Source organism: Carassius carassius, chromosome 43, assembly GCF_963082965.1.
Source record: "Carassius carassius chromosome 43, fCarCar2.1, whole genome shotgun sequence".
Classification (NCBI taxonomy): Eukaryota; Metazoa; Chordata; class Actinopteri; order Cypriniformes; family Cyprinidae; genus Carassius; species Carassius carassius.
The window spans coordinates 24,414,620-24,558,798 of NC_081797.1; the positions used below are offsets into that span (position 1 = coordinate 24,414,620).

The following is a 144,179-nucleotide window of genomic DNA, read 5'->3' on the forward strand; positions in this document are numbered from 1 at the left end:
ATCGGCACGTGACACCTCACTCTCAATTGCGCGCTTATGAGTTGGTACCGGAGGTGTACCAACAGAGATTCAGGGCGTGTTCAAAAGCAGCCAAGCAAACGTTTGTGGAGTTTGCGCGTGAGAAGAGAGCATTATTCAAGAAATGGTGTTTCTACTAAATTACAACTCTTGAGGGTTTGCAAGCATTAATCTTACTTGAAGATTTCAAGAGCTGTGTGCCCGAAAGTATTGTGGTACTTTTGAACGTATTTAAACTTTCAGATGCAGCGATACATGCCAACGAATTCATGTTCACTTATAAGACTGTATTCCCGGTTATGCGCGCTCCTAAAGCACCCTTCGTTGCGGATGTAGGGAGAGATAAAAGGATGTTACGGGATAATTTTGTTAGGACTGACAATGAAGCAAACACACTAAAACGTCCTGATAAAAAAGAGCTTGTTTTTATTGCCTTGATCCTGGCCATCTTATCACAAACTGTTAAGCCTGGCAGCAAAAAGCTGGCAGAAAGTCTAAAGGGGTAGTGTTTATTTCATTGTCTGGACAACCACCACTAATGTGTTTGGATCACTTGTGCAAACTTGTTTAGTGAGGTATAGACTATAGACGGTTTCATCGGGCGCACGTGCCTGGCCCTAAGTTAACTTCCGGTCTGTGTTGTGTATATCGGTCTGGCTAGTGGTGCCGTCTACCAACGTAGTTAAAGTTAAGGTGATGAGTAGACTGAAGTTGGGCTCAGGTGGTTGTGCTGTGGGATATGTTTCCCATACATTTATTTATTTGTGGAGACACCACGATTTTAAAACTAAACGATTTTCTAAAAGGCTTTGTTGAATAAACATGAAGGAAGACTGATAAAGCAGCGTTTGTTAAAGTCAAAGTCACCTTTATTTATATAGCGCTTTAAAAAAAATACATTGCGTCAAAGCAACTGAACAACATTCATTAGGAAAACAGTGTCAATAATACAAAATGATAGTTAAAGGCAGTTCATCATTGAATTCAGTTATGTCATCTGTAGCCGCACTGGGTTGTACATAATAATTAACTCAAATGATATAGGGAATTTGGGTAATTAATCAGGAATATGATTAATATATATATCATATTACAGTTGCATTAAAATTATTGAAGATGAAAAATAGGTAAATTGTATATTAATAACTCATCACAAGGCACTGTAATTTACTCATTAATATTTCAATATTCTATTCTTCATATCAATTATTGTGATATCTTTTACTAGAAATTTATGTAAATCAAACGTGGTTCGTCCAGCAAACGGCCGTAAGATTTGTTTTATTAATTCTCAGTAATGCTATCACTTCCTATAATTCCAGGAAGAATAGTTTCTGGCCATGAAACCATTCTCCTGTCCTTATAAAATTTATATTACTTAAAAGTAACAGATTAGCTTTGTAGCTAAGATCGGCATTTCATTGACTTCGTAACATGAGCAACTTAGACAGACAATCTGGAGTATATAGAATTTAATAATTGAACTAATAATACATCAACTACGATTTATACAGAGTAAATACGCGTACGACAATATAGACAGCAAACTTTGTACAATACATAACGCAATCCAAATGAGGGAGAGGGAGAGAAAGAGAATGAGAGAAAAGGCATGATAAATGAGAGAAAAGGCGTGATCACAATCACGCCCTCCGTTATGTAAACCAACAGACATTAACCCTTGAGAGGCAACATAGGAATCAGATTATAGACAACTTAAGCAGCATTTAAAATCTCCATAATGATAATACTTGCATGGGGTTCTCTTTGTGTATGCGAAAGCAGCGTGGGCGTGTAGCGTGTGTCAGTCTGGGCTTGTCCTCTCTGTGTCCGGGCTGCTGCGGAATCGCGCGATATTTGAGAGTTCAAAGAAACAATGTTTCAGACTTCGTCTTCCTCGTGTGGAGAGGCGAATAGGTGAATAAACTTAGTAAAGAAAATAAACAAAAACAACGAAAACGAAAGCTTCCGAAGGAGTCATGAGAATGGCTGCCCTCTCAGCCCCTGTGCTGAGGGGGATGGCGATAGGAGCGCGGCCCGAGGCCGCGCAAGCAGCGCGTACGAGAAGAGCGAGGATCAGAAGAGAGCGGACCAGCGAAGAAGAGAGCTAAGAGGGAGGAACTTCCTGGGTCAGCTATTATGGCTTGAAATGGTTCACGCCTCTGTTCGTGTGAACAACCAATGAACATCCGCGATCTGAAGCGGGAAAAAGTTCCTTTGTCTCTGTGGAAACATCCACCCTAATGATTTAGGGCTTATCAGATTTCAGCAGTGATATTCAAGCAAGTTCGTAATTCAAGATTAATACATTTTACACACCTTTTATACAGGGGGATAGTTGGGTCACAACATGACAATTCCAAAAACACCAAACAGTACATATATAGCTGATAGAAACACAAAGTTACAGTCAAATGCAGAATTACACCCATTTAATGTTTTGATTAACACACGATATAAACTGCAGATAATCCAATTTATATGGGGAACCATTTAATGCACCAAAAAGCAATACTTAATACATTGAGAATACATTTGAGTAGATTTTACTATTCTCTTTCTAAGAGTTAGCTTTGATTCCTGTTTCCCAGTGGGATCATAAAGCTTTATGAGCTGGTCAGGGGTAGGGTTACAGACTCATGATTCTTATTTGAGAACATTAAAATTAGGATAAACATTTCCAAAGTACAACCCGAATTCCGGAAAAGTTGGGACGTTTTTTAAATTTTAATAAAATGAAAACTAAAGGAATTTCAAATCACATGAGCCAATATTTTATTCACAATAGAACATAGGTAACGTAGCAAATGTTTAAACTGAAAAATTTTACACTTTTATCCACTTAATTAGCTCATTTAAAATTTAATGCCTGCTACAGGTCTCAAAAAAGTTGGCACGGGGGCAACAAATGGCTAAAAAAGCAAGCAGTTTTGAAAAGATTCAGCTGGGAGAACATCTAGTGATTAATTAAGTTAATTGATATCAGGTCTGTAACATGATTAGCTATAAAAGCTTTGTCTTAGAGAAGCAGAGTCTCTCAGAAGTAAAGATGGGCAGAGGCTCTCCAATCTGTGAAAGACTGCGTAAAGAAATTGTGGAAAACTTTAAAAACAATGTTCCTCAACGTCAAATTGCAAAGGCTTTGCAAATCTCATCATCTACAGTGCATAACATCATCAAAAGATTCAGAGAAACTGGAGAAATCTCTGTGCGTAAGGGACAAGGCCGGAGACCTTTATTGGATGCCCGTGGTCTTCGGGCTCTCAGACGACACTGCATCACTCATCGGCATGATTGTGTCAATGACATTACTAAATAGGCCCAGGAATACTTTCAGAAACCACTGTCGGTAAACACAATCCGCCGTGCCATCAGCAGATGCCAACTAAAGCTCTATCATGCAAAAAGGAAGCCATATGTGAACATGGTCCAGAAGCGCCGTCGTGTCCTGTGGGCCAAGGCTCATTTAAAATGGACTATTTCAAAGTGGAATAGTGTTTTATAGTCAGACAAGTCCAAATTTGACATTCTTGTTGGAAATCACGGACGCCGTGTCCTCCGGACTAAAGAGGAGGGAGACCTTCCAGCATGTTATCAGCGTTCAGTTCAAAAGCCAGCATCTCTGATGGTATGGGGGTGCATAAGTGCATACGGTATGGGCAGCTTGCATGTTTTGGAAGGCTCTGTGAATGCTGAAAGGTATATAAAGGTTTTAGAGCAACATATTCTTCCCTCCAAACAACGTCTATTTCAGGGAAGGCCTTGTTTATTTCAGCAGGACAATGCAAAACCACATACTGCAGCTATAACAACAGCATGGCTTCATCGTAGAAGAGTCCGGGTGCTAACCTGGCCTGCCTGCAGTCCAGATCTTTCACCTATAGAGAACATTTGGCGCATCATTAAACGAAAAATACGTCAAAGACGACCACGAACTCTTCAGCAGCTGGAAATCTATATAAGGCAAGAATGGGACCAAATTCCAACAGCAAAACTCCAGCAACTCATAGCCTCAATGCCCAGACGTCTTCAAACTGTTTTGAAAAGAAAAGGAGATGCTACACCATGGTAAACATGCCCCGTCCCAACTATTTTGAGACCTGTAGCAGAAATCAAAATTGAAATGAGCTCATTTTGTGCATAAAATTGTAAACTTTCTCAGTTTAAACATTTGCTATGTTATCTATGTTCTATTGTAAATAAAATATTGGCTCATGTGATTTGAAAGTCTTTTACTTTTCATTTTATTAAAATTTAAAAAACGTCCCAACTTTTCCGGAATTCGGGTTGTATAAGCTAGCAACTTATACTCTTCACATAAAAAGGATTAACCATTTTATGCAACGCACAAACATATTCGAAATACATATTATTAAGGACTTTATTATTAAGAAAAGTTTGTGTGTGTGTTTGTGTTCAGGAATGTGTGGGTTTCGTTTCTCCTTTGAGGCTCCCGCGAGTGTCTCTGGAGACTCTCTCTAAGGTGTAATAACTGTCACCCACGGCAGGATGTTGCCGACATCGCGGCGCCCCAAATGGTGAATTATGTTGCAAGATGTAGTAAAACTCAAAGTCCTGGGTTACTCACGTTCTGGTCTTTGAGTGCAGAATGTGTTAGAGTTAGGTTTCATTAATATGGAACAGATGGCTGAAATACCATCAGCTCAATAGTGTTACACATCTCTGTTCAGTTAAAAAGTGTCTGTGCATTTATTTGCAATCAAGTCAACGATATCGCTGTAGATGAAGTGACCCCAACTAAGCAAGCCAGAGACGTCAGGGGCAAGGAACCGAAACTCCATCGGTGACAGAATGGAGAAAAAAACCTTGGGAGAAACCAGGCTCAGTTGGGGGGCCAGTTCTCCTCTGACCGGACGAAACCAGTAGTTAAATTCCAGGCTGCAGCAAAGTCAGATTGTGCAGAAAAATCATCTGTTTCCTGTGGTCTTGTCCTGGTGCTCCTCTGAGACAAGGTCTTTACAGGGGATCTGTATCTGGGACTCTAGTTGTCCTGGTCTCCGTGTCTTTCAGGGATGTAGAGGTCCTTTTTTAGGTGCTGATCCACCATCTGGTCTGGATACGTACTGGATCCGGGTGACTGCAGTGACCCTCTGATCTGGACACAGACTGGATCTGGTGGCCATGGTGACCTCGGAACAAGAGAGAAACAGACAAATATTAGCGTAGATAGGAAAAGGATCTGCCGCCCGCAGTTGATTTTGATATTCTAAGTATTATCAAATTGCCTGAGTTTTAAGAACGTAGCGGACATAGAGGATTATAATGTAAAAGGAGCTCAAATACTGAGGTGTTAAACCATTCAGGTATTCAGGTAAGTAATAAGCAATATTGTAAAATCTATACGATGTTTGATAGGGAGCCAGTGCAGTGTTGACAGGACCGGGCTAATATGGTCATACTTCCTGGTTCTAGTAAGAACTCTTGCTGTTGCATTTTGGACTAGCTGTAGTTTGTTTACTAAGCGTGCACAACAACCACCCAATAAAGCATTACAATAATATAACCTTGAGGTCATAAATGTATGGATTAACATTTCTACATTTGACATTGAGAGCATAGGTTTGTGAGCGTAGCTCCGCTTTGTTTACAGCTGTTACTGGGGAAACCTCTATTTCTCTCGCTTTAAAGCATCTCCTGCAGGCAAAGAATGAATTTGCATTTTCATGAAGTCCACCTGATTTACGCAGCAAACATATTTTTTTTGTTATCAAAAAATATCTACTCTAGAGGGACTGTTGTTATTGATTCTATTTGGTCAACCGAAAGTTAAGTTAGGGCCACAAAAGCGCGCATGCGCAGTAACGTTTGTTTATGTTGTTGCCGTTGAAACCATAGTCATGCTGCGAGATACAAGGTCAGCACAGTCACTGATACTGGAGAGTGCACTGCCATTTTCGAATGCGTCATATACAGGCGATGATGTACCCATTCGAGGTATTGAGATGGGCTGTACTCTTGTGCCGTTGCATGCAGTCTATTTAAAATCTGACCTTATTTCGGGTCCTGTTAGCATTGGTGTGCAGTCACAGTTATCTGTGGAGGGCATGAGTATGATCTTGGGTAATGATTTGGCTGGAGCTAAAGTTTTACAATACCCGATTTTATCAGCGATGCCTAATGTTAGTGAGCAGGTAGCTGATCTATCACAATTCTCCATTGGATTGTGTCTTAACTACACAAAAAAAGAAATTTGCAAATGTAGTGGATCTGTCAAGTTCCTTTCTAGCTGCACCGCCTGAACTGCTTGTTAAACCCCAACTGTTACCATGTGATGAGAATTCCAGCGCCAACGAAACTTCCTTAAAAGTGGGTAGGGAACAGTTAATCGCTGCGCAAAACAAACGATTCAACTCTGCGTAAATGCATCAGTGCTGCTGTCAGGTAGAACTCAAGTGTAAGATGCTTTTGGTGGGTTATTTTTGGGATGAAGATGTGTTGATGCGCTGGTGGAAGCAGTCAAACCCAGAAAGTTATCATGTGTATCAGATTGTTCTTCCTACTGGTTATCGTTATCAAATTATGAAGCTAGCTCACAAACATTTTTGTTCAGGACACCTTGGTGTTACAAACTTATTACCGCATCACTAGACATTTTTTCTGGCCAAGTTTGAAGTCTGCCGTGTCTGCGTTCATTCGGTCTTGTCATATTTGTCAACTTGCGGACAAACCTAATCAAGTGATACCGCACGCCCCACTCAAAACTATTCCTGTCATAGGGGAGCCGTTTGAGGGACTTATTTTGGAATGTGTTATCCCCTTGCCAAAATCTAAGTCTGGTCATCAGTGCATTCTTAATATAATGTGCGCAGCCACCCGCTACCCAGAAGCTGTGCCATTGCGCTCTATAAAAGCGAAAGTTGGGGTTAAAGAGCTGGTAAAGTTTTTCACTCTGTTCGGGCTACCTAGAGTAATACAGACAGACCAGGGAACAAACTTCACACTTATTTGAACAATTGGTAGATGAATTAAAAGTGGAAAACCAGATGTCGAGCGCTTATCACCCTGAATCGCAAGGTGTGCTCTAGTGTTTTCATCAGACGCTAAAATCTGTAGTAAGGAAGAGCTAGGATCCAAGTGCAATGAAAGAGTTTATTGAGAGAGCGATGACACAAGTCTCTGTAAACGGGAACACAGGTAGCTGCAGGTTATGCAGAAAAAAGTCACTCTTAACAGAAACGGCAGATAGCTAAGGACAAAGGATAGATCACGGGACGGTCTCCGTAGAGGGTCCTCGATGAATGGGTCAGTGGCTCTCTCTTGATTTAGTGAACGGCTGGAATGCAGCAGGTTAACAGGGAGACCGGCTAGCGGAACCTTTACCTCTCGTCCCCACGTATTGAGCGGCCGAACTCGTGTTTGGACACACAGTTCGTGGACCCTTGAAATTGTTAAGTGAACAGTTTCTTTCTAAAGATCTTCCTCGGGTGCCGATCCTTGAATACGTGAGTACGCTTCGTGAACAACTCCATAGTACTTAGGAAGTTGCTAAACAGCATCTTGCTGAGTCTCAAATTAAGATGAAGTGCAGACATGATAGAACAAGTGTTGTTCATGATTTTCAGGCAGGCTACAGTACAGACTCTGGTGCTTGCACTTTTGCTTGTGCCTAATTCTCCCATGCATGCTCGTTTTGCCGGACCATATAAAATCGAGAAAAAAACTGAGCGATACTAACTACGCAGTTTTAACACCCGATCGACGACACAAAAGTAGAGTTTGTCATGTGAATATGTTAAAAGCATATGTTGCCAGAGATGTGCCTGAAGTTAACCCTTCTGCTGAAATTGCTCCTACTGTAAATGTTGTTGAACTTTCTCTCATTGGTGCATAGAGACAGGTGAGGTTATTGGCAAGGAAGGTCAAGCCTCTTGTGCGAGATTTTCTAATTCTGCCATCTTGGCCACCTTGCCAACTTGCAAAGTCCATGTATGTGTGGATGTTTTTTGTGTTTGTATGCTCTCAAGCTGTCTGCCCATCATTATTCATGTATTATACTCTATTTTATTTTGTCTTCTATTTTTGCCTAGTTCATTTTCTTTCTCTTTTTAAACGATGGTAAATGGTCTTAAAATAATTCATGTAAATATAAGGAGCCTGTTGCAGAAACTTGATCAACTAAAAGTTTGGCTTGTTTTCAATAAACCTAGTATTATTGCAATATCTGAAACATGGTTATCTTCCACTATTACTGATAGTGATATTAGTTTAGATAATTACACGCTGTACAGAGCAGATAGAGGCTCTAGAGGAGGTGGTGTAGCCACATATGTATCCTCGAGTTTACTGTCACAGGTGATTGTTCTAAAGGAGAAACCAGTACACTTCGAAGGCTTCTTTGTTAAAATAATTCTTCATGAAAATAAACATTTAATAATTGGAAATATTTACAGACCTCCTAATTCTCCTTCTGGATCTATAAAGAATAGTATGTCACCTGTTTCCTCATTCGGCACTTGTGAAGTTATTCTGTTAGGTGATTTTAACATTGACCGGCAAGATCCTGCTTCAGTTAAAGGGTTAGTTCACCCAAATAGCAAAATTATGTCATTAATTATTTAATTTCATTTCATTTCATTAATAATTTACCCTCATGTTGTTCCAAACCCGTAAGTTTATCTTTGGAACACATTTTAAGATATTTTAGATTTAGTCTGAGAGCTCTCAGTCCCTCCATTGAAGCTGTGTGAACGGTATACTGTCCATGTCCAGAAAGGTAAGAAAAACATCATCAAAGTAGTCCATGTGACATCAGAGGGTCAGTTAGAATTTTTTGAAGCATCGAAAATACATTTTGGTCCAAAAATAGCAAAAACTATGACTTTATTCAGCATTGTCTTATCTTCCATGTCTGTTGTGAGAGAGAGTTCAAAACAAAGCAGTTTGTGATATCTGGTTCGCGAACAAATCCATTCGATGTAACCGGATCTTTTTGAACCAGTTCACCAAATCGAACTGTATCATTTTAAACGGTTCGCGTCTCCAATACGCATTAATCAACAAATGACTTAAGCTGTTAACTTTTTTAATGTGGCTGACACTCCATCTGAGTTCAAACAAACCAATATCCCGGAGTAATTCATTTACTCAAACAGTACACTGACTGAACTGCTGTGAAGAGAGAACTGAAGATGAACACAGAGATGATCCAGATAGTGAACAAAACATAGACTCGTTCACGAGTCAAGAACCGGTTGCATTTGTTTTTGGATCACCAGTAGTTCTTTTGGACAGTTCGATTCAATAAACCGGTTGAAGAAAACGGTTCAACGGTTCTTTTGCACTCGACGTAATGGCGTCATTAGCGATGATTGCCCTTGATTCAAGCCTTCAGTTTACCCGCGCTCATAACACTAGCACAGAATCAGTTCAGATTCAATCACCAAAAGAATCAGTTCCGTTCAGATGCTCTGTGTGTCAGTCTGCTTCACGCTGAATCACACATGCGCAGTATCATCAGCTCCTCGGTTCTCAAATCGGACTCATCTGATAGAAACGGTTCTTGACTCGAGAACGATTCAGTCTGTTGTTTGTTATCTGGCTCAGCTCGGTGTTCATCTTCAGTTCTCACTTCACAGCAGTTCAGTCAGTGTACTTTTTGAGTACATGAATTACTCCGGGATATTGGTTTGTTTGAACTCAGAGGGAGTGTCAACAGTGTTAACAGCTTAAGTCATTTGTGGATTAAAGCGTATTGGAGATGCGAACAGTTTAAAACGATTCAGTTTGATTTGGTTAACTGGTTCAAAAAGATCTGGTTACATCGAATCATTCGTTCGCGAACCGGATATCACAAACTGCTTTGTTTTGAACTCTCTCTCTCACAACAGACAGGGAAGAGAAGACAATGCAGAATAAAGTCATAGTTTTTGCTATTTTTGTACCAAAATGTATTTTCGATGGATGTTTCAAAAAATTCTAACTGACCCTCTGAGGTCATATTGTCACAATGTCTGGGTTGTATTCCCTGGGTTTCCACTAGATGTCCTCCTTTCCCACGGTGTCTGTCACTTTATGAACTGTCTGTTCCCTTATTTGGTCACCTTCCTCCTTGTTTGGGTTAATTGATTAGTCCTCACCTGTCTCCAGTTCCCTCATTACCTTCTGTGTATTTATACCCGGTCTGTCTGAGTCTGTGTTACGGAGTCCTTGTTTAATGTTGAAAGTTTATTCATGTCCGTCATCTTGCCTTGCCTTGCCTTGTCTTTGTGTCTTGTTTATGTTTGGATTTGGATATTCTGGTTTTGACCCTGCCTGGACTGTTTACCCCTTTTGGATTACCCTTTAATAAATGACTTACCTGCGATTGGTTCCTTCTCCTGTGTTTTCTGTAACACCGTTCGTGACAGAAGGACTCTGTCACAGTAGGAACCAGCGGTATGTCATTTTTCCGTTCCCCAGCCAAGATGGCGGAGCGGCGAACCAAGTACCTTCGGTTGATCACCCTCCGCCAAGAGGGCAATGAAGTGGGTGCCCTGGCTCAGGTGTTCTGGTCCCTGGCCGAGGGCATGGGCTACAACGATGCGGCCCTCAAGGACTATTTCAATGGCGGGCTGGATGATCCAGTGTCTCAGGAGAAGATGGCGCAGTTAGAGACACTGGAATTCTGAGAATTTGTGCGCTACCTGCAGCATCGGCTTCGGTGGGATGCCCCAGCCACTTCTGTCTCTTCCGGCGGGGTGGTCGTCAGCCCAGCACCACTGCCCAGGATGGCAACCAGCCAAGCGCCACAACCCAAGATGGCCGCCAGTCCAGCACCACTGCCCAGGATGGCTACCAGCCAAGCGCCACAACCCAAGATGCCCGCCAGTCCACCACCACTGCCCAGGATGGCTACCAGCCAAGCGCCACAGCACAAGATGGCCGCTAACCCAGCGCCAATGCCCAAATTGGCCACCGTTCCAGCGCCACAGCCCAAGATGGCCGCCAGCCCAGCACCAATGCCCAAATTGGCCACCGGTTCAGCGCCACAGCCCAAGATGGCCGTCAGCCTAGCGCCACAGCACAAGATGGCCGCTAACCCAGCGCCAATGCCCAGATTGGCCACCGGTCCAGCGCCACAGTACAAGATGGCCGCCAGCCCAGCGCCAATGCCCAAATTGGCCACCGGTTCAGCGCTACAGCCCAAGATGGCCGTCAGCATAGCGCCACAGCACAAGATGGCCGTCAGTCCAGCGCCACAGCACAAGATGGCCGTCAGTCCAGCGCCACAGCACAAGATGGCCGCTAGCCCAGCGCCAATGCCCAAATTGGCCACCGGTCCAGCGCCACAGTACAAGATGGCCGCCAGCCCAGCACCACAGTACAAGAGGGCCGCCTGTCCAGAGTCATGGCCCAAGATGGCTGCTTGCCCAGCGCCGCTGCACAGGATGAGAGTCTCAGTTGACCCTCCGGTGTCGAGTCAGGTTCCAGTTGACCCTCCGGAGTCTAGTCAGGTGCCAGTGAACTCTCCAGAGTCGAGTCAGGTGCCAGTGAACTCTCCAGAGTCGAGTCAGGTGACAGGTCGAGTCAGGTGCCAGTGAACTCTCCAGAGTCGAGTCAGGTGCCAGTGAACTCTCCAGAGTCGAGTCAGGTGCCAGTGAACTCTCCAGAGTCGAGTCAGGTGCCAGTGAACTCTCTAGAGTCAGGGCTAGTCACCGGTGATCTTCAAGGACTGAGTCAAGTCACCGGTGATCTTCAAGGACTGAGTCAAGTCACCGGTGATCTTCAAGGACTGAGTCAAGTCACCGGTGATCTTCATGAACAAAGGCAAGTCACCATTGATCTTCATGAGCAAATACAAGTCACCAATGATCTTCATGAGCAGTGTCAGGCCAGCACCAATCTTCTGGAATCCAGTAAGGACACCAGGGGATTACCAGAGTTTCGTCGTCCTGTTGGTCCAGCCACACGGAGGTCTGCTCCGCCTTGGGGGGCTCTGGTGCTGACCACATGGCTGTGGTGGTCTTCTGCTCCGCCCTGGGGGCCTTCCGCCCTGACCACACGGTTGTGGGGGTCTTCCGCTCCGTCCTGGAGGACTCTGACTTCGTCCACAAGGACGTGGTGGTCTTCGGCTCCGCCCTGGGGGGCTTCCGTCCTGACCACACGGTTGTGGTGGTCTTCTGCTCCGCCTTGGGGGCCTCTCGTCCTGACCACATGGCTGTGGTGGTTTTCTGCTCCGCCCTGGGGGACTTCCGCCCTGACCACACTGTTGTGGTGGTCTTCTGCTCCGCCCTGGGGGGCTCTCGCCCTGACTACACGGTTGTGGTGGTCTTCTGCCCCGTCCTGGATGACTCTGGTTTTGACCACAAGGACGTGGTGGTCTTCCGCTCCGCCCTGGAGGACTCTGGCGTCGACCACAAGGATGTGGTGGTCTTCTGCCCCGCCCTGGGGGGCTTCATGTTGTTGTTTTTGCTTTTTGTTTTTGTGTTTACTCCTGTCCCTGTTCCTTTCTGTTAGTCTGGCCCTCCGTCCCTCCCCCTGAACCTCCTCCGGTCCTCCTCCCTCCTGGTCTCCCTGTTTTGTGTTTTCAATTCTGGTGCCTGTTCCCCATGTTTTTCTTTTCTGGCCCTCCGTCCCTCCCCCTGAGCCTCCACCTGTTCGCCTCCCTCCTGGTCTCTGTTTTGTGTCTGTCGTGGAGCGTCTGGGAGCCGCTCCGTAGAGGGGGGGTACTGTCACAATGTCTGGGTTGTGTTCCCTGGGTTTCCACTAGATGTCCTCCTTTCCCACGGTGTCTGTCACTTTATGAACTGTCTGTTCCCTTATTTGGTCACCTTCCTCCTTGTTTGGGTTAATTGATTAGTCCCCACCTGTCTCCAGTTCCCTCATTACCTTCTGTGTATTTATACCCGGTCTGTCTTAGTCTGTGTTACGGAGTCCTTGTTTAATGTTGAAAGTTTATTCATGTCCGTCATCTTGCCTTGCCTTGCCTTGTCTTTGTGTCTTGTTTATGTTTGGATTTGGATATTCTGGTTTTGACCCTGCCTGGACTGTTTACCCCTTTTGGATTACGCTTTAATAAATGACGTACCTGCGATTGGTTCCTTCTCCTGTGTTTTCTGTAACACCGTTCGTGACACATATGGACTACTTTGATGATGTTTTTCTTTCTGGACATGGACAGTATACCATACACACAGCTTCAATGGAGGGACTGAGAGCTCTCGGACTGAATCTAAAATATCTTAAACTGTGATCCAAAGATAAACGGAGGTCTTACGGGTTTGGAACAACATGAGGGTGAGTTATTAATGACATAATTTTGCTATTTGCACTGTAAAATATTTCCAGGATTTCACAATATATAACTGTAATATTTCACAGGTAATTACATTATTACCACTTCACAGGCTTTAACTGTGATATTTCACAATATAATACCGTATTTAGACTTTTACTGTGAAAATAATGCAGGCGCAGGGCTTTTACAAGAAACTACTGTGAATTCCGTCATTTTCGCGCTGCAACTGCGTCATCTGAGCTCCCCCGGAGCTCCCTGGCCTGATTTCCTCCGTGGTCTCACTCGACGGATTCAGTGCGGTAAGTGTTTAATATCAAACTTTGTCAATTTGATGACTGTTTTTAATATGAAATTTCATGTTATTTAAAAGTATGAACCAAATTAGCGTTAGTTAAGTTCTGTTTCATGTTTTTGTAACTTAGCTGGAGCAGACTCGCGTCTAGGTTTGAGCGCGCAAATTTGAATGATCAGACATTGGTTGTGTTAATAAGTGTATAGCTAGTAGTACCGTATTAAGTTATTAACTGTGAGGCTTCACGTTAACTACACCGTCAAAATTTAACTTTAGCTTTGCTTAATGCTTTTCTTAGTTAACGTTCGTTACTCTAACAGCGCTCTCTCTTTTCCCACAGCATTTTTCTACCACCGGGAAATAAAGTTATAAGGTAAGCTGTGGCCTTAATGTGTGTATTATGACAGTTATGATCAACTAGATACATTATAGTGTTGTGGATTTGTGCAAAGGTGGAGTAAATTAATCTCAAATTAGTAATGTTAGCTAGCTGGGCGTCGTCCATATTTTTCTGCCTGTGTGTGAAACAGAGCAGCCGTTGTCTGTCTCGTCAACAGAAAAAATAAAGTGCATTTTATTATAAAAAAGATATAGGAAAATAAATGTGTTTATCACTGAATTCGTGGAGCTTAGTTAGCAGTGCTATTCTAAAGTAAAACAGGTCGACATCTGGAGATATTAGGAGCCATTTTGTCTGTGAACGGGTAATTATTCTAGGAGGAAGAGTGCAAGCAGAAACAGCCACATGGAGATGGACTGCCAACAGGCTCTTCCTCCATCCTCTACAAACAGTACGTGTAAATGATGTAAATTGTTGTGTGCAAATGCATTGCCTGGGTAAATCACACACATCTAACTTACTTTGTTGCAGGACTATTCTTGACTGTGTGTTTGTGATGTAAATGTTTTTTTCAGTTGCTGTTAAGTTATTTAAATGGTTGCTGTTTAATTGAATCCAAGTAATGTCACCTTGTTAAAACTGAGCTAACTTTAGTTTTGCTCAGTACTGCAACAGCAGTGACCCACTGAAGGTGATGACTGGGAACTGAAACCTTTTTAATCCCACTTGAATTAAACTAACATCTTTCTTCTCTGTCTTTTTGTTTAAATGTGCTTCTTGGGCATCAACCCAGAGACAGGTACAAAATCAAAGAGGCAGAGAGGACACATAAACCAGCAAGTCTGTACACTGATCAGGAAGCTCATTGACTTTGAATGGATGTCAGTCTAATGTAAGTTGTGTTCCAACTTCAGAACAGACTAACGAAACACTGTCTTTGTTTTAAGCTAGAATTAGTTATGCAGTAAGATGTTTACTTAAGCTATTAAAGGGTTAGTTCACTCAAAAATGTAAAGTCTCTCATTAATTACACTCCCTCATGATGTTCCAAACAATTTTGTTCAACACAAATTAAGATAATTTTAAGAAGTCCGAGAGCTTTCTGATCCCGCTTATAGACTGCAATGTTATAACCGCTTTCAAGCCCCAGAAAGGTAGTAAAAACATTGTTAAAATAGTCCACGTGACTACAGTGGTTCAACCTTATTGCTATGATGCGACGAGAATACTTTTTGGGCGTTCCGCACAATTAAGTATTTTTGCATCGCTTCATAACATTAAGGTTGAACCACTGTAGTCACATGGACTATTTTAACAATCTTCACTACCTTTCCGGGCCTTGAAAGTGGTAATAAAATTGCTGTCCATGGAGGAGTCAGAAAATGTCTTAATTTGTGTTCCAAAGATGAACGAAGGGCTAACGTGTTTGGAATGAGGGTGGGTTTTTGGGTAAACTATCCCTTTAATCTGTTCTACGAGTTTAGACAGGCTGCAAAATGTGTAAAATGCATTGTTCTTACGTTTATTTGAATTAAACATGCCTTTTCAATGTTATAGGTTATTGATATGTTAGAATAAAAACGTCAAATTTACAGACGTACAATAGTTTTAAGTGTAAATTTACATCACATTACTGGCTTACTGAGTTGCATTACTATGTACGCATGTCATGTAATTTTTGCTTAACCTCAATCATGTTACTTTCAGAGTCCTCTGGTTTGTTGATTTAATATTAATTGATATAGTACTATTCACATGATTTATCTGATTTATCATGAGTTTTACAATTGTAATTTCTTAAATTGTACACATTTTAGGATTAGTTTTACAATGCGAGTACCATACTTGCAGGTACTTGCGCCACAAAGTAACTTAAACTTTTTGTCTTTCTTATCTTTTGTGCCTGCTGCAAGGGAAGGAGTGAGACACCTGCAACCCTCTCTTTTCCCACCTTTTTGTCTTTTCTTCCCTCTCTCACTCTCTCTTCTCTCTCTCCTTCTTTCTCTTTTCAGCTCCTACGTTGTGAAGTACCATTATCACATAGTAAACACATGCACAGTGCACACACATAGACACACATTCCTGTTACCCAGTGTTCATTCCTGTTACCCAGTGTTTATTCCTGTTATCCATCCATCCATCCATCTTCTACCGCTTATCCGGGGCCGGGTCGCGGGGGCAGCAGTCTAAGCAGAGAACCCCAGACTTCCCTCTCCCTAGACACTTCCTCCAGCTCTTCTGGGGGGACACCGAGGCGTTCCCAGGCCAGCCGGGAGACATAGTCTCTCCAGCGTGTCCTAGGTCTCCCCCGGGGTCTCCTCCCAGTGGGATGTGCCCGGAACACCTTCCCGGGAAGGCGTCCAGGAGGCATCCGGAACAGATGCCCGAGCCACCTCAGCTGACCCCTCTCGATGTGGAGGAGCAGCGGCTCTACTCTGAGCTCCTCCCGGGTGACTGAGCTTCTCACCCTATCTCTAAGGGATCGTCCAGCCACCCTGCGGAGAAAGCACATTTCGGCCGCCTGTATCCGGGATCTTGTCCTTTCGGTCATGACCCAAAGCTCATGACCATAGGTGAGAGTAGGAACGTAGATTGACCGGTAAATCGAGAGCTTCGCCTTGCGGCTCAGCTCTTTCTTCACCACGACAGACCGGTACATCGACCGCAATACTGCAGAAGCTGCACCGATCCGTCTGTCAATCTCCCGTTCCATCCTTCCCTCACTCGTGAACAAGACCCCAAGATACTTAAACTCCTCCACTTGAGGCAGGAACTCTCCACCAACCTGAAGTGGGCAAGCCACCCTTTTCCGACTGAGGACCATGGCCTCGGATTTGGAGGTGCTGATTCTCATCCCAGCCGCTTCACACTCGGCTGCAAACCGTCCCAGTGCATGCTGAAGGTCCTGGCCTGATGAGGCCAACACGACAACATCATCCGCAAAGAGCAGAGACGAAATCGTGTTGTCACCAAACCTGACCCCCTCCGGCCCCTGGCTGCGCCTAGAAATTCTGTCCATAAAAATCATGAACAGAACCGGCGACAAAGGGCAGCCCTGCCGGAGTCCAACACGCACCGGGAACAAGTCTGACTTACAGCTGGCAATACGAACCAAGCTCCTGCTCCGTTCGTACAGGGACCGGATAGCCCTTAGCAAAGGGCCCCGGACCCCATACTCCCGGAGAACCCTCCACAGGCCGCCGCGAGGGACACAGTCGAATGCCTTCTCCAAATCCACAAAGCACATGTGGACTGGTTGGGCATACTCCCATGAACCCTCCAGCACCCTGTAGAGGGTATAGAGCTGGTCCAGTGTTCCACGGCCTGGACGAAAACCACACTGTTCCTCCTGAATCCGAGGGTTCTACTATCGGCCGGATTCTCCTCTCCAGTACCCTGGCATAGACTTTCCCAGGGAGGCTGAGAAGTGTGATCCCCCTGTAGTTGGAACACACCCTCCGGTCCCCCTTCTTAAAAAGAGGGACCACCACCCCGGTCTGCCATCCCAGAGGCACCGTCCCCGACTGCCACGCGATGCTGCAGAGGCGTGTCAGCCAAGACAGCCCCACAACATCCAGAGACTTGAGGTACTCAGGGCGGATCTCATCCACCCCCGGTGCCTTGCCACCGAGGAGTTTCTTGACTACCTCGGTGACTTCAGCTTGGGTTATGGACGAGTCCACATCTGAGCCCTCAGCCTCTGCTTCCTCAATGGAAGACGTGACAGCGGGATTGAGGAGATCCTCGAAGTATTCCTTCCACCGTCCAACGACATCCCCAGTTGAGGTCAACAGCTCCCCATCTCTACTGTAAACAGCGTTGGTAGGGCACTGCTTCCCTCTCCTGAGGCGCCGGACGGTTTGCCAGAATCTCTTCGAGGCTGACCGATAGTCCTTCTCCATGGCCTCACCGAACTCCTCCCAGGCCCGAGTTTTTGCCTCCACAACCACCCGGGCTGTAGTCCGCTTGGCCTGCCGGTACCTGTCAGCTGCCTCTGGAGTCCCACAAGCCAACCAGGCCCGATAGGACTCCTTCTTCAGCTTGACGGCATCCCTTACTTCCGGTGTCCACCACCGGGTTCGGGGATTGCCGCCTCGACAGGCACCGGAAACCTTACGGCCACAGCTCCGAGCGGCCGCTTCGACAATGGAGGTGGAGAACATGGTCCACTCGGACTCAATATCTCCAGCCTCCCTCGGGATCCGGTCGAAGCTCTGCCGGAGGTGGGAGTTGAAGATCTCTCTGACAGGAGACTCGGCCAAACGTTCCCAGCAGACCCTCACAGTACGTTTGGGTCTGCCGAGTCTGTCCAGCTTCCTCCCCCGCCATCGGATCCAACTCACCACCAGGTGGTGATCGGTTGACAGCTCCGCCCCTCTCTTCACCCGAGTGTCCAAGACATACGGCCGGAGGTCGGATGAAACGACCACAAAGTCGATCATCGACCTACGGCCTAGGGTGTCCTGGTGCCACGTGTACTGATGGACACCCTTATGCTTGAACATGGTGTTCGTTATGGACAAGCTGTAACTAGCACAGAAGTCCAATAACTGAACACCGCTCGGGTTCAGATCAGGGGGGCCGTTCCTCCCAATCACGCCCCTCCAGGTGTCACTGTCGTTGCCCACGTGGGCGTTGAAGTCCCCCAGTAAAACGACGGAGTCCCCAGTCGAAGCACTTTCCAGCACCCCTCCCAGAGACTCCAAGAAGGCTGGGTACTCTGCATTGCCGTTCGGCCCATAGGCACAAACGACAGTGAGAGACCTATCCCCGACCCGAAGGCGCAGGGAAGCGACCCTCTCGTTCACCGGGGTAAACTCCAACACATGGCAGCTGAGCTGGGGGGCTATAAGCAAACCCACACCAGCCCGCCGCCTCTCACTTTGGGCAACTCCAGAGTGGTGAAGAGTCCATCCTCTCTCGAGGAGTGTGGTACCAGAGCCCAAGCTGTGCGTAGAGGTGAGTCCGACTATCGCTAGTCGGAACCTCTCTACCTCACGCACAATCTCGGGCTCCTTCCCCGCCAGTGAGGTGACGTTCCACGTCCCTAGAGCTAGTTTCCGTGTCCAGGGATCGGGCTGTCGAGGCCCCCGCCTTCGACTGCCACCCGATTGTCTAAGCACCGGCCCCTTACGGTCCCTCCTGTAGGTGGTGAGCCCACGGGAAGGCGGCCCCACGTCGCTCCTTCGGGCTGAGCCCGGCCGGACCCCGTGGGGGGAGGCCCGGCCACCAGGCGCTCGCATACGAGCCCCAACCCCGGGCCTGGCTCCAGGGTGGGGCCCCGGCTGCGCCATACCGGGCGACGTCACGGTCCTTTGATTTATTCTTCTCATAAGGGGTTTTGAACCGCTCTTATTCCTGTTATTAAATTGTATTTTTCAAGTACCATTATCACATAATGGTAAACAGTAAACACATTCACACACATATTGACAGACATTCATGTTACCCAGTGTTCATTCATGTTACACAGTGTTTATTCCTGTTATTAAAATGTATTTTTCTTCTAAAAAAATAAAAGTTAAACCATTGTTTTTATCAGTTTTGTTTGGTCCATCATTTATGCTAAATCACAGTATAGACATGGTTAAATACAGTAATTCTACAGCAGCTTACTGTTAAATTACAGTAATATGATAGACTAACTGTAATTGCAAAGTAAATTACTGTAATTATACAGCAGCTTACTGCTAAATCACAGTAATATGACGGCATAGTTATTGTGAAGTCACAGTAAACAGCTGTCATTTCACAATTATTTACTGTAAAAATGATACGGTAACTTGCTGTGAAAGTCATGCAATTATTAACCTGCAATTTATTGTAAATTTACAGTGAAATAATTAACAGTGTGGGTGAACTAACCCTTTAATGTGCACCATCTAATTAATAGTATACATTTATCTCGACTTATTAATGAGTCCACAAGAGTCAATCTTAAATCAAGAACACTTTTGGACTGGATCTTAGTTACTCATCCAGATGGATTTGTAGAATCAGGTATCTTTTCAGACTACTTTTCAGACGTTTCAGTGTCTACTGCATTATCTATTGTGTCTGGAAAATTAGAACTCCTCATCTTCCTAAATTTATCAAGGTACGTCTAACCAAATTATTTAATAGGGATCATTTTATACATGATTTGCTTAATATTAACTGGAATAGACTACAATTAATACCATTTGTTAATGATGCATGGGAATATTTTTCTTCTGAGATTTTGAATATTATTAATAAATATGCTCCCCTGAGAGTTATTAAGGTAAAAGGCAATCATTCACCTTGGGTAAGTGGCGAACTGATTACTCTATTAATAGGGGATAGGACATGGAAGAAGTACCATCTTAAACGAGAAATAGCTGACTGGGAGTCTTACAAGCTTCTAAGAAATACCTGTACAACTCAAACTAGGAATGCTAAATCAAACTATTATAAAAACAGTTTATCAAATAAGTTTAATAATCCTAGACAATTCTGGAAGAATATGAACAATTTATTAGGTAAGCCTGATAGTGCACCAATTAATATATCAATCAATAATGAATTATCAAATGATCCTATTGCTATAGCTAATGCCTTTAGTCAGCATTTCTCATTAACACCTCAAGAAAAATTTCCTTCTCACTCAGTTATGTCTCCTTCAATCCAGCTGGGAGCTCCTTCTCTTTTAGAGGGGTCAGTTTAACTGATGTGGAGCAGGCTATAAGTGGACTCTCCTCAAACGGTGGTGCTGGTCTAGATGGCATTGGTAGCTAAATTCATTAAACTGGTGTCCCATGTCCTTTCTTCTCCTCTGTCTAATCTCTTTAATTTATCTTTCACTACTTGTGAAGTGAACACAATTTAAATGTGTCATACCTAAGAAGGCATTGAATCATTTTTTTGAATATTGAATTATAGAGAGAGGTGTACCACAAGGTTCTTCTCTTGGGCCTCTTTTGTTCTCCATTTTCATTAATGACCTTCCTCTTACTTGCACTAACTGTAATATTCAACTATATGCCGATGACACTGTTATTTATTGCTCCAACTCTAACATTAATGAAATTCATAATTCCCTCAGCACGACTTTGATAAAGTTCAGTGTTGGTTGCTGTCCAACAAACTCGCTCTTAATAAGACTAAATCTTACTGTTATTTTACAAATCAAGTAGATTTCAGGTTCCCACTGACCTTAATCTTAAATTCATGGACTCATTGCCAATAATTTAAATATCTTGGTCTCTGGCTAGATTCTAATCTTTCATTCAATATCCATATGCACTCAATTTACATTGGTTATTGTTTATTTTCAAATGTATTCCCTTCAGTTATCCTGTTTATTTGAAACAATATTTAATCCCATTTAGCTCCTCATATAGTTTATGCCATGCAGATCAAATATTTTTTTGCTGTCCCTAGAATTAATAAAGAAATTGGCAAATATTCATTTAAATATAAAGCACCCTTTGATTGGAATAATTTGCCTGTTTCTATTCTATCTTCAACTTCACTCCATATGTTTAAAAATGCTCTTGTACATCACTTACAGAATATTTGTTTTTGATTTCCTTTTACATACGTTTGTATATTTTATTTCAGTGGAATGTCATTGTTACATTGTTGAATAATTATTGTTACATTAATAATGTGAAAGATGCTTACTGTTGTGGGGTTAGACAGCCCTCTGAGAGTTCTGTGTGTATGTGTATGTGTGTGTGTGTGTGGGTGAATGGCTTTGTTGTCTTGTTTTTGTACTGATTGTATTGTATTGATGTATTTACTGTTGAAGCTGTCACTTGTATATTTATGAATATTGAGGACCCCCTTGTAAATGAGATGATTCATCTCAAGGAGCTTATCCTCTTAATAAAAAATTATCAACTAAAGGAGGTAATGCTTTTTCACATTTGGCCCCCAAACTCTGGAATAGCCTCCTGCAAACATTCAGGGTTCAGTAAACCTAGATTAAAATCACATCTCTTTGGCCAAGCAAAATATATACAAATAATGCATCTCATAATATTGTACTGCATTTATATCTGTATATCTAAATGTGCATTATTATTCTTTAGCTTGGGTTAAACAAATTAGTTTAACTTGGTTGGGACAGCAACTACGCTAATTATCCCCTCAGAGGACCCCAGATGATGCCAACCCTGAAACAACACACAGAACTAACCAATATTGCAATAAGATTGATTGCATCATATAATAATTACTGTCAATAGTGTTCATCGTCTCTTTGATTACGTCTTTAATTGATTTTCCCTTACATTATTGCCATATGTACATAAACTGACATTGACCACTGATAAGCTACTACTAAATATTTTGGAAGTGTATATATATATATACACTCTAAAAACTGCTGGGTTAAAAAATAACCCAACCTTAACCACGCTGCTGGGTCACTATTGGACAGAACACGCGCTGGGTTGGTTTGACCCAAGTGCTGGGTTTTACCGTTTAACCCATATTACTGGGTCATTCATTTGACCCAACCAGTGGGTAAAATTAACCAGTGGGTAAAGTCAAACAAATAGTTTAGTCAAATAAATAGATTATTTCCTGTCTCACTGCCTTTATACATTAGTTACAAATATATTTTATATTACGAATGTAAAATAATTATTGTCTCTGTAATACAATAAACCAGAGAGGCCATGTATATGTGATTTCAATCTCATTTAATTTAAAACATATTATTTCTTTAAAAACAATACATTTCTTTAATACTTTGTTTGTATACAATATTGAATACATTCTTTACCCCCCATCCCAACCCCCACACACCCTCTGACATTCACCCTTCCCCACAGACTTTATAACAAATGTAAATCTGTCCAAATATTCAGGCATTAAAAGTCATTAAACAACTAATTTGAACTCTCATACGATTACAATTTAATTTATTAAGATGTGTTGATTTAATAACAGCAACAAAATAAATTTTAAAATCATCTACATATCATGTGGACCTGAAACCACTGTTGTCCTCAAAAACTTTACAGAGGAGGACTCTTTTCCTTCAATTTGATACACAGCATGCTGGAGAAACTCCCAGGTGGGGAGACACTGCTTGGTGTACTGAACATCAAAAACAAAAAAAGCTTTAAAGCAAAGATCAACTGCCTCCAACAAAGACTCAGTCTCAATGGCGTGGCCTGGAATAATGGCAAAGGTCTGTGATGTCCCCCTTGTCTCATCACTGAGGCACAGAATGTGCAGCAATGCTCCAGTCATCTCATGGATTAAATATTCAACCATGTTGGTCCCAACCTGTTGATTACACACAATAACTTAGAGTGCTGCAATATAACTGACATGCTAGTTAAGCTTTTTTGGTGGAAATATAAAATAAATTGTATTGCAAACATTACCAAATATGACAAAATGTGTATTTACATATTTATAGTAATGGTAATAAAATAATAATTTGGACTAATATTATCAACATTTAGGCATTAAAAAAGTCAAAATATTACTGTAATGTTGATAGTGTCTTTAACATTAAAACTCACAAACCCGCTTGTTAATCTCCTGACTGGCAGCACTGATGATCATTTAGATAAACTTAGATAATTTTCAGCTTAGATAATTTACATTTATGCATTTGGCAGATGCTTTTATCCAAAGCGACTTACATTGCATTTCAAGATACACATTTACATTCTTATCAGTTTTTGCTTTCCCTGGGAATCAAACCCATAATCTTGCCATTGCAAGCGCCAATGCTCTACTGTTTGAGCTACAGGAAAGATAATGTTACACAATAAAATGAAAGATGACATGCATGGTAGGGTATCATGTAAATTTAAATTTTAAACTGGCGCCTGTCCATTGCAAATAATCCAGGCGGAAATTCCTTTACACTACTAATCAGAGCCAGATGTGATGACACGTACTTTGATAAAGGCCTATAGTTTTCTTATTTAAATGTTATTCTTCAGGTAAAATGTTCTGTTCTTTGTTTATGGTTGTTTACTTACAGTACTTTTTGTTTTCTCATTTACTGGTTTGGTTCATTTGAAGCCATTTTCTTGATGCGGTTTAAATTCTAAATAACTGCTATAAGAACAAGCTAAAAATGAAGCACCATCACCAGTACTCTGACTTGCGATATAATAGCTGTATATTCTTAGTATACAGACAGACATTTCCAGTGAAATCGGACTCGACAGCTCAAATTATAAATCATTATTATAAATGTACCGTTGTGAATCGGGGGAAGTTAAAGGATTAGTTCTCCCCAAAATGAAAATGTCCTAATAATTTACTCACCCCAATGCCATCCAAGATATCCATGTCTTTCTTTCCTCAGTGCGAGAGAAATTATGTTTTTTGAAGAAAACATTTCTGGATTTTTCATCTAACAATGGACTTCATTGGTTACCATCGTTTTTAAGTCCAAATGCAGTTTCAAAAGTCTTTGAAGTGTTTAAACGGGCTGTACGCAATCACAGCTGAAGAAGAGGTTGTTATCTAGTGAAACGAATAAAATTGAGTGCATCACTACAATATAAAATTCTAATAGGTACTGAACATGAGTCATGTTTTTCCCTCACAAAAATTAACTGCTTTTATTACGTAAAAGTACAGTAACCATGTTTTTTTTTTATTATTATTGCAAATGGATTACCATTTGTATTTATTTTTAAATAAATAAATATGTACATTTGTGGCATGGTTTAACAACAGTAACCTTTGTCTCTGAATTTATAGCAAATATTAAAACTTTGCATATGCTTTGATTCAAGTGTACTTTTGATATATTTGTCCAAAATGTGGCATATTCCGTCCGTGTTAGGCAATAGCAATCCCGTTTTTATGACTGGATTCTACTAACCAGACTGTGTTTCTGCATCGCGGAAATTATAGGGCCGTACGTCTCAGAATAGTCAGTTCAATTTGGGAAAGAAATCAATTACATCTGTATGTGGATGTGTGTAAATATTCAAATGTAATCCCCACTGTAATCTTTAAAATTTTCAGAAGTAACTGTAATTTAATTACTCATGTTTTCTTAGTAACTGTAACTGATTACAGTTACATTTATTTTGTAATTAAATTACGTAATTAAGTTACATGTAACTAGTTACTCCCCAACACTGGTTAATTGAATGCAAAGTGTGAGTTCTAGGAGAATGTTTGTCTCGTGATGAACATGTATCGCTCACTAGGAGTCGCTAAATGAACAGCTGCAGCACGCAGGTTATCTTTTTTTTTTTTTTTCAATGGAGGATCAGTTGCCCTATTGGTTAAAATCCCCAAACAGTATACTTAAATATCAAATAAATAAATTACATCAAAACAGGGGCGTTTGCGTTTTGATGTGGTGGGCTGCTGTGGGCCAGAAAGTCCTCCTCCAGTCAGAGGTAAAAAAAACAGAAAGTTCCGCAAAGAATGAAAAAGTAATAAACCAGTTGCTGGGTCAAAATAACCCAACCAACTGTTTATTTGTGAATGACCCCGTTACAAATCATTTTACCCAGCATGAGCAACCAAATAATGTGTTTACAGTACCCCAAACAACCCAACTTTTTGACCCAGCACAATCAACCCAACAATTTGTTTACAGAAACAACCCAGCATTTTTTTGAGTGTATATACACATATACACACACATTATATATATATGAAACATTATATATATAAAATAATATTTTAGAGATTTATTTTTCTTTTTTGTAAACGTAGGTAAATATACTTGCAAAAGTGTACTTTAGTACAATACTCAAGTAAATGTACTTAATTACTGTGCACCTCTGGTTATTAATGATCGTCTGCTGACCAGACATGAGTCACAGAGTCAAAGCCTCCGGATGTTTGTGCTTCAAGCTGCCCAAAACAACAGCTGTATAAAACACTGCACACACTCTTCACTGATGCCATTACATTATATTCACTTTCAAGCTGTTTTTGAAACACACAAAGAACGATTTTAATCTTTGATCAACTTTTCAACTCGTGTAAGGCATTAGATTTACACGCGGCTTTGTTCCGTAGCTGATGCTCGCCTCGAGTTTGATATGACCAGGTCAAAACCAACATTGCCTCGTCGCGTGTTTTAGTCTTCCAAGAAAGTCAAGAACCTCTGCTTGGAGTTCGCTTGATTTTTACTGTGAGTTAGTTAGTTAAAACTGAGTTTTGCCCTTCAATTTAGGAGAAGAAAACACAAGCAAGAGGACTCGCGGGGGCACTCAGCGGCGCTGGTTGAGTCTATAAGGTTCTCATGTGCTGTATAAAAGAGCGCAGCGCTGCTAGAGAGACATTCATCGTTGAACTCAGCGTTTGAAAGACTGTAAAGCCGCTCCGAAAATGGCAGAAACCGCTCCAGCCCCGGCCGCACCGCCGGCCAAAGCACCCAAGAAGAAGTCCGCTGCCAAAGCCAAGAAAGCAGGTCCAGGCGTCGGTGAGCTGATCATCAAAGCCGTGTCCGCGTCCAAGGAGAGGAGCGGCGTGTCGCTCGCCGCCCTGAAGAAAGCTCTCGCCGCCGGCGGCTACGACGTGGAGAAGAACAACTCCCGCGTCAAGCTCGCCATCAAGAGCCTGGTGACTAAAGGCGCCCTGCTGCAGGTCAAAGGGACCGGCGCCTCCGGCTCCTTCAAGATAAGCAAGAAGCAAACCGAGACCAAGAAAAAACCGGCGAAGAAAGCGGCTCCTAAAGCGAAGAAGCCCGCGGCCAAGAAACCCGCTGCTGCCAAGAAGCCCAAGAGCGCAGCGGCAAAGAAGCCCGCCGCTAAGAAATCGCCCAAGAAGGCCAAGAAACCCGCCGCTGCAGCTGCCAAGAAGGCGACTAAGAGCCCCAAGAAGGCGAAGAAGCCGGCAGCGCCCAAGAAAGCAGCCAAGAGCCCCAAAAAAGCCAAGTCTGCCAAACCCAAGGCAGCAAAGCCAAAAGCTGCTAAGCCTAAAGCTGCAAAGCCCAAAAAGGCAGCCCCAAAGAAGAAATAAAGATCATGTTTTATTCCCCAACGGCTCTTTTCAGAGCCACCCACTTACTCTGAAGAAAGAGCAAAAGACAGAGGCATGTGAGTTTACCTCGACTCACAATGTTATAACGTTACATGTTGACAGAATTTACAAAGGCCACAAGTTACTTACAATCAAGTTTATTAATACGAACAGCCTTACCTTAATGGTTTATCGATCTAAATTGAATTAGGTTAAAAACAATATAACTATTTTTGCATTGACTTTTATTAATATTTTTATTAGCGCTGTTTATTAGATTTTCAATAGTTCACGCTTACATATAATTAGCTGAGGTATGGAATGCGTATTTGGCGTGCTGTCCGGGGAAGGGCTCCGAGCTCGGGAAGGGCTCCGAGCTCGGGAGCCCGGGAAGGGCCCGAACCTAGAGTACCCCACCCCTTCCCCGTCTATTTATAAAGTGAACTTGAAGTGAGGAGATGGGGTGGAGGAGGGATGCTGATAAACCGTCAATGGATAGAGGTAAGTCAGCGATATTTATACTATGGGATTGATTACTTGATTATGGTCCACCTGTGTTGATTAGGCTAAGTATCTGACGCGCTCCTCCCGAATCTTATTAATAAAATTACATTTCAACTTCTTTTTTTTAATCCCCCGTCACAATTTATTAAATGTTTTCTCTCATGTGTTCTGTTCAGTCTAAAAAGCGAAGCCGGTTGTGGAGGCGTGGCTCTGGCGGTGGGTGTTGGAGGGAAGTTCACTGAATGGTTTAAAATCTCATAAGGCTCTTAACCAATGGGCGACTGGCACGTTCGTTTAAAAACAGTATAGAAGGGCCCGCGGATTTATCATTACTTTCTCTGTGATCTCGAGTGTTCTTTCGACTAAAATGAGTGGCAGAGGTAAAACCGGCGGCAAGGCCAGGGCGAAGGCTAAGACTCGTTCTTCCAGAGCAGGACTTCAGTTCCCCGTTGGTCGTGTTCACAGACTTCTCCGCAAAGGGAACTACGGCGAGCGCGTCGGTGCCGGTGCCCCGGTGTATCTGGCCGCTGTGCTCGAGTATCTGACGGCTGAGATCCTGGAGCTGGCTGGAAACGCCGCTCGGGACAACAAGAAGACCCGTATCATCCCCCGTCACCTGCAGCTGGCGGTGCGCAACGACGAGGAGCTCAACAAACTCCTGGGCGGAGTGACCATCGCTCAGGGCGGCGTGCTGCCCAACATCCAGGCCGTGCTGCTGCCCAAGAAGACCGAGAAACCCGCCAAAACCAAATAAGTAGATTAGAGTCAGTTTCTGGAACCCAAAGGCTCTTTTAAGAGCCACCCACTCTCTCTTCCAAGGAGCGATTTTCTGTTCGTTTCGGCAGTAGCCACATATTACACGTTTTAATATAGAAACCATAAATCAAGTAATTCATAAATGTTGAGGTGGATTAGACCAGTCAATGGTTAGCGATTATTTTAAACACAATTTAAGCCAAAGAGTAAATATTTCAAGATGGAAGAACAAAAAGGTCACTATGAATTCTATAAACCGTGTAAGTGTTGTGTGTGTGTGTTTGAGTTAAGGAAGACTATAATAAACACTTGGTAAAGGGAATTGGCTAGCAGTCATCGCAGACGTCACACATCAGCCAATCACAAGACTCTGCCCCTTCGTGACGCCATAAGCGCGTGTCTGTATGATGCTTTAAAAGCAGGCGCGGAACTTGAAGCACCATTTTCTACGTTCGCAGAACAACTGAACAAGTGCACCGCAGCGATGGCAAGAACCAAGCAGACGGCCCGTAAATCCACCGGAGGCAAAGCCCCGAGGAAGCAGCTCGCCACCAAAGCCGCCCGTAAGAGCGCTCCAGCCACCGGCGGCGTCAAGAAGCCTCACCGCTACAGGCCCGGCACCGTGGCTCTGCGAGAGATCCGTCGCTACCAGAAATCCACCGAGCTGCTGATCCGCAAGCTGCCCTTCCAGCGTCTGGTGCGAGAGATCGCTCAGGACTTCAAGACGGACCTGCGTTTCCAGAGCTCCGCCGTCATGGCCCTGCAGGAGTCCAGCGAGGCTTATCTGGTCGGTCTGTTCGAGGACACCAACCTGTGCGCCATCCACGCCAAGAGAGTCACCATCATGCCCAAAGACATCCAGCTGGCCCGCCGCATCCGTGGAGAGCGCGCTTAAACGCCTGACATAACAAGTCTTGAAACCCACCCAAAGGCTCTTTTCAGAGCCACCAAAATCGCACCGAACGAGAGAATTTTCGCTTTAACACTGAGTATAACGAGTAAGATCGCAACACTGCCCATATTCTAATGAGGGCATTTGTCGGAGTTTGTTTTATTCGTTCATTCAGTTTTAATTTCCCGTGATTACACACGCACAGGCAAAACGTAACTTTTTTAACTCTGTTTCCCAATGACTCCCCTTTCTGAGTAAATAAAACAAAACCCTATACTAACACATTACTTCTAATATAACTACAGGTGAGTATTATTCAGCCAAGTGCAACTCCATAAATGTTAAGCTAACAATTCAAAGACCGGGCTTTACAGACGGGGCTTAGCAATAACCAGGACTAGGTTTTAGTTATTCAGATATCTAAGCAGCTTTTATTAAAAGGCCTTAAAAGAAAACGTTGTATGTATCTATGTTTACTGTGCGAGTAGAAGTAGTTTCGTTGCAAAAGGTGTTTATTTACAGGGAAACTGAGAACCGCTCATATAATGTTTGTAGAGCCCTGCACTGGCCTCAAATCTAGGCCCGGCCCTGGCCCGAGATGCTGAGGCCCTAGCCCGACCCGTGTCCGACAGCTCATCAGAATTATCAGCCCGAGTCCGACACGAGCCCGTTTTTTTTTCATTACACAGCGGCAGCCTGCCCTATTTGCAGCCATTAAATAAGTAAGGTTTTTTTGTTATGTTTCTTTTCATTTCTTTCATTTTTTCATTTCTTAATTAAGTTAGCTAATTTAGATAAATGTTTGGAGCATTTTTTTTAATGACGATTAAGCAGCCGACAGCGAGTAGTTTGATCAATTAAGCCTCTCAAATCAACGCTAATAATTTACTTGGCAACAATAAAATCAATAGATATAAAACACTTCAAGCATATCACACAGACAGTTAGTTTGATAAATGTTTACTTGTTAAACCACAGTAAGTAAGTAAAACAACATTTTCTGAAATACTGAGGCAGGCTCAGGCTGCTCGCAACAGCACGCGCAAACGAAATGAGCAATAGCCTACAATCTGAACAAATTCAATTAAATAAATTAAAAACAAACTGGCAGGTTATCATACCTTAAAAATGCACCACAGAACATGGCCATTTTTTCTATTAGTTTCCAACAGTTAAACGAAAATAAAGACCAATCAAACTAAAAACATCAGTAGTTTCCAACAGTTAAACGAAAATAAAGACCAATCAAACTAAAAGTTAGAACAGAGCATCATGGAGAAAGAGAATAGCATCCACAGTGGAAGGTTTTAACCCAGTCCTCCTCTCTTCTATCACTCTTCCCGCTGCGCTGAAGACATGTTCGCTGCTGCTGCCGGGAGACTAAACACAGAGCGAGCCAGTCTTGACAGCTGCGGTAGCAGGGTCTCGTGCTGTTTCCACCAGAGCAGCACATCTCGTCCATCACCTTCCATGTTGTGACTGAGGCATGTATTGCTTTACTTCATCGTTGTCATCCTCGTCCTGCTCCACAATGTTTACCCACTCTTCCTCAAACTCAGCCAGCGCTCTCTTCTTTGCTGCGTGGCCCGCAGCAACAGGTGCAGAGACAAAAATGCTCGCCGCTGCATGAATCATCATTATTTTATAATTATTAGTTGGCCAAGTAGGCTATGATTATACATTTATTTAGAGGCCTATAATAGCTACTACTATAATAAGTGACTTCGTATGGTTGCAGGTGCAAATAAAGTGAAATAATAATAATAATAATAATAATAATAATAATAATACACTTAAAAGAAAATTTCACCAGCTGCTTGATCCGCCCCTTGCACTGCCGTCCCCTCCTCTCTGAAGCGGGCTGTCTGACGTCTGGCCAGATGAAAGATGTCATCCCTCTCGGCGTTGGTAAACATCCTTAACTGACTGAACTTTGGCCATAAGAATATGGCCAGTTTGTGAAGTGGCTGGATATGGATTTTCTTTATTATCCACTCAAGGTGTCGTTGGCGGATAATTGCTTGGGAAGGAGTATCCGACACATCTGGCTGGCAATGGTGTTTCAGCTTGTGAAGCCAGGGTACGACGAGGTTCAGTGTTGGGTATTTACTCCCTTTGTGCATCGTAGAACGGGCGCAGAAATTGCACCAGGAAAGCCAGCACATCAGGAGACACATCGTGTAGTCGCTGGCTCTCACCACGGCTCTGAAGTATCTCCTGTAACTCTGCGTAGACTGACTCAATTGACTCCAGGGTGAGAAATACGGTGCTAAATCTAGTTTCTGCCATCTGTTTGACAGTTTTTGACAACCGGCTTGTCAGACCTGACTGCTTTATATATCGGACTAAAGCCTTGGCGGCCTGAAGGGTCTCTGCTACTTCTGGGACTGTTTCTGAAAGCTCATCTGGGTTCAAGGCATGCCAGAGGACAGTGTTGTACAGGTGGTCTTGACAGTCCAGGCGCCGGTATGGGCGTAGAGCGGCAACATAATTAGCGCCCTGATCGGTTACCCAGACAACGCAATTCATCACCGAGGCATCAAATCCAAGGACTGAGACTAATTGCTGCTGCAACTCTTTTCGAATATTGTCTGCTGTTTTGGCCTCGTTTGGGAAGCTTGTTGTAGTGAGTACCCTGCTCTTCATGTCATATTGTGGTGTGACATAGTGACATGTGATTGACATGTAGCTTATTTTACGGTGATCATCCGTCCACATGTCAGTTGTCATGCCCACATTTATCAACGACATGACACCCTTGATTTCTTCAACCACGTCCCCTCTCTTAGCAGTTTCGAGAGATTGTGGTGGAGTCAGGGAGTAAACTTGTTGCTGACAGAAGTCCATGCGCTGCACCTACATTTATTAGCTCTTGCGCTAACTGGATGAAACCGTTCCCTGCTACCGTTTCAAATGACCGAATGTCCTTACAACAGAAATTTACACATTTATCTGTGATAAGTGATTTCACTCTAGAAGGAGTTGGTTTGGCAAGGAAATCACTCACACTCATTTGTTTGCTGCTGCTGGTTGGTCCGCTACCGATACATCCACCACGCTCAAAATGTCTTTGTAAATGAGATGATCCCGTCTTCTTACTATCGTAGCTTAGCACAGCCTTGCAAAATGTACATTGTGCATAACCAGTTGACTCATCATTTAAGGTTTTAACGATTTGAAAAACAGCCCAGAAGTTTGCCTTTCCTCTGGTGTTTTTTACCGTTTTAAGTTGGCCATCTGCGATTTTTCTCTTAATATTCTCCATTATTTGCACATGAGGTGAATCGTGGGTCACGCTGATGGAACACCTTCTGTGTGCGTGCGTGCGTGAGACTGTCATGTCAGTCACATGTCAGTGTAATTATCACATTATAAAAGTTATGAGGTTATGAAATGTCTTCCTATGTTTGTTTTTCTATCGTCGACGTCAATTTCTCTTTTTTTTATTAATGTCTAAAAATATAAAAAGAAGGATAACCCAAAAAAGGCCCGAGGCCCGGCCCGCAGGTGAACTATGACGTGAAAATTGGCCCGAAGCCCGGCCCTAGGGGCGTAAATAAGTCGGGGCCCGTCGAGCTCGGGCTGAAATGCAGGGCTCTAAATGTTTGCTCTCCGTTTACTTTGGTGCGCGTTTCTCTGCAGCTCAAATGTTGGAGACGATGTGATCTTATAAATCCTTAACGTAAACTAACCCTCTGAAACATGAACGAGAAACTGGACAGACATTGTTAGATCAAGGTCGGGGGTTACATGAACCATATTCTTTCCTCTCAGCAGCAGGGTGGGCTGCGCGTCATGTGACACGGGGTGGGTTTCAGTTAGGTCCTGTAGGCAAATGTAAAACGCCACCCTTGGAGCACTTAACGGCATAGATTTTCCTTCGTTGTCAAATAGAAATATCTTCAGCATGTCTGGAAGAGGTAAAGGCGGTAAAGGGCTCGGGAAAGGAGGCGCTAAGCGTCACCGTAAAGTGCTGCGGGATAACATCCAGGGCATCACCAAACCCGCCATCCGTCGTCTCGCTCGCCGCGGCGGAGTCAAGCGTATCTCCGGTCTGATCTACGAGGAGACCCGCGGTGTGCTGAAGGTGTTCCTGGAGAACGTGATCCGCGATGCCGTGACATACACCGAGCACGCCAAGAGAAAGACCGTCACCGCCATGGACGTCGTGTACGCGCTGAAACGACAGGGACGCACTCTGTACGGCTTCGGAGGATAAACCCGTCTGTGCTCTCGTGAAAACCCAACGGCTCTTTTAAGAGCCACCCATACCGTCACATAAAAAGAGTTCATGTTTAAGTAATGTTCCCGTTTTATGCTTTCGTTGGAAATGTTAACGAGTCTTGAGCGAATTAATTCTTTACTGAAGCGAAATTAGTTGGCGCCCAGAAAATGAGCGTTTCTCCATGTTTCAGAGCCGAGAACCGATCCTCCAAATTGAAGCTCGTATTGTTTTCTTCAATGGCGCACAGAATGAGTGCGTGTTTGTTTTGTCCAACATTCAGTTTTCACTTGCTTGTTGAGCGTCTTTGAACAGTTTTTTTTATTTGTTTGTTTGTTGTTGTCTTTCATTACAGTTAGGCGGCAACTGTATTTAAGTTAGAGTAGAAGTGGAACTGACAGAACAGCAGCTGAAAAAATAAAGCGTGTAATCGTCGTCGCTCTCATTTCTCCAGGTTCTCTTAATGAGGGATTTAAAAATACCCTGTATGATATTTGAGACCCGTTTATTTTCTTGAATAAAACAAGTGACAAAAACAGCGGGAATTGAAACGGGAAACCCATTCATAACGGCCGATGTCGTTCAAACACTGGGCGGTGGGTGTGGCTATCAATTCACCGCCTGTGATTGGCGCTCGTTCCGCTCGTGATACTTCGAGTTGTCCAATCACGTACGAGTCTATGGGTTCGGTCTATGAAAACACGCAATCAGAAGGCGCCATATCTCCTGGAAAATAATCATAGGCGAACCCTTATATGACTCTGTCTGTCTCGTTGCGATCATTGACTCGTCAGCATCATCATGCCTGAACCAGCGAAGTCTGCTCCCAAGAAGGGCTCCAAGAAAGCGGTCACTAAGACCGCCGCGAAAGGTGGCAAGAAGCGCAGAAAGTCCAGGAAGGAGAGCTACGCTATCTACGTGTACAAAGTGCTGAAGCAGGTTCATCCTGACACCGGGATCTCTTCGAAGGCGATGGGGATCATGAACTCTTTCGTCAACGACATCTTCGAGCGCATCGCCGGTGAGTCGTCTCGTCTCGCTCACTACAACAAGCGCTCCACCATCACCTCGAGAGAGATCCAGACCGCCGTGCGTCTGCTGCTGCCCGGAGAGCTGGCCAAACACGCCGTGTCTGAGGGCACCAAGGCCGTCACCAAGTACACCAGCTCCAAGTAGAGCTCCGAACCGACTCCGAGACACAAAGGCTCTTTTAAGAGCCACCCATTTTATCATTTAAAAGAGTCTATGTAATCTCTCAGTTGGGGGTAGAAAAAAAAAGAAAGAAATCTGGCTGACCGTTTAAATATGGGCTGTGTTTAGGAAACTACTTTTTTTTTTTTTGGCCATTTGATAAATAACAGTACGCAAAATAAAACTTAAACTCAATTTGTGTATATTTGTTAAAACAACTGCGTGGACAATGGTTCAATAACCAAAACAATTACAGTATGTAATTATTTTCAATGGGTTAAATTTGTGGCTTCCTGAACTAGATTTACTTTCTTGTAGTGATTCATAAAGTTGCCAAGAAGTTTTTTCCCGGCTGGGAGCTATGTAGCATTACCGATGTTTGTATATGATAAACAAACTGGGCTCATCCAATGCTCAATATGAATGATACATGAAGAGAGAAATGCACATTTGAGATCAGAATGCAGAGCAGTAGGCAAAGGATAGTAAAAAACTTATGTCTTGAAAAAGTCTTTAAATGTTCATGGTATGTATGAATACTGTATAGCTAAAATTCTTTTCAAGACTAATCAAATATAGGATTCAGCTTAGAATACATTAAATGTAATACATGTCTGAATACATGACACAAATACGTTATTTTTTTATTATTTTTTTATTCTTTATTTACCTTTCCAAATGCATATTAAATATTTGGTTAATATAACAAAGTTACACTCTATAAAGCATATAAAAGCACTGGATACATCTATACACTGCTGCAAATGTCAGAACACAAAATCATATTTCTATGATTTCCCCTGACCAACAAAAGTGCCCTTGAGAACAATAAATCTCCCTCTGTAAAATATAAATTTTCTCTTTTGCCAATTAATCAAAAGAGGCATTCATTGACATTTAATTGAACTGTTCCTTTATTCATTTTTATTAATTAAAACTCTTCTCTATTTTCATGTTAAATGGGACATTGTGGCATCCAGAACAGTATTAAAACGCATTTGCGTCAAACAGGTAAATAAAATAAAATAAAAGACAGCACCTTCTAAGATCAGCCTCTGTCATAAAGCTTTCCTCAGCAAGAAAGTTATATATATATATATATATATATATAGTTGCTTTTTTGTATTTATTTATTTTTTTCTCTCCTAAATTTAGAAACTGTTAAATTCAGTTTCTTCTTGATTAAGAAATCTAGAGGTATAAACCTGTTTAGGGAACACTCACTTGGAAGGGACTTTCTGGTACAGTTTCATCCCCCCATTTGACAATAACAACATAGTTTCCTTTCTCCTTCACTGTGTAGGTTACATTGTAAAGCTTGTTTCCCATATGTTTAACGGCTACATCTTCACATGGAGTTCTGGGACCATGGACGCCAACCATTAGCATGTTTGTTCCTTAAAGGGAGAAAAAACAAAGTAAATATCCTCTATAACAGTTTTTTGATGGTGCTAAACCATTATAAGCTTAATTTATTTTTTTTTTATTTTACCTGCTGTACTACAGTCAACGGAAAAAGTGTTCTTCTGACCCACAAAGGCTTTGGAGAGGCCGGCACCATGGCATACAACCTTACTGGCATCTGAAGTTGACTTGGAGCTAGACAGAGAGCTGAAAGCACCTGCCATCTTTGAGGTTTTGGTAACCGTCTCCACAGTGACTGATGACGTTTCATGTAGACTGTGGCCTCCAGACAGACGCATACCTACAGCAAAAGACAGACGTGTTAAAATAACTCTTGCAATTGTACAAATATTATATACCTGGAAAAAATTCACTGGAAATCTGACGATTTATTTAAGGCAAAATTGTCCCTGTTTTTGGGGTATACTATTGATTACCAACAATAAAGTCAAGGGGACATTCCTTTACATTGAAGAAGGAAAATTAATCAACCAGTGTTAATCATCCTACCTGTAATCTTTGCTTTGAAGGGACTGCCAACGATATGCTGTGGCCCACCATATTTGATGGATATAAGGTAGTTTCCTGGCGCCATCGGTGTATAAGAGACTTTGTAACCTTCTAGACACTCAGTGCAGTCCATTTTGACCTTTGAGGGACCATCAATAGTAACAGATAAGGCACCTGAACCAGCCTTGCATGTGTTTACGACAAACTCAGAGGAGACCCCTACAGAACAATAAGAACACAAGATTTCAGTTAGATCAGCCAGTAATGTAGAACTGACTGAGCAAGAAAACCTCCAACAACTTTATACTAAATCCTGGACCAATACCTGTGCGTCCACCTTCAAGTCCTAGACCGAAGGCAGTCACCATTCCTGGATCCCCAACACTTTCTGCTTCTCCGACACGCACTTTGAATGGGCTTCCTGGTATATGGCTTCCATTGAACTTCACGTCAATGGAATGAACACCATTCTCACGTGGAATGAAGCAAATTACATTCTTGTCTATGAAAAGGAGGGTATCGTGATGTTAGAACAATTAAGGATTTGCTTATTCAATGAAAGTTACACTCGTGATGCATGACAGCAGTGTTCTTAAAACAAACAATCAGCAGGTCTACAACTTACCGCTATCCAGTTCAGTCACATAACACTCCTCTATTACACCAGAGGGGGCATGAACTTTTGCATCTATGACACCTCTCGCCCCATTCCTCTGAACCGCAAATGAGGCTTCCTGATTAATCTTCAAATCCTTCTCCTGGATGCAAAAAGAGGTATCAAAATTAGATTTCCCATTCAAATGCACAGCAATGCATTCATGCACAGACTGGGAGATGGACAGATAGGTAGATAAATAGATAGAACACTTAATCCCTGCTCAACAAAGTAAAAGCATGGCCCTGGATAGACATGGAGTCCAATTACAGTTCATGGACAAAGATAACTCAGCCATGACTCAGAGCAAAAATAGTTGTTTTGGCAAGCTTTTATGTTACTGTTGCTGTAGTTACTAACATCATTTGTTATGCACCACAAAACGAGTCATAAGGTTCAATTTATTGTAATTGAGATTCATACATCTGAAAGCTGAATAAATAATCTTTCCATTGATGTATGGTTTGTTAGGATAGGACAATAATTGGATGAGATGCAACTATTTCAAAATCTGGAATCTGAGGGTGCAAAAAAATCTAAAACTTTGTCCAAATGAAGTTCTTAGCTAAGTATATTATTAATCAAAAGATTAAGTTTTGATATATTTACAGAAGGAAATTTACAAAATGTTGTCATTGAACATGATCTTTACTTAATATCCTAATGATTTTTGCCATAAAATAAAAATCTATCATTTTGACCCATACAATGTATTGATGGCTATTGCTACAAATATACCGGTGCTATTTATGACTGGTCCAGGGTCACATATGATCTAAGCATTCCTGATTGTTCTGTAAGGCATAGAGCGGTTGTGCCCAGCTGTGGAGCTTATACCTGAAGACTTGTAACAGTGAGTCGACCTGCATCATCAGACAGTGTAGCAACAGGAACAATGAAGGGGCTATCTGGGATGTGCTCATTGTTGAACTTGATGGAAACTTCATAGTCACCTGAGAGAAGAAATGGAGAACGGGAATGCAATGATTTCAACTGGATTTGCAAAATAAGTATAACTCAAATCATAGCAAGTTCTGTAGTAAACCTCACCTGGCTCCTGCACAATGTAAATAACACCACAGGACCCATCTTTTCTGTCTTCAAAGGAGATTTCAGCCTTACTTGGACCCTCAACAGCAATGGACAGACCGCCTGCTCCAGCCTCTCTCGTCCAAATGCTAAATTCAGCTATCAATGAAAATGAAAAGAGGGATGCAGAAGATGAGAGGAAAATCTATGACAGTATTTATCATTACAAAAAAATCTGAAGAAAACAAATCGTGTTTAAAACATACCAGGAACTTTTGCGACAGCTCTCTCTAGGCCTGTGCCTCCAGCCCGGACCTTGTGAGAGCCTCCTTCCCCAAGAGGCCCAACCGTGAACTGGAAGGGGCTTCCAGGGACATGCTCACCCCTGTATTTGACGTTGACGGTGTGAGGACCCATTTCAGCAGGTACGAAGCGGACTCTGTAAGTACTGTTCCCGCTATCAACAACCTCTGCATCGGTTACATTTCCACCAGGGCTGGTCACCTGGGCTGTCATTCCCTGAATCTCTGTGTCAGCTGGAAATGGGAAAACCAATGAAGGTACCAATAAAAAAAGCTAGGGGTGTTTTGGGGAGGGAGGGAGCTTAATAATGGTTGATCCTTACCTTCTTTCCTTACTGCACCAAAGCTACCCAGTCGTTCTCTTCCCAGGAAGGACTCAAAAACATCTCTGAAAGGGTCACCGCCAACCTGTGTACTCTCTTCTAAGTGTACCTCCCGCTTAGTCTCACCTCCGTGGCTCTTGCTGATCTCTGTGCGTTCTGTACGTGTGTAAGTGTGGCTACTGCGTGTGAAGGTACGAGTTAAGCGCTCCTGTGCAGACAACATCTGAAACCAGTTTCCTGTGTAGAAATGCATCGGAGAGATTTTCAGAAACTTTAGTTATTTAAAAAGTCTTCAGACACCCTGGCTAACTCTGTAACAGTCTATTGCATTGCATTAAAATCCTTTTTTTTTATCGTATATACATATATATATATAATATAATTGTCTTTACCTGGGATTTTGAGGTTTAGGTCACATGCACTGCCTACTGAGGCAACAGAGGCAGCTTGACGTTTTCTCGTTATACTCTCTTTCATCCTTCCTTCTCCTGTTACCTTCACTGTAAATGGGCTTCCTACAAGAGTGTGACGAGCAAACAAATTGTTACAAATCTCTACAATTATCAACTGCCAGTCTACATGAGTATATCGTTGTAAAGAAACACTAAAAAAAGTAACCTGGTATGTGTTTGTCTGTAAACTTGATGTTGATGATGTAGTTTCCTGGTTCAGTGGGGCAATATGTCACTTTACATGTTCCATCTTCCATATCCTCACAATTGATATCCACTTTACTTGGACCCTCAATTGACAATCCAAGTCCTCCATATCCTTTAAAACCAAGACAGTGTGAAAATCATTTTAATTAGGGAGAGTGCATTAGGTTTAAAGTTGAAATCAGTGTTGGCAGTAATGCATTACAAGTAACGCAATCATGTAATCAGATTAACACTTTTACATTTAAATAATAACAATTTACATTAAAATATCTTTATGTATTTAATGCCATTTTATTAATCAATGTCTTTGCTGCTGACCTTCAATGATCCAGTTCAACCATACTTATAAGTAAAAATTACTTTAGATTATAACTTCATTATTTTGCATCCTATTCTTCATGCAATCCAGAATAGCAGCACAACTGAAAGGTTTGTTTGGTTGCGCCCTCTACTGTACAGATGTGAATTTACATTTTCTGCTGCTGAGGCTTATTCTTTTCACTTTTGGTGTGAAAGGACTTTTACATTTGCCAAAATAGAACGTTGTTTTATACTAAAAACAAACAAGGAACCCCAGCCCAGATGAGGAAAAAATAACACAATTAGGTATGTTTTAGCAAGTAACGCAATATTGTAATGCATCACTTTTAAGTTAACTTCCCCAACCATGCGTAAACAACTGTAAGTGCAAAAGAACTGCAACAACATACCAGCATTTCTAGTGTCCACAAAGAACTCAGCCACTTCAAAGGTATGTGCTTCAACGAGACCTTTACCAAATGCCTTGACCCTGCTGGCCTCACCAATTTCAGATGGCCCTACCATAATCTTAAAAGGGCTGTTGTTCACGTGTTTCCCACTCTTCCTCACACTGACCTCATGCTCCCCCACCTCCTTCGGGGTAAACGAGAGACCTGGTGAGGCAAGGAGAGCAGAAATTATTTAATGCAAAAGTAGTATATGCAGAAAGCATTTTATAGCCTTTTATGTGCTTACCAATGTGCCGGTTGGGTAATCTCTTCAGCAGGCACGGTTCCTCCTTTCCTGATGGAGCTTTAATACTAGCTGTCAGATAGCTCAGGTCTGTTTCTGTGATCTTCAGAGAGACATCTGCTGCTGTGCCAACGTTCATCTGCGATCTTCGAAGTGAATCGTCACCTACATGGACATGATACATTAACAGAGAGGATGGTAAGTCACCATTTGCAAAAGGGGGCATTTAGCTATTTTTTCCAGGTCAAATTTTGAAAATCTCAAGTGCTTGTCATACCAGTGATCTTTGCTGTGAAGGGGCTGCCAGGAATATGACTGTTATCAAACTTGACAATGATGTTGTAATCGCCAGGTGAAGTGGGCAAGTAGGACACAGTGCACGTGCCATCTTTATTATCCTTACAACTGATTTCTGCTTTAGACGGACCCTCTACAGCAAGGGACAAACCACCTGTGAAGGGCAAACAAAATAGACTAATTGTTACATGTATAATATATATATATATATATATATATATATATATATATATATATATATATATATATATATATATAACTATTTACATTTGCTTCGAGGCTAAGCAAAACCTTTACCTACCTTGTCCAGCATTCTTGGTAACGACAGTAAAAGTGGCTGGTTTATTGACTGTCCCATGGCACAGACCAGGTCCATAGGCTGTGACCATTCCACTGTTCATTACATCTACATAGAACTGCAAAGGACTTCCTGTGAACATAGTTGCATTCAAGTCATGATTCTGTAACAAGTGTAACTCTCTGCAAGTATTGCGTGTTTGCAGATACAAAATAATTGAATATTATCAAATAAAAGTTCTGTCATGACAACTCTCCTATGCATAAGCATGGTAATGTGCATGGCAATGTTAATGTGTTTGGTCTTGGTGGAATAGATCTGCTATGCATCTGCTTCTGCTGCTGCTGCTGCAGAGCTAGTACCGACACCAACACATCCACAACATGCTGCTGTGAGTATGTAAGAAATACTGCTGCTGCACATATAACATATATAAAATAACCTCCATATAGCATACATGAATACCCCATAGAAGATCTATACAGGTTGAGCTGGGGAAGTGGAGGGTTTCTGAAGCACACTGCAACTGCTACAGCAATGAGCCAAATATTTGAATGCTGAGCAGCGAGCTCATTGGCCACTGATACCAAAAGAACCAATCAGCTGCACCATGTGATAATGATGTCATTATGTCAGATTGAGTTTGACCAGACTGTGCCACCTAAAGTTTCATACCAGAACTTTGTATTTATATATTTTAACTATGGCGTTTTTTATTTTAACCAGACCCTTTTTTGGGCCATTTTGCACATAATGCCAAAATGCAGTCCAACCTGGGATGTGGTTGCCATCATACTTTATATCCATTTCATGCAGGCCTCTCTCTGTAGGCTGAAATTGCACGGTGACTGTTCCATCTTTGTTGTCCCTGATGAAAGGACGAGCTGTCTTACCAGAAGGCATACGCACTTCCCCTGCAAATAAAACAAACATGGTGCACTTCAGAAAACAGTACATAAGATTAGTCACATTGTCTGCTCTAAATGAATATAATTAAAGATGTTACCTCTGAGCTCTCCTTGCTGCACAGTGAATGGGATAACTAAGTTCAGCGGCTGAAACATGGGCTTTGTGTCAACTCTCGGTACAACAGGCTGATCAGTAGCCTGAGATTACAAAAGAAAGACAATCAACAATCTACAATGTTTCAAACAGTGTACTGTTGTCTTTCCACCTCTTCAACACTGAATATTTTAAGCATTTCATTCAAATCCCACTCTATTGTAATGTCCCTGGCATTAGTATCAGTAGCTCTATCTATCATGGCGTTATCATGGCAGTGATACACAGTCCGCACACCTGTTCAGTAAAATCACTCACCATGACTTGAAAAGGGCTTTTAGGAATATGTTGCCCTCCAAAGCGGATTGTGATGACATATTTTCCTGGCTCGGGTGCAGTATAATATATGTCAAAGGTGCCATCTGGATTTTCTGTAACATCCATATCCAGCTCCATGCCATTAGGGGTCAGAACCGTACATGTCACCTTCCCTTTTCCAGCAGCTTTGGCATCCACAGTGATGAATGTCTCTTCTGCGATCTTAATATTGGGCCCAAGGCTTTCTGCTCAAATAAAGATATTGTTAGTACCAAAGAATTAAACCTTGGAAACGTATTACTTGGTGTAATAGCAGAACATTTATAGTGGCAGAAAATATTATGCCATTATACAATAATTATTTCTTTTAAAACTATCTTAAATTAATTTCCTGATTTCTTACCAACACCATGTCCTCCAATAGACACTGAAAATAAAAAGCAAGCAAACAAATTTTAGTAAAACCAGAGATAAAAAAAAGCTATGAAACTTTGAAAACTTTGAAAGCACCAAAATGGAAAAAATACCTGTGAGCAGGCACTTGCTGGCATCGCCAGTGGGAAAGGCTTGGACATTGTAAGGTGAGTATGGGATGTTATCTCCACCATACTTAATGGTTATGGTGTAGCGGCCAGTCATGTCTGGCACATAAGATACAGTGTAGGTTCCATCTCTGTTGTCTTGAATGCTGGCTTTTTTTGGCTTTCCCTCTGGATCCTTAATGTTTAAATGTGAAACAACGTTTAAATGTGCCACTTTGGTAATATATGCCTTGTTTTGAGGTTTTCCATTTAAGAAGAGAGGCTTACAAGGATTTGAACTGTCAGAAGGCCTTTTCCTGCATCACGAGCATCAATGGTAAACTCCACCGGAAGACTGGCAGCCACTCCTTTAGTGTCCAGACCGGGTCCGCTAGCACGCACCTTACTGGCATCATGTGTGGGGGCTGAATTGACTTTGAATGGACTGTTAACAACCAGAAGATACATGGAATGATTATGTTTTATTACTGTCTTGAGGTGACAATTAAATACAGTCTAAAATGCATGACATGATCTTACCTGTTAGGTACCTCTTGGTTGGCGTATTTGACGGACACAGTGTGTGGCCCCTCGTGTGCAGGGGTGTAATTGACAGTATATGTTCCATCCCGGTTGTTTTTAACAACTACAGGCTCCAGAGTTCCTGTAAAACGAACATGTTCAAGATTTCGAAGGGAAAGATCATTGTTCAGGGTTAAGTATTGAGCATAGAGTTTTCTACAGTAAATATCTAGTACAAGTTATTTAGTGTGTTAGGCTCATATGTTGTTGTTGTTGTATGTTCATAGTGAACTGGAGGGGTTTATGTTATGTACCTTTTGGACCGTACAACTGCACCTCTAGAGGAGCCACTCCTGCTTTGCTGCTGTCCACAGTGAAGGTTTGTGGAACATGTGCGGTAACTCTGTTAGCGAGTCCAGGACCTGAGCACTTCACCTTACTGACATCCACCACATCCTTAACCTGCACCCGGAATGGACTGCCTGAGAACAGCAGAAGAAGAACACAACTATAAACCCCCCAAAAAATAAACAGTAGCAATAAAGCAGATATAGAACTATACAGTTAATTAACTATATAAGATAATACTGTAATATTCTATAGGTAATTGATGTATTTATAGGTATTTAGGTGTTTTATGTTTTACCTGGAATAGGCTGGCCTCCATAATTGATATTAATATCATAGTCTCCAGCAGTGAAAGGCATGTATTCAACACTGCAACTACCGTCTTTGTTGTCCTTACAGAACATTTTGGCTTCTGATGCTCCTTCAATGGTCAAGCCCAAACCACCCATCCCAGCACCCCTTAAAATCATAAGCATGGATGTACAATGAGACATAAATAACTCAAATATAACCCAATCTTTTAAGCAAATATGATTTTGTCTTCAGGCACCAATGATTATATATGCTTACAGTATAGACCCCATACCTTGTCTCCACTGTGAAGCAGTTGGGTTTGTTAACTAGCCCACCTTCCAGGCCTGGACCATAAGCTCGAACACGTGTTGGATCACAACCTTCAACGACTGACACCTTAAAGGGGCTCTTGGGAACAGCAACATCATCATAAAAGACCTCGATCAGGTGCAAACCTACACAAAGCAAAGAATTACTTCAATTTTAAAAAATCTGGTTTATTGCTACTTTTTAGGATACAGCTGTGGTAAACATGTTTATTTATTTATTTATTTTTATTTTTTTATAGTTATACTATAGTTGATATTCAGGGTTTTATAACATATAGCTTTTGGTAACTGTGAATGGCAGCTGTTGCTGGTATTAATACAAGCTGTATCTCTGTACAACAGTGTAGAAGGCCCTAGACAGGCACACAACTATTTAATAATCTCTTCTTACAATGCATTTCCTATTTATAAACTCTCCCTGCGTCTGTCATATGCTCTCATTCAGTTCCCCTTCTATGCTCTTACAGCTTCTGAAAACATGCCATGGTCTGTTTTTATATATAGCCAATCCCAGATTTATTATATGCATACAAGCATCTCTTTCTGATAGGATTCCCTCACCATCTATTACATATCTACTGTGAAAACCTACAACTTGCATTCACTTGTATTTATATATAAAATAATTGGTCACACTTTAGTTTGAGGGCACCAGTTTTCACTATTAACTAACTATTAGCTGTGACCTTTGCCTAAATAAACTCCTAATTTGCTGCTTATTAATAGTCAGTAAGGTAAATGTTAAGTTTAGGTATCGGGTAAGGGACCTAAAATATGGTCAAGAGTAAAATAATATGTTGCAGAACAAGCCATTAATATGTGATTAACTAATGTGAAACTAATAAACAGCCAATATGCTGGTATAAGCATGCTAATAAGCAACTAGTCAATAGTGAGAATTGGTCCTTAAGCTGAAGTGTTACCAAATAATTCAATCACTTTTTTGAATGTCTTCAGTTTTTTTTTTTTTTTTAACCCATTTGTTCAGTGTTTTCATGACATACCATCCTCAAAAGCAGTGTATTCCACTCTGTATGTGCCGTCACCCTTATCAGTGATATATGCATCTGTGTTTGCGCCTGATGGATTGATGATGCGAATCTTAACATGATTTCCTCCTTTGGTCTTAGTCTGGGCCCGGGCATCCACAATGAAGTGTGTGGTCACCTCCTTAAGGACCCCTTGAGTCACAGAAAAACAGGACAATAAGGTATAAGTGATAAAGGCAATGACAGAAAGCTGTCATTAAAGTTTTTAAATACTACCTCTGGGCTCGACTCCTGGTCCGTACACTTTAATCCCACTTGTGTCCACAGATGGCTCCACCTGAACACGTATGGGGCTCTTGGGCACCTGCTGACCTCCATATTTAATGGTGATGGTGTGTACACCATGAAAGAGAGGGGTGTATGTGACAGAAAATGTTCCATCATTGTTATTTTGAATGCAAACTTCAGCTTGAGCCCCTGAATCTGACACAATCTCAATGGTGAGTTCAGCCTCCCCAGCTCTACTGCAGTCAACTGTGAAAGTGGCCACCTCACCAGCTTTAGCCCGCTCCAGTCCGGGTCCACTCACTAAAACTTTGCCAGCATCCAGAGCTGGCTTGACAACAGCTTTAAAAGGAGAACCAGGGATATGAGCTTCCCCATATAGGATGTTGATGTTGTAGTCACCAGCCTCTGTTGGCAAGTAGACAACAGAGCAGGTTCCATCCCCATTGTCTTGGCACTCAATCTTAGCCTCACAAGGGCCTTCCAGTGTTAGACCCAGACCACCAGCACCTGCTTCATTTGTGTCAATAGTAAACCGTGCAGGCTGACCCACAATACCACTCTCAAGTCCTGGTCCATAGGCACGAACCTAGTGGGAAATGAAATGTGAAATGATAGAGCTCATACAATATTGCAAAGAAACTAGAATTTAAACTACCGATTTAAATTTTCTAGAACGAATCTGATTTCTGATTTCTGAATTTTTTTTTTTTTTTTTTTTTTTTTTTTTTTTAGAATTTACCAAATTTAGAAGGGGAACTGAAGAATTTTTTCTTGTGATTTTCTTTCTAAGAACTATAATTAACAGCATATACTATATATAAAAATATTTACATAATAAAATAAATTATTAACATAACAATTACCAAAATTTGTACTAAGTTACAGATGTTCTTTCACTTAAACAACTCTACTTAAAAGTAGGGCTGTGCGATTAATCGAAATAAAATCGCGATTTGAGTGTGCGCGATTTCTAAATCGCTTTATAGCACGATTTTCTGCAGCCCCGACCTCCTGCAGTATGTTATCTGAACCAATCAGGATGCAGCGCACCTAAGTGGAGCGCGAGAACAGAGCAGACTGGGCATATGCCTAACTCCAGGTTCACACATTCTGTCTGTGATGCATAGCCTTTTTTTTCGAGCCCATGTTAATGGAACAGAACGTTCACACTGCACGTGGTAAAAAGATGAGAACAGAAAAGGTTATAAATAGAAAGGTGCGAAAAGATTTAATATCTTGCGTGTGAGCACAGAGAGAGTTGTGAGTGCACAGGACACAGGTTGAGCGAGAGGAGACACGTTGTACGGCAGCATATATCTGATCCTTATACAGTCTATGATCTGAGCATGCGCATCTGGTTTTGTTAACAGAGCAAAGGAAATCTGCATGCGAGTCAGTGATGCACGGGTTGATCCAAAATGAGCGGGTGCCTGCGGTCGCCCGCAGTTACCCGCGGTTATGAGTCATTCAAAAATATTTTTAATGACATTCGGGTCGCGGTCGGTCGGGTCCTAGTACTAGACACATCTTTGAAATACATAGGCCTACACTTTATTGGCCGAATAACTGGCATGAAGATGACTCACGAGCTCAGTCTGCAGGTAAAAAATCGTGATAGGTTTTTTTGTCCATATCGCACAGCCCTACTTAAAGGGGTGGTTCGGGATTTTTGACATCGGACCTCATTTTTAGGTCAGCCTGGTTGTTATTCATCAGTGGAGACATTTTTTTTTTTTTAATTATCCAGTCCTTATATTTGGATAGTTGCCCGATGCTAGGCTAGCGCGAGTCAATGGGTATATGTTAGCCAGCCAAAGTTGACTATTTTGTGAGTGCGCATCATGTTCTCATTTACTATGAAAAATAAAGTTTAAACACAATACATTGCATCCCGCACCAAAACAACCTGGCCTGGTTGAATCTGCTGGCAAAGACTGGGGGTGGGGCCACAAATCTGTGAGTACAGTTTACAAATCCGTGGGAATGGATTGTGAAAGCGTGCACACGGATTATGAATTTGTGGGTATGGATTGAAAAACCAAAGGTATGGTTTACAAAATTTGAGTGCACAGACTGGAAATTTGTGGGTGTGGTTTATTAACGCGTGGGCACAGGTGACTTCCTGGTCTCTGTAAAAACTTTCTGTGTTGCTCAGTTGTTTTGATTTCTGCATGAGTCTTTTTTATTCAGGCTGCATGACCATCATCTGCACGACATAAATACATTATCATTCGCCATTTACACTGAATACAATAAAATCAGAATCATTCTCACGCAAAAATGTATGGTGGCCAAGTTTCAGTGCTTGCCTAGTTATTTCTGTTATAGACGTTTTAATCAGGCTTCCTGTCTTTTTGGGTAAAAAGTAAAATTCTCTCTCAATTGATCATGCAGAAAATCGGCTGATTCCAGTCCCTGGTTGGTCGGTCTGTGCATCTCTAAAAGAAACCTATTATTTACAATAAGCTCTCATCTTACCTTTGAGGGATCGGCAGGCATGAGTCCCTCTACAGCGAAGGGACTTCCTGGAACAGGGTTCCCATCATAGCTGATGTCCACCTTGTAATGACCCTCTTCAGGTGGGATGTATTTCACACAGGTGGCCTCTTTGGTCTTGTCTGATTCCAACTTACAAGGTATTGGTCTACCAGAGGGTGAGGTTATGGTCACATTTACCTTACCCTGTCCACCTGCCCCTTTCGTGCTAACAATAAACTCCTGGTCCTTTCCAACTTCCACTTCTGCAACACAAATAGCAGTTTAGTAAGGATTGGAGCAGTATGACTGTATGGTTTATAGTTCTGGTTTAACTGTTGAGTTAAAGTGCTTACTTTCATTAAGGCCTTGAACTTTGACTTTGCCAAGATCAAGTGGAGGGGCAACTGTGATTTTGAAAGGGCTTTTAGGAATGGGATCTCCGCCATGTGTGACCATTATAGCCATCTCACCCTAATTTGCAGAAGATTAGGCATTTGGTAAGACATAACATTTCCCATTGTAATAACTTTCATGTTCAAAGTAAAACCAAAATGGAATAGATGTTAATGACTCCTGACCTGATGAAGGGCAGTGTACTTTACGGTGTAGGAGTAGTCGTGATTATCAATGATTTCAAAATCTTTAACAGCATTTCCTTTGGCAGCAGTTTTGAACTGCACCTCTGGTTTAGCCTTTCCTGCTCCCTTCGTGAAGATAGTGAAATGGGTTGGAATATCAACTTGAACGCCTGTAAAACAGAGCAGTGTCAATTAAAACTCATTTCTTTGGGGCTTAAGGTTTTAATGCTGTGGCTTACACCCACCTGTCTTGTTCAGTCCAGGACCTTCAGCTCTGACTTTACCAGCATCGTGAGAAGGATCCACCTTGACTTTGAATGGGCTATTGGGGATTTCCTGTATTAAGTAGAGAAGAGTTTGAGATGTTCTCGTACCTTAGTGTACAATTGGTTTTTGGCTAAAAGAAAGAAGGCTGCTTTACCTGATCTGCAAAGAGTACCATGATGGTGTAATGGCCAGGTCCAGGGGGTGTGTACTTGACAGTGAAGGTGTCATTATCATTTTTAATGATGTCAAAATCGATATCTGCCTCTGCTGGACCCACCACACCTGGGGCAGATTTGATCCCAATGCTGATATCACCTACAATGTAGTCAAAAGGGTTAGGGTTTACATTTACACTCTTTTATGTGTCATATAAAGAAAAAAATAAACTTGTGCAAACCTTGGCCGGCTTCGCTGCAGTCAACAGTGAAGTATGTGGGCTCATTCGCCTTTAGGCCAGTTTTCTCAACTCCAGGCCCAAAGACCTTCACTTTGTCAGGGTGACAGCCTTCACCAACAAGGACCTGTAAAAGACAGAGTTTTAGGCAATAATGTGCAAATCTCAAACAGTGACTCATCTAATGCTGTTGCTCCATCACAGCATAACACAGACTAAAATACTACACTAGGAATACTCACTCTAAAGGGACTCTTGGGTACATTGACCTCTCCCCAGGTAATTATTATGGTGTGCTTCACTGGCTTGGTAGGAACATACATACAAACAAAAATGCCATCTCCCTTATCAGTAATCTGAATGTCAATCACACAGCCTTCAGCATCCTAGAAGAAAAGCCCAGCAGGTCACTATTTAGCCAGTTTGCAGAAAAAAAATTCTTAGTACACATTTTATGAGTCTTTGTCCTCTGTTACCCTGTAATGCTGATTCTAATTACAGGACTTATGTTTAATTATAGCCTGCCATTATTTCCAAAGGAAAACATTGAGAGTATTACACATGGACACACCTGAGCATAGATCTTCAGACTGCCTTTGCCCGCTTGTCGAGCATCAACAGTGAATTGTGTTGATTTGTTGACAATAACTCCAGTGGGCTCCAGGCCTGGCCCGAATGCTTTGACCTGCACATGAGATCTTTCAGATCAATAACACTGACACTGACAGCAAAAGTTAAGACTTTGAGCATTATGTTCATGTGTTAATCACCTTCTCAGGAAAGACATCATTAGCTGCTGGAAGTATATGGGCCATGAAGGGGCTGTCTTTGATATCTTCATCATCACAGATGACATGAACTGCATAATCTCCGGCTTCAGTGGGCCAGTAACGCACATCACAGGAACCGTCACCTTTATCATCACACTCTATCTTTGCTTGAGAGGGGCCCTCAATAGAAAACCCTTTAGAGAAAGTGAAAATGTAAAAATTTGTTGTATGCATACAAGAAAATCTCAATTTTGTTCTTCCTCATCTAGAATTACCTACCTAGAGATCCTACTTCTGTACCAATAGCCTCAACAACAAAGTCAGCTGACTTGCCAACCATTCCTGTCTTCAAGCCAGGACCCCAAGCCCGCACCTTCTGTGGTCCAGCTTCCTTGCTGACCTCCACTTCAAATGGGCTAAAATAAAGACAATACATAAATATAGGGCTGGAAGCTTTGAGGTAAAAAAGTGAGTATATTTGTACTACAATGGATAAACTAGGTTATCCTATTAGCTCCCACCTGCGTGGAATAGGTTGACCTCCCCATGTGATGTTCACATTATATTTTCCAGGCTTAACAGGACAATAATCACACTTGTACACTCCATCACCAACATCTTGTACTTTCACAGGCACCTCTACTCCTCCTGAAAAAATATGCATTCAGTCATCAGCATTTCCTAAACACAGGTGTATTAAATGATAAGCAAACTAAGAATGACACCCTTGTAAACAGCAAATTTAAAAATGACTCACCAGGCCCTTTCACAGAGACCTTCAGTTCTCCAGTTCCTGCTCCTTTGGTAAAAACAGTGAAATCTGCCACCTCTTTTACCCGAACACCCTTAGGCTGCAGTCCTCTTCCAGTGGCACGGCAGGCATTTGCATTGCTGGCTGATGGGGGAAAAAACAAAGCAAACAGATAATAAAATGCCCAAAACTTCTCCAAATACACAGACCGAAGCAGTGTTAGTAAGATCAAGCAAGGTGCCATGCATCTGATGAGTTGCTTTGATGATGAACTGGAAAACTGCAATGCTGCTTTGTTCAGCTGTCACAGATCCTCATACAGAACAAGTCAAATATGATAAATAAAAATATGCAGTACACAGAACATCCATAAAATACAATATCCGCTTTATGATTCCAGATTATTGGTCACATTACTGGAAATGTCATTTTACAAACATGCAAATCGACAATGCTACATCCAAGCCCAAAATACTTTGATCTATTACAAAAAGATAAAAGTATATTAAAAATCTGCCTTTTTTTACATGACACTCAGGCAAATATCCTTTCCTCCATGACTTTGGAATTTAGTGTAGTGTTGTATAAGTTTATGCCGCTATGTGTTCCTCCAATACAAACACACTTACACACTAACTTTTGCCTCTTTCCTACCATGCCTCAAAGTGTGTGCTTTGATGCATGGCAGGAATCAAGCTGCTGCGAACAAGCAAGAAGCTAAGCTCAGATACTGTTGCCTACTGTTGCCAAAGTCGAGTGGCAGCGCACCTTTCTTTGTAAGAGCGAGTACCTGCTTCGGAGCCCCAGAAGAAGGTTTAGGGTGTGCTACAAAATAAACAATTGTTTTTTTGTTTTGGGTTGTGGGGAGATTCTTTGTCTGTTTTTGATTATTGCCCATGTACTGTTCCATTATGACTGACACATTTAAAGACATTAGAGGAATATCTTAATAAGACAGCAAGATACAGTATGTAAGAAAGGAAAGTTATCAGACACTTACCCTCAGAGACGTGCACTTTAAAGGGGCTGTTGGGTATTGGCTGCCCAGCAAAGCTCACATGGATGGTGTGCGGTCCTTCTTGTACAGGTTTGTAGGTGCATCGGAAGATGTTATCACCCTTGTTTTCCAGAAGAACTTCCACAGTGTTGTTTTTATTCTGAGGGTCAACGATGACCACACTAACATCTCCAGCTCCAGCACCTGAAAATGGTGAGACAGGATCTTGAGTTCACCTTCATACAGAAAAAGCTTCTTCCAAAACAAGTCTGTGTTCTGCTCACCTGCGGTGTAGATGTCAAAATACGTAGGCTTATGGGCCACATTGCCCAATGGCTCCAGACCTGGACCTCGAGCCTGAACTTTTTTGGGATCACCCAGAGCCTTTCCCACATTCACCATGAAGGGGCTCTTATCAATGTCCTGACCAGCGAAGAGTACTTTCACCTGTGATATATAAGAATAAATAAACAACTGTGCCACTGGAAGCAAACCAGATTACATGCTCAGATGGACACTAAATGGTCAACTATGCTCTTTTACTAATGCGTACCTTGTGGGGTCCCTCAACTTTGGGCAGATATGTGACAGAGAATGTTCTTTTCTTGTCATTGTTGGGGACAACTTTAGCCTAACAAAATAAATATATGGATTGTAGTTTAAAATGTCATTTATGGTTTGTTTCACATTGATGCGATAATTACAGAATGTCAGAAGACAACATTTGTAATGTCTCACCTCCTCAGTGTGACCCTCTGGGTCCTCTACATACACAATCACTTCTCCAAGCCCTGCCTCCAGTGTTTCCACAGTAAAAACAGCTGGCTTCAAAACCATGTTCCCCTGAGGCTCAATACCTGTATTCATGAAAAAATACAAATAAAACTGTGATACACAAGCAATAGTCAGTCAGGATGTACATATTCTATGCTTGACTGTATGGAAACAAAATATCAAAAGTACCAAAATAAAGGCTAAATAACTGATATTTTAAAATTCAATCAGCTTAATAATGTGTATGTGCAGCTCAAAAATGCTCTGTGAGCTTGTGTTGACAGAGCACATTTTGTGATTGGTTTACAAGCCTGTAGTTTGCTCACCTGGTCCATAGGCCTTGGCCTTTTTGGGGCACAGCTGCTTTGTCTTAAGAGGAGCTCCAGGCTTTAGTTTAGCTTTGGGAAACTGGGAGAGGTATGTCATCACTGAATGCTCATCCACATCTGGATCCACAATTTCCTCTGGAGCTATCACCTATAGATCAAAGATTTATTATAGTATTGCATTGTATAGTGCTCCTTATTCAGTAATTATTGCTTTTAAGTTGCATATGTATGTGTTCAGAAAACCACTACATTACATTTCCATTGGAGAAGTAACTAGTCAACTAGTCGTAAGACAGTTTATGACAAGAATCATACGCATTGCATGAACAGTGCATTTTCTTTTCACCGTCACATTTGTTCTAAAATCACAAGGTAATGGCAATCTCTTCAGATACTATATTTATCCACAGAGTGCTGAGACTTGAGAGCAGCCTTCAACAAGTCAAGGACTAGGAACCAGACCCCTCCCATATCCCCTCAACAGTAAGCAAGAATTTATGACACATACCCTCCGCCATGCGTGGCATCTCACACTTATCCCATGAGGATAATGGAGCAGGCAGCACTCTGTGTCAAATTGCTGAAACCACTATCATTTTACACAACCCCATGCCTAGACGCTACCTTCTAGCCTGAAGTAGGGTAAAAAAATCTATTGGCTGAACATGAAGTGTGTTAATTTTAAGTGGATGTTCACCTGAGGCACTCCGAGCCAGTCATCGGCCTGCTGCATGGCCTCACGAGCGTTTGCAACCGGCTTGTTGGGGTCCCATGTTTGCCAGTCAGGGCACAGACCTACACAAAGAGTTAAAATTATATAAGTGTATCACTTAAGTTCTCCTTTGAAGATTAAGGCCACATAAAATACATAGAAACGTTCAATCAAATATGACACCAGGCCTCCTACAAACCTTTTAGTAAAAAAATGTCTAAAGAGACTTATAATGTAACTTAAATAAATGATGATAATGGTTCTGCTGTGATTTGTCAAAAGCCAGCAGCTCCCTGTATGGTCACGACTGTCTGGCATGGACTGTTTCATTTCAGCTACACCGAAGTAAACACTTTAGTTCATTACCCCTCTTTTCTCAGTAAGCCTCCACGTGAGCAAAGAGCTGCTCAGAAAACAGGTCATGATTTAGATCCAGTCAATATATGCAGCTCTCATTCTCTATTGTATTGTATAATTTATCCATTCTTATAATACAGGTTTTACTTATATTTGTTCTTGCTAATGGCAAAAATGGACTGAGCTCTCTAAAAGGAAAGTGAAAGAAGAGGATATATATATCCTCACATTATTCAGATTTTTATTATTGGATTTATTACTTTACTGATTTACTTTATATTGTAGTTGTCACTATATATTAATATTATAAATGAATAATGTTGTGTTCTTGCCCTTATGTCAGAAACATTAACACAAATGAACAATGAAATGTGGTCTAAGTAGTGAATGTAAATTACCCTATAACCCAAAATCTTACAATCTTGAGAAAAAAAAAAAAAAGTGTTGTATTTCCTCACCCAATCACAACTGCCCAAAGTCAACCATACAAACTTGATAATGTCAGAAAGTGAACTTACCAGGGGCACAGTTGTCCACGAGGGCACCGAGGGCCTTTCCATCCCTCCAGTCCTTGTTAAAGTTGTTAATAGGCAGCTCTGGGACCTTGTTCTGAATCCAGCCCAACAGCCTTTGTTTGGGAGTCAGTTTCTTAACCTCTTCATCGTCCTCATCATCCCACATGGGCATGGAGATGGAGTAATGGAGAATGAGTGTCCAGATGAGTCCCAGAATCAGCTTCAGGTTCCCATCTACAATGGCTTTGCTGTCTGCACAGGTCAAAGACAATCAAAGGGAAACTGATGAGAAAATGGACTAACAGCTGGTATTAACATGGTACTTTTACCGTACCATTACATTCAATGACAACCGCTGGTTTACAGCGAGTGATTTTCTGTGAAAGCGGGCTCTTAACATAAATCACATTGAGGTATCAGCATTGCAATGCACTCAGTATTCATTAATACTCCAACAGCCTGCACAGATCTGATACAACCTTTAACCTTTACTCAGCAAACAAGCTGTAGCCCTTCAGAACTATTTTCCATTTCACTGACACATGGGAGTCCAATGCGAGCTACTTCTACATGCTGCTGATATACTGCTCCCAGACTCTTGACAGCTCAGCTTTAAGAGAGTGAGGTAAAGTAGTGAGCATTTGACCGCTGATAAGATTTAAGAGCAGGCTTGTGTGTTAATGACAGAGAGGTTCGGCAGTCGTGCTTACTGGGGTACAACAGCACAGATACAAAACACATAAGTGTGTGATAACTTCACTTCTATTAATAAACTATTAACAAACAATGAGTCATGAATAAATCAGAAGTAATTCATAAGATAACAATCAGAAGTCATTTCTAAGATGTTTTAATGTTAAATAGATTGGTTGTTGGTGTGCTTTCAAACGTATCAAGGGGCAAGACGTTATATTAAGGAGCTGACTTAACTGACTTAAAAACGACTTGAGCTTGGTCTGGTGAAGTCTAATCGAATGCTCTTTTATTCAGTCATATTTAGAATATTAGTGAATAAAATCAGTTAATATAAAGGCTTCAGATTTTTAGAGTCTAAATTTGTTTATTATTATTATCAGTAGTAGTAGTAGTAGTATCATCGGGTTTTTAGAGTTGTTTGAATGCACAATAATACACAATAAAATCTCCGAAGTTGGGACTATCTTTGCAACTTTTCCTTCAAAGTTTGAATTAAGATCATTCCTTTTTAAGCTTACCTATTGACACTAGTTTGATTCGCTCCCGGTCCAGAAACTCCAGCGCCACCGACACGTTCTCCAGCTTCATTTGTCTGAAGTTTGGTCTGACATGATGCTTTCTGTACATTTTCTTCTGACTGAGGACTTCCAGGAGCGAGATGAGCTTGAGCCCATCGCCCAGGTCTCTCTGGAGGTCAGTGAGGGTCTTATTGACGCATTTGAGATGTTCATTGCACCATCTGGTGAAGGTGTTCTGCTGGATCTTCTTCCACGGCGCGTCCTCGGCCAGCTCTTTCTCTGTCGAGGGCATCTCCTCCTCTTCCTCTTCCCCGAGGTCTGTGCCCTGGTAGTATTGCGGCGGCAGATCCTCTAAATGTGTGTAATTGCTCATGATGGACTATAGCTTTTAAACGTCTAATGATGGAAATTCACACCTCGTCACTTTCGCGGGAGAGTGTCAGAAGCGCGTTCACTGTAAAGCAGATCAAAACCTAGATGGAGTTTGAAAAAAAAAAACAGACAGGCTTTCACAGATACTTGTGAGAAGTGCTCTACTGTCGGGACGATGATGGATTATCCGATTTACGGTTTACAAGGCGGCCGGTCCCCGTTTTTAATTCTCGGTTCACTGACGAATGTAATCGCGACTTCTTAATGGACACTTTGAGTTTGAAGAATATGACTTTTTGATAAATGAAACTTCGTTGCTCCTCAGCTCGCAGCAGTGAGACTCTGTTTGAAATGAGGAGAGAGTGAATGAGGGGGGTTTAAATGCACCAGGACCCCGGGGATTACATCACACTGATGTCATGCTGTATACTGGAGTATGACGAGCAGTTGACTCATTCTGAAGGATAACTGTGATCGATCGGATTGGTGGAAATGACTGAGGCAGCCTGTGATTGGCCAGTGGAGACGCACTTATTTCTGGACTGTCGGGGTCAGTGGGCATGTCCTGTCATTTGTAAACTGTGCGGTCACCGGCTCTGTATGACAAAGTCACGGCAAAAATAGAGGGTGACTCCGGGCAACACTTTACATTATAGCCTCCATGTCACATGTTATTATAAATGATGAGTATATGTAGCACGAGATGTGATTACAAACAACTCCTTCTATACACACTGTAGCATATAGAATAATTTTGTGCTTATACTCTTTTCACAGCACTTTACAAATTGACATTATGTGTGCAGTGTGGCTGACACACCTTTAAATCAAACTGCATTGTTATATTTTATTCTATTAGCCTATTTCCTATTCTGTTATATTACATTTAAAACATGCTTCCTTTATTTTATTCAATTCAGAAACATAGACATTGCCAGCCCTGAATACAACAGGTGCTGTACCTGCATGTGAAATGTAAGATCGATTTGAACTCTTGTTCATAATCAGTTCTCATAATAATAAATAAATAAATACTTTATTTAAAAATAAATAAATAAATAAATAAACACTTTATTTAATGTGTATTTGTTACACGTACTTACTATTATAAGAATGAATTATGCTTATTAACATATAGTAAGAATATAGTTAATCAATATTACTCAATACTTAAATATATAATTACACTGTAACAAGGACACCTTAAAATAAAGTGTAACCAACAATACTTAAGTGCTTTTATAAAGATCTTGTGATCCTTCTGCTTCTACAAAATCATAAGAGTTCAAACTGTGACTGGTTTCATGTGTCACATGACAGAAATCGCTCTCAGATTGTCATCCAGTCACAGCATGGCATGTGCTCTTGCACTTCTCTGTGGTTTGGTTTGGTTTAGTAATGTGAGAGCAGGTGATAGTAATAAGTTTGGGGAGATGAGTGTCAATATGTTGCGAAAACAAGTGTTTTAAGGAAATCGGTTATATATTTTATTAGAACAAACATCACACATGTAGCAGATTTCTCGCTTCATCTTAATGTGTTCTAGAATTGTATCTGATTATAAATGTCTTGAGTTGCAATATGTTTGGCAAAGATTGTGTTCACCAGTGTTTATTTTGGGCTGTTCCCATCTTTGCCAAACAAAGACCAGACAAAGTGACTCAGCATGGCTGTTTTAGATGAATGTATGTGGCTTTCTGGCACATCAGTGACACATCAAATGATTAACCTGCGTTTCACGGCATTCAAATGTCTATTTTATACCCCAGATTCCAAGGATGATGAAATATATACATCTTGTAAGAGGCAATAAAACATGTGATCTGCTATTTTAAATATCAGCTAAACCAAAGTATAAAGCTTGGGTTAATGTGTTTGCATTTTAAAAACACCGCCTTCCAAATTTTGGAAATGTTAAAGCAACTTTCAGTTATCATTCAACACCAAGTAATAATCATTTTATTATTATTATTATTATTATTATTATTATTACGTCATAATGGCAAAATATACATGTCACAGTCAGACATGCCCCTTTTGTAGCCTGATTAAGATTTAACTCATTTTTGGAGGTTCAGCAAAATTTTAAAAGGTTTCTAAAAGGATCACTAATGCACACACAAAACACACAAACAGTTGTACTTTTCAAAATGTTATTGAGTGATTACTGATAGGCTTGGCAAAGTAAGTAAATCCTTAAATTTAATAACTTGTAGATCTTCCTTTCCCAGCAAAACTTCCAGCAAACATTTCCTGTTAACATTTTTACCAGTTTTGCACCATCACTCCTTGATACTCAATGCTTCATTTATGAGGAGGTTTTGGTGTTGGTGAGCAGTGCTCTTTTTTTCTCAACTGTCCACAGAGCATTTTCCCAGTAGCTTTGTGAAACATCCAGGTGGTCTTGCCAAATATTACTTTTTTTCTCTCCCTCTCTCTGACAGTGGACACATGAACAAACAATGCCGCAGTTGTTTTCTTAGAATGATCTTTGCAGGAAAGGGAATAAACCCTCCTGATTTTTCTACATTTGTAAACAGGTTCAAGGACTGATGAACACCCATGTCTTAGTAATGCTACCGTAGCTTTTTCCAGCGTTGAGCATTTTTATAAAGTGTTTAGAATCCAGGGTCACACTAGCCAACCCTTCTTGAGAAAAGGGCAGTGTATCCTGGGGGTATAAACATTTGAGAAGCTGTGGGGCGAGGCAGGGAAAGTGTTGGTCTCATTGGTTTCATGTTGAAAGGGTGTTTGTTGTGAATATTTAGATCAAGTCACTTTGTTCATACATTCTTTGTTTAGCTCACGGGCAGCGTTTGAAAACTAGATGTCTGAGAGCTTCTCCAAATAACGCTGTTTTGCGCTTGGTGTAACATAAAAAAACTATGTTTCCCATGTGTATCGTGTGAGGTATTGGAGCAGTTTTTTTTAACACAGCAGTGACTTCCATGCATGGTAAAACAGTGCGGAATTGCGAAAACCTCCTCTACTACCGAGTTAACAACACACGTAAACAATCATGTTTTGCCACCGGGATCCTGCCAACATGGCGGAGACTTTGATATCGAGGGGAGGGGCTCTGTACTATGACGACAACTCCTCACTCTCAATAGTGAGAAATCTACTGACCAATAAAAGTTGATTTATTTCACATATTTGTAATATTTGGAGGGGACTTACCAGTTTAAAAAGTTGTTGCTAAGCTTTAGCCTTTTACGTTTATGTAAAAAAATTGTATGAATTCATTTTTTTAATTTTTCATAATCTGTCTATAAATAAAATGTCTTTGTATGAAATGTGATACTCAACGAAAAACACGTGTTTTTGTTGAGTAAAATATTTATACATTAGCCTTTTATAGCTCATATATGCAATTCATAGTAATGACAACTGAGAGATTGACAAATAATTGTTCCCCAAAAGCTTGTGGGACGAAAATAAAAAATGTAAAAAAGAAGTTTGAACAAAAAAATGGTGTATGAATAATCAAGTAAACTCAAGTTGCTTCCGTTCAGTAAATGTTTATCTTACACTGAACAAAATTATAAAAGCAACACTTTTGTTTTTTTCCCCCATTTTTCTTGGCCTGAACTCAAAGATTGAAGACTTTTTCTATGTACACAAAAGGCCTATTTCTCTCAAATATGTTCACAAATCTGTCTAAATCTTTGTTAGTGAGCACTTCTCCTTTGATAATCCATCCACCTCACAGGTGTGGCATATCAAGATCTTGATTAGACAGCATGATTATTGCACAGGTGTGCCTTTGGCTGGCCACTCTAAAATGTGCAGTTTTACTGTATTGGGAGGTCAAGGGCGGGTCCAAAAATCTAGTGTGACCACTATTTGCCTCACACAGTGCAACACATCTCCTTCACATTGAGTTGATCAGGTTGTTGATTGTGGCCTGTGGGATGTTGGTGAAGTTGCTGGATATTGGCAGGAACTGGAACACACTGTCGTATACGTCGATCCAGAGCATCCCAAACATGTTCAATGGTTGACATGTCCGGTGAGTATGCTGGCCATGCAAGAACTGGGATGTTTTCAGCTTCCAGGGATTGTGTACAGATGCTTGCAACATGGGGCCATGCATTATCATGCTGCAACATGAGGTGATGGTCATGGATGGCACAACAATGGGCCTTAGGATCTCGTCACAGTACAGTATCTCTGTGCATTCAAAGTGCCATCAATAAAACGTTTGTTGTCCATAACATACGCCTGCCCATACCATAACCCCACCGCCACCATGGGCCACTCGATCCACAACACTGACATCAGCAAACCGCTCACCCACCATACACGTTGTCTGTACAGGATTCATCCGTGAAGAGAACACCTCTCCAAAGTGCCAGATGCCATCGAATGTGAGCATTTGCCCACTCAAGTCTGTTACGGTGATGAACTGCAGTCAGACCCCAATGAGACCCCAATGAGGACGACAAGCATGTAGATAAGCTTCCCTCAGACGGTTTCTGACAGTTCGTGCAGAAATGCTTTGGTTATGCAAACCAATTGTTGCAGCAGCTGTCTGGGTGGCTGGTCTCAGACGATCTTGGAGGTGAAGATGCTGGATGTGGAGGTCCTGGGCTGTTGTGGTTACACGTGGTCTGAGGTTGTGAGGCCGGTGGATGTACTGCCAAATTCTCTGAAACACCTTTGGAGACGGCTTATGGCAGAGAAATGAATATTCAATTCACGAGCAACAGCTCTTTTGGACATTCCTGCAGTTAGCATGCCAATTGCATGCTCCCTCAAAACTTGCGACATCTGTGGCATTGTGCTGGTGACAAAACTACACTACAATGTTAGAGTGGCCTTTTATTGTGGCCAGCCAAATAGTGTGCATTAATCATGCTGTCTAATCAGCATCTTGATATGCCACACCTGTGAGGTGGGTGGATTATCAAAGGAGAAGTGCTTACTAACACAGATTTAGAGAGATTTGTGAACAATATTTGAGAGAAATGGGCCTTTTGTGTACATAGAAAAAGTCTTAAATCTTTGAGTTCAGCCCAAGAAAAGGGGGGGCAAAAACAAAAGTGTTGCATTTATAATTTTATAATATATAATTATTTTTTTTTAATGTAAAAGTATGTGTTCCTGTGACTGTGAGCAGCACAAAAGGTTGTGGGTTCAAATCCCAAGGAACACACATACTGGTAGAAAAAAATGTATAGCAAGAATGCACTGTGGGTTGCTTTGGATAAAAGCATCTGCTAATTGCTTAAATGCAAGTATCAATCAGAGGACAAGGCATGAAGTAGGTTGTGTACAACAGGTTTTTCAGCAAAGTTTTGGTCATACTAATAATTTATAGGCCCTTGAAATGTACATATTAAATATGATACAGGCTATTTTCATAAATAAGTATTATTGTTCAACAGAATTTTACAAATAATGTTTAGTTTAATTTATGAGAAAATTATTTATTTATTTATTTATTTGTTATTATTATCGTTTTTTTTTTTTTTTTGGCTAAAACTTTTAAACATGAATTGCCAAACAAGCATAATTTTTTCAGTTAAATTATACCCCTAAAGTGGCAACATTAAAATCAAAAATAAAAGTCATTAAAAAAAAGGCATGAACCTTTTTAGGGTTAACTGATTTCTGTAATCTTTTGGAGAGTTCACTGACTTCCAGCCTCTCTTGTCAATCATCACTGAATGTCTTCAGTAACATTCTGAAAAGTGCCACTCTTTGTAGTAGTAGCACATTGACTAGTAGTAGTCACACTGTTATTAAAGATCGTATAAGTAGCTCTTCCTTGCTGAAAGAAAAAGAAAATTAAATAAAGATAACTTTAACAATTTGTTGCTGGTCTGAGCAAGATTTAGGATGGTTTTCCAATTTGATGAGGTTGATCTCCACAGTTAGTGCTCTTCTTCCTGACCTAATGTTCCACATGATACTAGCAGAAGTGTAAAAGGAGAGCCTGAGTCATGAATGTTTGGCTTTATTTCAGTATGACAATTGATGACACTGAATTCTGAGATAGATCAGTATAGTGAAGTGTGCAGTTTCTTCCAGGAAGTCTTACTCATATTTCTCTTGAACCTTGAACACAATTTTTAACGCGATCCCTCACTGTCTAACAATTCTGCGGTTATACTGCTGAATAACCCAATAAATCTAAGACAAGGTACATTTGATATTCTTCAGCATGGCACATGTAATACTCAACTGAGGTGTTTTTAGGAAGTAGAAGTTTGCTTTAGAAGGTCTATGAAATGTTACTAGGTTAGAGATCTTTATTAGCTGCTGGAAAATCCTGACTGTAAAATATTTTACGTACTGTTCTCTAGTGTTCAAATAGTGTTACCCAGTTGGTATATTCTTGAATGTGAAGCAATGATCACAGAATTTAGAGTTCATGAGACATTGCAGGCTCATTATGAAGGTTTTCTTCGACCAATGTAATTTTTTATTTTAGGGTTTGACAGCTAACTTCCAGATCTTCCAGACGGCTATTTAAAGACAGTTCAGGAGAAAAGTATCTGCAGGGCAGAAAGTTCCCATTAAAGAAACACTCACAAAGGTTGGAACTCAATTAGTCTTTATCAGATGTAGGGCTACAGTGGGTTTCAGTTCATTGCTAATTCAGTACATTAAACACCATTAAACCTCATGGTGCATCCATATTACTCTTCAAAATATACAAATATTCTAGAAATTTGCTACTACTGTTACAACAGAATAAAAATAATAATAATTAATCATAATAATAACAACTCCATTTATTCCTAGGCTTTGATCAGCTCATCTAATCTTTGCTGACTCAGAAGTTAATGAACTAAATCAATTAAATACATTTAAAAAATAAATGAACTATAAGAGATCACATGTAATCAGTTTATCAGCTCAGTCATTATACATAATAAACAGAAGTCTGACTTAGATATTTAGTTTTTACACACATTTTATATGAATTCTACTATTTTATAACCAAATCTAAATTCTACATGTTATAATCTAAATTTTAACATTTCATAACCAAACAATTGGGAAAAGTAAAATTATTACTTTCTGGATAAAAAGCTGTTTAGTAAAGAGTTTAAAGCAGTTAAAAAATGTTTCATTCTGTTCCAACGCATGAAGAGAAATTTCAGATGACTTTAGAGAAGTTTAAGAGATACAAAATTATTTCTAATCATTATTTCTATGTCGTTGAACTAGTTAATAATTATTTAGTTTACATTTTACATTTACTTCAATGACCTTAAGAGTTTATGCACTAAATGTTAACAAAATTATGTTGTTGACAAATTATGTTCATGGGCACATAAGATTTCTTTCCAGAACTGTATGGACACATTGATTATTCTCATCAGTGTATAAATATATACAATCCTCTGTATGACAATATAGTGTTCCCTCATGCCGAAACATGCATAAAAATATACAAAAAGACTAGATTGAAGCAGTTATTGCAAACCGATATCATTGCGTAAATTCACAAAGCAATTTATAAGTTATAAAATAAATATTTTAAATATTTAATTTGATTCTTAATGCAAATTATCTTTTTAATTTAAACCTCCTTCACTGTATTTTTACTGTATTTTATTGGCCTGTTGAAATTAATACATTTTTTATACCTAATCTTATAATTTAATCTCATAATAATTAACAATATTTACAATAAGCCAACACAAAACAATCAGTAGCTAAATAGTGAATTAGTCAAAAACATTTTCTAAACTAATATGAAGTATATGTGAAATATTATAGGAAAAATATAAGCGGGACCTTTTTGTCTCAGAAGGTAGTTATTATTGCAGAAAAGAGAAACACAAACAGCATTAAACTCCAGATGTTACTGTAGAGGCTGTGATGAGTGTTGATCGTAGCGTGTGGCTTCGTCAGGTGAGAACACAGCTAAGAAAAAGGCAATCAGTCTGACTAGTTATAACAAAGTATTTCCAGCAGTCATAGCAATGTATTGTCCACAAAATAAATAAATAACCACATGACATTGTAAAGTTTAGTCGTGTGATTAAAAAGCATAAAATTTCTGATTTGTTTTTACATCAGATAACAAAGAACATCATAAAAAGCAAAACATTTATTACAGTGTTTCAAAGTTCAGCGGTACCTTTCGCTCTGCACAATATACTGTAGTTCAGACCACCGGCAGCAAATCAATGTTTTTATTAGCATCATTCCTAGAAAGTGACAAAGAAAGAGAAGGTGATAACTGCATGATTTTGGAAAGAAATGTTTGTGAAATGTAAAATGAAATCCAGAACAGCATAGAAACCTATTGATGAGTGATTAGTAGTGGGCACACAATCAAGTCTAAAGGAACATGTCCTGATGGTCTGTGTGCTTTGCACCTGTCACATCCCGCCGCTAACGTTTCATCAAAATCATCACTTGCTGATACATTGCTAATGATTTCAAACTCTCTCTCTATCTCTATCTCTTTTAGTACAAAAGCATTGAACTGAATTTACTGCATAAGGGATGTGTTCTGTTTAAAAGAATATTGTTATTCATTATGGAAATTAATAGGAAATTTGTCTGGCAGTAAAAGACCCGATCGTAATTGCATAATTACATAATACATAACTATATATCTGGGCATTTGAAACATGTATACAAAATATAAAACGAAATTATGATTTATATGTATAATTAAAGGGGTGGTGTTAATAAAAAGAACATTATTCGGTGTATTTGGTGTAATGAAATGTGTTTATTTGATTTAAGGTTAAAAAAACACATTATTTTTTACATACTGTACATTATTGTTTATCATCTATGCTCCACTTTCTGAAACGTAATTTTTAAACAAAGCTCATCGCTCTGAAAAGCGAGGTGTGCTCTGATTGGCCAGCTATGTCTCGCGTTGTGATTGGCCGAATCCCTGAAGCGTGTGACGGAAATGTTACGCCCTTTAACATATTGTGAAGCCCTGTCCGGCCTGAGCGACGAGACATAAACATAAAACCCATTATAAATATGATATAAACATGATTTCTAGTTGTGACCTCTTTTGGAAGGCCAAACAAAGTAGTCTTGCTTTCTCCACGAAACAGCGTCACACACTTTAGATCTTCTGTATGCACCAAGAGCTTGTAACACTTCAAAGAGACCGGAAAACTTGAAATCGCATCATGTGACCCCCTAAAAGCACACTGCTGTTCAAAAGTTTGGAAACAGTTAGATTTTTAAATGTTTTTTTTTAAATACGTTTCTTATGCTAATCAACGTTGCCTTTATTTGATTAAATATGCAAAAAACATCAATATTGTGTAATATTGTTGCACCTTAATATAATTATTTTCTATTTTAATATACGTTTAAACAATATTTATTCCTGTGATGTCAAGCTGAATTTTAAGCATCATCACTTCAGTGTCACATGATATTCAGAAATCATTTTAATAAGCTGATCTATTATAAGTATCAGTTTTTAAGGATTCTTTGACCCTATAAAAAGAATAGCATTTATGCAAAATAGAAATATTTTATATAACAAAATTCACTATAATTCAAAAGTTTGGTGTCAGTACATTTTTTGGTTAATCTTTATTTTAAGATGCCTTTGTTAAAGTGTAATTATACATTTAAGTACTGAGGAATATTAATTAACCATGTACTGTATGGTTAGGGTTAGGCTTGGCTATGCATAATTTATTGTTATTATAATAGCAAGTACATGTAGAACACCTTAAAATAAAGTGTAAAAAGTGCAAGGGTCTTCTTAAAAAAAAAAAAGAAAAGAAAGACAAAGAAAAGGAAAAGAAAGAAAAAGCAACATTCCTGTTTTTATCTGATCAGTGTACTGTACCTCTCTGACATCAGCAGCTCTCTCCATCTCTTCCCTGCAGCGCAGTAACTCCAGCTCCAGCTCGGCTCGCTCCTTCTGACTGCTCTCATACATTTCCCGCAGATTTTCTACTTCATTCCTTAGTCCATCGCACTAACAGATATTATCAAGCAAAGTTTAGAATGCATTTTCTTATGAAAACTCATGTGTGAATAATGGATGTCAGGGTGGTGTACCTCTCTCTGCACGTGTGTGGCCTTCTCTTCTGTCTGCTTGAGTTGATCTCTCAGTGAGAGGATCTCTGAGAAACCTCCTGTCCAGCTGGTGGGGGTCACAGGTTTACCATCAAACGATATGTTCTTCTGGATCCCAGCGTCCACCAGCCTGCAGTTGGAGCTCATAGATGAGCTTGCTGTTTCTGTCTCTGTGCCACACTGTGTGTGTTTTCCCTCTTCAGTCTCATCCTGCTCTTCTTGGACAGTGATGGAGGTACTGCCTGAACTGTAACGTCACACCCAAAATAAGATGCAAAAACTCAGGATATAGAATGTGTTGTGGCTTTTAAAACATGTCTTTCAGCTTCGATGTTGACTATACACTATTGTGTTACTTAAATAGACATAGCCAAAATCATCACAATTAAAAGATCCCAAGACTTGAACTACTTCAGTCTGTGTGCAATGAATTTATTTAATACAAGATTTTCACAATCTGAGTTGAATTACTGAAACAAATGAACTTTTCCATGGCATTCTAATTTATTGAGATGTACCTGTATTATATATATACATATATATATATATATATATATATATATATATATATATATATATATATATATATATATATATATATATATATATATATATATATAGTTTATCTGTTATATGTATATATTATTTTGCAGTTGATCATGTTTGAGTAACACAGACAAAAAAAATAATAATTAGTACAACAAAGCAATTGTGTAATTTATTCATGTTGCAGTGCACTCTTGGAGTCAGTAATTCTGAGTAACTATTAGGGGTTGCACCACTAATCTACTAGTTGACTTCAATGCTCTGCCACAATGCTTTAAGCTTTACGTTGAATAGTTGCTGGTCCTATAGAGGGCGCAACAGGATAAGAAATATTTGAAGGACTTTCACATTTATGCTCCATTTCCAAACAGTTAAAATGACAAATAAATGCATACTCTGAAAGCGCTCCACAAGACGTGTGTGATTATATTACTGGATGCTTGAAATTGAACAGAGAATGCATGTTTTAAACAGCTTATTGTACAGGTAAATTAATGGCTGTTCAGCTCCAGGTTCATGTTTAATTGTTCAATAATGACGCCATCAGTGACTAGTCAACGTCACCTCGACTTTCATCACATTCGACTTCAAAAAAAAAAACAATTCTGAAGTCGTTCAACGCTTCGTAGCTATACTAAGTCCAGAGTAAACCTAAAGTAAATGATCAACTACATACTATTCCATATTGTGTTTGTTTGTTTGTTTTAAGTAAGACTAACTATAGTAGTCAACATTTGAAGTCGATCAAAACCAAAGTTGTCCTAAAACCAAAACAAAACCTGTTTTTCTCTTAGGACAACTTTGATGAACTTTTGATGATCAGCTTCAAATGTTAACTAATATAATTATATTATACAGTGTATAATGCAGAGATTTTTGCCCATTTTGCAGTCCGGGCGAATCAACATGTCGGGGCCAGTCTGCAACTCCAATAAGAATAGACAGATTTCATAAAGAAAATCACAGTGTATGAAGGGCACAGATAGATTTTTTTAGGCAAATTTTTTAAAGACTAGTTCAATCCAGTCCAGGGGATATCCAAACATGTTTGATATTTTGACCCAGTTTAAGAACACATATTGTTTCCATCATGCATCTCCTAGTATCAAGGCACATGTTTCTGTTTGAGGTTGTTTTCTGAATGACTTGAAATGCTTGCGTTAGTGTTTGATTCTCAGCTGTTTTGTAGCTAATGTAGTTCTGTAGCTAATTTTGGAATTATGAGATTTTGAAATCTGATTATAACATTTTTTGATAATTGAACAAATATTCAACAATTTATGTTTTTGTTGTTGTTTTAGAAATATGAAAAAACTTTCATTTTATGTGCAATTTTATGATTTCAGATGTCAGAAAATGCTCACCTCCTCTTCTGCAGCATCTGCAGTCTGTGATTCAGTCTTGTGTTTTCATCTTGCAACGCATGACATTGTTCCTTCAGATTGTTACATTCATCCATCAACAGACCCACTTCACCTAATCAAGTAATGCAAGAAATTAGAAAGCTCTGACATTTACATGAATATTAACCATATTAAAGTGTATGTCTGTACAAGACACTTCTGATTAAAGCAACTTACAATAAATTGTACATATCCTGAAATAAATATGTTGGTTTAGTTTAAAAAAAACGTTCCCTGTGCACAGCCATCTCTCAAGATTTATATTGTACCATTCCTCGCCCCTTTCTTGGCCTTTCATTGACAGGAATGATCATTATAACCAGTGGGATGTATGCAGTCACCCTCGCTCTCAAAAGTTTAACGCATCTTCACATAACATTGACGATTACCCACACCATCAGCTATTCTCCAGGAGCTCTTCCCACTGGACAATGTGTGCTGCAAACTTTTCCGAAATGTTTCAGGGCTCCACCCTTTATTAAAACTAGTATGATTTATGGTCATAACTACAGGACGCTAACCAGCTTTACAAATTGAGCGAATCCATCATGCACTGATTTTAAAATGATGTCAACATGTACATCAGTGGATGTTTCAGACATAGTCTAAATAAAAACATTCACATATCTGACAAACAATTTACAGATAGTTGAATTTATACTCATATTATGATCAGAATTTCATATTAGAAAATAACATTGTATCCATAAATCCTCTATTGTAGCTTTTGAGACCAGGTTTTTAAAAATATATATATGATATATGGAGAGTGTGAATTCCACATTAATTGAAATGTATTATTGCCCTGTCAGGTTTCATAAACTGGACAAGAGCAGAACATTATTGCTTTAAGTAATACAATATGCTAAATCCGATTAATTTTCTTCTCTTTTAGACAAAAACAAACATAACCCCAGGTATTTATTCAATACAGTGGCTAAATTAACGAAAAATAAAGCCTCAACAAGTGTTGACTTTTCCCAACACTACAGCAGTAATGACTTTATGAACTACTTTACTTCTAAAATCGTTACTATTAGAGATAAAATTGCAACCATTCAGCCGTCAGCTACAGTATCACATCAGACAGTGCACTATAGACCCCCTGAGGAACAGTTCCATTCATTCTGTACTATAGGAGAGGAAGAATTGTATAAACTTGTTAAATCATCTAAACCAACAACATGTATGTTAGACCCTATACCATCTAAGCTCCTAAAAGAGGTGCTTCAAGAAGTCATAGATCCTCTTCTGACTATTATTAATTCCTCATTGTCATTAGGACATGTCCCCAAAACCTTCAAACTGGCTGTTATTAAGCCTCTCATCAAAAAACCACAACTTGACCCCAAAGAACTAGTTAATTATAGACCAATCTCGAATCTCCCTTTTCTGTCCAAGATACTAGAAAAGGTGGTATCCACACAATTATATTCCTTCTTAGAGAAAAATGGTATATGTGAGGATTTCCAGTCAGGATTTAGACCGTATCATAGTACTGAGACTGCTCTTCTTAGAGTTACAAATGATCTGCTCTTATCATCTGATCGTGGGTGTATCTCTCTATTAGTTTTATTGGATCTTAGTGCTGCGTTTGACACAATTGACCACAACATTCTTTTGCATAGACTTGAATACTTTGTTGGCATCAGTGGAAGTGCATTAGCATGGTTTAAATCGTACTTATATGACCGCCATCAGTTCGTAGCAGTGAATGAAGATGTATCCTATCGATCACAAGTGCAGTATTGAGTACCTCAAGGCTCAGTACTAGGGCCGCTACTCTTCACGCTTTATATGTTACCCTTGGGAGATATCATCAGGAAACAAGGTGTTAGCTTTCACTGTTATGCTGATGATACTCAGCTCTATATTTCTTCGCAGCCCGGTGAAACACACCAATTTGAAAAACTAATGGATTGCATAGTCGATATAAAAAACTGGATGACGAGTAATTTCTTACTGCTAAATTCTGAAAAAACAGAAGTGTTAATTATAGGACCTAAAAACTCTGTTTGTAATAACCTGGAACACTGTCTAAGACTTGATGGTTGCTCTGTCAATTCTTCATCATCAGTTAGGAACCTAGGTGTGCTACTTGATCGCAATCTTTCCTTAGAAAGCCACGTTTCTAGCATTTGTAAAACTGCATTTTTCCATCTCGAAAATATATCTAAATTACGGCCTATGCTCTCAATGTCAAATGCAGAAATGTTAATCCATGCATTTATGACCTCAAGGTTAGATTATTGTAATGCTTTATTGGGTGGTTGTTCTGCACGCTTAGTAAACAAACTACAGCTAGTCCAAAATGCAGCAGCAAGAGTTCTTACTAGAACCAGGAAGTATGACCATATTAGCCCGGTCCTGTCAACACTGCACTGGCTCCCTATCAAGCATCGCATAGATTTTAAAATATTGCTTATTACTTATAAAGCCCTGAATGGTTTAGCACCTCAGTATTTGAATGAGCTCCTTCTCAAAACTCAGGCAATTTGATAATACCTAGAATATCAAAATCAACTGCAGGCGGCAGATCCTTTTCCTATTTGGCGCCCAAACTCTGGAATAACCTACCTAACATTGTTCGGGAGGCAGACACACTCTTGCAGTTTAAATCTAGATTAAAGACCCATCTCTTCAACCTGGCATACACATAACATACTAATATGCTTTTATTATCCAAATCCGTTAAAGGATTTTTAGGCTGCATTAATTAGGTAAACCGGAACCGGAAACACTTCCCATAACAACCTATGTACTTGCTACATCATTAGAAGAATGGCATCTACGCTAATATTTGTCTGTTTCTCTCTTGTTCCGAGGTCACCGTGGCCACCAGATCCAGTCTGTGTCCAGATCAGAGGGTCACTGCAGTCACCCGGATCCAGTACGTATCCAGACCAGATGGTGGATCAGCACCTAGAAAGGACCTCTACATCCCTGAAAGACAGCGGAGACCAGGACAACTAGAGCCCCAGATACAGATCCCCTGTAAAGACCTTGTCTCAGAGGAGCACCAGGACAAGACCACAGGAAACAGATGATTCTTCTGCACAATCTGACTTTGCTGCAGTCTGGAATTGAACTACTGGTTTCGTCTGGTCAGAGGAGAACTGGCCCCCCAACTGAGCCTGGTTTCTCCCAAGGTTTTTTTCTCCATTCTGTCACCGATGGAGTTTCGGTTCCTTGCCGCTGTCGCCTCTGGCTTGCTTAGTTGGGGACACTTCATCTACAGCGATATCGTTGACTTGATTGCAAATAAATGCACAGACACTATTTAACTGAACAGAGATGACATAACTGAATCCAATGATGAACTGCCTTTAACTCTCATTTTTGCATTATTGACACTGTTTTCCTAATGAATGTTGTTCAGTTGCTTTGACGCAATGTATTTTGTTTAAAGCGCTATATAAATAAAGGTGACATTGACATTTAGCACCTCAGTATTTGAATGAGCTCCTTTTACATTATAATCCTCTACGTCCGCTACGTTCTCAAAACTCAGGCAATTTGATAATACCTAGAATATCAAAATCAACTGCGGGCGGCAGATCCTTTTACTATTTGGCGCCCAAACTCTGGAATAACCTACCTAACATTGTTCGGGAGGCAGACACACTCTTGCAGTTTTAATCTAGATTAAAGACCCATCTCTTTAACCTGGTTTACACATAACATACTAATATGCTTTTAATATCCAGATCCGTTAAAGGATTTTTAGGCTGCATTAATTAGGTAAACCGGAACCGGAAACATAATGTACTTCCTACATCATTAGAAGAATGGCATCTACGCTAATATTTGTCTGTTTCTCTCTTATTCCGAGGTCACCGTAGCCACCAGATCCAGTCTGTATCCAGATCAGAGGGTCACTGCAGTCACCCGGATCCAGTACGTATCCAGACCAGATGGTGGATCAGCACCTAGAAAGGACCTCTATTGCCCTGAAAGACAGCGGAGACCAGGACAACTAGAGCCCCAGATACAGATCCCCTGTAAAGACCTTGTCTCAGAGGGCCACCAGGACAAGACCACAGGAAACAGATGATTCTTCTGCACAATCTGACTTTGCTGCAGCCTGGAATTGAACTACTGGTTTCGTCTGGTCAGAGGAGAACTGGCCCCCCAACTGAGCCTGGTTTCTCCCAAGGTTTTTTTCTCCCTTCTGTCACCGATGGAGTTTCGGTTCCTTGCTGCTGCCGCCTCTGGCTTGCTTAGTTGGGGTCACTTCATCTACAGCGATATCGTTGACTTGATTGCAAATAAATGCACAGACACTATTTAACTGAACAGAGATGACATCACTGAATTCAATGATGAACTGCCTTTAACTATAATTTTGCATTATTGACACACTGTTTTCCTAATGAATTATGTTCAGTTGCTTTGACGCAATGTATTTTGTTTAAAGCGCTATATAAATAAAGGTGACTTGACAATATAATATTATTATTTAAACATAGCGGTAGCACTTTAAGGATCAATTCTCACTATTAACTAGTTGCTTATTAGCATGCATAGTACTAGCATATTAGCTGTTTATAAGTACTTATAAAGCACATATTAATGTCTTATTCTGCATCACCATATCTTAAATCCCTTAGATCCCGACTCCGTACCTACACTATCTTACCTATTATTAATAAGCAGCAAAATAGTAGTTTACTGAGGCAAACGTCGTATTTAAGAGTTAGTTAATATGAGAGTTGGTCCCCAAACTAAAGTGTGACCAAACTGGGTAAGTGGGATATCTAGTTTTCCACTGGGGATTGTTAAAGTTTTTAAGTGAATATTGAATACAAAACCTTTTTATATTGCGTGTTCTGTATAAACAGGATTTATTTTAAAGTGAATAATTACATTTTAATACACATTCATTAGTAATAATTGTTTTAGTAACCTTAGATCAGTTCAGTTGTAAAACTAACCATGCTTTTAGGTATAATTCCTCATGTTTAATAATTTATACTGTAATAATGTTAATAATGTTCACAGTTGATTATGTTAGCTCTAGATATCAAAGTAAATGCAGTACTCAGTCTCAGAGCTCTTTCAGTGTGTTTCTGTTCTCACCCTCCTTCCTCTGCTGCAGACGGCTCTGGCTCTTCATCTCTATTTCCGCTCGGAGCGTGACGATCTCCAGCTCGTACTCCTGTCCCGTGTTCTCCAGTCGTGAGATTTCGGCCCGTAGGCGACAGAGCTCCTCCTGCAGACTGGCGATGTCGTTCTCTCTTTCGGCTGCGGCGTCCTCCGCCGCCTGCTGCTGCAGCAGCACCTCCTCCTGTGCCACCCGCAGCTCTTCCTGTGCCTCCAGGAGCTCGCTCTCCTTCTCCTCTTCCAGACTGTCCATCTCTTCCTGGACAGAGCGAAGCTGTGCTACAGGGAGCAGAAGATCATAAGAAATTAGGGGTGTAATGGTACACATACGTGTACTGAAAATGTCCGGTATGGGTCTTTCAGTTCGGTACACATGTGTACCAAACAAATTGTTCCTTTTTTTTTTCAAGAAATTCAGACAATAAATGCCGTTTTGACATTCTTTGATGTGTGATGAGAGTGATGAGGGTAACATATAGAGCGTGAAGAGTAACAGCCCTAGTACAGAGCCTTGAGGTACTCCATACTGCACTTGTGATCGATATGATACCTCTTCATTCACTACTACGAATTGATGGCGGTCATATAAGTATGATTTAAACCATGCTAATGCACTTCCATTAATGCCAACAAAGTGTTCAAGTCTATGCAAAAGCATGTTGTGGTCAATTATGTCAAACGCAGCACTAAGATCCAATAGAATAGAGAGATACAACGGCACCATGGACACGCCCTTTAACAAAAACTCTAGATATTCACATATATTTCGCTGTATTATAACGTCTCAGATCACACAGCTGTGGGAGTGAGTGCGATCATCCCTTCCTCTTTAATACGAGTTATAGCACACAATGAACATGAATGAACAGCTCATGCCTCATGTAAACACTCAGTCAGTTTGTCAACCGTGGAGAGACATCATTAAAACAGGTTGTAATTTAATTTACCTCAGGCATAAAATATATTAAATATCAGGTGTATACAGCTCGTCAGTTCACCAGAGAAATTAAGAATTAAGTCTAGTGAAGAGCATTTTGTGAAATATTAGACTATATGGTGACACTTTATTTTGATAGTCCACTTTAGTACGGTGTACATTTTAGGACATCCTCAGACCTCAGTCATCAAATGAAAAGGCGTCATGCCTCAGACTAAAAGGCTTCAGTCATCGGACAAAACGGCATCGCGCCTCTGACTGAAAAGCTTCAGGTCTCAGGAAAAACGACGTCAGGTGTCAGGTCTCATACAATAAACATTAGGTATCAGACGAAACGGACTCAGAAAAAAAGTCATCAGACGAAACGGATTCAGGCAAAAAGTCATCAGACGAAACGGACTCAGAAAAAAAGTCATCAGACGAAACGGACTCAGGTGGAATATAGCGTTGCCCCGCCCCATGTGACGTCACACGCACACCGTTCACAGGAAGTGGTATATCATGGTTGATTGATGGCAAAAGGAGGTAAGCAGCGTTTGATATTTCATATTTTAACAGTTTTATTCAAATGTTACACTAATTAAGTTACATAGGGAAGAGAACATGCTTTTCGAGAGTCTTGTGTGCACGTTTAGAAAGTTAGTTAGCCATATTTCAGCTAGCGAGCTTTTATTTTGGCCAAGTAGTAAAGTTACCCTTACGAAAAATAACCATGGTTTTACTATCAAAAAACAAAACAAAACAAAAAACAAATGGTCGATATAGTTAAATCATGGTATCCACAGATTAACATGATTTTGCTACTAACCAAAGTTTAACCATGGTGTTTGATGTAAAACTGTGGTTATACAAATGGTACGTTAATCATTACACTAAAAAAACGTTACTACACATTTATTATAATAAAACCACAATGCATTATATATAGAAAAACTTTGTTGTTTCATCTCATAAATAATCATAACAATTATACGTATAAAACTTACTTATTTGTGGATGTAACTTTTATGAGTATGATTATGTATAACACGCAATATACACCATGCTAAATCCACATGATTTATAATGGTTTATAAGTCTTATATCTTGACATTATTTATTTAAAATATATACAGTATCTTACTATCTTATTGATATTACAATAAATTTGGTTAAAATCAAAAGTATTACATATTACACATTCATCTGATCAGATTTTTGATATGATGGCTGTTTAAGGAAAAATAATATTTTTATTTTCATTATTATTGTTGTAGTTATTTATAGTGGTATTTGCCTGCTTTGAGTAAAGTAACAAAACAACAATGCCAAGATATGAGACTTGTATTATATCTAAGGGAAACATTCTGTTGTAACTTAAGTGGATGCATTATATTCATTGCATATTATAAATCATAATCTTAAATGCTATAACCACAAATAAGTAAATTATACTTACATTATAACACATTAAAACTGTTATGATTACTCATGAGATGATATGACATATTACAAAGTTTTTTTTCTAATACATTATTCATAAATTATAAGAGCATTCTTATGGCATTATAATGAGTTTTAAATACGGGCTTCATAGGAAGTGTTACCGTTAAGTTTAATCGATAATGTACTTCTTCACTGATGTTATACAATATCCTTGTACAAATGAAAAAAAAAATGTTAACAGCATATAATGCTTTTATCTTGCAGTGAAACGCATCTAAGAAGATGAATAAAATCAAGTTAGCCACAGAGATGGCATCGTCCAAGAGCACAGGCATGTATTTTTCTTTTCTGCATCGGTAAGAACACTATTAACTCAAAGAAAGTATATGTAAACATTTAAACATCATAGACTAATAATAAACAAGAGTGCAGATTAAGTAACAAATTATATAAATTAAAACCACCCAAGATCAGTAAACAATCTTTAACTATTACTGTATTCATTTTATATTAAGGGAGTTAGTTCATCCAGAGGCACTGAGTGAACTTTGTGTCCTGAAACCAGAATCAGTTGGGAAGAATGGAATCAATTCTACCCCATAAAAGGCTTACACAGGTAATTCACAACTCTGTGTGTTTGTCTGTGTGCGCACAGCTATATCTTAATGTCTTCAAGACTCATCATTTGTGTTCGTTTCTTTAGGTCCCCTTCCAGATGCTTATGTCTTGGCTTCTGGTGCAAAACTAATTCAGATTAATCCCAAGCCTTTGCTGCCACACATACTTGAGGGCATGTCAAAAGTAGAGTTGTACCTCTTGGCAGTCCACTTTCATACCAATGTCCCCCTATAGCTGCAGGTGTTCCTGATGTTAATTTTTCCCCACTACCTGTGCTTGGTTTTCAGTTTGGCTGTCATTTTAAAATAGTCCAGTCGGACGAGTGCATGATCCATCTGAAACATTCCAGTTTGGACTAGTGGAGGTAAAAAGCACCTCTGCTGAAAACATTGCTCAGGCTCCATTTATGAAAATTCAAAGAGGACTAGCCAAACTTAAAGAGACCCATAAGTACTACTGGCAGGTACAAGGTCAGACTGCAGTCACTGGTCTACTCTGGTGTGACTTTGTGACTGAGACAAAATCAGATTTCATAATACAGATGATCTGGCGAGATGATGCCTTCATAACATCAATGAAAGTACTATTATAACGTTTACCAGGATGTGTATCTTTCAGTGGTATGAATGGACAGATTCTGTTCATATTATAGTATGAACCTAAGATTTATTTTTACATTCATAGTAAATATATACTTTATGTAGTTGAGTAGTATGTAGCATATTTTGTAGATCTTTTGTAGACAGTAGTAGATCTTTTGTAACAAATTAGATGCATCACAAATTATAACAATAAATATATATTGTACTTGCTATTAATCAGAAATATGTACATACCGAGGTGAATACTTTGTTTTGTATTAAATCTTCTGTAATGTATATGATATGCATATTCTTTTACTAGTTGTGTATATTTACATTTGATACATTGTATGATATAACAAATATGATTTTTTCACGAGTTAATATAAAAATACTTTTCATTGTCAACTATTTCATTGTCTGTCAAATTATTTTCAGGGACATTTTATTTAAATAATTTCATTATACAAAATATAAAATTTTACATTACAATAAAAAAAAAAGTAAAAACACATTTAATGATGGTAGGTATTAAAGGTATGCACTGCAACTAACTGAAAAGGTTAAAAAAAATAATAATAAATAAAAAACTACTATCAAATGTTAACACTGTAACAGTACTATTGTAATAATCACAGTCATTCTTAAAAATCTAATATACATTCACTGCTCAAGAAACATTGGTCCCTGGTAAAAAACCATAAAACAGCAATTATGCCAGATCTGATTAATAGTTCCTGACAAGGTGAGTGGCACAACAGAATCCCAGATGTGTATTTCCTTGACCCTTCTAATCACCCTTTCCACCAGAAGTCTGAGGCGTACAGTGACCTGTGTTTTTTCACAGTCCTGTTTGCTGAACTGCTTGGCACATTTGAAAGATGGAATGATCTGTCTAGCACCAACACTGGAGAGCATATCTTCAATAGTGAACCCCTTGTCTGCCATAACCACATCTCCACTGCACCACACAGAGTTACCCCAAGCAGACCTTTGAGTGTGGTTGTGCACTTATAACTTCAGAGTGGAGTTTCAGTGATGTAGGGCTTTCACAGCAGATTTCTGTACAGTCCAGGATGACATGCAGGTTTGGATTGAACAAACAGTAATTCTCTGGCATGGAGGAGCTTATTTGTTGCCTGGACATCTAAATGGGTACTGGATCCAGGCAATGGTCCTGCTCAGCATGGTCACGCTTACCCAGAAAATGTCAGCGATAACTTGATTGACTGAAACAACAAATATATATTTAATTATAAGACAGAACCATTGTTTTTACAAAATCATTAAATTCAACAACTAGTGTTAGACTCATACAGGTATGTTATAATTAGACCAACATTTCAATCTAATAGCTTGAAAGAATTCGCTTTACCCAGACGTAAAGTGACCATGGTTTTATTATAGTAAAAGTGTAGTAACATGTTTTTTTAAGTGTAATGATTAACGTACCATTTGTATAACCACAGTTTTACATCAAACACCATGGTTAAACTATGGTTAGTAGCAAAACCATGGTTAATCTGTGGATACCATGATTTAACTATATCGACCATTTGTTTTTTGTTTTGTTTTGTTTTTTGATAGTAAAACCATGGTTATTTTCGTAAGGGTAGTTTTACTACTTGGCCAAAATAAAAGCTCGCTAGTTGCAATATGGCTAACTAACTTTCTAAACGTGCACACAAGACTCTCGAAAAGCATGTTATCTTCCCTATATAACTTAATAAGTGTAACATTTGAATAAAACTGTTAAAATATAAAATATCAAACGCTGCTTACCTCCTTTTGCCATCAATCAACCATGATATACCACTTCCTGTGAACGGCGTGCGTGTGACGTCACATGGGGCGGGGCAACGCTATACTTCCCCCTCGTCTGATGACTTTTTGCCTGAGTCCGTTTCGTCTGATGACTTTTTGCCTGAGTCCGTTTCGTCTGATGACTTTTTGCCTGAGTCCGTTTCGTCTGATGACTTTTTGCCTGAGTCCGTTTCGTCTGATGACTTTTTGCCTGAGTCCGTTTCGTCTGATGACTTTTTGTCTGAGTCCGTTTCGTCTGATGACTTTTTGCCTGAGTCCGTTTCGTCTGATGACTTTTTGTCTGAGTCCGTTTCGTCTGATGACTTTTTGCCTGAGTCCGTTTCGTCTGATGACTTTTTGTCCGAGTCCGTTTAGTCTGATGACTTTTTGCCTGAGTCCATTTCGTCTGATGACTTTTTTTCTGAGTCCGTTTTTTCTGATGACTTTTTTTCTGAGTCCGTTTCATCTGATACCTAACGTTTATTGTATGAGACCTGACACCTGACGTCGTTTTTCCTGAGACCTGAAGCTTTTCAGTCAGAGGCGCGATGCCGTTTTTGTCCGATGACTGAAGCCTTTTAGTCTGAGGCATGACGCCTTTTCATTTGATGACTGAGGTCTGAGGATGTCCTAAAATGTACACCGTACTTTAGACATTCTACTAACAGTAAGTAACTTTGTAACTGCAGCAGTTAGTAGAGTAATAGTAGACTGTCTGCTTAATATCTTCTAACACTTTCTTTGTCAACTTACTGTATACTAACCCTGAACCTACCCCTAACACTAACCCTAAACCTACCCTAACAGTCTACTCTGAGGGTTAGTAGACATGTAGTTGCAAATTAATGAGAATTAGTCGACATGTAGTTGACATTTAGTTACAAAGTTACTTATAGTTAGTAGAATGTCTAAAGTGGACTATCAAAATAAAGTGTAACCGAGTATATACTCATTATACTTTACCAGTTAGTGATGTGTTAATTATGTAATGTATGTTTTTAAGAAAACATTTTATGAAACAAAATGACTCTGTAATTTATTATTTATTATTATTTAGAAAAACAATACAAATCTTTGCATGCAAATTTTTGTATTTGAGTGTTATTATAGTTATTAAGTTTGGACTCTTTTTTAAGAGATTTTTATCAATAAGAAAATTTTAATTATAAGTGAATTTATTTAAAGAAAGAGCAATTTTTCTCCACGCTGTATGAGACCCCCGAACTGTGACATGAAAAATGCTGGCAATAATTTTTGTGTACCGTTACACCCCGTAAAATATGCATGATATTGAATGACAAGCTTGGAAAATTCACTTCCCTCCTTCCCAGTATTTTGAAATAATAGTTTACTCCACACAAACAGACAGCATATGCTTTGTTATTCTGTCATCTAATCTAATGATTATCATCAAATCATCTTGGGTTTGAGTATTTATAGTCACTGTTACCTTGCAGACACTGGATCTGTCTCGTGAAGGCCTCGGCCTGATGAGCACTAGCTAAACGCTCCTCCTCAAGAAGACCTGGATAGAGATTGAGAAAAACATTTGAAATAGCTGAAATATTTAACTTTTTAATAACACAATTATGTATAAGTTTTGTTTTATCTAATATCATCACAGATAAACAATCAAAAGTGAGCTTATGATATAATTTATTTCTGCTCTGACAATGACTAAATCAGATCCTCTCTTCACATGTTACTAAATGAAGTGTTGCAGTGAAATACAGTGATAGTTAAACTGCACTCTACTGAAAGTAGACGACCAGAACAATTGTTGTATGGCTGTATTTTGTACCCCAAACCAGAGAAATATGTAAGTTCAGGGCAGGGCTTGAAATAGGCCAGTTCTCAGCATTACTCTATATATTGACAATTTTTGTGTCCATAGAACTGGAAATACAGGCAGGTATTTTATACAACAGTGCACTAAAAACCCTCATCAGAGGCAGATAATGAGCCCCCACTTATAAAATCTTTGTTAGTTAACAAAATAACAATGAACAATACTTCGAATGCTTTTAAAGGATCTGAGCTAACATGGAATAACAATGTTGTACTTTTATCAACTAACGTAAACAAAGATATTAAATACTGTCATTGTTAGTCAATGCATCAAATATTAAACTTCATCCCTCCTGGGGTGGCGCCACTCTTCTCTCTAGAAATATGGCAAATAGTCTTAGAGTTTATACTTGACTAACTGGGGCCCAGGTCAGGAAGCAGACAGACTGGCTAAACCAACCGTCTGCTAGCTGCCTCCCGTCACAGAGGTCAGTTAATTCTCAGCACATAGAGACTTTTTCACCTAGATATCACACTATAGAGACTGTGTCTGTTCCCCGAACTAGAAAATACAAAAAACGTCCAAACCAAGTTAAGATTAACAAATTAATGGAGGTTCTACAAATAAAAAACAGAAGCAATATGTATAAACAAATGATAAAGCTTGGCTTATTGAATATCAGATCCCTTTCTACGAAAACACTTTTTGTAAATAATATGATCACTGATCATAATATAGATGTACTCTGTTTGACAGAAACCTGGCTAAAACCTGATGATTACATTATTTTAAATGAGTCCACCCCCCAAGATTACTGTTATAAACATGAGCCGCGTCTAAAAGGCAAAGGTGGAGGTGTTGCTTCAATTTATAACAACGTTTTCAGGATTTCTCAGAGGACAGGCTTCAATTATAACTCGTTTGAAGTAATGGTGCTTCATATAACATTATCCAGAGAAACAAATGTTAATGATAAATCCCCTGTTATGTTTGTACTGGCTACTGTATACAGGCCACCAGGGCACCATACAGACTTTATTAAAGAGTTTGGTGATTTTACATCCGAGTTAGTTCTGGCTGCAAATAAAGTTTTAATAGTTGGCGATTTTAATATCCATGTTGATAATGAAAAAGATGCATTGGGATCAGCATTTATAGATATTCTGAACTCTATTGGTGTTAGACAACACGTTTCAGGACCTACTCATTGTTGAAATCATACTCTAGATTTAATACTGTCACATGGAATTGATGTTGATAGTGTTGAAATTATTCAGCCAAGTGATGATATCTCAGATCATTATTTAATTCTGTGCAAACTTCATATAGCCAAAATTTTAAATTCTACTTCTTGTTACAGGTATGGAAGAACCATCACTACCACAAAAGACTGCTTTTTAAGTTATCTTCCTGATGTATCCAAATTCCTTAGCATATCCAAAACCTTAGAACAACTTGATGATGTAACAGAAACTATGGACTCTCTCTTTTTTAGCACTTTAAATAAAGTTGCTCCTTTACGCTTAAGGAAGGTTTAGGAAAACAGTTTGACACCATGGTATAATGAGCGTACTCGCACCCTAAAGAGAGCAGCCCGAAAAATGGAGCGCAGCTGGAGGAAAACCAAACTAGAGGTATTTCGTATTGCTTGGCGGGAAAGTAACATATCCTACAGAAAAGCATTAAAACCTGCTAGATCCGATTACTTTTCTTCTCTTTTAGAAGAAAACAAACATAACCCCAGGTATTTATTCAATACAGTGGCTAAATTAACGAAAAATAAAGCCTCAACAAGTGTTGACATTTCCCAACACCACAGCAGTAATGACTTTATGAACTACTTTACTTCTAAAATCGATACTATTAGAGATAAAATTGCAACCATTCAGTCGTCAGCTACAGTATCACATCAGACAGTGCACTATAGACCCCCTGAGGAACAGTTCCACTCATTCTCTACTATAGGAGAGGAAAAATGGTATAAACTTCTTAAATCATCTAAACCAACAACATATATGTTAGACCCTATACCATCTAAGCTCCTAAAAGAGGTGCTTCCAGAAGTCATAGATCCTCTTCTGACTATTATTAATTCCTCATTGTCATTAGGATATGTCCCCAAAACCTTCAAACTGGCTGTTATTAAGCCTCTCATTAAAAAACCACAACTTGACCCCAAAGAACTAGTAAATTATAGACCAATCTCGAATCTCCCTTTTCTGACCAAGATACTAGAAAAGGTGGCATCCTCACAATTATATTCCTTCTTAGAGAAAAATGGTATATGTGAGGATTTCCAGTCAGGATTTAGACCGTATCATAGTACTGAGACTGCTCTTCTTAGAGTTACAAATGATCTGCTCTTATCATCTGATCGTGGGTGTATCTCTCTATTAGTTTTATTGGATCTTAGTGCTGCGTTTGACACAATTGACCACAACATTCTTTTGCATAGACTTGAACACTTTGTTGGCATCAGTGGAAGTGCATTAGCATGGTTTAAATCGTACTTATATGACCGCCATCAGTTCGTAGCAGTGAATGAAGATGTATCATATCGATCACAAGTGCAGTATGGAGTACCTCAAGGCTCAGTACTAGGGCCGCTACTATTCACGCTTTATATGTTACCCTTGGGAGATATCATCAGGAAACATGGTGTTAGCTTTCACTGTTATGCTGATGATACTCAGCTCTATATTTCTTCGCGGCCCGGTGAAACACACCAATTTGAAAAACTAATGGAATGCATTGTCGATATAAAAAACTGGATGACGAGTAATTTCTTACTGCTAAATTCTGGTGTTAATTATAGGACCTAAAAACTCAGCTTGTAATAACCTAGAACACTGTCTAAGACTTGATGGTTGCTCTGTCAATTCTTCGTCATCAGTTAGGAACCTAGGTGTGCTATTTGATCGCAATCTTTCCTTAGAAAGCCACGTTTCTAGCATTTGTAAAACTGCATTTTTCCATCTCAAAAATATATCTAAATTACGGCCTATGCTCTCAATGTCAAATGCAGAAATGTTAATCCATGCATTTATGACCTCAAGGTTAGATTATTGTAATGCTTTATTGGGTGGTTGTTCTGCACGCTTAGTAAACAAACTACAGCTAGTCCAAAATGCAGCAGCAAGAGTTCTTACTAGAACCAGGAAGTATGACCATATTAGCCCGGTCCTGTCAACACTGCACTGGCTCCCTATCAAACATCGTATATATTTTAAAATATTGCTTATTACTTATAAAGCCCTGAATGGTTTGGCACCTCAGTATTTGAATGAGCTCCTGTTACATTATAATCCTCTACGTCCGGTACGTTCTCAAAACTCAGGCAATTTGATAATACCTAGAATATCAAAATCAACTGCAGGCGGCAGATCCTTTTCCTATTTGGCGCCTAAACTCTGGAATAACCTACCTAACATTGTTCGGGAGGCAGACACACTCTTGCAGTTTAAATCTAGATTAAAGACCCATCTCTTTAACCTGGCTTACTCATAACATACTAATATGCTTTTAATATCCAAATCCGTTAAAGGATTTTTAGGCTGCATTAATTAGATAAACCGGAACTGGGAACACTTCACATAACACCCTATGTACTTGCTACATCATTAGAAGAATGGCATCTACGCTAATATTTGTCTTTTTCTCTCTTATTCCGAGGTCACCGTAGCCACCAGATCCAGTCTGTATCCAGACCAGAGGGTCACTGCAGTCAGGACAACTAGAGCCCCAGATACAGATCCCCTGTAAAGACCTTGTCTCAGAGGAGCACCAGGACAAGACCACAGGAAACAGATGATTCTTCTGCACAATCTGACTTTGCTGCAGCCTGGAATTGAACTACTGGTTTCGTCTGGTCAGAGGAGAACTGGCCCCACAACTGAGCCTGGTTTCTCCCAAGGTTTTTTTCTCCATTCTTTCACCGATGGAGTTTCGGTTCCTTGCCGCTATCGCCTCTGGCTTGCTTAGTTGGGGTAACTTCATCTACAGCGATATCGTTGACTTGATTGCAAATAAATGCACAGACACTATTTAACTGAACAGAGATGACATCACTGAATTCAATGATGAACTGCCTTTAACTATCATTTTGCATTATTGACACACTGTTTTCCTAATGAATGTTGTTCAGTTGCTTTGACGCAATGTATTTTGTTTAAAGTGCTATATAAATAAAGGTGACTAAACATAGGGTAACACTTTAGATGTGGGAACACTTCAATATTAAGTATGACTTTTCCTTCAATAAATTCCTAATTTGCTGCTTGTTATTTAGTAAGGTGGTTGTTAAGTTTAGTTATTGGGTAGGATTAGGGATGTAGAATAGGGTGATGTAGAATAAGGCATTAATATGTGCTTAATTACTACTAATAAATGGCTAATATTCTACTAATATGCATGCTAATAAGCAACTAGTTAAGATACCCTAAAATAAAGTGTTACCAAACATGGGTAACAAGTGGAATATTTTTGTAAAGTGTAACCAAAATATCTTCTATTTAAAAAAAATGAAAATATAAATATACTACAGTACATACTGTACAGAAAAAAAAAACTAAATTAAATTAAATTTAAATTAACCTAAAGAGAGAGTGATGTCATAACTTAGTCTCCATAGCATTTATATCCCGTCTGCAACCCAAGAAGCTGGGATGTGCTCCAGATGAATGACATTTACATTGAAGTGGAAAAACTAAATACTTTAGCAACCCAAAACTCATCTTTGGATTTCATAGGCTGATTTTATAAACTCCTCCACCCACATTTCGAGTTTATACTGCATCTTCTGTTTTGGACCTGATAAGTCAGTCATGTCGTGCACAACTCAAAATACTTGAAAGCTCTTCATTATGAAACAATGGCCACTCAAGCGGATGAGACTGATCTAATGCTCTGTCTGCGATCAGAAGTGAGCGGGAAGAGCCAGAGCGGCTCTCTGGAGAAGATCCAGTTTGGATAAAGGCGTCAGGACAGCCCGTCTGGAAGCTTCCCTCCGCGCAGCTGTCCTCTCACATGCCTTTCATGTTACACACACACAGCCCACGGTCACAGCACAGCCAGATCATTACAGAGTCCCAGGAGTCTGTCAGATACAGCAGGTGACTCATTAAAGGGCCATCAATGCTATATATAGAAACTATTTTACTGGGCCTGTCATTGAGTAAAACGAGCGAAACACAAGGACAGAGCACATTCAGCTATATCTCTGACTCTGACAAATAACGCTCTGTAACATCTTTTTTTAATGATTTTTAATGATTTTTTAATTGTGCAACAGGGTTCCTATAAGTGTTAGTCATTTAGCACTCACTATTATCTAATGCAAATTTAACATAGATTTTAATACACAGATTCTGTATTCATCTATTTTATGGTTTCAGATCATATGATATAACTATGAATAAAACAATGTATATCATGAACTAAATATACATGTATTCTATAATATATACAGTAGTTAATAATTAATTGTATTATACAAACATTTGTAAATGCCACAACTCAAAACATGCCAATGCAAAAAAAAAAAAAACAAGGCACAAATCTGCAACTTTTTGGCTTGTGACACAAAAACGTGTCCGTTTCATATGATCATAGGACATTGTTAACAAAAAATATATATATATAAAATAAAAAATAAAAACATTCAACTTTATTTTTGGGTGTCCTTGTTATAGGGTAATTCTACAATTAAGTGCTGAGTAATATTAATTTACTATATGTATTTACTATATGGTTAGGGTTAGGGTTACTTGCATGTAATTATGCATAATTTATTGTTATTATAATAGTAAGTACATGTAATGTGTAACGAGGACACCGTAAAATTAAGTGTTACCTAAAAATAATGACAGTTGGACCTGCAGGGCAAAATCAAAATAAGAAAGCATGACATGAGCTCTGTAAGTGTTAGGTCACTGGTGTGTTCCTGAGGGAGCCTCACCTTGCAGCTCCAGAAAGCTCTCCTCGTGTTTCTGAGCCGTGTCTCCAGCTTCTTCCAGCTCAAGCAGCATCTGCAGCACCTGAGCCCTCAGCTCCTCCAGCTCCTGCTCCTCCTTCACCTCCTTCTCCTCTCCAGCATCATCCAGGACACTGCGCTCTTTTTCTGTGCTCATGACGCTTTCCTGATGTCACTTCACTCTGTCACCGAAAACAACAACAGTAACATTTAGCTGACGCTTTTATCCAAAGCGACTAACAATTGCTATATATGTAAGAGGTCGCACACCTCTAGAGCAACTAGGGGTTAAATGTTTTGCTCAGGGACACATTGGTGTCTCACAGTGGATTCGAACCCGGGTCTCTCACACCAAATGCATTTGTCTTATCCACTGCGCCATCACCACCCCTAAGAAATTTAATAAGAATGACCAGCTGAACTGATTAAATAATTACAAATCCAATTCCAAAAAAAGTGGGGACACTGTACAAATTGTGAGTAAAAGAGGAATGGAATAATTAACAAATCTCATAAACTTATATTTTATTCACAGTAGAATATAGATAACATTTCAAATGTTGAAAGTGAGACATTTTGAAAAGGAACATTTTGGATTGCATGAGAGTTACACATTCCAAAAAAGTTGGGACGGGTAGCAATAAGAGGCCGGAAAAGTTAATTGTACATAGCAATTAACACATTGTACAACAGCTGGAGGACCAATATGCAACTTATGAGGTCAATTGGCAACATAATTGGGTATAAAAAGAGCCAAGTTGTTATCAGCGCTCAGTTCAGAAGCCTGCATCTCTGATGGTATGGGGCTGCATGAGTGCGTGTGGCATGGGCAGCTTACACATCTGAAAAGGCACCATCATTGCTGAAAGGTATATCCAAGTTCTAGAACAACATATGCTCCCATCCAGACGTCGTCTCTTTTAGGGAAGATCTTGCATTTTCCAACATGACAATCCCAGACCACATACTGCATCAATTACAACATCTTGGCTGCGTAGAAGAAGGATCCGGGTCTGAAATGGCCAGCCTGCAGTCCAGATCTTTCTCCCATAGAAAACATTTGGTGCATCATAAAGAGGAAGAACTAAGACAGTTGAGCAACTAGAAGCCTGTATTAGACAAGAATGTGACAACATTCCTATTCCTAAACTTGAGCAACTTGTCTCCTCAGAGCTCTGCAGACTGTTATAAAAAGAAGAGGGGATGCCACACAGTGGTAAACATGGCCTTGTCTCAACTTTTTTGAGATGTGTTGATGCCATGAAATTTAAAATCAACTTATTTTTCCCTTAAAATTATACATTTTCTCAGTTTAAACATTTGATATGTCATCTAAGTTGTATTCTGAATAAAATATTGAAATTTGAGACTTCCACATCATTGCATTCTGTTTTTATTCACAATTTGTACAGTGTCCCAACTTTTTTGGAATCGGTTTTGTACATTTATTTCAAAAAAAAATAAATAAAAACAATTCAAAGAATGTGCGCTTCCTGGTGTGCCTGTGTATTTAAAATTCAATCAGCTCATCCAATCAGATTTTCCCCTTACTTAACAGTCACTTACATTCATTAAATCATATAATCATATAGCAAAATGCATCTAAACAACCTACATTTCAGATTTTGTAATTCATATAAAATAAAAGTATATAACTACAGCTGTTGAAACTCTTTATGGCTTAAAATATTAGTTTTTAGACGTTTGAGTATGAAATAAGTATTACTGTTTTAGCATAAAAATCTGATTAACTGCTCCATCTTGTGGCGAAGAGGGCCATGCAAAAAAAAAAATAATTATTGAAAAACATTTTTTTTCTTATATGTACTAAATTAGATATTATGAGACAATTTAAGTAAAATATACATATATACTGACACACTTTAAAGTGATACTTATACAAAACTGTGTTTTATGGAACAAAAACTGCCAGTAGTTCTCTTACGAGAGCTCTCTCGTACTGCGTCTTAGCTAAGACGCTACGGGAAAAGTCTCTTTTCACGAAATACTGAAGCAAAAAGCGCATTTGCAGCAGTACACAGCCATAGGCGAGACGGCTCGTTCGCTCATTGGCTTGTTCTGCGGCAACTGCACAGCCTATCGAGCGCAGGCTTCGCGCCCTTCTTGCCACTTCCCGCCAAAACGGGTGTGGCCCAACCTATAAAAGGAGCTCGAAAAGGCTGACTCACCTGATTTTTCATCTCTTCAGCGAAGCTCACGCATCGCTGGATCACGGAGGAAGCAAGCGCCGTCTGAGAAAGCACATCAGCAGGACGAGCCATTCTGAAGCTGTTGCCATGGTGACTCTGAGGACTCGGATGCCATAAAAGCATCGCTTCCAGCGGATTCCGGAACCGTCTTCAGCTCAACCGAGCTCGCCGGTTCGCCCTGCTTCACCGGCCTCCCCTGCATCGCTTCCCGGTGAGCAGCGCCCGCTGTTTGCCAGCGTGTCGTCCGAGGAAGTCGATCTCAGGGCCGCGTCGGGGGAAGAGGACACGCACTCTCTGCTAGCTTCGGGCAGTGAGGGCTGGGCGAGCTCCGAGGATTTCGCGCCTTCTGCTCAGAAGCCCAGCAGACGAGCTGACATCGAGAAGGAGCCGGGACGAATGCTCGTGTTGGCCGCGATGAGTCTTGGCCGCGAGTAATTTGCACCAGCGCCCCCCCTCTCGTTCCCGGCTGGATGGTATTTCCCTTTCGGATGAGCGTACTTCTCAAAGCCCGCCTCATTTCTTCCTGAGCTTCACGAAGAGGTGGCGAAGGCTTGGAACGCTCCATATTCAGCACGAACTTGTTCGTCTGTCTCACTAGCATTCTCCACACGGATGATGCTAAAAACAGGAACTACCACTCACTTCCGCCGGTGGAACAGGTGATAGCGACGCACCTTTGTCCGCCCTCTGCTGGACGGCGGCAAAAGCGAGGTTGCCATCTAAAGCCTGCTGTGTGACGCTGCGTCGGCACTACTAACAATGGCTGCTTCATCGAAGCGCAGGTGTACGAGTTCCGCTGTGGCCGAGCTCTCACCCAAGCGCGCCGCTGTTTCAGTTCCAGGAATTGTGACTGTCTCAGCGTTTTCTGCAATGCGCAAGCCTGCACAGTTGCCCGCTTGCCTGCACACAAAAGCCGTTATCACAACAGCTTCAGCAACGCAGCTCGAGACCCCCGTTCTCGCTCTACCGGCCGTCGCCCCGCGCCGCGGGGACCGCGGCAGAGGATTACGGTGAGGCCGGGAGCCCCGAAGCCATCCTAGGAAAGCCATCTAGGCATGCTGCATGACGCTGCGTCGGCACTACACACGATGGCTGCTTCATCGAAGCGCCGGTGTATGAGTTCCGCTGTGGCCGGGCTCTCACCTAAGCGAGCCGCTGTTTCAGTTCCAGAGATTGTGACTAAATCTCTGTGAAATGTAGTGATAAATGTAGTGACGATGCCCACTGCTCAGTGCCCATCTCCACATGTAAGCACAGCCCTGCACACAGGGCCTGCGCCCATAAAAGCGACTCAAGTCGATCGCGCACACTGCATAGTAAGCGTGCCCACCCCTCAGTGCCCACAATTACTATGTCACACGCTTCATGTGGATTCTGTAAAAAACAAAACCCGTGCACGCTCGTCCGGCCACGGCCGATGGTGCTATAAATGCAGTGACGATGCCCACTGCTCAGTGCCCATCTCCACATGTAAGCACAGCCCTGCACACAGGGCCTGCGCCCATAAAAGCGACTCAAGTCGATCGCGCACACTGCATAGTAAGCGTGCCCACCCCTCAGTGCCCACAATTACTATGTCACACGCGTCATGTGGATTCTGTAAAAAACAAAACCCGTGCACGCTCGTCCGGCCACGGCCGATGGTGCTATAAATGCAGTGACGATGCCCACTCCTCAGTGCCCATCTTCACATGTAAGCACAGCCCTGCACACAGGGCTCGCGCACGTAAGATCGACACAGATCAGTCGAGCGCGCCGCATAGTAAACGTGCCCACTCCCCAGTGCCCACATACACTATGTCACATACGGCGCGTGGAGCGTGACGGGGTCGAGGAGGAGTGATCTGCCCGCTGTGATCAGCGCGCTCCCCGCCTCAAATGCGCAGCACACCCGAGCGCCGCCGTTGCCCGGTCAACAGAGCGCGCTTCGCATCCAGCCCTTAGCCATTCATGCAGATGCATGGTCAGCGCTTCCAGGGGTTTCGGATTGGGTGCTAGGCATTATAAAGAGAGGCTACTCGCTACAGTTTTTTCCGACGCCCTCCGCGCTTTTCAGCGCGCGTCGAAACTACGGTCAAAACAGAAGTAGCACACATACTTCGGGCCGAAATATCAAAACTGTTGAGCAAAGGGGCTGTAGAGCCTGTGTCTCAAGCTCAAAGCGAGGGGGGGGGGGGCTGTACAGCAGATACTTTCTGCTGCCCAAGAGAGACGGGGGTCTCAGGCGCATACTGGATCTAAGACAGCTGAACAAGGCATTGATGAAACGCAGTTTCAAAATGCTTACGACCAGGAAACTCCTCGCGCAGATTCGCAGAGGGGACTGGTTCATGTCAATAGATCTGAGGGACGCATATTTTCAAATACAGATAGCGTCAAACCACAGGCGATATTTGAGATTCGCCACCAGAGATACCAGTTTACAGTCCTCCGTGGCTCCTCGTACGTTTACGAGGTGCATGGATGTAACGCTCGCTCCTCTCAGACTCAGAGGCATACGAGTGCTGAATTATTTGGACGACTGGCTGGTTCTGGCCCGATCACGAGCAGAGCTCGTGGACCACAGGTCCGTTTTACTCGATCACCTCGAGAAGCTCGGCCTCAGTGTCAATTGGGCGAAGAGTTCGCTGAACCCCAGTCAGACGATCCTGTTTCTGGGTATAGTTCTGAACTCGTGTTCCATGACGGCGCGGCTGTCACCACAGCACGCGATGGGCATTCAGCGCGCAGCGAGTTCTTTCCGCTGCGGTGCGACCGTGTCGCTCAAACACTGTCAAAAGATGCTGGGTCTCATGGCCTCAGCGTCTCCGGTTCTGCGGCTGGGCCTGCTTCGTATGCGCCCCCTGCAGTTCTGGCTGAAGGCTCGGGTGCCGCGCAGAGCGTGGGCGTCTGGCCGGCTGCATTTCAAGGTCGATCAGAGCTGTGTTGCGGCTCTAGCACCTTGGACAGCGAACGGCTGGTACCGATCAGGTGTAAGCCTGGGGACTTCCCCGAGTGTGAAAATGGTGTCGACGGACGCCTCCACTTCGGGATGGGGAGCGCTGCTCGAAGGCAGACCGTCCTTTGGCCTATGGTCAGAACGGGAAAAGCTCCATCATATCAACTGCCTGGAAACGCTGGCAGTGGAGAACGCGCTGACGCGCTTTTGTCCCCATATCAAGGATCACCACGTCGTAGTCCGTGTGGACAACATGTCCGTGGTGTCCTACATAAATCGCCAGGGCGGTCTCGGGTCCCGAAACGTGCACTCGCTGAGAGCAGTGCATGTGCCTGGACTGCAGAATCTGGGTCCAGACAGGCTGTCCAGAGGCAATGTTCCTACGGGCAAATGGTCTCTACACCCGCAAACAGTCCGGCTGTTGTGGGAGAGATTTGGCATGGCGGAGGTGGACCTCTTTGCGTCCCACGAAAACGCTCACTGCCCCGCGTTCTTTTCCAAGAACGAAAGCGCGCTGTCACGGAGATTGCCGTGCTGCCCGCTTTATGCGTTCCCTCCCGTCTCCCTCCTTCCACAGGTGATAGAACAGGTGAGAGAAACGAGATGTTCAATACTGCTTGTAGCACCTCTTTGGAAGAACCAACCATGGTTCCCAGATATGATGCAGTTAGCAGATGTCGCCCCGTGGCCGGTACCGTTGAGGAGGGACCTCCTCTCGCAGGCCAGGGGCTCGATTTGGCACCCTCAACCGGAGTTGTGGTCCCTCCATGTGTGGGCGCTCAACGGTTACCCGCTGATCTCGCAGTGGGAGTGCTAAATACCATCACTCAGGCTAGAGCTCCGTCGACACGATGTCTGTATGCCTCGAAGTGGTTGGTGTTCTCCAGCTGGTGCACAGCTCGAGGTTATTCACCCCTTAAATGTGAGGTGAAGGAGGTCCTCCCCTTCCTACAGGAGCTGTTGGATAAGGGCAGAGCCCCATCCACGCTCAAAGTTTTATGTGGCGGCCATCGCGGCGTTTTTCTGAAACGGCGTCCGGTCAGTCAATAGGAAGGAACGATTTAGTCATCCGGTTCCTCAGAGGAGCTAGGAGGCTGAATCCTCCCAGACCTCCGTCAGTCCCTATGTGGGACCTCGCGGCGGTTTTTGGAGGCCATGAAGGGTCCCCTTTTGAGCCTATCCAATCGGTTAGCCTTCAGCATCTGTCGTTCAAGACAGTATTCTTGTTGGCTCTCGCTTCTGTGAAGCGTGTGGGTGATTTGCACGCGCTCTCGGTGAGCCAGTCGTGCTTGGAGTTTGGGCCCAATGACTCAAGGGTCATACTCAAACATAGGCACGGTTATGTGCCGAAATCCCTCAACACACCGTTTCGGGCTCAGGTTATTGCCCTGTCTGCCCTGCCGGTGTCAGGGGAGGATGGAGACTCGAGTCTTCTTTGCCCTGTCAGGGTTTTAAGAGCTTATGTGTCTCGCTCTGCTGCCTTTCGGCAGACGGAGCAGCTGTTTGTCTCGTTCGGTGGACGTTCCAAGGGAATGGCTGTTTCGAGACAGACTCTATCCAGAGGGATAGTTGACGCCATAGCGTTAGCTTATGCTTCCAGGGGCCTTCAGTGCCCATTGGGCATCAGAGCACACTCCACAAGAGGCGTCGCCTCGTCGTGGGCGTGGTCTACTGGGATCTCCTTGCAGGATATATGTATGGCGGCAGGTTGGGCCTCGCCGTCTACATTTATCAGGTTCTATAACCTGGAGGTCCCCGCCTTGCAAGCAAGGCTGTTGTCGGTATAGTTGAATCAGGGCCCTGAGGGGAATTCTGAGTTCACGAGCGCTATGCGCTGCCGACTGTTATATGGGCAGTATTGCGTAAGACCCGCATTGCCACATTGGTCAGGCCTTGCCTCGGCTGTGTGATGTCATATTGCCGCATCTACGGATGCTGCTAGATATAGGACGGAGGGCTTTTTCCCTTTTCTGTCCTGGACTCTCTGTGAGTCCCTCAGGTGACTGTGCACTGTAAATCCTGGGCGTTGCTTCAGGTTTATTGGTGTGTGATCCCTGCGCGCACGGCGTTTTACATTGGGTTCCCGTAGCGTCTTAGCTAAGACGCAGTACGAGAGAGCTCTCGTAAGAGAACGTACTCGGTTACTAGACGTAACCTCGGTTCTCTATAGAAGAGCGAACGAGTACTGCGTTCTCTGCCGTGCGCACGATTCACTCTGGTTCGCTTCGACGATGAAATAAATCAGGTGAGTCAGCCTTTTCGAGCTCCTTTTATAGGTTGGGCCACACCCGTTTCAGCGGGAAGTGGCAAGAAGGGCGCGAAGCGCCCTTATTGGTCTGATGTTGCATCAGCCTGCGCTCGATAGGCTGTGCAGTTGCCGCAGAACAAGCCAATGAGCGAACGAGCCGTCTCGCCTATGGCTGTGTACTGCTGCAAATGCGCTTTACAAAAATACAAAAATTAAGGATAATTTTTTGCTTCAGTATTTCGTGAAAAGAGACTTTTCCCGTAGCGTCTTAGCTAAGACCAGTACTCGTTCGCTCTTCTAGAGAGAACCGAGGTTACGTCTAGTAACCGAGTACGTTTTCTGTGAAACTGAAAATGTGAAAATATTCAAATGTAACCCCCTTTGTAATCATTAACATTTTCATAAGTAACTGTATTTTAATTGCACATTTTTTTCTCAGTCTGTTTTTCTCACATTTATTTTGTAATTACTGTAAATTACATAACTCCATTACATATAACTAGATACTCCCCAACACTGGACATGAGGGGGTAAAGGTCAAGCAATTTCATCCATCAGGATTTGGAGCTGTGTGGTTCCCTTTCAAGGGAACTTTGAACTGTGTCTTCCAGGGGTTGCTATGGGGAACACCTTGTCGTGACCCATGTCTGAAGCAGACATTGAAAAAACACCAACAAGTTTGCCGGCGACAGCCCCTGAAGTCACTACCGGCGCGACTATAGATAAATAGGCGCCTGGAGAACACGTCATTCTCTTCTTCGTCTTCATTGACTGCTTCGTTTGAAGCGAGCATCTGAACGACCAAAACGGTAAGAGCGATCTTTCTCTGTTTATCATGGCATGCACTAGCAAGGCATTTAGACAGTGTGTACATCTGCGTCAGCGTTATTTGACACCCGATGACACACACACAATCTTTGCATCATTTGTTTGGGCAAAGAGCACACATGCTATGTCCTTGAGGGGGCAATCTGCGTGCATTGCGAGCGTTTTTCTGTGAAAAAGCTCCGCTCTCATCTGTCTCTCTTTTCGAGGAAAGAGTCTGTTTCCCACGGTTCAGGACCAGCCGCGCGGAGGAGAGTGAACTCATGGGGATCACAGGTGGATCTCGCTGAGGAGTTAAGAGAGGGACTTTCCCTTTCATGCTCATCGGCGGCAGACAATAGTGAACATCAGGTGGAGGATGTTTTATCATTAACACTTTCTGATACTGAAGTTAGTGCTCACATTTTGCTGGGTTCTACCCAGGAAGAGCATGAGATGTCTGAGGTTGGCGAAGAAGCTGAGGCTGAGCCTTCTCATTCCTCCTGCCCTGCGTATGTGGAGCTGTTGGAGGTTATGGATCGCGCCATGGCAAAGTTGGATTTGCCATGGAAGCATGCCAGCAAAGTGACGCCGCGAGGTCGCCTCAACGAGCGTTATTTATCTGATCATAGCCCTCCAGCCCAGGTGAGCCTTCCATTCTCGCCTGATTTACATGCAGAAGTTGAAAAAGAATAGAAGAGGCCATTTTCTTCTTGTATCCATCGGTTTCAGCATACGAGTTATGCCAAAATCGAGGGGATGCGCGGAAGCGGCTATGAGATAATGCCCCCTGTAGAAGAGATGCTGGCTAGCTATCTCTCTGTGGGGGAAACATCCTCTCTTAAATCTCCCTTCTTGCCATCTAAGCCCCTCCAGGATACATCCCACTTAAATGGCAAGGCATACGCAGCAGAAGGTCAGGCTGTAGCTTCATTGCACATGATGGCAGTGCTTCAGGCTTATCAGGCTGATCTGCTGAAGGACCTGGATAAAGACTGGGCTTTATGGCAAGGCATACGCAGCAGAAGGTCAGGCTGTGGCTTCATTGCACATGATGGCAGTGCTTCAGGCTTATCAGGCTGATCTGCTGAAGGACCTGGATAAAGACTGGGCCTTTCAGCTGACCAGGTAGCCGAGCTGCGCCGCACCACATCTCTCTCTCCATGCTACCAAGCAGGCACCTCCGCCATGGGAAGGTCTATGGCGGCCATGATGGTAACGGAGAGACATCTGTGGGTGAACCTGGCAGACATCGGGAAGAAAAAAAGGGGCTTTCTTCTCGATGCTCCGGTTTTGCCTTCCGAACTTTTCGGTACCTCCATAGAGAAGGTAGTCGAGAAGTTCAGGGAGACGAAGGCGCGCTCAGTTGCCTTCAAATCCTTCATTCCACGAAGGTCCAGGTCCGAGCCTGAACAACATAGGGGTCCTGGCCCGTCTCGATCTGAGTATCAAAGACGGGCACAGAAGGCTAGTGTCGTGGCTCATGCTCCTCCCCCACCTGTGGGGAGGGGTAAGAGGATTCGTGGGTCACGAGGAGGTAGACAGGACCTAAGGGATGTGATCCAGACGAGGCAGCGTTCTTGTCCAAATCAGAGCAATACTTTGCTATCTACTCGTTCCCTTTGTGGGTTTTTACTTCTGCTCTTATCCTCCCCTTCCTAATTCCCCTGTAACCACCAGCTCTCCACCTGATCAAGGTTAGGTGGAAACTTCTTGCACAACAGTCTCCTATGCTGGACCTATGATGTTTTTGGTTGGTTCTATGTTAATAGCAACCACCTTACTGATGGTCCGGACTAAAAGGAGGCGCCCCTTGAGTGGGGCTCCAGAGCAGGAACCAGGGTGGGTATCAAAATGGAGTATGAAACCCTTTCTGTATATACTTATATGTGTATTAAATTTCTGGTGGTTATGTGTCTACTAATAACCTCTGTGAGTTTCCTTTGCAATGCTCAGTTACAGTGTTTATCAGCATTTTGTCCAGCCGATATGATAGCCCTGATTGTGGCTTCATGTTCCAGTATTAGGCGGCCGAGATCACAGGTTTCTGCAGGAGCCTCCTTGATCATTGGGCCTGACACAGCACTGCAAGAAATTTCATGGATGTCGGGCCAGGTCACCCTGAGGGGCCTCCTGGCTGCTTAGTTGTTGCTCTCGCATCCAGTGGGAAGTGGAGGTGGCAGTTACGGAAGTCTTCTTGTAAATACTGCCTCAGGTGATGCTCCCCTCGCCAGAGGTTTGTAAATTTGAGCTTGCCTCTCCCGTGCGGTTCAGCGCCTCTGCAATGCTCAGGAACCGTACCACACGCTAAGCTCTGTGTACTTTCTAAAAACCACATGGTGATAAGTGTGCACGTGAACACTTTGCGCACTTTCTAAAGTCCACGTAAGTGGTAAGTGTGCACGCAAGACTCTGCACACTTTCTGAAATTCTGTATGGTAAGGGTTACATGCTCAGCTTCGTTCCATTTCTTGAGATGGTTAGACCTTGGTTCCACTCAGCCAGTGTGAATTTGTTTATACAATTCAAGCATCGCTTCTCTCAACATGAGGGGCTATTTGGGCAGTTCTCGTGGTAGTTTAGCAGCGCTTCCCTTTTCCAAGAAGGGTCGCCTATGAGTGTGGTACTCTCTTTCTGAATTCGGAGTTCTCCTTTCATGTGAGACTGAGTTTTCTGTTCTTTCCCCAGAGCGCTCCAGCATTATTTCCACAGATCAAGTTGATGACTCTTAGACATATTGTTTTGAGATGCACCATTCCATCTATGAAGCTGCTCTATCAGAGTGCCACGAGAGCCCCCTCTGTAGAACAGTATTTAAAATCCATGTTATGGTAAGTGTGCACACGAAGTCTTTGTCCACTTTCTGAAATCCACACTGTGGTAAGTTTGCACGCTAGTGCTCTGCGTTCTTTCTAAAATCCTATAGGGTGAGGGCTTTGCACGGTTGCTTCGTGGCCTTTCTTGAGTTGGTAAAAGCCCTGTTCATCTTGGGCGCCACTCCACCTATGTATCCTTGGATACCTATCTAAACAGGGTGTTGCTACTAGGGATCTGTTGAGACAGCTCCTTCAGCAAGCTTATGCAAGACTAAGCGGTATCCCCTGTGTGACAGGCAAGACTTAGTATAAAATGCTGGGTTCTTAGCCGTATTCCTTTAAAGGAATCTTTCCTTATTCCAAGCCTCAGCTCTACCCAGGGCCGAGGCCCTAACAAATAAGTAGGTATGTAGCCTAGGCCTTTGGTCGTAAGGGATAATGTCATGGACAGCCGTCTAAACGTCCCAGGGGCAACTCCCATGGAGATGGTAGAGTTGGTACTTAGTGTTCACCATGATTGTGGCCTGCACTCCCCTCAGCATGGCGGCATGGGTATACTGTTCCCCATAGCGACCCCTAGAGGACGCAGTTCGAAGTTCCCTTGAAAGGGAACGTCTCAGGTTATGAATGTAACCATGGTTCTCTGAGTAGGGAACTGCATCCTCTAGCTCCTTGCCATGCTTCGGACGCAAGCTTCAGATGAAGAAGAGAATGACGTGTTCTCCTGGTGCCTATTTATCCATAGTCGCGCTGGTAGTGACGTCAGGGGGCTGTCACCGCCCAACTCGTTGGTGTTTTTTCAATGTATGCTTTAGACATGTATGTTCCCCATAGCGACCCCTAGAGGACGCAGTGTCTCGTTCCCTACTCAGGGAACCATGGTTACATTCGTAACCTGAGACGTTTTGCCTGTGGCAAGGAGTAGATTTTTTTTTTTTTTAATTGTTGGAGAAAAACTTCTGGAGTGTCAGGACAAAAACGTGCTGACAAGCCAGGAAAGTTATCAGGAAAGATATCGAGCTGCTAAAGAGAAAAGTCAACCGTACAAGCCTCTCTGAAGAGTGAAGATGGAGAGGAATGAAAAACAAAAACGATTCGACGAAATTGAACCTGGAGCTGAATGACTGAAAGCTTTAGAGAATCCAAGATTCTTTCTTTTTATCTCTCTTTTTACTTTTGTTGTTGGAGCTTTTGTATGTTAAAAAAAAATCTCAGAAAAGTTTTTCCTGTTAACAAAATACCAAAATGTATTAATGCATTGCTTTAATGCAACTCTAGTTTGAATTATGCCTAACTCTTGAATTCATTATTTATATTGTGACATTTAGATGAATTAAAGTCATTAACAGAATTAAAATATTTCAATTATTAAGCAGCACCTTCTGCTCACTTGGTTTCAGCATGCTGAGCTGTAATTAGGATCAAGCAAAGATCATTTAAGATTCAAGTGGACAACACCATCAAATTACCCCCAAAAAAAACAAAAAAACTACACATCAGGGCCCGGTTCCCCGATAACGTTCACTCTTAGCGCGCTAAGAAGACATCGAAAGATATATCTTACCAAAGTTGTTGATGTTTCTAAGTGTGTTCCCCGAAGTGTCCCTTAGGAAGCTTCTTAGCACGCTGCCTCTTACGTCCGACGTTACAAGAGCGCTGTCCAAAGTCAGGGTGCTGAATTAGTTGGCATCGATTGCTCATGAATCGATTTTCCACTTTACGCGAAGGTGCAATACAGCGTTAAGAAAGACTACACGTTCTATGCAAATGAAACATTCCTCAAATTATTACAGTAACATTTATTTTAACATATCAGTATAAGTTATCAGTAAAATATAGACTATAAATTAAATTATCAAAGGGTCAGTAATGTTCACACGATATGTTGTGACGGTAAGACAAACCGGGTATCCCTCGCTAATCATCCATCCCGTTGTGCCACATGTGCCGCTTCTTGACATGGGTTTAACGACTTATAAAAATTATATAATACACTTTTATATTAATGGCAAGGTACTTTACAATTAGAATTGATTGGCAAGCAGCTGCATTTACTTCTGTTTAATGCGGTATTGATTGCAATTGGTTTATGTTTTTAATAAAAAGCAACCTATCTACAATGAACAGAGAGAGAGAGTTAGATACAAAATATGCTGGGGAAGCAATGTAAAAAAGGGCACCAAGCCCCTCTTCAGAGGAACTTGAAGTGTTGCTGGACCTTGCCACCAGGTCAGATATCACACCCCTATGGTCCACTATAACCTGCACATTTATGGCCGCGTCTTCCTTTCGCGATAAGTAGCCTACGCCTGATCATTCACTGATGGATTGGCGATAGGGATGAGTGCCATCCACCAGGATGCAATCCCCGGCATGGCGCAGAAGGGCGTTGGTGACAGTGTGGACGCACTTCCACACAGAGGTCTTGATTAGGCTGTAGCCCTGTCCCACGACCTCGATGAATTTCTCTGTAGCAAAAAAAAAAAAGTAGCGCTGGGCTTCAGGGCTTAAAGCAGAATTCCGCCGCGTTAGCCTGGCCAGCGCAGGTCTGGGAAGGTCCAGCTGCTCCACAATGAGTTGTCTTGGGAGGGGATTTTTTTTAATATAGCCACGTCAGGCAAAATGTCAAAAGGGCTTAAGTTTTGCCGAATAAAAAAACTGACATGGACTAAACGGCTCCGAGTCCGACTCCGTCTTTGATTCAATACAAGAACACGTTGGATCGATAGTTGGTCGCTTATTGGACACCACCATGCTTACCCATTTAAAGATCTTAGCCATTTAGAGCCAAATTGTTTGCCAGATTTTAATTATCAAAAAAATGATTGCCAATTCGCTTTGTTTACATTATGAAAAAACCTAGGCTAATTACCACCTTATTAGTTCTGTAACCACATAAAGTCAACTTCATAAATAGGCCTGTATCCATTGCGAACATAATTTATTATGAGTCTTAAAAAATAACAGAAAATCATTGTTGAGCCACAAAATTGTCAACATACCATAGTTTGACTTGTACTTCGCTGCGCTGGTTTCTAAAGACTGCTGTACAGTAGCGTCATGAGCTCAAATAACGCTAAGAGAGAGCTACGAATGGTCCAGACCAACCTTACGAAAGTATGACTTACAGAAGATATACTTAGCGTACGAACGTTTCGGGAACCGTGCCATAAGGTTAAGAGAGAGGTTAAGGAATAGGTTAAGAACTACTTAGCGATAAGAACGTTTTGGGGAACCGGGCCCATATCTGGCTCAAATATTACATTAAACCTTGCATGCTTTCACAAAAGAGGGAGCTCTCTGCTTTGCTGCTCAAAGAGGAGACTCAAATTAATTTGGGATGGCTTTATGTAAGAGACGATATCTGCCGTACAAGTTTTCATCAGAAGAGTGAGATTAGTGAGGACACTGGAAGAACTGTGAGCAAGCAGCGGCTTATATAGTATAGATCAGTCTAGATCAGTCATTCTAGAGTATAAACTGAGCAATTTGCATCTCTCCACAGTGTTGGGGAATGATACTTTTAAAAGTGATGCATTACTATATTGAGTTACTCCTTAAAAAGTAACTAATTGTGTTACCTAGTAATTTTTAATGGAAATTAATGCATTACGTTACTTTTTTGCTATGTTTTCCTCATCTGGGCTGAGCTTGCTTGTTTGATTTAAATATTAAAAAGTTATATTTCTGGCAAATGTAAAACCCCTGTAAATTTATGTCTGTACAGTAGAGAGCACAGCTCAAACAAACCTTTCAGCTGTGCTGCCATTCTGGAATGATTGATTGTTTGATTGTCATTGGTAAATAAAATGTGATTAAATGCATATTATATATAATATATTAGGATACCCCATCCTCGTCGTTAAGCGCATGTTTTATGGCAGTCATGGCTTAATGGTTAGATAGTCAGACTTTTACCCCGAAGTTTGCAGGTTTGGGTCTCAGTGCCAGCAAGAATTTCAAAAATATATTTTCTTGTAAATTAAAAAATAATGTGTTACTTTACTAGTTACATTACTTGGAAAATAAATCTGATACTCCCAACACAGCTCCTTAATCAATCACCCCAGATACTCATATTCAAAGGCTTTTACTCAAGTGGTATTGGAATTGGTGACTTGTAAGTCTTTGAATTATCTCTACTTTTACTTGAGTAAAGTTTTCAGTTACTCTTAACGCATCTGGGAAATGATAACAGACAATATAAGGGGCTCAGAAGTACCAGTGCAGACCTTACAAAGGGGGAAACATCCTGGATAGGCCATCAGCATTGCTATTTGATGTCACTGCCCAGTTACCCAACAGGTAATACCTCGGCTCCAGGACAGGACAGCCCACTTAATGATCAGTGCATCTTTTTATAGAGAATATACACAACGTCACCGTCAGCTGGAGTGCCACTGAGAGGCAAAAACACTGAGTGGTTGACTGTACAAATAGATTTGATAAGAAATCTGCCAAAAACTAGAGAAGAGAAAAGCAAATTAATTGCTGCAATTCACAGAAACAAATGGACTCCAGGCAGCGAAACATGGATTTGCAGTATCACGTAATGTCAATATATTGAATTTTGTAGTAAAATATCCTATAATATATATTGTAGCAATATTTGATAGCAATCTTTCTTTAGAAGGCCATGTTTTTAGCATTTGTAAAACTGCATTTTTCCATCTCAGAAATATATCTAAATTATGGCCTATGCTCTCAATGTCAAATGCAGAAATGTTAATTCATGTGTCTATGACCTCAAGGTTAGATTATTGTAATGCTTTATTAGGTGGTTGTTCTGCACGCTTAATAAACAAACTACAGTTAGTCCAAAATACAGCAACTAGAGTTCTTACTAGAACCAGGAAGTATGACCATATTAGCCCAGTCCTGTCAACACTGCACTGGCTCCCAATCAAACATCGTATAGATTTTTAAATATTGCTTATTAATTATAAAGCCCTAAATGGTTTAGCACCTCAGTATTTGAATGAGCTCCTTTTACATTATAATCCAACATGTCAGCTGCATTCTAAAAACTCAGGCAATTTGATAATACCTAGAATATCAAAATCAACTGCGGGCGGCAGATCCTTTTCCTATTTGGTGCCTAAACTCTGGAATAACCTACCTAACATTGTTCGGGAGGCAGACACACTCTTGGCAGTTTAAATCTAGATTAAAGACCCATCTCTTTAACCTGGTTTACACATAACACACTAATACACTACTAATATCAAAATCTGTTAAAGGATTTTTAGGCTGCATTAATTAGGTAAACCAGAACCGGGAACACTTCCCATAACACCCGATGTACTTGCTACATCATTAGAAGAATGGCATCTACGCTAAAATTAGTCTGTTTCTCTCTTATTCCGAGGTCACCGTAGCCTCCAGATCCAGTCTGTATCCAGATCAGAGGGTCACTGCAGTCCCCCTGATCCAGTACGTATCCAGACCAGATGGTGGATCAGCACCAAGAGAGGACCTCTACATCCCTGAAAGACAGCGGAGACCAGGACAACTAGAGCCCCAGATACAGATCCCCTGTAAAGACCTTGTCTCAGAGGAGCACCAGGACAAGACCACAGGAATCAGATGATTCTTCTGCACAATCTGACTTTGCTGCAGCCTGGAATTGAATTGCTGGTTTCGTCTGACAGAGGAGAACTGGCCCCTCAGCTGAACCTGGTTTCTCCCAAGGTTTTTTTCTACATTCTGTCACCGATGGAATTTTGGTTCCTTGCCGCTGTCGCCTCTGGCCTGCTTAGTTGGGGTCACTTCATCTACAGCGATATCGTTGACTTGATTGCAAATGATTGCACAGATACTTTTTAAAAGATAATGACATCACTAAGTTTAATGATGAACTACCTTTAAAGGGATAGTTCACCCAAAAATCATAATTATGTCATTAATAACTCACCCTCATGTCGTTCCAAACCCGTGAGACCTCCATTTATCTTTGGAACACAGTTTAAGATATTTTAGATTTAGTCCGAGAGCTCTCAGTCCATCCATTGAAGCTGTGTGTACGGTCTACTGTCCATGTCCAGAAAGGTAAGAAAAACATCATCAAAGTAGTCAATGTGACATCAGAGAGTCAGTTAGAATATTTTGAAGCATCGAAAATACATTTTGGTCCAAAAATAGCAAAAACTATGACTTTATTCAGCATTGTCTTCTCTTCCGTGTCTGTTGTGAGAGAGTTCAAATCAAAGCAGTTTGTCATATCCGGTTCGCGAACGAATCATTTGATGTAACCGGATCTTTTTGAACCAGTTCACCAAATAAAACTGAATCGTTTTAAATGGTTCGTGTCTCCAATACGCATTAATCCACAAATTACTTAAGCTGTTAACTTGTTTAATGTGGCTGACACTCCCTCTGAGTTAAAACAAACCAATATCCCGGAGTAATTCATTTACTCAAACAGTACACTACAGTACACAGAGAGATGAACACCGAGCTGAGCCAGATAATGACTCGTTCACGAGTCAAGAACCGGTTGCATCGGTTTTTGGATCACCAGTAGTTCTTTCAGACTGTTCGATTCAATAAATCGGTTGAAGAAAACGGTTCACTGGATCTTTTGAGCTCGATGTAATGGCGTCATTGGCGATGATTGCAAGCCTTCGGTTTACCTTGGCTCATAACATTAGCACAGAATCAGTTCAGAATCAATCACAAAAAGAATCAGTTCAGTTCAGACGCCCTGTGTGTCGGTCTGTTTCACGCTGAATCACACATGCGCAGTATCATCAGCTCCTCGGCTCTCGAATCGGACGCGTCTGACAGAAACGGTTCTTGACTCGTGAACAGTGTTGGGGAGTAACTAGTTACATGTAACGGCGTTACGTAATTTAATTACTAAATTAATGTAACTGTAATCAGTTACAGTTACTAAGAAAAAATTAGTAATTAAATTACAGTTACTTTTGAAATTTTTAAAGATTACAAAGGGGATTACATTTGAATATTTACACATCCTCAGACAGCTTATTTCTTTCCCAAATTGCACTAAGACATATGGCCCCTAATCTCCGCGACGCGGAAAACACAGTCTGGTTCGTGGAATCCAGTCATAAAAATGGAATTCAGCCTAACGTGGACGGAATATGTCACATTTTGGAAGAATAAATCAAAAGTAGGTCAGTAGGCTACACTTGAATCAAAACGCGATATGGGAGTGTCAATATTAAGCCGCAAAATGACAATCTATGAATCCAGCACTTTCTGCGTGTCTGTGGAAACCTGGCGCTGACTGGCCATCGGGAGAACCAGGACAATTCCCGGTGGCCTGGCAGATTTGGCCCGCTATTTTAATATCGTTATTGTATAATTGCACGCAGAATGTACTAAAGCAATTATTTCCGAATCCGCCATTCGATAATTAAATCTCTAATAAATCATGGATCGGTTAGTCGTGACTGGAAATGGTTGGGCTCGCGCGCTCCGCGCCTCCGCCGAACGGTTTGGATCAGACTTCAAGTAATCAATACGAGAGAGACAGAGAATAGAGTGGACTGTGGAAGCTCACAGCTGGAGCAGAGAAGCGACACTTCTGTTCAGGGTTTCACTCACATTTCACTGCTGGTTATATATGCTATATATAATTTTGTATGTGATGAATAAAAATCTTGAATCTTGAAGTGCAGGTCAGTTTTATCTGTAAATATGCTATTGTAGTTTTGACTTTGTTTACTTAGTCAAGCAGCAGCAGCAGCACACTGCTCACACTCACTCAAAATACTGTATAAAACGACATCATTAATATCTATTGTAATGTTACAGTAGTAATTTAGCAGACAAATAATCATATTTTATCAATGTCAATGTCACCTTTATTTATATAGCGCTTTAAACAAAATACATTGCGTCAAAGCAACTGAACAACATTCATTAGGACAACAGTGTCAATAATGCAAAAATGATAGTTAAAGGCAGTTCATCATTGGATTCAGTTATGTCATCTCTGTTCAGTTAAATAGTGTCTGTGCATTTATTTGCAATCAAGTCAACGATATCGCTGTAGATGAAGTGTCCCCAACTAAGCAAGCCAGAGGCGACAGCGGCAAGGAACCGAAACTCCATCGGTGACAGAATGGAGAAAAAAACCTTGGGAGAAACCAGGCTCAGTTGGGGGGCCAGTTCTCCTCTGACCGGACGAAACCAGTAGTTCAATTCCAGGCTGCAGCAAAGTCAGATTGTGCAGAAGAATCATCTGTTTCCTGTGGTCTTGTCCTGGTGCTCCTCTGAGACAAGGTCTTTACAGGGGATCTGTATCTGGGGCTCTAGTTGTCCTGGTCTCCGCTGTCTTTCAGGGATGTAGAGGTCCTTTCTAGGTGCTGATCCAGCATCTGGTCTGGATACGTACTGGATCCGGGTGACTGCAGTGACCCTCTGATCTGGACACAGACTGGATCTGGTGGCCACGGTGACCTCGGAACAAGAGAGAAACAGACAAATATTAGCGTAGATGCCATTCTTCTAATGATGTAGCAAGTACATAGGTTGTTATGGGAAGTGTTTCCGGTTCCGGTTTACCTAATTAATGCAGCCTAAAAATCCTTTAACGGATTTGGATAATAAAAGCATATTAGTATGTTATGTGTATGCCAGGTTAAAGAGATGGGTCTTTAATCTAGATTTAAACTGCAAGAGTGTGTCTGCCTCCCGAACAATGTTAGGTAGGTTATTCCAGAGTTTGGGCGCCAAATAGGAAAAGGATCTGCCGCCTGCAGTTGATTTTGATATTCTAGGTATTATCAAATTGCCTGAGTTTTGAGAACGTAGCGGACGTAGAGGATTATAATGTAAAAGGAGCTCATTCAAATACTGAGGTGCTTAACCATTCAGGGCTTTATAAGTAATAAGCAATATTTTAAAATATATGCGATGCTTGATAGGGAGCCAGTGCAGTGTTGACAGGACCGGGCTAATATGGTCATACTTCCTGGTTCTAGTAAGAACTCTTGCTGCTGCATTTTGGACTAGCTGTAGTTTGTTTACTAAGCGTGCAGAACAACCACCCAATAAAGCATTACAATAATCTAACCTTGAGGTCATAAATGCATGGATTAACATTTCTGCATTTGACATTGAGAGCATAGGCCGTAATTTAGATATATTTTTGAGATGGAAAAATGCAGTTTTACAAATGCTAGAAACGTGGCTTTCTAAGGAAAGATTGCGATCAAGTAGCACACCTAGGTTCCTAACTGATGACGAAGAATTGACAGAGCAACCATCAAGTCTTAGACAGTGTTCTAGGTTATTACAAGCAGAGTTTTTAGGTCCTATAATTAACACATCTGTTTTTTCAGAATTTAGCAGTAAGAAATTACTCGTCATCCAGTTTTTTATATCGACTATGCAATCCATTAGTTTTTCAAATTGGTGTGTTTCACCGGGCTGCGAAGAAATATAGAGCTGAGTATCATCAGCATAACAGTGAAAGCTAACACCATGTTTCCTGATGATATCTCCCAAGGGTAACATATAAAGCGTGAAGAGTAGCGGCCCTAGTACTGAGCCTTGAGGTACTCCATACTGCACTTGTGATCGATAGGATACATCTTCATTCACTGCTATGAACTGATGGCGGTCATATAAGTACGATTTAAACCATGCTAATGCACTTCCACTGATGCCAACAAAGTATTCAAGTCTATGCAAAAGAATGTTGTGGTCAATTGTGTCAAACGCAGCACTAAGATCCAATAAAACTAATAGAGAGATACACCCACGATCAGATGATAAGAGCAGATCATTTGTAACTCTAAGAAGAGCAGTCTCAGTACTATGATACGGTCTAAATCCTGACTGGAAATCCTCACATATACCATTTTTCTCTAAGAAGGAATATAATTGTGTGGATACCACCTTTTCTAGTATCTTGGACAGAAAAGGGAGATTCGAGATTGGTCTATAATTAACTAGTTCTTTGGGGTCAAGTTGTGGTTTTTTGATGAGAGGCTTAATAACAGCCAGTTTGAAGGTTTTGGGGACATGTCCTATTGACAATGAGGAATTAATAATAGTCAGAAGAGGATCTATGACTTCTGGAAGCACCTCTTTCAGGAGCTTAGATGGTATAGGGTCTAACATACATGTTGTTGGTTTAGATGATTTAACAAGTTTATACAATTCTTCCTCTCCTATGGTAGAGAATGAGTGGAACTGTTCCTCGGGGGGTCTATAGTGCACTGTCTGATGTGATACTGTAGCTGACGGCTGAATGGTTGCAATTTTATCTCTAATAGTATCGATTTTAGAAGTAAAGTAGTTCATAAACTCATTACTGCTGTGGTGTTGGGAAATGTCAACACTTGTTGATGCTTTATTTTTCGTTAATTTAGCCACTGTATTGAATAAATACCTGGGGTTATGTTTGTTTTCTTCTAAAAGAGAAGGAAAGTAATCGGATCTAGCAGTTTTTAATGCTTTTCTGTAGGATATGTTACTTTCCCGCCAAGCAATACGAAATACCTCTAGTTTTGTTTTCCTCCAGCTGCGCTCCATTTTTCGGGCTGCTCTCTTTAGGGTGCGAGTATGCTCATTATACCATGGTGTCAAACTGTTTTCCTTAACCTTCCTTAAGCGTAAAGGAGCAACTTTATTTAAAGTGCTAGAAAAGAGAGAGTCCATAGTTTCTGTTACATCATCAAGTTGTTCTGAGGTTTTGGATATGCTAAGGAATTTGGATACATCAGGAAGATAACTTAAAAAGCAGTCTTTTGTGTTAGAAGTGATGGTTCTTCCATACTTGTAACAAGAAGTAGAATTTACAATTTTGGCTATATGAATTTTGCAAAGAACTAAATAATGATCTGAGATATCATCACTTGGCTGAATAATTTCAACACCATCAACATCAATTCCATGTGACAGTATTAAATCTAGAGTATGATTTCGACAATGAGTAGGTCCTGAAACGTGTTGTCTAACACCAATAGAGTTCAGAATGTCTATAAATGCTGATCCCAATGCATCGTTTTCATTATCAACATGGATATTAAAATCACCAACTATTAAAACTTTATCTGCAGCCAGAACTAACTCAGATGTAAAATCACCAAACTCTTTAATAAAGTCTGTATGGTGCCCTGGTGGCCTGTATACAGTAGCCAGTACAAACATAACAGGGGATTTATCATTAACATTTGTTTCTTTGGATAATGTTATATGAAGTACCATTACTTCAAACGAGTTATACTTGTAGCCTGCCCTCTGAGAAATCCTGAAAACGTTGTTATAAATTGAAGCAACACCTCCACCTTTGCCTTTTAGACGTGGCTCATGTTTATAACAGTAATCTTGGGGGGTGGACTCATTTAAAATAATGTAATCATCAGGTTTTAGCCAGGTTTCTGTCAAACAGAGTACAACTATATTATGATCAGTGATCATATTATTTACAAAAAGTGTTTTCGTAGAAAGGGATCTGATATTCAATAAGCCAAGCTTTATCATTTGTTTATCCATATTGCTTCTGTTTTTTATTTGTTGAACCTCAATTAAATTGTTAATCTTAACCAGGTTTGGACGTTTTTTGTTTTTACTAGTTCGGGGAACAGACACAGTCTCTATAGTGTGATATCTAGGTGAAAGAGTCTCTATGTGCTGAGAATTAACTGACCTCTGTGACGGGAGGCAGCTAGCAGATGGTCGGTTTTGCCAGTCTGTCTGCTTCCTGACCTGGGCCCCAGTTAGTCAAGTATAAACACTAAGACTATTTGCCATATTTCTAGAGAGAAGAGTGGCGCCACCCCAGGAGGGATGAAGACCATCTCTTTTAAACAGGTCAGGTCTGCCCCAAAAGCTCGTCCAATTGTCTATGAAACCTATGTTATTCTGTGGGCACCACTTAGACATCCAGCCATTGAGTGATGACAATCTGCTATGCATCTCATCACCACGGTAAGCAGGGAGGGGACCAGAGCATATTACAGTGTCTGACATCGTGCTTGCAAGTTCACACACCTCTTTAATGTTATTTTTAGTGATCTCCGACTGGCGAAGTCGAACATCATTAGCGCCGGCATGAATAACAATCTTACTGTATTTACGTTTAGCATTAGCCAGCACTTTTAAATTTGCCAAGATGTCAGGCGCTCTGGCTCCCGGTAAACATTTGACTATGGTGGCTGGTGTCTCTATATTCACGTTCCGTACAATAGAATCACCAATAACTAGAGCACTTTCATCAGGTTTCTCAGTGGGTGCATCACTGAGTGGGGAGAACCTGTTTAATGTTTGGATCGGAACAGAAGAGCGGTGTTTTGACCCACGACTACGCTGCCTCACCGTCACCCAGTTGCCCTGCTGCTGGGGCTCTGTTTCCGGAACCGAACAATGTATAGGAATCCCTGAGCTAGACGCATCCAAAGCCGTATCTAGAGCCCTAACATTCTTACTGTCCTCAATTAAAGTTTGGATGCGTGTCTCTAATTCTGAAATCTTCTCTGTCAGCCTAACTATTTCCCTGCATTTATCACATGTGAATCCCTCATCAGCGACAGAGATAGATAAACTGTACATGTGGCAAGAGGTGCAAGAAACAATGATAGGAGAAGCCATTACTCACCGTGCTTGATGAAAATTCTTACTGCGGTTGTTTGATGAACTTGTGAAAAACTGGAGCGAGGGAGAGGAGAAAAGAAAACAGCGATAGGTTCGAATGAAGACGCTAATGACAAGCTAACGAGTGCTAACGCTTTGCAGGTGTACTGCACTCACGGAAATAAAATAAAAGTGAACGATCAAAGGTTTTATCATAGGTTTAGGGGGAGCTAATGCAGACAAAAACACAACCCTTAGGAAAATGTATGTAGCCTATAGTATGGCACTAACCATAGTTTAGTGAAAGAAATATAGAAATGTCCGCAGCACTGCTTCTAACTCCCATGTTTAGCAGTGTTGCGGACATTATTAATTTTTCACTTCAGTAGTTTCTTTTGTCCTGCACCTGCCAGAAGGTGGGATGTGCACACAATTTCTTATTTAACACTTACCGCGGAGTTTAACCATGGAATCTGTAGTAAAAATAAATACAAGTGGTAATTAATTCGCCAACAAAAATGCACTTACAAAACATGGTAAAAGTCAAATAAAAATCTTCAGTATTAAAGTCATGAGAGGATGGATGGATAATGGAAGTGAAGGTGCAGTTCAGGAGAGAACTCTAAATTATATTGCATGTCCCCAACCTAAGGATTTAAATCTTTTTCATGTCAGGTCCATACACAAAATAGGGTTGTCCATGTTTCAGAATGTGTTGTGGGTGTATGAGTGTGAGATTTCCCAGCCTAATTTTTTAACACAAACAAAATCTCTAGAACTGCTGTGAGTCACTTCATGAGCATTTTACTTATTTTGAGAAACTATCATCATACAAAGAGACAGCAGTGTTTCAAAAAGACACCAACGTTTCAGGAGTTTAGTACAGAAAATAGGACACATTCTTATTAGATAACCGTATTTGAGTTGATGTATATGCTTGTATTTTTTATTAACAATTTTTTCCCCAAACCATTGTTAGAGTACAGTGTTTCCTGTATGCAAAGATTTGGTTTCAAAAACAGTATCTATAAACTATTTCTTTAGATTTTAAATCTGCATTGAACTTCAGATCAATCTCAAAGTAAAATGCAGTACTAAAGTACTAAGTACTAAAGTGATTTTGTGGTGGATGTGTTCAAATGTGATCATCTTAATTCAAGTGATGAAGGATGGTGAAAGTCTGACAGTCTTGAGCACTACTTTAAGGTTAAACCTGCATGGTGTAAATGTTTGAAAATGATTTACAGTTGCCAAAAAACATTCATTAGAAATTTAGAAAAGTAATCAAAAAGTACTCAAAAGTAATTAGTTACATTACTTTATTAAAGTAATTAAAAAAGTTACACTACTATTACATTTTAAATAGGGTAACTTGTAATCTGTAACCTATTACATTTCCAAAGTAACCTTCCCAACACTGCTCGTGAACGAGTCATTATCTGGCTCGGTGTTCATCTTCAGTTCTCTATTCACAGCAGTTCAGTCAGTGTACTGTTTGAGTAAATGAATTACTCCGGGATATTGGTTTGTTTTAACTCAGAGGGAGTGTTAGCCACATTAAAAAAGTTAACAGCTTAAGTCATTTGTGGATTATTGCGTATTGGAGAGGCGAACCATTTAAAACAATTCAGTTTGATTTGGTGAACTGGTTCAAGAAGATCCGGTTACATCGAATGATTCATTTGCGAACCGGATATCACAAACTGCTTTGTTTTGAACTCTCTCACAACAGACACGGAAGAGAAGACAATGATGAATAAAGTCATAGTTTTTGCTATTTTTGCACCAAAATGTATTTTCGATGCTTCAAATATTCTAACTGACCCTCTGATGTCACATGGACTACTTTGATGATGTTTTTCTTACCTTTCTGGACATGGACAGTATACCGTTCACACAGCTTCAATGGAGGGACTGAGAGCTCTCGGACTAAATCTAAAATACCTTAAACTGTGTTCCAAAGATAAATGGAGGTCTTACGGGTTCGGAACAACATGAGGGTGAGTTATTAATAACATAATTATGATTTTTGGGTGAACTATCCCTTTAACTGTCATTTTGCATTATCAACACACTGTTTTCCTAATTAATGTTGTTCAGTTGCTTTGACGCAATCTTTTATGTTCAAAGCACTGCATAAATAAGGGTGACTTGATTTGACTTGACATGTATTGTTATATATTGTATATAACTCATCAATTAAATATTTACCAACTTAATTCTGCGTAACTAGATGTTTTTAAATAAACACAGACAAAAGCTATGTACGTTTTTGGGCTGGACAATATGACGATATATATAACATTGATGTAAGTGATCACCCGGATTTAGACCAACCTCTCTTGTATTTAAATAAAGCGTTTACAGGCAAATTTGCTTTATGTAATTCCCGGCGTCAAAATCTGACACATATAAAGGAACATCGAGTCCACCAACCTTTAGTTTAAACTGATTATCGTTGTTTTAGTCGTGTTTGTGCAGTTTCCCTGTTCTCCCTGCTCTTTAGCCGCTCAGTTGAGGGGGCATGTCCCGGCGGGAAACTGACGTCAATGCTTACCCTCAATTGTTACAGTATTACTGCAGGAGACAGTTTATGGCTCATGAAAATCACAGGAAGTATTTCCTTACCTCGTATTGTCTGAGAAAGAACAGCTCCAAGTCCAGTTTGTGATGCGTCTGTCTGAAGGGTGAAGGGTCTGTTGAAAGTATGAGGCATGCAGGTGTGTTCAGAAGCACAGTAAACACCACTCTGTAGTCCTGAGTCACTTCTTTGTTACGTCTGTTAGAAAACAAGCTGTTGAGGAGAAGTTAGGTATCAAATAAACAGAAGAAACTGACTTAACATTACCTATAGGTAAGTGACTATGGTAACACTTTTGTTTAGGGACCAATTATAGCGGTCCAGCTTAAGAATGATCACAATGTTTTTGGATCAGGGACTCAGGGATTCTCCTGTCTTTTTATGCTCTGGCACATTGTAGAGTTGCTGTAAGTGTGATATGTATCATGCTGTATGATATTAGTTCTTCTGGGAAGTACATCTGAAAAAAGCTCTTCCTTAGTCAACATAAGCAGGTTTACTCGTAACGGCTCTACCAGTGTCTTTGCTGCAAGTGTTGGCAGCGGTGGGTTTAGTTACAGCCACCTCCTCATGAGCTTCATGTGATATACCAGACCGTTCTCATCCCAAGGAGTCATATACTGACCCTTTTGACATTTCGTCAACATCCTACGCACATGGCACCCTCTAGCGTCAATATTTGACACAGATAAAAATGGGCCAGAAGGCGCCTCCTAGCGGTCTAACCCTAACCCTAACCCTAACCTTAACCCATAGTCTGTGTCTCATATTGACGCTAGAGGGTGGCATATGCGTAGGATGTTGACGAAATGTCAAAAGGGTCAGTATATGACGCCTTGGGATGAGAATGCGTTAGATATACAGTAGCAGCAGCTCTATTGGTTTTCCACTGAATAACAGCTCAAATCGTGTAAATTCAGTTCGGGTCTGTGTTACACAAAGATCCACAGTATCCTGTGTGTAGTATCCTATTACACTTCTAAGTTTGTCTTATTATTATTTTATTTCTTTCAATTTAAATTCTGTAATTCATGACAATACATTTTTTTGTGGAAATGAATGCTTTGTCTACCTTATGTTGCATTATACAAACCAGTCGTAACCACCTGCTGCAGCTCTTTACTGACATACTGTATAACGCAGCATGACGTCTAAGGATGGAAGTCTTAATGAATTTTCAAATTAATGTTTCTTAAAGGATCCTTTAAAGAAGTCGTGACATGAGGAATCCAAATTTTCTTGATTTTTTGACATTTGACAAACTTGAGATTTAGAATTCACAAATATCTTACTGCAGAAAAAGAAAGCAAGCAGCCGAATCAACTAATTGTCTTCTTTCTCCACAGCGTGACATCACATTTGCATCTCACCGCCTCCACAACAACACCTCCTCACAAACTTTGCCATATCACTTCCATAGCCTGCAGAAGTTATGCTGTTCGGGGATGTGGAAAATTACATCCGCTCTACACTGAATGCGACTGTTATGTAAAAAGTGCCAATAGTAGATTGATGTCCCATATTCACACACACTACTTCCGACAACAGGACAAATGGTTAGGGAAGGACCTTCATTGAGGTGATGTTTTCGGAAAATGTTGTGGTATAGAGAAGGTCTCAGCATCTCTGCAGTGCTTTCTGAAGAGCACCAGTGTTTGTCATCTTGGATAACAGTCGCAGGGGAAAAGTTTTACTTTATTTCTGTCGCAGAGGCCCCTGTGCTCCATGAGCTTGCTGAGTCCCTTAAGTCAGCTGTTCCTCAGCCTGTGTCCATGTGCCTGTCACCAGAATATGTTTCTACTGTATGTCCATTTCCCCAGGCTTGTGAAATCTGTCCATGCTCCATGCCCTGTCACTTCCTCATGTTCTGGTTCATGCCTCCTGCTCCACGGCTCTTGGTGCTCTTCCTTAGCCTTGTAGTTATTCTATGGGCTGTGTCCACCACTGCTTCAAGGCCCAGCTACAGCACAAAGGCAACTGCTCCCCAGTTCAGGACTGGGTCTACCGCAATTCTAATTTCATTATTTAAATTCAGTCATTTAGCCGACTTTAAAAAAATCAAAGCAATTAAAATCAACAAAAGAGAAATGATATGCAAGTGCTATAACAAGTCTTAGTTAGCTTACGTAGCAAGTTTAAATTATTACTATATAATAAAAAAAGACAACAGATAGAATAGAAAAAGAATAGAGCAAGCTAGTGTTAGAGGACATTTTTTCATCAGTCATTACTCCAGTCTTCAGTGTCACATGATTCTTCAGAAATCATTTTAATATGCTGATATATTATTAATGTTGGAAACAATTATGCTTAATGGAAAAGGAAAGTCTGATACCTTTTTCAGGATTCTTTGATTAAATACAAGTTTTAAAGAACCTTCTGTTTATTAAATACATGTTTTCTAACAACATTAGTCTTTACTATCACTTTTTATAAAATTAACAAACCCATGCTGAATAAAAATATAATTATTTTTGCAGAAAGAAAGAAAGAAAGAAAAATGTTTATGTTTATTGTTACAAAAGATTCATATTTTGAATAAATGCTGTACTTTTTAACTTTTTATTCAAAGAATCCTGAAAAAGTATTAGATGTTCCAACATAATAAATCAGCAAATTAAAATGATTTCTGAAGGATCGTGTGACACTAAATGATGCTGAAAATTTAGGTTTGATCACAGAAATAAATTATATTAAAATATAAAACTTTTCTGTGTTTTTGATCAAATAAATGCAGCCTTGGTGATCATTAGAAACTTCTTAAAAAAAAAACCTTGCATATCTCGGTGATCCCAAACTTTTATATGGCATGTTGGCATTATTAGATGTTGTGAAATTTGTTGTCAGCTATTTATTTATTTATTTATTTATTTATTTATTTATTTATTTATTTATTTATTCTTAGTGTGTAAGCACATAAGATTCCATACATTTCTTTTGCAATTATTGCAACAGACCAGTGAGTATTTGTTTGAACTAAGAGTCCTTTAAAAATAATAAAAGTCAGTCATGAAAAGACAGAAGCAACTGTCTATGAACTGAAAGAATAGTGACAACATATCTAGAGCAACTGGAGCAACTGAACAACATCTCACACTTGGAACTGTGCTGTTATACAGAATATCAGCCCAGCTATAACAGCTTTAGTTGGACTAGGCCACTGAAAATCAGTACAACAGAACTCGTTTGACACCACTTAAATATATGCATGCTTGTGCCAAAGTTCAGGAAAAGCTCATCAACACTCAAGGCATCTTTGCTACTATGTGTTATTGTGGTTTGGTGTTAATGTGGGGGGGGGGGGGGGGGTTTGGGGCACCACTGCATTAGTGTGGCTGTGTGTTAGTGGGCGAGAGTGTGTGTGGGTGCTGCGAATTGGCAGGTACAACAATGTGCTGTGTGGGCGAAAGAGAGAACGCTTTGAAAATGGATTGAAGGGGTGAAATGAGGCTGTGAATGTGGAGGAGGATCAAAGAAGCCACATTAATTAATAGAAAAGTGAATATATGCAGCAACTCTTTCAAACACCCCTAATGAAAGTAAAGGGTTTATTTGTGATACCCTCTTTGTGTTCACCAACGATTCTGCTCTGTTGCAAATCAACCAAGGAAAATGTGCTCCATTATCAGTTTAATGGTTTCAATTTAATACACTTTAATACATTTTCTACTTAATCATGCAGCGCTCCTATAATTGAATGATCTTTTTTTTACTACTTTACTTAATGGATCAGGTCTGTTATAAATATTGCTGTCCAAACCTTGCTATCATCCAATATGAGCACATTTTAATTTTTGTTTAACTTTCATCGCACCATCAAAATGAAACCCCACTCCTTCAAACTTCCTGTCCATCTGAGCTCCAGAGCCAGCAAATTCATTTGGTTGGAAAATTTTCAACAGTCATATACAGAGATACTAGCAAGACAACAAGAATATATATTTTCACCTTGTTTTTTTTTTCAGTAAAAATATGTGTTTGTTTAAGCAAACCTGTTTACTTTATGTTTGTGGTAGACATCTTCTACTAAATGTAGGCAACTCTTAATGTACTCTTAATGTGGCAAGTAGACTAGTTAAAATGCATGTGAACTTCTTTTAATAGATTTGTATAACTGCTAATGAAACGTATTTGACATTGTAAACATCTAGCGGAGCTACTGATCAACAAAACACAGAATGCAGACTGAATAAAGCCATTATGCAAAGAGCAAAGCATTCAGCAGGAGCTAAAATACAAGCTTAATCAACACAGAGGAAGAGATTTTTTTACCTGCTGATATGAAGACTGCTTGTCCATGATAACCACAACAGATGAGAGCACGGAGAGAGTGAGAAGAGAAACATTCACTCAGTCCTGCCTCTCTGTCTCTGTCTCTGTCTCTGTCTCTCTCTCTCTCTCTCTCTCTCTCTCTCTCTCTCACTCTCTCTCCAACATATTACGTAAGGTAGAATCTGCCAGTCAAACCACACAAAATAATCCAAATGGGGTGATCAGGTTGCCAAAGCCAAGCAGAGTCATTTATTATGCTGCTTTTTGTCATATAAATTATTAAACGAATATGAAATATTTAACTATAAATGTTTAACTTTTATTTTATCGATCCCGATTTTTTTACACGCAAACTGGCCGATTCCAATACCCATTTCCGATTTTTTTTTAATCTTTAAGCAACAAACAAGAAAGAAGGAAAGTGTGCATAAACAAGATGTTTATTTGGTATTTAATAGGCCAAACTGGCTTTTGGCTATTGAAAACAATAACCGTAACCATCTGAAATTAACGGCAGTAACTGCACAGTAAGTAGCCTACATTCAATACAAACATAGATGGTAAAAACATCAGCATTTAGCTTTTGTTTTTGAATTGGGTTGAAACTACATAGAACTGGCCTTAAATTAAAAGATTAACTGTAACCATGTGAAATTAAAGGCAATAACTGCATAGTTCTACAGTCCAAACACCACAATCAACACACATTCAGCATTCAGTATTTTAGTTTTTAAATTTGGTTTTAATTTTAAAACAAGGTCTTTACCAGTGAGACTAAATAAAAGTATGCTATATAAATATTATTCCAAAATGTTAAAATCAAATAAAGTTGGTGCAAATAAAACAAAGATGCAAAGTGTTTCATTCATCCAATTAAAAAGTTAAAAAAAAAAATTAGGGTGATGATTTTTTTTTTACTTGAGCCAATGAAAAATAAATAACTATTGTCTCAAGTTAAAATATTTTTAGATGTGAATCATTACCCTAAATTATTTTAATTGGATGAATGAAACACTTTTTCAGTGTGCTACAGCAGGTGATTTTAAAATCAAATTCAGCCGATATAATTTTAAGGTAAAATAAAATAATCATCCTATACAGAACTGACGTTTACTTCTGGCTTTTCAAACATGTATGCAAGTTCTACTTTTTTTTTTTTTTAATTCAGTTTTGTCACTGTTTAGTACATTTAGTTTCTCATCCAACACGTGAGAAGTTGAGCTGACCATCCTTAAACTGTCTGCGCTCGCGCAGCTTCAGTGAGCGCTGGAAAGGGACTCTTATTTTGTGCAGTCGGCAGTTCGCTTCCTGCTATCTGTGCCAGACGGGGGGCAGGGTTTTCTATTTTTTTGAAGCACCCCTGGGCGCCGCCATTGGCTAGCGGACCCCCACCTGCTGTTAGCATTCCATTGACTCCCATTCATTTTGCCATCACTTTGACAGTGAATAATTTTACATCTGAGGCATTTAAAGATTCCATTTGTCCATTAATTATTTCTAAAGAAACACGAAAATGTATAAAAGGCTCCATTACCTTGTATCTTACGTTATGGTCCCGTAGAAGCAGTTTTTGTAAAAAAAAATAGGCTAACGATTGCGTCATAACCAGCGACTCACTGTCGCACAGTAGAGAAATTACCGTATGGACAGGAGGAGAAGCTCGCCCGCAATCTTTTACTGTCTATAAGGCTATCGGGGGGACGTGGAGGCATGAAGTCAAGGGAGATAATTAGTCAGAATACTTACCAAAATTTGCTCCTGTTCATGCTCGCCTTCCCTGGAAGATTCGATGGGTGATTCAGATTTCCCTTGGCACAACGATTAGAAGATTTACAGGTTGCTCATGTGACATCTACGTCAAAGTCAAAGTTTATTTATATAGCGCTTTAAACAAAATACATTGCGTCAAAGCAACTGAACAACATTCATTAGGAAAACAGTGTCAATAATGCAAAAATGATTGTTAAAGGCAGTTCATCATTGGATTCAGTTATGTCATCTCTGTTCAGTTAAATAGTGTCTGTGCATTTATTTGCAATCAAGTCAACGATATCGCTGTAGATGAAGTGTCCCCAACTAAGCAAGCCAGAGGCGACACCGGCAAGGAACTGAAACTCCATCGGTGACAGAATGGAGAAAAAAACCTTGGGAGAAACCAGGCTCAGATGGGGGGCCAGTTCTCCTCTGACCAGACGAAACCAGTAGTTCAATTCCAGGCTGCAGCAAAGTCAGATTGTGCAGAAGAATCATCTGTTTCCTGTGGTCTTGTCCTGGTGCTCCTCTGAGACAAGGTCTTTACAGGGGATCTGTACCTGGGGCTCTAGTTGTCCTGGTCTCCGCTGTCTTTCAGGGCAATAGAGGTCCTTTCTAGGTGCTGATCCAGCATCTTGTCTGGATACGTACTGGATCCGGGTGACTGCAGTGACCCTCTGATCTGGACACAGACTGGATCTGGTGGCCACAGTGACCTCGGAACAAGAGAGAAACAGACAAATATTAGCGTAGATGCCATTCTTCTAATGATGTAGCAAGTACATAGGGTGTTATGGGAAGTGTTTCCGGTTCCGGTTTACCTAATTAATGCAGCCTAAAAATCCTTTAACGGATTTGGATATTAAAAGCATCTTAGTAATTTATGTGCAGGTTAAAGAGATGGGTCTTTAATCTAGATTTAAACTGCAAGAGTCACCTTTATTTATATAGCGCTTTAAACAAAAAAAATAGTGTGTCTGCCTCCCGAACAATGTTAGGTAGGTTATTCCAGAGTTTAGGCGCCAAATAGGAAAAGGATCTGCCGCCCGCAGTTGATTTTGATATTCTAGGAATTATCAAATTGCCTGAGTTTTGAGAACGTAGCGGACGTAGAGGATTATAATGTAAAAGGAGCTCATTCAAATACTGAGGTGCAAAACCATTCAGGGCTTTATAAGTAATAAGCAATATTTTAAAATCTATACGATGCTTGATAAGGAGCCAGTGCAGTGTTGACAGGACCGGGCTAATATGGTCATACTTCCTGGTTCTAGTAAGAACTCTTGCTGCTGCATTTTGGACTAGCTGTAGTTTGTTTACTAAGCGTGCAGAACAACCACCCAATAAAGAATTACAATAATCTAACCTTGAGGTCATAAATGCATGGATTAACATTTCTGTATTTGACATTGAGAGCATAGGCCGTAATTTAGATATATTTTTGAGATGGAAAAATGCAGTTTTACAAATGCTAGAAACGTGGCTTTCTAAGGAAAGATTGCGATCAAATAGCACACCTAGGTTCCTAACTGATGACGAAGAATTAACAGAGCAACCATTAAGTCTTAGACAGTGTTCTAGGTTATTACAAACAGACTTTTTAGGTCCTATAATTAACACCAGAATTTAGCAGTAAGAAATTACTCGTCATCCAGTTTTTTATATCGACTATGCAATCCATTAGTTTTTCAAATTGGTGTGTTTCACCGGGCTGCGAAGAAATATAGAGCTGAGTATCATCAGCATAACAGTGAAAGCTAACACCATGTTTCCTGATGATATCACCCAAGGGTAACATATAAAGCGTGAAGAGTAGCGGCCCTAGTACTGAGCCTTTAGGTACTCCATACTGCACTTGTGATCGATAGGATACATCTTCATTCACTGCTACGAACTGATGGCGGTCATATAAGTACGATTTAAACCATGCTAATGCACTTCCACTGATGCCAACAAAGTGTTCAAGTCTATGCAAAAGAATGTTGTGGTCAATTGTGTCAAACGCAGCACTAAGATCCAATAAAACTAATAGAGAGATACACCCACGATCAGATGATAAGAGCAGATCATTTGTAACTCTAAGGAGAGCAGTCTCAGTACTATGATACGGTCTAAATCCTGACTGGAAATCCTCACATATACCATTTTTCTCTAAGAAGGAATATAATTGTGAGGATACCACCTTTTCTAGTATCTTGGACAGAAAAGGGAGATTCGAGATTGGTCTATAATTAACTAGTTCTTTGGGGTCAAGTTGTGGTTTTTTGATGAGAGGCTTAATATCAGCCAGTTTGAAGGTTTTGGGGACATATCCTAATGACAATGAGGAATTAATAATAGTCAGAAGAGGATCTATGACTTCTGGAAGCACCTCTTTTAGGAGCTTAGATGGTATAGGGTCTAACATACATGTTGTTGGTTTAGATGATTTAACAAGTTTATACAATTCTTCCTCTCCTATAGTAGAGAATGAGTGGAACTGTTCCTCAGGGGGTCTATAGTGCACTGTCTGAAGTGATACTGTAGCTGACGGCTGAATGGTTGCAATTTTATCTCTAATAGTATCAATTTTAGAAGTAAAGTAGTTCATAAAGTCATTACTGCTGTGGTTTTGGGAAATGTCAACACTTGTTGAGGCTTTATTTTTCATTAATTTAGCCACTGTATTGAATAAATACCTGGGGTTATGTTTGTTTTCTTCTAAAAGAGAAGAAAAGTAATCGGATCTAGCAGTTTTTAATGCTTTTCTGTAGGATATGTTACTTTCCCGTCAAGCAATACGAAATACCTCTAGTTTTGTTTTCCTCCAGCTTCGCTCCATTTTTCGGGCTGCTCTCTTTAGGGTGCGAGTATGCTCATTATACCATGGTGTCATACTGTTTTCCTTAACCTTCCTTAAGCGTAAAGGAGCAACTTTATTTAAAGTGCTAGAAAAGAGAGAGTCCATAGTTTCTGTTACATCATCAAGTTGTTCTGAGGTTTTGGATATGCTAAGGAATTTGGTTACATCAGGAAGATAACTTAAAAAGCAGTCTTTTGTGTTAGAAGTGATGGTTCTTCCATACTTGTAACAAGAAGTAGAATTTAAAGTTTTGGCTATATGAAGTTTGCACATAACTAAATAATGATCTGAGATATCATCACTTGGCTGAATAATTTCAACAACATCAATTCCATGTGACAGTATTAAATCTAGAGTATGATTTCGACAATGAGTAGGTCCTGAAACATGTTGTCTAACACCAATAGAGTTCAGAATGTCTATAAATGCTGATCCCAATGCATCTTTTTCATTATCAACATGGATATTAAAATCACCAACTATTAAGACTTTATCTGCGGCCAGAACTAACTCGGATGTAAAATCACCAAACTCTTTAATAAAGTCTGTATGGTGCCCTGGTGGCCTGTATACAGTAGCCAGTACAAACATAACAGGGGATTTATCATTAACATTTGTTTCTCTAGATAATGTTATATGAAGCACCATTACTTCAAACGAGTTATACTTGAAGCCTGCCCACTGAGAAATTCTGAAAACGTTGTTATAAATTGAAGCAACACCTCCACCTTTGCCTTTTAGACGCAGCACATGTTTATAACAGTAATCTTGGGGGGTGGACTCATTTAAAATAATGTAATCATCAGGTTTTGGCCAGGTTTCTGTCAAACAGAGGACATCTATATTATGATCAGTGATCATATTATTTACAAAAAGTGTTTTCGTAGAAAGGGATCTGATATTCAATAAGCCAAGCTTTATCATTTGTTTATCCATATTGCTTCTGTTTTTATTTGTTGAACCTCAATTAAATTGTTAATCTTAACTTGGTTTGGACGTTTTTTGTTTTTTCTAGTTCGGGGAACAGACACAGTCTCTATAGTGTGATATCTAGGTGAAAAAGTCTCTATGTGCTGAGAATTAACTGACCTCTGTGACGGGAGGCGGCTAGCAGGCGGTCGGTTTTGTCAGTCTGTCTGCTTCCTGACCTGGGCCCCAGTTGGTCAAGTATAAACACTAAGACTATTTGATTCTTCTGCACAATCTGACTTTGCTGCAGTCTGGAATTGAACTACTGGTTTCGTCTGGTCAGAGGAGAACTGGCCCCCCAACTGAGCCTGGTTTCTCCCAAGGTTTTTTTCTCCATTCTGTCACCGATGGAGTTTCGGTTCCTTGCCGCTGTCGCCTCTGGCTTGCTTAGTTGGGGACACTTCATCTACAGCGATATCGTTGACTTGATTGCAAATAAATGCACAGACACTATTTAACTGAACAGAGATGACATAACTAAATCCAATGATGAACTGCCTTTAACTCTCATTTTTGCATTATTGACACTGTTTTCCTAATGAATGTTGTTCAGTTGCTTTGACGCAATGTATTTTGTTTAAAGCGCTATATAAATAAAGGTAAAAGGTGACATTTGCCATATTTCTAGAGAGAAGAGTGGCGCCACCCCAGGAGGGATGAAGACCATCTCTTTTAAACAGGTCAGGTCTGCCCCAAAAGCTCGTCCAATTGTCTATGAAACCAATGTTATTCTGTGGGCACCACTTAGACATCCAGCCATTGAGTGATGACAATCTGCTATGCATCTCATCACCACGGTAAGCAGGGAGGGGACCAGAGCATATTACAGTGTCTGACATCGTGCTTGCAAGTTCACACACCTCTTTAATGTTATTTTTAGTGATCTCCGACTGGCGAAGTCGAACATCATTAGCGCCGGTATGAATAACAATCTTACTGTATTTACGTTTAGCATTAGCCAGCACTTTTAATTTTGCCAAGATGTCAGGCGCTCTGGCTCCCGGTAAACATTTGACTATGGTGGCTGGTGTCTCTATATTCACGTTCCGTACAATAGAATCACCAATTACTAGAGCACTTTCATCAGGTTTCTCAGTGGGTGCATCACTGAGTGGGGAGAACCTGTTTAATGTTTTGATCGGAACAGAAGAGCGGTGTTTTGACCCACGACTACGCTGCCTCACCGTCACCCAGTTGCCCTGCTGCAGGGGCTCTGTTTCCGGAACCGAACAATGTATAGGAATCCCTGAGCCAGACGCATCCAAAGCCGTATCTAGAGCCCTAACATTCTTACTGTCCTCAATTAAAGTTTGGATGCGTTTCTCTAATTCTGAAATCTTCTCTGTCAGCCTAACTATTTCCCTGCATTTATCACATGTGAATCCCTCATCAGCGACAGAGATAGATAAACTGTACATGTGACAAGAGGATCAAGTAACAATGACGGGAGAAGCCATTACTCACCGTGCTTGATGAAAAGTCTTACTGCGGTTGTTTGATGAACTTGTGAAAAACTGGAGCGAGAGGAGAAAAGAAAACAGCGATAGGTTCGAATGAAAACGCTAATGACAAGCTAATGAACACTTCCAGTGCTGATGGGCTGCCCGTGTCCTGCAGCTCCTGTGCACAGATTTCGAAATTCTTCCACACAAATGACATGATGGCGAATGATTACTATGCAGTCTGTGCACGCGGGCACACTTCCGCAAAAATCAGCCTAAAAAAGAAAAAAAAACATATATATATAAATATATATATATATTACAATTTTTAAAGTTTAAGTATTTATTATGTGAGAAGCAAGTGATGACGACTTAATACAGTTAAGACACATGAAGCCATAGAAATCACTTTCCTGGGTCATCAGTCAATATTAGCCTATATGATGTTCCAGTGTTTATTAATTGTGCACAAAGGTTTAAATAGCAATATATATATATATATATATATATATATATATATATATATATATATATATAGATAGATAGATAGATAGATAGATAAAAGAGTGATTGTTAAACTAAATACAAATAGCGATAGTTCCCTTTCAGTCGGTCACGTTCAACGTTACGAATGGGATCTCGCCCGAGAGCCCAATCACCTTAGGGTGGTACAAAACGAGCCAATGGTACACAAAGTACCTTGGTCTGCGGAATTTGCATCGCGAGATCTGCCCCGCAGAGCGGGTATATAAGGAGCAACGTGAGAAGCTCGCCGGCAATCTTTTACTGTCTATGAGGCTATCGGGGGGACGTGGAGGCATGAAGTCAAGGGAGATAATTAATCTTGTTCCAGTGTTTATTAATTGGCAGCTGCTAATTGCACAAAGATGACATTTCGCCCGTGTGTTTCTGGGTGCGGTCGATACATCGCTCCTCGTGACGGCCACGATCGCTGTGTCATGTGTCTGGGCTTCCAGCACGCTGAGACTGCATTCGTGGATGGCTCATGTTCTCATTGCGGGGACATGACCAACTCGGCGTTGAGATCGAGACTTGATTACCTTAAAAGGTATAGAGTCCCCTCTGCCACACCCCGTTCTAGCTCTTCTCGTAAGAGGGCTACTTCGGCTGGGTGGCCAGGGTGATCTGAGGGTTACTGTGTGGGCTTCCCCGACGAGCCAACCTCCTCGGGCCACACCCCCCTCACATACGCCGCAGCCGGTCGAGTTTCCGGATGAGTTTGCTGGCTCAGGCTCCTGACATCTCATTGGGGTTCGCGAAGAGGACCGTATGCCGATCGCCGCATTGCAAGGCGGGCTTGAGTCCTCGGGAGATGAGGATTCGGCTGTGTTGCCTCCCTCGGGAGTGCCAGCATTGTCCGAGTCCAATCCCAAGCTGATGGCCGTGCTTTCCCGGGCAGCGGAGAGCATCGGGCTTGAGTGGAATCCTCCGCCCTGTCCCGAACGCTCGAGGCTGGATGATTGGTTCCTGGGGGCTGCTCATGCGGATCACCATCACCCCCCTCTGGTTCTTTTCTTCCCAGAAGTGCACCAGGAAGTAACCAGTTCATGGAAGGCACCTTTAACTGCCGAAACCATTCTGGTACTTCCTCCACCTTCACTGCCCTCGATGGCGGGGCGGCCAAGGGGTATCCCGGGATTCCCCCGGTGGAGCGCTCTGTCGCGATGCAACTGTGTCCACAGAGCGCTTCCGCTTGGTGTGTCGGTCCCAAGCTGCCCTCCAAAGCCTGTAAGTTCTTATCCACGCTTGTGGCCAAGGCTTACAGAGCTGCGGGCCAGGCCGCTTCTGCCTTGCATGCCATGGCCTCACTTCAGGTCTATCAGGCCAAGCTGCTCCGGCAGCTGCACGAGGGCAGTGCTGACCCAGGGATTTTGCAGGAGGCGCGCACTGCTACCGACCTCTCTCTCCGGGCGACGAATGTCATTGTGCGCTCCTTGGGTCAGGTGATGTCCACTTTGGTGGTCCAGGAGCGCCACCTATGGCTGAACCTGGCAGACATGAGGGAGTCTGATCGGGCTCAGCTCCTCAACTCCCCGGTCCCCAGGATGGCCTCTTCGGCGACGCGGTAGAGAGCTTTGCCCAGCAGTTATCTGCTGCCCAGAAGCAGTCTGAGGCCATTAGACACATCCTGCCCCGGTGGCCCACTGCTGCCTCAGCCTGCTCGTCGCCGAGGGCGCCCCCCTGCGGCCTCCTCCACTCCCGCTCGGCCACAGCAGCAGCCTTCACTCCGGCCGCAGTGAGGAGATGGCCGCAGAAGGGCAGCGCAAACCGTCTCTGCCCCTAAGCCTGCCAAACGCCAGGCCAAGCGGTGTTCCTGAGACAGGCGACCCCAAAGTTGGAGACGTCAGCTCATCAGGAGATGGTAGCAGGACCACTCCTTCCCCTGGAGGAGGGCCGGGGGAGAATCCTTTGTTCTTGTTTTCTTTTTGTTCCGCCACTGGCCCTGCGGCCCAAACTTTCACTAAAAGAGCCGTTTCCTCCACCTCCGGGTCCCAAGAGGCCACGAATGACAGTTGGCAACATGCTTCTTCGCCGCTCTCGTTCTCCTCTCCCCTTGCCAGTTTCCATGCAAAGCTGGCTCGAGAACGCTTCGCCATCTCATGCTCTCTTTGCTACTTGGAGTCAAACGAGTGCCCGCACTCCGCCCCCGCTAAGGGACGCTATGCCTCCCATGCCGGGGCTGTCGGCTGTCTCCCCAGTCCTTCCCGCTGGCTCATCCGGATGCTCAGGCTCGGCTACGTGATTCAGTTCGCCCCGCATCCCCCCAGGTTTTGGGGTGTCCACGTGACAATGGTGGGCAAAGATGCCCCTGTCATGCGCGCGGAGGTTGCGACCCTGCTGGCAAAGGGTGCGATAGAGCCGGTCCCTCCAGCCGACATGAAGTCCGGCTTTTACAGCCCTTACTTCATAGTACCCAAGAAGACAGGTGGGCACGGCCAATCCTGGACTTGCGTGCCTTGAACCGAGCTCTGCACAGACTCCCGTTCAAGATGCTAACGCCCAAGCGCATTTTCGAATGCATTCGTCCGATGGATTGGTTTGCAGCGATTGACCTGAAGAACGCGTACTTTCATGTCTCCTTTCTTCCTCGACACAGACCGTTTCTTCGGTTTGCTTTCGAGGGGCATGCGTATTATGCGTAGTCATGGCTCCTCTCAGGGAGCAAGGTGTCCGTATCCTCAACTACCTCGACGACTGGCTGATCCTAGCTCACTCTCGAGAGCGGTTGTGCGAGCACAGGGATCTGGTGCTCAGGTACCTCGCCCGACTGGGTCTTCAGGTCAACTGGGAAAAGAGCAAGCTCTCCCCTGTGCAGAGGATCTCTTTTCTCGGTATGGAAGTAGACTCGGTCGCCATGTTCGCACGGCTTACGAACGAGTGTGCGCAGTCACTGCTGAATTGCCTGAGACAATTCGAGGGCAAGAGAGAGGTTCCACTGAAACTGTTTCAGAGGCTCCTGGGGCATATGGCGTCCGCGGTGGCGGTCATACCGCTCGGGTTACTCCATATGAGACCCCTTCAGCACTGGCTTCACGACCGAGTCCCGAGATGGGCATGGCAACAGGGCACGCTCCAAGTGACCATCACTCCGGTCTGGTGCCGAAACTTCACCCCGTGGTTGGACCCCTCGTGTCTACGGGCTGGTGTGCCCCTAGAACCGGTGTCCAGACATGTTGTTGTGTCAACAGATGCCTCTGCCATGGGCTGGGGTGCCATGTGCAACGGGCATGCTGCGTCGGGCTCCTGGTCAGGACCACGACTTCACTGGCATGTCAATTGCCTCGAGTTGTTAGCAGTACGGCTTGCTCTGCACCGCTTCAGGGCCCTGCTGAAGGACAAGCACGGGTGGTCCGTACAGACAACACTCCGACCATAGCGTACATCAACCGTGAGGGTGGTCTACGCTCCCGCCGCATGTCGCAACTCGCTCGCCATCTCCTCTTGTGGAGTCAAGTCACCTTTATTTATATAGTGCTTTAACATAAACAAAATACATTGCGTCAAAGCAACTGAACAACATTCATTAGGAAAACAGTGTGTCAATAATGCAAAATGATAGTTTAAGGCAGTTCATCATTGTATTCAGTGATGTCATCTCTGTTCAGTTAAATAGTGTCTGTGCATTTATTTGCAATCAAGTCAACGATATCGCTGTAGATGCTTGGGAGTCACAGGTTCCCCGAACTTGTACTCCTCGCGACAGCCCCTCCCTGCATTCCCCATTCGTAATGCCGAACGTGACTGACTGAAAGGGAACGTCTTGGTTACGTATGTAACCCTTGTTCCCTGAAGGAGGGAACGGAGACGTTATGTCCCCTTGCCACATTGCTGTTCCAATGAATGGCCGAGTCACTGGCTCGGCTCCTCAGCAAAGACTTGAATGCGAGTTGCTCGCGTTGCTCTTTATATACCCGCTCTGCGGGGCGGAGCTCGCGATGCAAATTCCGCAGACCAAGGTACTTTGTGTACCATTGGCTCGTTTTGTACCACTCGAAGGTGAGTGGGCTCTCGGGGGAGATCCCATTCGTAACGTCTCCATTCCCTCCTTCAGGGAACGAGGGTTACATACGTAACCAAGATGTTTCTATTTACACTATGTTGCTAAACTAAGTACAAATAGCGATAATTTCTATTTACACTATGTACAAATAGCAGTATTTTCTGCTATTTATACTAATTATTGCAAAAAGTCTTGGAGAGGTAACTTATTGGAGAAGTGAGGTGTCTAAGTCACAACATCTAGCTACTGGGGTGCCTCAGGGCTCTGTTCTTGGACCACTTCTCTTCTCTGTCTACATGACATCATTAGGAAACATTAGTTTGATATCACTGCTATGCTGATGACACTTAACTCTCTACAGTACCTCTCATTCCATCCTGATGATCCAACGATACCTGCTCACATATCAGCATGTCTAACAGACATTACCTTTAACTTCAACCATCAACTTCAGATTACATTGCTAAAACTGTCCGGTCCTGCAAATTTGCTTTATACGTTAGGAAGATCAGGCCCTTTCTTACGGAACATGCTACACAACTCCTTGTTCAAGCTCTTGTTATATCCAGGCTTGACTATTGCATGCTCTCTTGACAGGTCTTCCAGCCACTTCTATCAAACCTCTACAATAATTCCAAAATGCAGCTGCAAGTTTCATCTTTAATGAGCCGAAAAGCATGCACATCACACCTCTGTTCATCAATGTACACTGGCTACCAGTAGGTGCTCGCATTAAATTCAAGGCATTAATGTTTGCCTACAAAACCACCACTGGCTCTGCACCTCTTTACCTAAAATTCATTACTTCAGACTTATGTGCCCTTTAGAAGTTTGCGTTCTTGCAAGTAACGACACATTATTGTGCAATCTCAAAGAGGCACAAAATCACTGTCATTGACTTTTTTATTAAATGTTTCCTCCTAGTGGAATAGCCTGCCCAACTCAATCTGAGTCATTAGCCATCTTCAAGAAATGACTAAAAACACATCTGTTCCATCTTTATTTGACCCTCTAACTCTAGTGCTTTCTATTCTATTTTAATTATACTTTATTTATTGTATTTTTTATTAAAAAATAACACTAGCTTTCTATTTTGTTCATTCTATCTACTTGTCTTTCTTTGTGTGTGTGTTTATACAGTATGTATGTATGTGTGTGTGTGTGTGTGTGTGTGTGTGTGTGTGTGTGTGTGTGTGTGTGTGTGTGTGTGTGTGTGTGTGTGTATAGGGGATCTTTTTTGCAAGTTATCTGTGGTAAACAACTCACAGAGCCTATACTTCTTAAGGTGGGGATTAAAACAGGCTGCCCCTGGAGTGCTGTTAACTTCATCCTGGCCATCAACCAGTGGATTAAATGGATCTGCCAGTGCGCACCACCGCACACTAGATCCCCAAACCCTGTCCAGGGGTACGCTGACGATGTTGAGGTGTCCTCCAGGGACGAGAACATCATTCAAAACATGTTGGCCAGAACGGATGAATTTCTACAGTGGTCCAAGCTGGAAGTGAAACACACCAAATGTGCAGCATTTTATGAACGGCGAAGCGGTGGAAATTGCTGGTACAAATCTAAATCTGTCACAATGAGACACAACACACACTACAGAGCACAACAGCAAGCCGATCCTTACTGAACATCAAACAGATGGACACAAAACAACACTGGACTGGACTAAGAATGCAGGGAAAGTTGACATGTCTTGGCTTTGCTGATCACTCTACCTCTCATTCTATGTACAGAAATGCTGCAGTAGGGGAGGATATTCTCTGCTTTACTGTCAAGGCCAGATTACAGGTGTTAGCATTATGGTACCCTGAAAAGTACTACCCACACTGTATAATGCATTCTAACTCTGATCACCTTGAATCAGTTGCTCACATTGTAAATGGCTGTAATATGTATAAAGGGTTATACATAGCACGTCATGACCGTATTGTAGATCTTGTTGCTAGTTCTGTTCAAGACATATTTCCAAAAAATATGCCTATGTATAAACACACGAGTAATACCAGACTGGTTCAACAGCTCTGATGATGTGTTTTGTAACATCCCTAACACCCCTGATGTTGTGCTCGTGGATAAGGATCGAAAGGAGGTGCTAGTCCTTGAAATAGGTTGTGTTTATGATCTGTATATGGACATAGCCTTTCTCGAAAAAATGACTAAATACCAACCCCTCCTTGCAAAGATCAGTGGCCTAGGCTATGCATGTAAGTTCGAGGCATTGATATTTGGCAGCCTGGGACATGTTCTCAAATTGACTGTTAGTGGACTAAGACTGGCAGGGCTACCGAAAGGAAAGTCTAAACAGCTGGCAAAATTCTGCTCCATATCAGCTATGATAGGCAGCCTTGCTGTGTGGCGTAAGCGATGTTTTATGTACCCTTGAGTGCCAAAGCTGTGTTATCTCTGAAAACATTTGAATCCTTTCTGTAAGAAATTTGATTGGTGGATTCAAATAAAGAAATCCAATGTGTTTGTGTGTGTGTGTGTGTGTGTGTGTGTGTGCAGTCACCGGACCTGAACCCAATCGAGATGGTTTAGGGGTGAGCTGGACCGCAGACAGAAGGCAAAAGGGCCAACAAGTGCTAAGCATCTCTCGGGGAACTCCTTCAAGACTGTTGGAAGACCATTTCAGGTGACTACCTCTTGAAGCTCATCAAGAGAATGCCAAGAGTGTGCAAAGCAGTAATCAAAGCAAAAGGTGGCTACTTTGAAGAACCTAGAATATGACATATTTTCAGTTGTTTCACACTTTTTTGTTATGTATATAATTCCATGTATAATTCCACACGTGTTAATTCATAGTTTTGATGCCTTCAGTGTGAATCTACAATTCCCATAGTCATGAAAATAAAGAAAACTCTTTGAATGAGAAGGTGTGTCCAAACTTTTGGTCTGTACTGTATATATATACACCTTATTACATGTACTACGTTAGGCTAACTGAGACTTGTCATTTGCACTTACATACTGTTTCTCTTTTGTTAGTTTTGATTGCTTCAATTGTCCTCATTTGAAAGTTGCTTTGGATAGAAGCGTATATAAATAGTGGCAAATAACTGCACCCCAGTATTGTAGTAGCTGCAATAGTATTATTGTATTAAACAGTAAGCAATAATAACATGTAATTTATCATTTTATTAATATTATTAATGGATGCTGCCATATTGGGATAATAAAACCCTCCCTACATCCACCCGAACCCTACTCGATATTTTTTATTTTTTTTATTATAATTTCCTTATTTTTCAGGAAAATAAATGCCTTTTCAATGTGATAAGAGATGTGAAAAATGGCTAAATGCAGATTCGAACTCGAGTCAATTGCGTCATAAGAAACACATTAAGCGCTTCATCATCTATGCTACTGTAGCCATCGATTGCTGGCCATCTTTTGTAATGTTGTCCAGTCCAATCACACCACACGTTGGTGGGCGGAGTTAGTGCAAATTGCCTCTGCCAACAAATAGACACTATTAAAATATATTTGTCCAAAGCTGAGCAATAGGACTCAATCCAGTGAGCCATGTAACATATTTATATAATGTTCCATCTTTTATACATTGCCTCTGTAGAGTTTGTAGAGTTAGTGATGAGGTCTTGTAAAGCATCGTGATGTGTGTGGGTTGGTGGGTGGGTAGAAAGGGACTGGGGACACATAAACACATCACATAAAAACATCCACACATACATTTTCATGTGTAAAGGGAATATAATATGCTTCAGGACACTGATCTTCTGTTCCAGTGTGGAAATGCATGGGGAAAACACCAGAAAACACAAGACATTGTGAACTGCTTTCAACTAACAGCTCACATCAAAAGAAAAATCCATCATTTACACAATATCATGGTGCTGAAAATTTTTTTTAAAGTTTTTGATAAGGAAACTTTCCACAATTTTGGTGCTTTGTGGATCGCAATACATTTCAGTAGATGCATTTAAAGCTTTACATTCATTTTTATTTATCTAAAAGGTTTTAAATCATAAACATAAGTTATTTGACTTAGAAGGTTATTATTTTATATTTCATTTATATATTAAATGTCCTTTTTCAAATGAAGCAGTAAATCCTATCATCAGACCTTCCTCTGGCAGTCAATTGTTGCTAAGCAACTAAATGGAAACGTACAGTAGAAATAGGACAGTTTGAGATTATAACACAGACCGGAAAAGCACACATACTGCAGGTGATGAATATGACCAAAGAAAAACTATTTACTCGCTGTATCATTACCAAGCAAACTCAATGTTTTGCACCTTTTAAAACTCATATTTAATACGGTATGAGAAGGATGCTTCAGTAAATTATGTCCCCACTTCACAAAAATCTCCAAATGCAAACAACCATGTTTATAAAGACCTCCTTGCCTCTCTATAACCCATGTGTCATCGTGGTTAGTTGTCATGCCAACAAGTAATGAAATGCAAATGACTTAGACCACTGCAGTTTTGTTCTGCATTTTATATAACAGCAATCATGAGACTGATAAGAAGCTTATCAGTGATGCAGATTCCTGAGTGGCATAATGGTACTCAGAATAAATTAATTAATTTATTAGCAGTCCTCATTCTTCGGCGATGAGATTTGTGACAGCAGTGAATTGGTTATGTCTTTACAGTCATCAAACATTCCCTGAGAGAGAAACATGACATGTACTGCTGGTTAATGAGGTCTATATAGGTGATGGCTGCAGGGTTGCCAGGCTTTCACAACAAAACATGCCCAATTGCTACTCAACACTATCTTAGACCACGAAAATAGAGACTCCAGCCACCACAGTCCAATGTTTACCGGGAGCCAGAGCGCCTGACATCTTGGCAAATTTAAAAGTGCTGACTAATGCTGAACGTAAATACAGTAAGATTGTTATTGTCATGTATTCACGCCGGCGCTAATGATGTTCGACTTCTCCAGTCGGACACCGACCATCAGCTAGCCACCTCACGTCACAGAGGTCAGTTGATTCTCAGCACATAGAGACTCTTTCACCTAGATATAAAAAAAAAAGTCAAAAGTCACCTTTATTTATATAGCGCTTTAAACAAAATACATTGCGTCAAAGCAACTGAACAACATTCATTAGGAAAACAGTGTCAATAATGCAAAAATGATAGTTAAAGGCAGTTCATCATTGATTCAGTTATGTCATCTCTGTTCAGTTAAATAGTGTCTGTGCAAGTATTTGCAATCAGGTCAACGATATCGCTGTAGATGAAGTGTCCCCAACTAAGCAAGCCAGAGGCGACACCGGCAAGGAACCGAAACTCCATCGGTGACAGAATGGAGAAAAAAACCTTGGTAGAAACCAGGCTCAGTTGGGGGGCCAGTTCTCCTCTGACCAGACGAAACCAGTAGTTCAATTCCAGGCTGCAGCAAAGTCAGATTGTGCAGAAGAATCATCTGTTTCCTGTGGTCTTGTCCTGGTGCTCCTCTGAGACAAGGTCTTTACAGGGGATCTGTATCTGTGGCTCTAGTTGTCCTGGTCTCCGCTGTCTTTCAGGGATGTAGAGGTCCTTTCTAGGTGCTGATCCACCGTCTGGTCTGGATACGTACTGGATCCGGGTGACTGTAGTGACCCTCTGATCTGGACACAGACTGGATCTGGTGGCCACGGTGACCTCGGAACAAGAGAGAAACAGACAAATATTAACGTAGATGCCATTCTTCTAATGATGTAGCAAGTACATAGGGTGTTATGGGAAGTGTTTCCGGTTCCGGTTTACCTAATTAATGCAGCCTAAAAATCCTTTAACGGATTTGGATATTAAAAGCATCTTAGTAAGTTATGTGTATGCCAGGTTAAAGAGATGGGTCTTTAATCTAGATTTAAACTGCAAGAGTGTGTCTGCCTCCCGAACAATGTTAGGTAGGTTATTCCAGAGTTTGGGCGCCAAATAGGAAAAGGATCTGTTGATTTTGATTTTGATATTCTAGGTATTATCAAATTGCCTGAGTTTTGACAACGTAGTGGACGTGGAGGATTATAATGTAAAAGGAGCTCATTCAAATACTGAGGTGCTAAACCATTCAGGGCTTTATAAGTAATAAGCAATATTTTAAAATCTATACGATGCTTGATAGGGAGCCAGTGCAGTGTTGACAGGACCGGGCTAATATGGTCATACGTCCTGGTTCTAGTAAGAACTCTTGCTGCTGCATTTTGGACTAGCTGTAGTTTGTTTACTAAGCGTGCAGAACAACCACCCAATAAAGCATTAGAATAATCTAACCTTGAGGTCATAAATGCATGGATTAACATTTCTGCATTTGACATTGAGAGCATAGGCCGTAATTTAGATATATTTTTGAGATGGAAAAATGCAGTTTTTACAAATGCTAGAAACGTGGCTTTCTAAGGAAAGATTGCGATCAAATAGCACACCTAGGTTCCTAACTGATGAGGAAGAATTGACAGAGCAACCATCAAGTCTAAGACAGTGTTCTAGGTTATTACAAGCAGAGTTTTTAGGTCCTATAATTAACACCTCTGTTTTTCAGAATTTAGCAGTAAGAAATTACTCGTCATCCAGTTTTTTATATCGACTATGCAATCCATTAGTTTTTCAAATTGGTGTGTTTCACCGGGCTGCGAAGAAATATAGAGCTGAGTATAATCAGCATAACAGTGAAAGCTAACACAATGTTTCCTGATGATATCTCCCAAGGGTAACATATAAAGCGTGAAGAGTAGCGGCCCTAGTACTGAGCCTTGAGGTACTCCATACTGCACTTGTGATCGATAGGATACATCTTCAGTCACTGCTACGAACTGATGGCGGTCATATAAGTACGATTTAAACCATGCTAATGCACTTCCACTGATGCCAACAAAGTGTTCAAGTCTATGCAAAAGAATGTTGTGGTCAATTGTGTCAAACGCAGCACTAAGATCCAATAAAACTAATAGAGAGATACACCCACGATCAGATGATAAGAGCAGATCATTTGTAACTCTAAGGAGACCAGTCTTAGTACTATGATACGGTCTAAATCCTGACTGGAAATCCTCACATATACCATTTTTCTCTAAGAAGGAATATAACTGTGTGGATACCACCTTTTCTAGTATCTTGGACAGAAAAGGGAGATTCGAGATTGGTCTATAATTAACTAGTTCTTTGGGGTCAAGTTGTGGTTTTTTGATGAGAGGCTTAATAACAGCCAGTTTGAAGGTTTTGGGGACATATCCTAATGATAATGAGGAATTAATAATAGTCAGAAGAGGATCTATGACTTCTGGAAGCACCTCTTTTAGGAGCTTAGATGGTATAGGGTCTAACATACATGTTGTTGGTTTAGATAATTTAACAAGTTTATACAATTCTTCCTCTCCTATGGTAGAGAATGAGTGGAACTGTTCCTCAGGGGGTCTATAGTGCACTGTCTGATGTGATACTGTAGCTGACGGCTAAATGGTTGCAATTTTATCTATATAGAAGTAAAGTAGTTCATAAAGTCATTACTGCTGTGGTGTTGGGAAATGTCAACACTTGTTGAGGCTTTATTTTTCGTTAATTTAGCCACTGTATTGAATAAATACCTGGGGTTATGTTTGTTTTCTTCTAAAAGAGAAGAAAAGTAATCGGATCTAGCAGTTTTTAATGCTTTTCTGTAGGATATGTTACTTTCCCGCCAAGCAATACGAAATACCTCTAGTTTTGTTTTCCTCCAGCTGCGCTCCATTTTTCGGGCTGCTCTCTTTAGGGTGCGAGTATGCTCATTATACCATGGTGTCAAACTGTTTTCCTAAACCTTCCTTAAGCGTAAAGGAGCAACTTTATTTAAAGTGCTAGAAAAGAGAGTTCATAGTTTCTGTTACATCATCAAGTTGTTCTGAGGTTTTGGATATGCTAAGGAATTTGGATACATCAGGAAGATAACTTAAAAAGCAGTCTTTTGTGTTAGAAGTGATGGTTCTAACACAAAAGTCCATACTTGTAACAAGAAGTAGAATTTACAATTTTGGCTATATGAATTTTGCAAAGAACTAAATAATGATCTGAGATATCATCACTTGGCTGAATAATTTCAACACCATCAACATCAATTCCATGTGACAGTATTAAATCTAGAGTATGATTTCGACAATGAGTAGGTCCTGAAACGTGTTGTCTAACACCAATAGAGTTCAGAATGTCTATAAATGCTGATCCCAATGCATCGTTTTTATTATCAACATGGATATTAAAATCACCAACTATTAAAACTTTATCTGCAGCCAGAACTAACTCGGATGTAAAATCACCAAACTCTTTAATAAAGTCTGTATGGTGCCCTGGTGGCCTGTATACAGTAGCCAGTACAAACATAACAGGGGATTTATCATTAACATATACAAGATATCACACTATAGAGACTGTGTCTGTTCCCCGAACTAGAAAATACAAAAAACTTCCAAACCAATTTAAGAGTAACAATTTAATTGAGGTTCTGTTACAATCGGAGACCCAGGGAAACACAGGAGACGAGAGATCTGATCGCAGTATGGGTTTTAACTCTCTCAAGGCAGGCGTTGCTGATTTGCAACAGTTAAAAACTAAAAACCTTATTACTCCAGATACATATTTTATGTATCTGGAGTACTAAAAACTTACTAAAGGTTACTAAAGTTACTAAGTTACTAAAACTTAATTTGAGCCTGACAGGGTTGATGGGTAATCCAAATCAAAGTACAACAAGCAGGGGTCAAAACCATCCATCCAACAAATAACAAACAGGGAAGGAACAGGAACGGGAACAAAAACAGGAACTCGGAAGACAAGGAACTCGGAAGGCGAGGAAACTGGGTGACGGAAATAAAGGACTCCATGAAGACAAACAGAAAAAGACCAGTTAATATAGGCAGGGCAATGACTATCAAGTGAAGACACCTGAGTGCAATTAACAGGAGTGCAATTACTGTGATGAAGGGACAAGGCTTTGTGGGAATTGTACTGCCTACGGTGAGGTGCCTATGGGGAAGTGAGACCACTAGTGGAGACTCAGGGAAACAGAGACCAAACAGTGTGACATTACCCCCTCCTCCACGGAGCAGCTACCAGATGCTCCACCCGAACCCAAGAAGAGACCAAGGAACACAGAGACCAGGAGGGAGGTGGAGTGGCGGAGGACCAGAGGGAGGGACGGAGGGCCAGGTAAAATGGGGAAACAGAGACAAGAAGTGCAAAAAACAAAAACAAGGAGCCCAGGAAGGAGGTGGACCGGCGGAGGATCAGGGGGAGGGACGGAGGGCCAGGTCCATAGAGGGAAACAGAGAGAAAAACAAAAACAAGGAGCCCAGGAGGAAGGTGGATCGGCGGAGGATCGGGGGAGGGACAGAGGGCCTGGTCCATAGATGGAAACAGAGAGAAGAGCAAAAACAACAACAAAACAAAGTCCAGGAAGGACATAACGTTCAGTCCCCCGGGCCGAACCGACAGGGCAGCAATCCAGAGAGGAGCAAGGTGGAATTGGAGCCATGCGGTCGAGACAGAAGCCCCCCAGAGTGGAACATAAGACCACCGCATCCGTGCGGTCGAGACAGAAGCCCACCAGGGCAGCGCAGAAGACCACCACATCCGTGCGGTCGAGACAGAAGCCCACCCGGGCAGCGCAGAAGACCACTGCATCCGTGCGGTCGAGACAGAAGCCCACCAGGGCGGCGCAGAAGACCACAACATCCGTGCGGTCGAGACAGAAGCCCACCCGGGTGGTGCAGAAGACCACCACATCCGTGCGGTCGAGACAGAAGCCCACCCGGGCGGCGCAGAAGACCACCACATCCGTGCGGTCGAGACAGAAGCCCACCCGGGCGGCGCAGAAGACCACCACATCCGTGCGGTCGAGACAGAAGCCCTCCCGTGCGGCGCAGAATACCACCACATCCGTGCGGTCGAGACAGAAGCCCAACCGGGCGGCGCAGAAGACCACCACAGTGGGATCGATGACACAGGAGAGCAGTTCTGGTTATGCAAGTCTGAAACAGAGAACATGAACAAGTTAAGGGTGGCCTCCGTGGCCACGACAGGATCAGTCGAGCACTCAGAGAGTTCAGCTGAGACGTGACGAGGCTCTGGAAGTTCCACAGAGACGAGGAGAGGCTCTGGTAGTTCAGCCGAGACGAGGAGAGGCTCTGGTAGTTCAGCCGAGAGGTGGAGAGACTCTGCCAATTCCATGATATTTAGACTGGATTCAGCTAAATATCACAACTCTGCTCATGAAGGTCATTGGTGACTTGACTCTGCTCATGAAGATCATTGGTGACATGACTCTGCTCATGAAGATCAATGGTGACTTGCAATTGTTCATGAAGATCAATGGTGACTTGCCTTTGCCCATGAAGAACACTGGTGACTGGACCTTGCCCATGAAGATCATTGGTGAGTTGCCCTTGCCCATGAAGATCAATGGTGTGGTGCCTTTGTCCATGAATATCAATGGTGACTTGCTTTTGCCCATGAAGAACACCGGTGAATTGACTTTGCCCATGAAGATCACCGGTGACTACCCCTGATTCTGGAGTGTCAACGGTGTCTACCCCTGACTCTGGAGTGTCAACGGTGACTAGCCCTGACTCTGGAGTGTCAACGGTGACTAGCCCTGACTCTGGCGGGTCAACGGTGACTTGACCTGACTCTGACGGGTCAACTGTGACTTGACCTGACTCTGGAGGGTCAACGGTGACTTGACCTGACTCTGGCGGGTCAACGGTGACTTGACCTAACTCTGGCGGGTCAACGGTGACTTGACATGACTCTGGAAGGTCAACGGTGACTTGACCTGACTCTGGAGGGTCAACGGTGACTTGACTCGACTCTGGAGGGTCAACGGGAACCTGACTCGACTCTGGAAGGTCAACGGGAACCTGACTCGACTCTGGAGGGTCAACGGGAACCTGACTCGACTCTGGAGGGTCAACGGGAACCTGACTCGACTCTGGAGGGTCAACGGGAACCTGACTCGACTCTGGAGGGTCAACGGGAACCTGACTCAACTCTGGAGGGTCAACGGGAACCTGACTTGACTCTGGAGGATCAACGGGAACCTGACTCGAATCTGCAGGGTCAACTGTGGCTGTCATCCTGTGCAGAGGTGCTGGACAAGCAGCCATCTTGTGCCATGACTCTGGGCCGGTGGCCATCTTGGGCAGTGGCGCTGGGCTGGCGGCCATCTTGTGCTGTGGCGCTGGGCTGGCGGCCATCTTGGGCACTGGTGCTGGCTTGGCGGCCACCCTGTGCGGTGGCGCTGGGCTGGCGGCCATCTTGTGCTGTGGCGCTGGGCTGGCGCCATCTTGCGCTGTGACGCTGGACTGGCGACCACCTTGTGCTGTGGCGCTGGGCTGGCGGCCATCTTGTGCAGTGGCGCTGGGCTGGCGGTCCTCCTGTTTGTAGACCCCAGTCTAGAATCGACCATCCCACCGGGAGAGACAGGTGTGGCTGGGGTATTCCACGGAGACCGACGTTGTAAATAGAATACAAACTCCCAGAAATTATAAGCGTCTAACTGCTCCATTTCATTACGAGGAACTGGGTCATCCAGCCCGGTGTTGAAAGTGTTCTTTAGGGCCGCATCATTATATCCCATACCCTCAGCTAGGGTCCAGAACATTTGTGCCATAGCACCCACCTCAATCCCCTCTTGGCGGAGGGTGGTCATTTTGACGTATCGTGCCCTTCGTGCCACCATACTGGCTGGGGAAGGGGTATGAAGTCCCACACCGCTGGATCTTGACATTGATGGAGTCCTTCTGTTACGATCGGAGACCCAGGGAAACACAGGAGACGAGAGATCCAATCGCAGTGTGGGTTTTAATGGGTAAGCCAAATCAAAGTACAACAAGCAGGGGTCAAATCCATAAATCCATCCAACAAATAACAAACAGGGAAGGAACAGGAACGGGAACAGGAACTCGTAAGATGAGGAACTCGGAAGGCGATGAAACTGGGTGACGGAAAGAAAGGACTCCATGCAGACAAACAGAAAAAGTTTTTAGAAACAACTTCACAGGATTTGTTGTGAAAACCTGGCAACCCTGATCTGAACGCACGTGCTGGAGATATACTTCGAAGTACAGGAGCGTCTTTACTGATGAGATGCGCATGAAAAAAACTATGGACCCTCTCTTTTCTAGCATTTTAAATACAGTTGTTCCTTTACGCTTAAGGAAGGTTAGGGAAAACAGTCTGACACCATGGTATAATGAGCATACAGCCCGGAAAATGGAGCGCAGCTGGAGGAAAACAAGACTAGAGGTATTTCGTATTGCTTGGTGGGAAAGTAACCTATCCTAAAGAAAAGCATTAAAAACTGCTAGATCTGATTACTTTTAGTCTCTTTTAGAAGAAAACAAACATAACCCCAGGTATTTATTCATTACAGTGGCTAAATTAAGGAAAAATAAAGCATCAACAAGTGTTGACATTGCCCAACATCACAGCAGTAATGACTTTATGAACTACTTTACTTCTAAAATCAATACTATTAGAGATAAAATTGTAACCATTCAGCCATCAGCTACAGTATCGCATCAGACAGTGCACTATATACCCGCCGAGGAACAGTTCCATTCATTCTCTACTATAGGAGAGGAAGAATTGTATAAACTTGTTAAAATCATCTAAACCAACAACATGTCTGTTAGACCCTATTCCAATATAAGCTCCTAAAAGAGGTGCTTCCAGAAGTCATAGATCCTCTTCTGACTATTATTAATTCCTCATTGTCATTAGGATATGTATCAAAAACCTTTAAACTGGCTGTTATTAAGCCTCTCATCAAAAAACCACAACTTGACCCCAAAGAACTAGTTAATTATAGACCGATCTCGAATCTCCCTTTTCTGTCCAAGATACTAGAAAACGTAGTATCCTCACAATTATATTCCTTCTTAGAGAAAAATGGTATCTGTGAGGATTTCCAGTCAGGATTTAGACTGTATCATAGTACTGAGACTGCTCTCCTAAGAGTTACAAATGAACTGCTCTTTTCATCTGATCATGGTTGTATCTTTCCATTAGTGCTATTGGATCTTAAATCTTACTTAATATGACCGCCATCAATTCGTAGTAGTGAATGAAGAGGTACCATATCGATTACAAGTGCAGTATGGAGTACCTCAAGGCTCAGTACTAGGGCCATTACTCTTCACGCTTTACATGTTTCCTCGGGAGATATCATCAGGAAACATGGTGTTAGCTTTTACTGTTATGCTGAAGATACTCAGCTCTATATTTCTTTGAGGCCCGGCGAAACATACCAAATTGAAAAAACTAACGGAATGCATAGTCGATATAAAAAAACTGGATGACGAGTAATTTCTTACTGCTAAATTCTGAAAAAACAGAGGTGTTAATTATAGGACCTAAAACTCTGAATGTAATAACCTAGAACACTGTCTAAGACTTGATGCCTGCTCTGTCAATTTTTCGTCATCAGTTAGGAACCTAGGTGTGCTATTTGATAGAAATCTTTCCTTAGAAAGCAACAATTCTAGCATTTGTAAAACTGCATTTTTCCATCTCAAAATATATGTCAAATGCAGAAATGTTAATCCATGCATTTGAAACCTCAAGGTTAGATTATTGTAATGCTTTATTGGGTGGTTGTTCTGCACGGTTGGTAAACAAACTCCAGGTAGTCCAAAATGCAGCAGCAAGAGTTCTTACTAGAACTAGGAAGTATGACCATATTAGCCCTGTTCTGTCCACACTGCACTGGCTCCTTATTAAACAATGTATAGATTTTAAAATCCTGCTTATTACTTATGAAGCTCTGAATGGTTTAGCACCTCAGTACTTGAATGAGCTCTTGTTACATTACAGGCAAAAGTAGACTTCTTTAAACAGGAAACATAATAGTCAATACTTAGGAGGAGGGGCTTTCTGGTGGTGAGTATGAGGAGCTAAAGGCTCAGATGGGACCAAATCTACCCACTTATGAATACTAACTGTTTTGTGTTGGCTTCTGTGCCTATCTTTTGGACATTAAGCTTTGAGGATACCTCAGGAGCAACCAAAAAATGCTCCTCCCATGACACCAAGCAAACATCAGTGAACTTAGCAGTACCAAAGTCAACTGTGTTGTTGCTTAACATCACCTGAGTCTGGGGCAAAGGTGGTATTTGAACACACCACAAAGATCACAGCCAATGGCCAACTTGCACACACTGGCCTTCTGTGTCTGCGTGAGAGGAGATGACTTTCTACAGCAGCAGGTGGCAGTGTACTGCAGCATTCGCATTTAATGCTCAACAAATAGATAAAATAGAAATAAAATAGAGAGTGCTAGAGTTAGAGGGTCAGGTTACCCTATTTAAAATGTAATATTTTAACTATTGCAATTACTTTACTAAAGTAACTGATTATATTTAATCACATTTTGATTAGGCCTACTTTTCTACATTTCTAATCATTTTTTTTCAAACATGTAAAGCAGCAGGGTTAACCTTACAGTAGATCTGCACATTGATTACTGTCAGACTTTCAAAATCACTCATCACTTTAATGAAGAGTATAATAATTTAATTTTAAAGCAGAGCCAACACAGAATCAGACTTTAACACCGCCTTTTACTTTGAGACTGTTTTGAGGTTAAATACAGATTTAAAAACATAACAAGATATAGTTTAAGAGCAATGATACTGTTTTTTAAATGAAATCTTTGCATAGCTATTAACAGGAAACACTGGCATTTACAATGCTTCGGTAGAAACAGTTAATCTTAAAAAATTTAAATAAAAAGCAAATACACAAACCCAAATAGGAAATAATACAGTTATAGTGTAAAGTATCCTGAAACAATGGTGTTTTATATTTTAGAACAGTTAGTGAAATATTGGAAACAAATCAATCAAATGTGTATGTGTTTACAAATATTCAGATGTAGCCACCCTTTGTAATCATTTACATTTTTATAATTTAATTACACATTTCTTTTGCTTTTTGTGTTTGATTCAATAAAAACCGAGTAATTCATTCGTGAATCGTACAGCACTGGATGCACCAGTGTAATTCATTTAAAAGAACCGGTTCATTCGAGTCATTGGCTCGGGAATCGGACTACACTGGTCAGACTCAGCGCGGTAATGTGTTCAGCAGTTGAACAAGTATTGCAGGAGACTCGGTGTATTTAGTAGACTACTGTATTCTCTAGCCTAGGTTTGGAGGATAATACACGTTAGATAACCTTTTTAACCGAGCCAAATGACTGAGTCAGAATAAGAACCGGTTCTCTGCGCCTAAGCCTATTTAAAAAAAAAAAAACGGTTCACGTCGGAGACCTGGGGAAGTGATTTATTGTGGTTAGATGGGGAATCCCTGCAGTGTGTGTGAGACTGACAGTGGATCAGGACTGACAGTGGATCAGGACTGTAGACCCACAATCAGCTCAGAAGAAGAGTATTATTCACATGGAGCAAAATATTTGTCCGGGAGAGATTCATTTCAGTGCGTGATGGGGAATGGGCTCTGCTCCGAGAAAGCAGGTTCTCCCAGGTAACATTATATTCACTTTATCAGCTATGTTTCTTAAAACCAGAGGTAACGTTAAGGACAATAACACTTCCAAGCAGACATTAATATGAATATAAATATGAATATGAACTAAATTTCATCTAGACTACTGTGAAATGTTGTCAGACTGTCTCTCTGTCGTGCTGTGTCGGATTAATTAGGTTAATCTATTATGTTTCTCTTCTGACGTAAATTTCCCTGTAATCCAATTGAAAGGAGAGTGCACTAAAGTGTTATTAGAGAAAACAAGTTCTGTCCAACTATTAATATTTTTGCATCCAAAATAAAAGTTTTTGTTTACATTCTATATGTGTGTATAGCCTACTTTTTACATTTATTATGTAAGTACATGCAAACAGTATTTCAAAATATTTACATGTATATATTTATATTAATATAATTTATATTATATATAAATATATTTAAAATAACAACTTAAATTATTCTTATTATTAAATTATTCAAACTTATATATTCTTATACATAATAAATATACACATATTATGCAACCAAAATGCAACCAAAATAATAATAATAGGGAGAGAGAGCGAG

General features: G+C 41.2%; 7 protein-coding genes and 1 long non-coding RNA gene across 9 annotated transcripts; 5 read left to right on the forward strand and 3 right to left on the reverse strand.

The window, feature by feature from the left end:
* Window positions 1-22,504: 22,504 nt before the first annotated feature.
* Window positions 22,505-24,356, reverse strand: LOC132124676 (uncharacterized). Its single transcript, XR_009426791.1, has 3 exons — window positions 24,151-24,356; window positions 22,858-23,148; window positions 22,505-22,633 (listed from the first exon to the last, which is right to left on the reverse strand). It is a non-coding gene; the product is annotated as an uncharacterized LOC132124676 (long non-coding RNA).
* Window positions 24,357-26,171: 1,815 nt separating this feature from the next.
* Window positions 26,172-26,861, forward strand: LOC132124655 (histone H1-like). The gene has a single exon (XM_059535774.1). The coding sequence runs from the start codon at window positions 26,188-26,190 to the stop codon at window positions 26,818-26,820; it is 633 nt and encodes a 210-aa protein (XP_059391757.1). The 5' UTR covers window positions 26,172-26,187; the 3' UTR covers window positions 26,821-26,861.
* Window positions 26,862-27,676: 815 nt separating this feature from the next.
* Window positions 27,677-28,288, forward strand: LOC132124674 (histone H2A-like). Its single transcript, XM_059535793.1, has one exon. The coding sequence runs from the start codon at window positions 27,692-27,694 to the stop codon at window positions 28,076-28,078; it is 387 nt and encodes a 128-aa protein (XP_059391776.1). The 5' UTR covers window positions 27,677-27,691; the 3' UTR covers window positions 28,079-28,288.
* Window positions 28,289-28,415: 127 nt separating this feature from the next.
* On the forward strand, window positions 28,416-29,099 carry LOC132124663 (histone H3-like). Its single transcript, XM_059535781.1, has one exon. The coding sequence runs from the start codon at window positions 28,565-28,567 to the stop codon at window positions 28,973-28,975; it is 411 nt and encodes a 136-aa protein (XP_059391764.1). The 5' UTR covers window positions 28,416-28,564; the 3' UTR covers window positions 28,976-29,099.
* Window positions 29,100-32,860: 3,761 nt separating this feature from the next.
* On the forward strand, window positions 32,861-33,367 carry LOC132124671 (histone H4). Its single transcript, XM_059535791.1, has one exon. It carries the CDS (start codon window positions 32,880-32,882, stop codon window positions 33,189-33,191), a length of 312 nt encoding a protein of 103 aa, XP_059391774.1. The 5' UTR covers window positions 32,861-32,879; the 3' UTR covers window positions 33,192-33,367.
* A 607-nt stretch (window positions 33,368-33,974) lies between these two features.
* On the forward strand, window positions 33,975-34,416 carry LOC132124902 (histone H2B). Its single transcript, XM_059536055.1, has one exon. It carries the CDS (start codon window positions 33,996-33,998, stop codon window positions 34,368-34,370), a length of 375 nt encoding a protein of 124 aa, XP_059392038.1. The 5' UTR covers window positions 33,975-33,995; the 3' UTR covers window positions 34,371-34,416.
* Window positions 34,417-35,020: 604 nt separating this feature from the next.
* Window positions 35,021-56,059, reverse strand: LOC132124625 (filamin-C-like). Of its 2 annotated transcripts, XM_059535725.1 has the most exons (48): window positions 55,603-56,059; window positions 54,392-54,640; window positions 53,502-53,599; window positions 52,802-52,952; window positions 52,440-52,558; window positions 52,255-52,332; window positions 51,986-52,148; window positions 51,705-51,905; window positions 51,473-51,529; window positions 50,711-50,848; window positions 50,475-50,601; window positions 50,233-50,369; window positions 49,954-50,147; window positions 49,755-49,868; window positions 49,426-49,569; window positions 49,187-49,310; window positions 48,944-49,104; window positions 48,768-48,858; window positions 48,523-48,692; window positions 48,298-48,415; window positions 47,945-48,207; window positions 45,455-46,052; window positions 45,194-45,370; window positions 44,153-44,315; window positions 43,865-44,025; window positions 43,533-43,700; window positions 43,237-43,360; window positions 42,985-43,141; window positions 42,703-42,892; window positions 42,579-42,602; window positions 42,176-42,420; window positions 41,862-41,961; window positions 41,629-41,769; window positions 40,859-40,987; window positions 40,538-40,711; window positions 40,264-40,425; window positions 39,978-40,181; window positions 39,227-39,379; window positions 39,001-39,123; window positions 38,609-38,845; window positions 38,250-38,519; window positions 38,005-38,142; window positions 37,792-37,907; window positions 36,925-37,057; window positions 36,625-36,801; window positions 36,300-36,518; window positions 35,878-36,090; window positions 35,021-35,782 (listed from the first exon to the last, which is right to left on the reverse strand). In XM_059535725.1, the coding sequence occupies exons 1-48, from the start codon at window positions 55,973-55,975 to the stop codon at window positions 35,595-35,597; spliced, it is 8,154 nt and encodes a 2,717-aa protein (XP_059391708.1). In that variant the 5' UTR covers window positions 55,976-56,059; the 3' UTR covers window positions 35,021-35,594. The 2 variants fall into 2 exon arrangements, with proteins under 2 accessions (XP_059391708.1, XP_059391709.1); XM_059535726.1 differs by lacking the exon at window positions 51,473-51,529.
* A 7,531-nt stretch (window positions 56,060-63,590) lies between these two features.
* On the reverse strand, window positions 63,591-116,709 carry LOC132124647 (coiled-coil domain-containing protein 136-like). Its single transcript, XM_059535764.1, has 10 exons — window positions 116,607-116,709; window positions 112,382-112,547; window positions 86,171-86,367; window positions 79,876-79,950; window positions 73,038-73,340; window positions 67,920-68,031; window positions 65,992-66,256; window positions 65,777-65,908; window positions 64,076-64,145; window positions 63,591-63,858 (listed from the first exon to the last, which is right to left on the reverse strand). Exons 3-9 carry the CDS (start codon window positions 86,340-86,342, stop codon window positions 64,140-64,142), a joined length of 1,065 nt encoding a protein of 354 aa, XP_059391747.1. The 5' UTR covers window positions 86,343-86,367; window positions 112,382-112,547; window positions 116,607-116,709; the 3' UTR covers window positions 63,591-63,858; window positions 64,076-64,139.
* Between the last annotated feature and the right edge of the window lie 27,470 nt (window positions 116,710-144,179).

Coding starts and splice junctions, on each gene's coding strand:
- LOC132124671 (XM_059535791.1), top strand. CDS start 32,880: ATGTCTGGAAGAGGTAAAGGCGGTAAAGGGCTCGGGAAAGGAGGCGCT.
- LOC132124902 (XM_059536055.1), top strand. CDS start 33,996: ATGCCTGAACCAGCGAAGTCTGCTCCCAAGAAGGGCTCCAAGAAAGCG.
- LOC132124663 (XM_059535781.1), top strand. CDS start 28,565: ATGGCAAGAACCAAGCAGACGGCCCGTAAATCCACCGGAGGCAAAGCC.
- LOC132124625 (XM_059535725.1), bottom strand. CDS start 55,975: ATGAGCAATTACACACATTTAGAGGATCTGCCGCCGCAATACTACCAG. Junction 44,026..44,152: donor TGCTTCACAGTGGAGACAAG/GTATGGGGTCTA, acceptor TATGATTTTAAG/GGGTGCTGGGATGGGTGGTT. Junction 37,058..37,791: donor TCACTGTTACAAGTCTTCAG/GTATAAGCTCCA, acceptor TTTTGCATCCAG/GAGAAGGATTTGAAGATTAA.
- LOC132124655 (XM_059535774.1), top strand. CDS start 26,188: ATGGCAGAAACCGCTCCAGCCCCGGCCGCACCGCCGGCCAAAGCACCC.
- LOC132124674 (XM_059535793.1), top strand. CDS start 27,692: ATGAGTGGCAGAGGTAAAACCGGCGGCAAGGCCAGGGCGAAGGCTAAG.
- LOC132124647 (XM_059535764.1), bottom strand. CDS start 86,342: ATGAGCACAGAAAAAGAGCGCAGTGTCCTGGATGATGCTGGAGAGGAG. Junction 68,032..73,037: donor TCTGCAGCAGAGGAAGGAGG/GTGAGAACAGAA, acceptor TTACTTGATTAG/GTGAAGTGGGTCTGTTGATG. Junction 65,909..65,991: donor CCACACACGTGCAGAGAGAG/GTACACCACCCT, acceptor AATATCTGTTAG/TGCGATGGACTAAGGAATGA.